General features: G+C 33.7%; 14 protein-coding genes, 1 long non-coding RNA gene and 1 pseudogene across 16 annotated transcripts; 9 read left to right on the top strand and 7 right to left on the bottom strand.

The window, feature by feature from the left end:
- The first annotated feature begins 3,400 nt into the window (after window positions 1-3,400).
- On the top strand, window positions 3,401-8,883 carry LOC145591519 (uncharacterized). The gene is made up of 4 exons (XM_081647997.1): window positions 3,401-5,359; window positions 6,432-6,685; window positions 7,661-7,870; window positions 8,334-8,883. Exons 1-4 carry the CDS (start codon window positions 3,973-3,975, stop codon window positions 8,457-8,459), a joined length of 1,977 nt encoding a protein of 658 aa, XP_081504123.1. The 5' UTR covers window positions 3,401-3,972; the 3' UTR covers window positions 8,460-8,883.
- A 982-nt stretch (window positions 8,884-9,865) lies between these two features.
- Window positions 9,866-11,056, bottom strand: LOC145591858 (F-box/FBD/LRR-repeat protein At2g26030-like). Its single transcript, XM_081648349.1, has one exon. The coding sequence runs from the start codon at window positions 11,054-11,056 to the stop codon at window positions 9,866-9,868; it is 1,191 nt and encodes a 396-aa protein (XP_081504475.1).
- Window positions 11,057-14,945: 3,889 nt separating this feature from the next.
- Window positions 14,946-18,568, top strand: LOC145591522 (uncharacterized). The gene is made up of 7 exons (XM_081648000.1): window positions 14,946-15,050; window positions 15,473-15,654; window positions 15,744-16,736; window positions 17,045-17,080; window positions 17,165-17,339; window positions 17,571-17,830; window positions 18,150-18,568. Exons 3-7 carry the CDS (start codon window positions 16,692-16,694, stop codon window positions 18,348-18,350), a joined length of 717 nt encoding a protein of 238 aa, XP_081504126.1. The 5' UTR covers window positions 14,946-15,050; window positions 15,473-15,654; window positions 15,744-16,691; the 3' UTR covers window positions 18,351-18,568.
- Window positions 18,569-28,838: 10,270 nt separating this feature from the next.
- On the top strand, window positions 28,839-30,326 carry LOC145591857 (F-box/FBD/LRR-repeat protein At1g16930-like). The gene has a single exon (XM_081648348.1). It carries the CDS (start codon window positions 28,839-28,841, stop codon window positions 30,324-30,326), a length of 1,488 nt encoding a protein of 495 aa, XP_081504474.1.
- Window positions 30,327-33,316: 2,990 nt separating this feature from the next.
- LOC145591524 (uncharacterized) lies at window positions 33,317-35,334 on the top strand. Its single transcript, XR_014102315.1, has 3 exons — window positions 33,317-33,443; window positions 34,579-34,628; window positions 34,847-35,334. It is a non-coding gene; the product is annotated as an uncharacterized LOC145591524 (long non-coding RNA).
- A 13,034-nt stretch (window positions 35,335-48,368) lies between these two features.
- Window positions 48,369-49,953, top strand: LOC145591523 (FBD-associated F-box protein At4g10400-like). The gene is made up of 3 exons (XM_081648001.1): window positions 48,369-48,580; window positions 48,903-49,199; window positions 49,361-49,953. The coding sequence occupies exons 2-3, from the start codon at window positions 48,909-48,911 to the stop codon at window positions 49,748-49,750; spliced, it is 681 nt and encodes a 226-aa protein (XP_081504127.1). The 5' UTR covers window positions 48,369-48,580; window positions 48,903-48,908; the 3' UTR covers window positions 49,751-49,953.
- Window positions 49,954-61,071: 11,118 nt separating this feature from the next.
- LOC145591856 (polygalacturonase-like) lies at window positions 61,072-69,320 on the bottom strand (annotated as a pseudogene).
- A 1,567-nt stretch (window positions 69,321-70,887) lies between these two features.
- Window positions 70,888-77,058, top strand: LOC145591855 (uncharacterized). Its single transcript, XM_081648347.1, has 7 exons — window positions 70,888-71,038; window positions 71,160-71,637; window positions 71,839-72,985; window positions 73,115-73,929; window positions 74,026-75,428; window positions 75,479-75,709; window positions 76,025-77,058. Exons 1-7 carry the CDS (start codon window positions 70,888-70,890, stop codon window positions 77,056-77,058), a joined length of 5,259 nt encoding a protein of 1,752 aa, XP_081504473.1.
- A 6,118-nt stretch (window positions 77,059-83,176) lies between these two features.
- LOC145591520 (F-box/FBD/LRR-repeat protein At1g16930-like) lies at window positions 83,177-88,275 on the bottom strand. Of its 2 annotated transcripts, none has more exons than XM_081647999.1 (2): window positions 86,727-88,275; window positions 83,177-83,760 (listed from the first exon to the last, which is right to left on the bottom strand). In XM_081647999.1, exon 1 carries the CDS (start codon window positions 88,224-88,226, stop codon window positions 87,081-87,083), a length of 1,146 nt encoding a protein of 381 aa, XP_081504125.1. In that variant the 5' UTR covers window positions 88,227-88,275; the 3' UTR covers window positions 83,177-83,760; window positions 86,727-87,080. The 2 variants fall into 2 exon arrangements, with proteins under 2 accessions (XP_081504125.1, XP_081504124.1); XM_081647998.1 differs by having other exon boundaries at window positions 83,177-83,757.
- Window positions 88,276-88,894: 619 nt separating this feature from the next.
- LOC145593128 (uncharacterized) lies at window positions 88,895-90,065 on the bottom strand. Its single transcript, XM_081649639.1, has 3 exons — window positions 89,875-90,065; window positions 89,492-89,620; window positions 88,895-89,220 (listed from the first exon to the last, which is right to left on the bottom strand). The coding sequence occupies exons 1-3, from the start codon at window positions 89,930-89,932 to the stop codon at window positions 89,048-89,050; spliced, it is 360 nt and encodes a 119-aa protein (XP_081505765.1). The 5' UTR covers window positions 89,933-90,065; the 3' UTR covers window positions 88,895-89,047.
- A 5,762-nt stretch (window positions 90,066-95,827) lies between these two features.
- On the bottom strand, window positions 95,828-96,583 carry LOC145591854 (F-box/FBD/LRR-repeat protein At1g13570-like). The gene has a single exon (XM_081648345.1). The coding sequence runs from the start codon at window positions 96,581-96,583 to the stop codon at window positions 95,828-95,830; it is 756 nt and encodes a 251-aa protein (XP_081504471.1).
- Window positions 96,584-102,233: 5,650 nt separating this feature from the next.
- On the top strand, window positions 102,234-103,783 carry LOC145591853 (F-box/FBD/LRR-repeat protein At1g16930-like). Its single transcript, XM_081648344.1, has 2 exons — window positions 102,234-102,569; window positions 102,740-103,783. Exons 1-2 carry the CDS (start codon window positions 102,234-102,236, stop codon window positions 103,781-103,783), a joined length of 1,380 nt encoding a protein of 459 aa, XP_081504470.1.
- A 1,514-nt stretch (window positions 103,784-105,297) lies between these two features.
- Window positions 105,298-106,838, top strand: LOC145591852 (F-box/FBD/LRR-repeat protein At5g22660-like). Its single transcript, XM_081648343.1, has 4 exons — window positions 105,298-105,649; window positions 105,909-106,235; window positions 106,400-106,714; window positions 106,822-106,838. The coding sequence occupies exons 1-4, from the start codon at window positions 105,298-105,300 to the stop codon at window positions 106,836-106,838; spliced, it is 1,011 nt and encodes a 336-aa protein (XP_081504469.1).
- Window positions 106,839-119,642: 12,804 nt separating this feature from the next.
- LOC145591850 (F-box/FBD/LRR-repeat protein At5g22660-like) lies at window positions 119,643-120,467 on the top strand. The gene has a single exon (XM_081648342.1). The coding sequence runs from the start codon at window positions 119,643-119,645 to the stop codon at window positions 120,465-120,467; it is 825 nt and encodes a 274-aa protein (XP_081504468.1).
- A 5,007-nt stretch (window positions 120,468-125,474) lies between these two features.
- Window positions 125,475-126,985, bottom strand: LOC145591849 (uncharacterized). Its single transcript, XM_081648341.1, has 4 exons — window positions 126,698-126,985; window positions 126,297-126,633; window positions 125,677-125,684; window positions 125,475-125,552 (listed from the first exon to the last, which is right to left on the bottom strand). The coding sequence occupies exons 1-4, from the start codon at window positions 126,983-126,985 to the stop codon at window positions 125,475-125,477; spliced, it is 711 nt and encodes a 236-aa protein (XP_081504467.1).
- Window positions 126,986-135,748: 8,763 nt separating this feature from the next.
- Window positions 135,749-137,254, bottom strand: LOC145591848 (F-box/FBD/LRR-repeat protein At5g22660-like). Its single transcript, XM_081648340.1, has one exon. It carries the CDS (start codon window positions 137,252-137,254, stop codon window positions 135,749-135,751), a length of 1,506 nt encoding a protein of 501 aa, XP_081504466.1.
- Window positions 137,255-138,153: the final 899 nt, after the last annotated feature.

Below are 138,153 nucleotides of genomic sequence, written 5' to 3'. Positions count from 1 at the left end.
TCTAGTTGAAACAAATCAAATTGCAAACCATAATAAACCATTTTATACATTAAATATTATATTCATTTAAAAAAAATTATTAATCTAATTGATGTATGTGATTTATTTTACTATGATGATTTTTTTTTTCTCGTCATTTTAAGTTGTCTAGTTAAACTATTAACATTATTTAATATTTTTTTAAAAAAAAAATTTATAAAAATAAATCAAAGGAATGTAAAACCGTAAATCAAAGCGCACCAAACCATTTTAATGCGGTTTGGTTGGTTTGGTTCGGTTTAACATGAAATATGGTTTGGTTTGGTTTGAAAAATTGGTAAACCGTATTTTAATGTTTTGGTTTCTAAACCGCACCAAACTAGTTCATGTTCACCCCTATCAAAGAAATGAAGCCAGTCCAGTCAATATCTTGATTAACTAAAACAGTCCAAATAAATGAAAACATAAAGAAAAAAAAAAAGGGTATGGAGGGAGTAGTATTACTCTTTTGATTGTGTTCTTAGACCCCTAGGTGTAGGGTGCGTTATGATCATCTTATTTTCACATATTTTAAGTTTAATAAGTTATGATAAGTTTAGTTAAGTTCAGATAAGAAAAAATAAGTTCTGATAAGGGTTTCTCAAGTTAAAATTACAACTAAAATAAGTTTTAATAAAGTCTAATAAGTTTACAAAAGTTCAGGTAAGTTAAGATACGTTCAGATAAGTAAAAATCAGGTTAATAGAACAAACCCGTAATTACGCTTTGCCATTCCTGAGAGTGGAGTGGTGTTAACGGTTCGTTTTTCTACAACACGGTGCATTATTTCGGTTGGTGGTAGTCACTACAACTTCCCTTTTGAATTTTCTTTGTTTTTTTTTGCAAGTTTCAGTTTTCTTCACTCGTCCATCTCGAGTTTTTCGATTAATTTGACAATTCCCGGTCCACAATAAAGTTTCAATTAGTTTCTCTTGGTTTTCTCGGCTCCGAAGTCAAAGGTGTTATGCAATTGGTGGTCTTCATCCCAACTCCATACCTTGGTTGTCTATGTTTTTGTTTACACATGGTGCCTCAACTAAGGTTCATAAGGTTTTCTTTTCCTGTTTGTGTGTTGGTAGTATCCCTGATAGATTGTAGTTTGTTCTTCATTCAAAGAACTTATTTAAAATAATAATAATAATAATAATAATAATAATAATAATAATAATAATAATAATAATATTCAATCTTTATTGTAAAAGCAGATCAAACCGATTAATTCTTGTTTGATTTTATTAAATTTGTTAATTAATAAGTGTAGATGCCGAATGACTTTAATGAATGAAATATACTAACCTTTGAGAGTGTAAACGTACAAATTTTTACCTACACCCCACGGTAGGGAACACTGCCTGCACCCCCCACCATCCGCGGGTGTTGAGCCCCTGCCCCTTTCATTTACGAATTTTCTGCAAATTTTTATAAAATGTTCATTTATGTATTGGTAAATGTTCATTTGTATATCATAAGATGTTCATTTTTATAACAAGGAGTTTTTTGTTCAAATTAATATATGTTTTGAATTGAATTTTAAGAATTTTTTATAAATAAAGATGAGAGCAAATTTATTTATAAGGAAAACTGCATTCATATCATTTTTATTATAAGAAGTATTGCATCATCCAATGTTCATTTTTGTTTATCCGTGTTTCAACAGATGTTCATTTTTGTATCATCAAATGTTCATTTCAAGAGTTATGTATAAGTTTCATAGTAAGATGTATGCAAATACATACGTCTTAAATTTCTATTTATTTAAATAAAACGCTGTTAACAAATAATTTCCAATATAATATAAATTAATTTAATTACAATGATAACGCGCTATACTATTACATGTAATTGTTCCATAAACATGAAATTGAACCAAATGTACATATGTGTCTTGCTAAATGAACATTATTTGTTACATTTGATATATTAAAGTGTTTGCATATATATATATATATCCTCCTTGTTGCAACTCTAATCATATACTTGTATGTTTTCCACGAAAAATATAATCTGAGCACAATATATATGTTGCCTTCAACTTTCTAACTTTATTATTCTATACAATGAGAGATCGATCAAGTTTTTTCAAAAAAAAAAAAAAAAAAAAATAATAATACTAATAATAACAACACATTCCAAACAAAAGTATGTGAAATCTAAGGATTCAAAATTGAATATTTACGCATAAATAACAATCAGAATTCATAAATGAACACACTATAAAGATATAAAAATCTTTCAATGTATGAGAATGAAAATGTATAAAATCTAAATGAACATGTATTGTATTCTAAATGAACATTTAAATCACTTCCATTAAACAAAATATGACAATAATCATTCACAAAACCAAATTTGAACACATTGCTAGAAAATGAACAAATATATTATCTAAATGAACATTAATCCTTCTACAAATGAACATAAAGTCCATCTAAAATGAACATTTACGATAGAATAAATGTACTAGCCAAAATTCGTCGAATAACAATTTTAATTAAATTATAATATAATTACGGAAAATTCTTGTAACATAATATAATTATTATAAAAAGAATCATTTCCATTAAAAACTACAATCTCTAATTGAAATTCTTATTAGATGTGTGAAGAATTCTAATGATTATTTATTACTAAGTAAATGATCATATACTAGTATATAAATGAACATTTACCAAAATGAAAATGAACATTCATTAAAAAAAAAGTCCATTATGAACTAAATTTACACTTCTATAATTCTGCGAAATAAATCAAATTATTCATTATATATATTAGGGCAATTGAACTCTATTTTTAATTTTTTGTCCAGTAATTATATAGGCTAATAACACGTTAAATCAACTTAAAATAGAGTATATAAAACATGATTATACTATAATATTAAGAAATCATTATTACCAAGTAAAATTATAAGAAATCATGAACTACTACTATTGAAATTTCATACTTCGTATTATTGAAGAATAAGGCAAACAAAAAGTTAGGATTTGATCTTTTTTCGAAAAATAAACAAAATTATCAACTTACAATTTGAATGATGGTCATTCTTTTGTAGAAATTTTCTTCGATTTTTTTATTTTTTCTTTTACAAGTAGAGATCTAAGATTATTTTGATTTATTTTTCAAGAAATATTTAGAAGATTGTGCTAGTTTAGGAGAGAGAAAGTGATAAAATTATGAGGAGAGAGAAAGTGGTAAAATTATGATGAGGAAGAAATTTCAAATGTTAGTAAAATTATGAAGAAAATTAATTTATTAGAGAATAGAGAAAATGTAGGAAACTAAGGGGGAGGGGTTGTACCACTTGTACATATTATATTATGATGGTAATTTAGTGGCGTGGGGGGTGTGTGTAGGCAATTATGCCTAAAGGGGTGTAGCTAACAACAACTACAGGGGCTAACTCAAAATTTCTGAATTGAAAACCCGAATTGGGGATAAGCCCATTCAAATAATTCAATTTCCTATGCATCTTTCTCTCCTCTCTCTCCTTCCCTCTCTTTCTTTCTCTACCTGTGCTGTGGTCTTCTGAAGTAGACGACGGAGCCGAATACATCTTCTCCGCCTCTAAATTCACTCACTTGGTATCGAATTCGAATTCAAATTCAAGCTTTTATTGCCGAGAAATTTCAACGGATTTCCATCTCTTTCAGTTCTGTATGTTGTTATTTTGGCCTAATTTAATTGCTAATTTTTATGAGAAAAAAGAGGAATTTACTGGCTGTAACATTTGGGAATGTTTAGGTTGATGATTTGCTGAACTGGGTATTGCTTTTTACTGATGGGGGATTAGGGTTCTTCAATTTTGTTTATAATTGGCATTTTAATGAAAGTAACAATATAATAGTATTCAATTGTTTGCTGGTTGTTTAATTTGATTGAATATTGAGAATTATATTGGACTTTACATTGAAATTGAAGGATAAGATTGATTAAGTTGAATTTTGAGTGGGAAAAATGGTGTCATTGGCGAGTTTGCCTTATCCCTTTGCCACCTTTGTCTCATACAAGGCTCACAAGTCACCTAGAATAATGATGATTCGATGCTCGCTTCGTGTACCTTCGTCGTCTTTGAGGCGTGCTAAGAGGAAAAACTACTTGCGCCCTAAGATCCTTAAAACCCTTAGTAAACCCTACAATATTCCTTTGGATGATCATATAGAAGCTCCCATTCAGCCAATTGAACCAAATGCTGAGGTTCCTTTGGCTTCCACTAAGGAACAATCGAGTTCTAGGTTTATCAAAGAATCAGAGAATGAATCTGGTTTGAGTAAACTAGAAGTTGTTAGGGATTCAGAGGCTCGAAGTTTGATGGGTTATGGTGGAATTTCAGGCAGTACCATTGATAAGATTGTTGGTTCATTTGTGGGTTTATTTGTTTTACAGACTGTTGTTGCTGTTTGGGTAATGGGTTCTAATAAGTCTGATGAGAATAATAGGAGTTTGGTAGTTGGGGATCGGAAAAAGGAGCTTAGGCTGGGGATACGAGAAGGGAAAGTGGGAATTAATGGGAATGCTTTTGTGAAGGATTGGGCTGGTTTGGATGTGGACGAGTCTGAAATGGAAGCTAAGATTTCTGAAATTAGAAAGTTGGCTTGGGAGGTAAGAGAGGCTGAAAAGAGGAAGAAGGTAGAGAAGGGTGAAGCAGATTTAGATGATGAGAGTGATGATGACGATGATGGTGAGGATTTTGAGAGTAATGATTCTAAGATCAATAGTGGTATTGTGAAGGAAGTTGATGTAAGGTTAAGTAAGTTGAAGAAAAAATATCCAGCACCTTCGCTGAATGTTAATTTTTTAAATAAATCAGAGGGGTCTGGGAAGGAGGAGAAAAATGAGGCTTTGAATGGTACAGAAGAAGATAGTATGTTATTGTTTAAGATGAAGCATAAATTTAGAAGTCATTTGACTAAACCTGAAGAAAAACCAAAAGGATTTCCAAATATTGCTGGTGTAAGAGAGAAACATAGTAGTGGAAATGATGAAAAACCAGTCAAGGGATCAGAAAGTGGTGATGATAATAGTCAGATACTAGATGTTCTCGAGGAAACGATTCCTGAAAGCCGCAATAATTTTATGGATAAAGAAGGGAAGATACCAGTACCTCAAAGTTCTGCACAATTGAAAGGTCCTGGGAAAGGGTTTGGAAGCTTTGATGCAAGAAAGAAGTTGGACAAGGGAATCAATGGCTCAATTTCCTCAGGAAGCAATGGCACAACAAAAAAAGCGAGCAAGGGAAGCAATGAGGGTGCCAACCCAGGAAATGGTTCATCTGCCTTGGGAAGCAGCAGGACAGCAAAAAAGCTGAGCAAGGAAATAAATGAGGGTGCCAAACCAGTAAAAGGTAATCCTGGTGTTTCATGTGCTGTCATCTAATATATATCCTAGCCTTCTTATGTTTTTCAAATATGATTGCCGAGTTTTTTTTCCTCCTTCAGATTAGTATTTTTTTTTCTTCTGAAAATGGCTCTTAAGTTGTTACATTTGTATGGGAAGCTTTATATCATGGCTTGACAAATGTTTTTAGATAGTGTAACATATATGATATATGAAAGCTTCGATTCTAGTGGCAGAGAGCTAGGACCTAGGTCCATCAATAGGTGTGTAGGTTCATCAATAGGTGTGTAGAATAGAAGAAAAGGATTTCATTTCGATAGTGTTTTCGTTGCCCTAGAGGTATAGTGTAGATTTTGTTACCTGAGTTTTTGGGAGTTAAAATGGTACTCTTATTTCATCACAAGTTGTTATCATGGAGGTATAGTGTGGATTTGTTAATTACTCTTTTGAGTAAATGATGGATCATTACCTAAGTTCATTGCTTATTTTACAAAAACCCCAACAAGGCTCATCATTTTGGATACGGTTTTCCTTGATAATTGCGTACCTTTTCTTTTCTTACAAACTGGGCTGAATAATTTCGTGGGAATAAATAAAATCTTAGGACGAAGATAGTTATACACTAAAGATTAGACTTTATGGAGGTGGCTGAGAAAGATTTGAAACTAAGAAATGTAAGGCTGTGTTGCTTATCTTACATGAATAATAGAAGAATTTAGATCTTCCTATGCTTCATACAATGGTGAAAAAAAAAAAAAAAAAAAAAAAAAGTCTCGTATAATGTATACTGTATTTGTAGCAATCTATTTAAAGGAAATTTGAAAGCTCAACCTGCAAGAATTTCTGAGAAAGCTATGGTATGATAATAAACTTCAAGAAGGAAAGATTGAGGATGGCTATTCTTTCATGCCTCCTATTGCTTTCAAGACATTCAAGTCATCTAATTGCAGTTGCTAGAACGCCTAGAAGTGCTGGTCTATAGTTTACACTAATTGGATTCACTCAGAGAATACTAGGTCTTATCTTTGCAATTGGGAAAAATTATTTGTGCATCTTTCAGTTATTTGTTAAATCTTTAGGTCTTGTCCAGGACTCTAGTGATGGAAACAGTTTGGATGAGGAATCCGGAGCCAAAATGTCCAGCACTATTGCAACTGAAGGCAAAAAGAAGATGACTGATCTTGCTGCCTCAACAACACCCGAGTCACCTATGATGCCACGAAGAAAAGGTCATCCCAATCCTAACAAACTAGAAAGCAAACTACCCCGGATCATTGACAAGGATGACCTAGAGAATGTTAATCCTTGGTGGTCAAAACTTCCATATGTTCTTGTGAGTAAATAACTCCGGCCAACCTTTTTTGCTCATTTTTTCTTACTGTTTATTTCAAACTTAATTTTTAACTTGTGGATCTTGCAAGCTGAATTTGTGACTACAATTTAGTATTTTGCGTTTACTGGTGGGAAGCAGACAATTTAGTGTTGTGATGTCTTGCCTATTATTTTTACTAATTTACTGGAAAGGGAAATAACTGAGGCAGATGGGACTATGGGAGGCTTTTTTTAATGTTTCTACTAGTATTTTGGAGTACTGATGGTTGATGTAGGACATGAATCTGTATTTTTATTCTTGCTTTGATTAAGCCTTTCCATTTTCACTAAATCTCTTAACGAATGTTTGTAAATAATTGTCATCATGATAACTAGTTCGAATAGCATTTTAATTTGGACAGAGATTGTAGATCCTTTTTTTGTTGAGCTTGGTGAAATCTGTTGTTGTATACTTGTATGTTATTTTTCCATTTTTATGGATTTTCTCCCCTAAAGTCCTCTATTACAAGCTACTATGTTCTTGAACTTATTCTAACATCTACATTCTATGTCCCTTGTTGAACTCTAAACTGAATGCCTTTTTTACACAGTCTTTATCCTAGTCTAGACTATTGTAATAGCAGCTTGGATTGTTGTAGATGATGATTTACGGGAAAATGATACGAAGTATTATCTAAATACGCAATAGCAGTTTTAAATGTGCAACTGTAACAGGACATTCTTGTAAATTATCTTAATATTTAGCTATCAGAAATCTCAGAATAGCTTCTGAAATTTTGTTGATTAAAAGTGCATTTTGTGCTTCTCTGAAATAGAAATCTTTGCTTCAACTCACTTGCTGTTATGGATTTGTGATAGCATTTGCCAACTGTTCATCTTTCAAACTGGGAGACCTGTATCAAAATCTTTACAACTCTTATCTGCCATTGCACTCTCAATTTACTGTATTTGTCCTGATGAGCAACACTCTTTCTAGGTCATTTTGATGCAAAATGGTATAGGTGATGAAGCACAGAGGGGATTCTATAACATAAGGATCTACACTGATGCAGAGAATCAGTCTTACTCGTCTTACACTGTTGCTTTTGAAGATCGCAATGATGCTAAGAACTTCAGTTATCTTCTGGAATCTGCTTTTGAGGATCTACCTGATGCTGCTGTAGATATTGCTCCTATTTCAACAAAGGTAAAGCTCAAAATATGCTGTATTTCCATTCTTTTTTTGTGACGGAAATAGTAGTTATTTATAAGTTATTCATTATGGCAGCTAGCCTGTGGTATCTTGAAGTTGCTATCCATAGCCTGAAATATTAATCTAATATACTTCCTCTATCCCTAAATAATAGGCCAAATTTCTATTATACCCTTTCCTAATCAAACTATAGCTAAATTAAAATGTGTGATTTTCCAGCAATAATGATACCTTTAACAAAAAAATTTGTAAGACTACATTAGAATGATGGAGATGTAAACTATTAAGGATAGTAGTGATCTATAAATTATAGGAATGAAAAAATACCTTATCACAACTCTCTCTCTCTTTTTTTTTTTCTCCCCGCATAGCTGTGCATAGACCTTTATATCACTAGTAGGCTAGGCATATTGAACTGTCCATATTTTTGTAACATGATGGGCTGTGATTTTTGCAGGAATTCAAAGAAATGGCAGAAACTCTTGAAAACAAAGTATTTGTTCTAAGGAAGGGAGAATTAAAGCTTTATGCTGGTCAGCCACTTGCTGATGTTGAGGCTGATCTGAGGTCATTGGTGAAATGAGCATCAACAGTTCGTGCAACTGTCACCTACTTAGTTCACAGGGATGACACATTTATTGCGTCAGAATCAGCATCTAGTATGGTTTTGCATTGACCAATTTGCTATGGATGCCTTTGCATACGTCTTACAAATACTGGGTACTTTGAAGGTCGCATGATTTGGTGGTTTTGCTATACTCCATCGGGCAGCAAAAGAATTTCTTTCAGGCTCCCATCCCTTTTTCTGGCCAAAATGGACTTAGATGTCCTTACTGTAATACTGCTGCTAGAAATAATGGTTGAAAATAGCAAAAGTTTTGTAGGTGAAGGTATTTAATGTTAATTTCATGAAATTTATTTAATTGATGGTATATTAAAGCTGTATTGGTGCACTTGATTTGAGCTCATTTTAGTTTTGGGAATTAGTAAAGATAGTCTTGAAATTTAGGGAGTAAGAGTTTCTTAATACTCTTTCAACATTACCTAATTTCCACATGTTTCTTAGAGATGTAATATCTCTCTCTGAATCTAACGAATCCATGCAATACAATGTTTTACTCTTTATCATTCAGAACATCTATTTCGTAGGTTTAAAAGATGTGGAAAAAGGAAATTTTTGTTGTTTATATTTCAGAATGAATTGTACACAACAGATAGGTTCAGCTAATGGGGAATATAATGATATATATTAATTGTGTTCTAAAGTGCAGCAATCGGTCTTTGAATGTGCTTTATCTTCGGAATTTTGAGGTAATAATTTGAGGCTGCTTGCAGTATAAAGAAGTGGCCAAGATTTTGAATCTGAACTTAAGAGCAGCTAAAGAGAGCAGAAAGACTAGTGACAGAGATAAGCTGAATGTTATTTACTTATGTGCTTCACTGAAACTATCTATGACCTCTGAATCTCTGATTGCGTAGGAATGATACTATTTTTAGAATTTAAGGTTACACCATAAACATATGGAAAGGAGAGAACTAGATTCTGCAATGTCAAGGCTTCAGTCTCATACCCTATTAGCACAGTTAATTATTTGCCATCTTCTTCCTTGTTTCTCTTGGGTTCAAGGCTAGTCTATAATTTCGTCAAATAACCTCAAACAAAATCAAAGGTAAAAAGAGAATTCAAGCATCTTAATCCCCTGATTTGTTAATTTATGTCTAACAAAGCTAAATTCATGTGTATGATGTATGTTATCCCATTACAGAAAACAATTTGAGGCATACATGGATCAAAGAGCCACCATTGTATGAGTAAAAAATAAGATAACATTTAGTAATTACAATAGCCATTGTATGAATAATATAAGCCAACAATAACTCGTATTATTTACAGCCGCCATTAAGTAAAAGAAGTTAACATACAGAAAATAAAACAGCCATTGTATGAGTAAAAGAATTATAAATTGAGTAGTAAATATCTACAACAGCTTAAATATTGGTATTTGGACAGCAAGAAGTTGCATATCCATTTTTGAAGACATCACTTGATGCTGTCACACTCTTTGGAACCACAACCTCACAAGTTGAGGAGCTCCTCGGAAGATTGTACAAGAATTTATAGAATTGGCATTCCTTCAACATTTTAGAACCCATTCTATGTACGGCCTTAAAACGAATTGTTGTGCAAAGAGTTTCCAAAACCATTGCATTGCGTAGAATGTACGCTAGCAACTTAAGGTCATCGTCAATCCCCTTAAGTCCCTCTATTCGTACAGTCTTAAGCTTACTAACCAAACAATCTGGTACAATATCTGGTGCACACCGATCCCTATGTTCTGTTGGAACATCATAATCTTCCGAACATAAGCTCATCTCAAGATGCTCTAACTTTGGAAAATAATGTAAACAACGAATCACATCCTTGAAACGATTTGTTTTAAGACGCGCTAGATTATTAAAGATTGGCATATCCACCCCAAGACGGGTAAATATATTGGTACGTTTTCTTACCATTAGCTCAAGGTTGTCAACACTAGACATTCTTTCCAAAAACTCGAACATTCCGTTAACATACAAATCCTCTTCATCTTGTAACTCATCATCATTAGACTCGATTATTGAATTCCCTCTCAAATCAATACAAGCACTAGCTAATGAAGTTGGATTTTGGACAAAGTTATAAAACGAATAACAATCACTAATCCTAATGTTTGCCAATTTCGGCGCATCAATAAAAATCCGACTCCGTATCAGATGCCACCACGAATTCATACATATATCCAACGATTTCAAATTCGGCGAAAACACATTCACCAAAGAATGTGGATTCTGGGGTTGTGGCAAAGAAATCAAGTCAAAACTCAATTGCACATCTTCCAACAATGGACAAAACTCAAACATATTACGCAACATGATCGGAACATCGAGAAGATAGCATAAACTAAGCTTCTTCAAATTAGGAAGCCGAATTTCAACATTCTCAGGCAATTCAATCTTAAGCATACCAATCAATTTCAAACTTACCAGAGACTGCGAATCAAACAAACAAGCAGCAGGAACCCTAAAGAAGCTCCTGAATCCTGCATTGAACACAATTTGCTCAACTTTTCGGCGAAAAATTGTTCGAAAGCATTGTTCAGTAGCATCAGGTTGAGATCTTAGGTGAGATCTTGGGATCATATACAAAAAATTCTCACCCTGCCGGTGGGTTAGAAAATTAAACCCACCGGCGGGATATACAAAGTTTTTTATGCTTCCGCAAACACACATATAGATTTTTTTTTCTTTTCTCAAAGTTTTTTTTTTTTAGAATCTTTATGTAACCTTGCGCCTCCTACCAACAGTAGCAATCGCGAAAGCCTCCTCCATCGTTGTTGGCAATCGCATACACTACCGCCTCCCACTACTGGCAGTAACCACATCTGCCAACCTACTCCATGTGCCGCACTCTATTTCCACCTCCCCATGACCAACAATGATTCTTACATTGCCTCATTGGTTTTTTTTTTACACATAATCATATAGATTTTGTTTTGGTGGTGGTATATCACAATAAGGTCAACTTTTGCACATCTCTTTTGCTATCAAGTTTGCTCCTTTTATTGTTGCAGCACTTGGAATCTTTGTGGAGTATTAATTCTTGCTACGTGGTTTCTCTTTTGAGAATTGATTAATTTCAAGCGGTGGGATTTAATCTTTTCTTGCGCAATTTTATTTGTTTTTCTTCAACTGTGATTTCACGTAGTAGTGTAGTGTCTTCTCCCCGATGATGGTTTGATCCCTTAACTTCTTCTTCTCTGGATCTGCAACTTAGCCCAAGCCTGTGTGCGACTCTTCTCCTTCTCCTCCGGCCTAGCAGTGCTTATCTCTACTCTACGTAGGTCGTGGCTATTGCTTCTCATCGTCATCATCGACACATGTCTACTACTTCCCTTTTGATCATGGGTTACCATACTATCCTTACCGCTCGATGCGTGATTCAGATCCAGTCTGAGCATCCGATTTTCTCCCGCTCCGACTGCGGGGGTGTGATAGAGAATATCCATATAATATTCTCATCTTAGGTTTAGGATATATTTTGTATAAGATTATCTTTGATATCTATACATATCTTATGTTACCTAATATGATTAGGTTTCTCATTGTAACCCTATAAATATTGATCAATGGAAATCACTCTGATCGAGGAGTTTCATATTATCTGACACTAAGTTAGATTCCGAAGGAAATACAAGGTGAAATCCATGGAGTTTTGGGGCGATCATCTGTTGTAAGATGTTGTTGACGATTAAGAGGATGTATGATGAGGTTTGTTCGGAGAGATCGAAGTCGAATTGGAAGCAGGTGATGGTGGTCCAGAGGTGGCGCCAACGGCGGGATAAGACGGAGGTGGTGGCGGCGGAATTGGTTGGGAGAAGAGAGAGTATGTCGGTGAGAATGGAGTCTGGAAGTGAGCTTAATCGATCTTGTTCTTCGTTGTTTAGTTTCCGGCGAAGGCGTCTGCCATTGTTGCTGGTTGTGGGATCAATCTCTTGGAGTTTCATTTGTTAAGAAAAGAATTTTGTAAGTGTGACTTCAATTTTTGATCATATATAAATATTCTTTAGAAGGAATTAAAGAGTAATTAATAGGCCTTTTTGATTGGGAGGGCGAGTGAGTCGGAAAGTCCATCATGTTGGGTTGGGTTGGATCGAAAATGCTTGTCTAAAACCCCTAAACTTGGATCGGGTTAATAGAGAGTACTCCAAAAGAAATTTTACAACCGTACCTCAATCTTTACGGTTTTTTTTTTTTTTTTTTTTTTTTTTTTTTTTTTTTGTCTGGTACTTGCGGGTCAGACACTTAAAGAGTAAGGGGGTAGAGTAAGGGATCCCCACCATCAAAGTGCCTATAGTGGAGATTGAATTCCCAACCTCAAGGTTGGAAGGTGACAATCTTGCCACTAAACCAAGTTTAGCTTGGTACTCTCTATATGTACTTGTAATCTGCTATGTATTGTTTCGTACTTGTAACTTTAAAATACTACTGTACAAAAAATGAACTGTTGGTATAATTATGGTGTACTTGTGATTTGCAATGTAATGTTTTAGGCCTTATTTGGTTGGATGTAAGCAAAAATTCCATGAAATCTCAATTCCTATGAAATTGTAATTCCTACGAAATCCCAAAAGTTGTTTGGTTGGATGCAGGAATTTTTACTTTCCGTGGGAAATTCCACTTACCTAGGGAGGGCCAGGTAAGTGAATTCCTCCATTTTGTGGAAAGTTGAACTTCCTAGAAAGTTCCAATTCCTACATTATTGGCAACCAAACAAGTATGCATATATTCATTTTCTAGGAAATTAAAATTCCATAAATTTGTTTGTCAACCAAGCAAGTCCTTATACTAGCAGAAACAAGTGTTTATCTTGTGTTTTATCACCTGAGTACTAAACATGTCATGTGATCATGGTTGAGGATCCCACATTAATTATAGAATTCGATAGTTGTGTGCATGTATTTTGGTATAGGTCACAATGTCACATAAAGGCCAAATATGATTCAATTATCAAATTAAGATGATAATTAAAATTCCCATTAATTATATGATTCGATAGTTGTGTCACTTGTGTGCATTTCATATATATATATATATATAAAGATGGGCATGGGCCGTGCCGGCACTCGGGCGGCACGGCCACTGGCACGGCACGGCACGGCGGCCCACTTGTGGGCCGTGGGCCGTGCCGTGAACGAAAAATTGAAATTCGGCACGGGCATGGTCGTCGGCACGGCCCATGCCCAAATAAAACTTAATTAATTAAGTTTATTTATATAAACTTATTTAATTAATAAATAAATAAGTTTATTTATATAAACTTATTTAATTAAGTTTATATAAATAAACTTAATTAATTATTATAACACAATAAATCAATTTTTTTATATATATATATTAAAATAAAAAAAATAAATTAAGTGGCACGGTTTGACCCGCGGCCCGGCGCGACACGGCCCGCCAGGCACGTGGGCCGTGCCGTGCCGTGGGCTGGGGTGTGCCAAAATTAGGCACGGCACGGCCCGCCTCGGAGCCGGCAAGGCACAACATGGCACGCCCCCACCGCGGCACGGCCCGCGGCGGCACGGCACGGCCCGTTGCCCATGTTTATATATATATATATATATATATATATATATATATATATATGTATGTATATATATATGTATGTATATATATATGTATGTATATATATATATATATATATATATATATGTATATATATATATATATATTTCCAAAAATTATACACAAATATTAGCAACATAATTAAAATCAAAAATCAAAAATTGTAATAACAAACAAATTTAAGATGTAGCAATTCGATAATTCATCACAAATTCATCGATCATAATTTCTGCAATATCGATTACAAATTAAACCTAATATCCACATAATCAAAGGACATTCATCACAGATTCAACAATTGAATTAATATTCAAATAATCAAGTTCATCTCAAATTAATCCCAAATTCATCAATCTAATTGATATCCATCACAGCAAATTCAATCTCTTCGAAAATGACAATCAAATTCATCTTTCAATTTCACGAAATTAATGGAAGATAAAAATAGAAAAAACAGAGGAGAGAGAAAATGTTTATGAAAATGAAACCATAAAAGTATGGAAATTGGAGAAAATTTTGATAAAATTATTATAGGAATAAAAAGTGAAGAGAGAGAATTTTTTTTTAAAAATAAGGAAAAAAGTTAAAAAGGAAAGAAAAATCACAGGAAGAACATTAATTAAAAAAGAAAGAAGAAAGAGATGGATTGTGTTTCATACTTTCATATACTAAAAGTTGCATTTAAGGGGTGTTGCATGACTTGCATCTATTCTACCCGTACAAACATGCAGCCAAGAATATGCTCCCCTAGTTGGGAGGTAAAAAGTAACGGTTTGAGGTTTGGGCCGTTTGGCATGGGCTTTTGGTTCACATTAATAGTTAATGCAGACCAGTCCACACAAGAATTTTTGGAAAATAAAAATCCAATAAAATCGGCTGACCATATAAATCCTGTATGTGTTGGAATTAAGAAAACCCTTATCTTTCTCTGTCCTCCCTATATTATAAATTAAATTCAGCAAAACTTTCAGAAGCAGTGAACACATAATACCAGAACAAACTTTCAGAGGTAAAGATGAGCAAAATTTATTTTATTTTTGGATTCAAAAGTATGTATGCCTGTTTTAGTTTTGTTATTGCTGAGATGAATGGTTTAGAATGGCTCGCTTAAGATGAAATTTGCTAAATCTCAACTATATATTCGTGTTTACAATTGATTATTATTGCTCGCTTAAGTTGAAATTTGCTAAATCTTAACTATATATTCGTGTTTAGAATTGATTATTATTGCTTAAGATGAAATTTGCTAAATCTCAACTACGAAGTATATATTTGTGTTTGGAATTGATTATGATTGCTTGCTTAGGATGAAATTTGCTAAATCTCAACTATTTGCATCTTACATTAATTGATCAATTAATTAAATCATCCGTTGGATTGATTTGAAATCGTGAATGGCAAATAATGTTATTCTATTTTGATTGGTAGCAGATATTTGTTTGAATAAACCAACAACAAAAAAAACTGCGCTAATTATGTCTGCTAAGCGTAAGAGATCTGAATTAAGTCAATAAGCCGCGGAATTACCTAAGCGTAACCGTAGCAGTGAGCGCAAGACTAATAATAAGACAGCTCCAAGAACATGGCAACCAGTACCATTACCATTGCGAAAGGTGAACTTGTCATTGTTTTATTACAATAACTTATTTGGTTGTCATATACAAGTACTCTACATTGATTGCGTCACTGATTTCATGTGCAGTGCCCGAGTGTAGTCGACAATTTCAGCCGGTTGAGCGATGATATTATTGTGTGTCATATATTGTCTCGATTGTCCTTGAGGGAAGCCGTGGCAACAAGTGCCCTTTCCCGTAGATGGCGCAACTTGTGGACTGAAAGCATTGGCTCCAAATTGATCTTTTCATATCCCGCTACACATGATTATGATTTTAGACTAAGGTTAAGACAACCCATCCTAGCAAAGGGAATAAGTCGTATTTTGGAAGTTGTTAAGCCAACATTCGATCAGCTAGCTATTCGTTTCAATTTCAATTCCTTTACTGGTAGTAGTTATCAAGCCGTCAATAGGTGGGTTCAAATTGCGCTTACAAACAAGGTTACTCGCCTTCATCTGGACTTTTCATCATTGGGTGCTAGTCTCAAAAATTACACTTTTCCAGCTATACATAAGTATTCTGAAATACATAACCTTAGAGATGTTTGCTTTAAGTCTATAAATGTTTCGGGGGAGGTTATCGACTGTATTCTGTCAAACTGTCCATCTCTTGAGCGCTTAGCTGTGTGGGAATCAAGTTTGGTGCATAATATTAGAGTCTGCACACAATCCTCTAAGTTGAAGAGCCTAGAGTTTGTCGATTGTTTTTATAGAAGGATTCAGATCTCATCACCAAATCTCATATATTTGTGATACAGTAGTGATTTTGAGGAATGCCTTGAACTAGATTATGTTCCCCTTTTATCTCAACTTTCTATAGGCTCTTCATACTGCCCAAGTTTCCTAAGCAATGGAGCTCGGCTTTTTATCAATTGCATCTCTCAACTCAAGAGGCTTAAGCTGGATATCGATTCTTGCGTAGAAGAATGCTCCGTAGATTACCTGCTGGAACTTCCTAAACTCATAAAGCTTGAGCAGTTGGAAGTTGAAGTGGAACCAGATTGTTGGAGTTCTCACCCTTACCTTTGGCTAATCATGCTGATAAAGGCTGCTCCATCCCTGCAGAAATTTTCAATTAAGGTAAAATTAAAGCATTCCTTGTGATTCTTAGTTAAGATTATCTATCTCATGTTCAGAAAAGTGAGGGTTAGAGAATTTACTGGACCTATCACCCACCTATGCATTGGCATCTCTGTTCAGTGTCCACACCTACACTTCCTTGATCACTCTTTCGAATTTCATGTACTACTTCCATTTCATATTAGTTGCAACTTTGGAATATTTTATATCTCACAAATAGTATCCAAAGTTGTAACTAATTCTAACTCCTTTGATCTGATTTTATAGTTGTATATATTCATACTAATTCTGTTACGTATTTTTGGTAGCTGAACAGGGTGGAGGTGGATCCTGATCCTGATGAGGTGATCTATCTATATTCTTGGTAATAAATATACATTTGTGTTTCAATTACTATTATGTGCTAAACTGAATTTGTATTTGTGTAGGATTATTATCACAAAAACTTACTTAACATTATTGGGAAAGTACGTCATCCAAGCCTCAAGTTCATTGAGATGCTGAAATTTAGTGGAGGTTCCTTTGAAATGGAACTTGGTCAGCACTTGCTCAGTATTTCTCCATTGCTTGAGCAGCTTGTCGTTAGCGGGTTTTACAGAACAAGTAAGAAGAAACCTTGTGCTCTTTATGATAGTGTTGAAGAATATAGAATGAAAGCTCAAAAGTTCAATAAGTGGCTACCTCCGACTGCTAAATTAGTTATACTCTAACTATTATATTTAATATCTGTAATTCAGATCTCATCACCAAATCTCATGTATTTGCGATACAGTAGTGGTTTTGAGGAATGCCTTGAACTAGATTATATTCCCCTTTTATCTCAACTTTCTATAGGCTCTTTATACTCCCGAAGCTTCCTAAGAAATGGTGGGGGGCTTTTATCAATTACATCTCTCAACTCAAGAGGCTTAAGCTGGATATCAATTCTTGCACAGCAAAAAAACTCCGTAGATTACCTGCTGGAATTTCCTAAACTCGTAAGGCTTGAGCAGTTAATAGTTGAAGTGGTACCAGATCGGTGGAGTTCTCACCCTTACCTTTGGCTAATCATGCTGATAAATGCTGCTCCATCCCTGCAGAAATTTTCAATAAAGGTAAAATTAAAGCATTCCTTGTGATTCTTAGTTAAGATTATCTATCTCATGTTCAGAAAAGTGAGGGTTAGAGAATTTACTGGACCTATCACCCACCTATGCATTGGCATCTCTCTTCAGTGTCCACACCTACACTTCCTTGATCACTCTTTCGAATTTCATGTACTACTTCCATTTCATATTAGTTGCAACTTTGGAATATTTTATATCTCACAAATAGTATCCAAAGTTGTAACTAATATGAAACGGAGGTAGTATAAGTCGCCTTGTCAGTGTCGTGTTGAATAATTGTAGGTTGGGGCTTGAAATGTCGATGCAGTTTGCTGAACTTGAAAGTGGAGGTTCCTTTGAAATGGAACTTGGTCAGCACTTGCTCAGTATTTCTCCATTGCTTGAGCAGCTTGTCGTTGGCTTTATAGAATGCAAGCTAACAAGTAAGAAGAATCCTCGTGCTTATAGAAAGAAAGCTCAAAAGTTCAATAAGTGGATACCTCCAACTGCTAAATTAGTTATACTCTAACTTTTATATTTTCCTTAATATAATTGTTTTGATTTTTAGTTGAGTTTGGATCTTTCATGATATGTACTTGTATTAATGTATGTAATTCATGTTATTTTTTATTATGGGGCCTTTCGTAGGTTGTTCTAGTAAACAAACTATTGGACTTTGTAACTTTATTTATACAGTTCTCTTTGTATATATGTTAGATGTATGAGAAATGATTGTTTGTATGAAAACTGAAAACAAAAAACGATGCCAAACAAGCTTTAAGTTAATAATGGCACGTGTTAAATTTAAGATCAATTTACAAAAAATATTGCCTGTATGATAATAATTAGCTGTTGATTGCTTATTTTTAGGAAAAAAATACTGTAGTATATATTATGTATAGTCACACTTTTTTTGTAAACAAAATACTTCATATATATCTGTAAAAAAAAAAAAAAAGCATTAAATGTTATGAAATATCGTGTGGATGACCATTATCCGTATCATTCCGGAACAATCTAGATAGGGTTTATATTCTTATCCAATCAAGCCCTAACTATATTGTATGTATATATATACCTTATCATATGGAATGAAATACACAGATTAATTCTCTGTCAATCTCTCTTATATTTCTTTATATTTTATGGACCTGTTGTCATCACCACTGTTGGCGGCACCATTCTTGTTTTGCTCGTTACCGGCATGTCAAGCATTCTCACTTTTCAACAACGTAAATTGAGCCTGGTACTATTAATCCCACTGATCAGGTTTTGTTTACTCGCAGTCTTCTCGATACTTCTCTCATGGGTATGATCTCTTCAATTTTTTTTTTCGTATTTTATTTGTTCGCGAAATGATGAATATGGTTATCTCTTCTATGGTTTGGTATCCAATTGAGTTGTTCGGATTTTTTTTTTTTTTGAATGATGAGAGATCTAATTGAAGGAACTATATGATGTCGTTAATGTTTAGGATTATTCGATTGATTCATTCACCTAAATAAATATATTGAACTTGTTCTGTTAGTTTAATAGTTCAATTAATTTGTATTCATTAGTAACTAGATTATTTAGATGGGGATATTTGGGCTTTCTACTTGATGAGTTATATGTTCTCGCTTTGGTATGTAGATTCCTTTTATAAGTTTCGTGCCCATATTCGATGATTGAACTCGCATTATCTCTTTGTTTTGTGTTGTAGTTAAATGATAAGTTATCATTATTTTCTCTATAATTAACATTACATATCCTAATTTCACGTGTATGTGGTTACATAATTGTTAGTTTACATAATCTCTCACGATATTCCACTACCTTAAATTTTAAGAATTTTGGTGGTTTTTGATGTGTGAATAGTATATCAATCTTATAACTGTTATAAGTATTAATTAATAGATCAATTCCCCTCTCAATCTCTTATGTTTCTCCACATTGAGATCCCAATAGTAATAAAGGTACGCATACATTATGTACTATTTATATTAATTATCAAATTGATGTAAAGAGTATGAGTATTTGGATTAGCTACCAATGATTCAAATTAAGATGTACCACTATGAGGTCTATGACTACACTATATTATGACGCAAATTAATAATGTTCAAGTACTTAAGTGGATTAGTGGGTCTTATATTTTGTTGGAGATTGATACTGTTCAAGCAAGTGGGGTATTGATCAAACTGGTTAATTCAATGTTTTATGAATTTCATTTGTTGAATATGTTTCATTTTTGATACGGTTGTCAAGAAGTTATTACTCTCTATATGCTTACTCCGATAATATTAATTCCATATAAGCCTTCACTTTTGTTTGGTAATTTGCTATGGAATTTGTAGATACGTAACCAGTTACAACAAAAAGCTAGGAATTAGAATTCTTATCCGGAGCTATACAAGATTGATTTACATGCTTAACAATATTAATAACAGAACCGTGAAGCAACAGTCTTGAATAGTAATATCCTTATCAATATTATCATTTATTTGAAATATATATATATATATATATATATATATATATATATATATATATATATATATGTATATGCTTGTGTTTATTAATTTGAAACATTGATTTTGGTTCACTAAATATATAACAATTGTATTTGTAATTGATTATATGATAAATCAAGTAACAGTATCTTGAGGAATGTAGACATTAATTAATTATATCAAGTTATTATATCATATTAATCTTTTTGGTGGTATATACTCAAGAAATAAAAGGTATTATCAAATCATATCTTTATAAGAGTCATAATTACATATGGAGCTGGTTTTGAAGTGATCAATTTGCAAATTATATCTTCTGCACTAGTAAAGGTACGTCCAATATAATTACGGATTCAATAGTAATGCCAAATAATTATTTCCTATAATTATAATACATTTGAGTTTGATAAATGATAAAATATTATTATTTTATCTTATTAATTTATCATGTGAATTTCTTTCAAACAAAGCATTAAGTTGATTGTTTATTGTATCTGACAATTGTTTGGTCTTGAATCCCACTTTGTCACTTGGCTTTAGTGAGTATAGTATGTAGTAGGCACTCTGTTACAATCGTGAAAGCAATTTTGTATTTTGCTGATCAATTACCCTTCGTATACATCATATTTGGTTTTATGATTAAGGTTGTTTATGTTTTATTGATTAGCCAAGGGTAATTTTGTTTCAAGTACATAACATATATTGCTTTAAAGTGCTAAACGGTACGACTCTCAATTCATTATACCTTATTGTATTAATGCATTATTTTGTATTGTATATGGTGTGCATACATACATTTTTTGTGTCAAATCTCGATTAACTTGACAGTTGACAATGAAAGGGAATTTAGAATTATTAATCAATTTTAATTTTGTTTCCAAAGCTTAATTTTGGCTAGTATAGTTGAGTGGATCGAATAAGGTATGTTTTGACTAAAGCTCGAAATGATTATGTTATGTCTTATTTTTACCTTCTCTTTCTGAAAAATGTAGATGGATTGGTATATGTTCTCGTACATACAGACTTGAAGTTCCTTAATTAATTAAATATATAGCAAAAAGTGTGTTATGAGTTCAAGTAATTAAACATGACATCGTGAGAAACTTGCTTGAATTTTATATTTATTTTGCCCATAGTTTTAAGAATTTTCGATACAAAGATTAATATAATTGGGCAACAGTTACGAGTAAGAACAATTAAGTTTATACGGATAACTTTATTATGCTTGATACATGTATTGCTAAAAGAATTTATACCCTATGGATGAGATTTAAATGTTGTTGGATTCATTTCATGTCCTACGTGCAAGGATCAGGGGGAGACTGTTTTAATTATTCCATTATTTTATCCTTGCACATAAATAATAAAATATATTGATGGTCAGTTTGGTACATTTTAACTTAAATATTAACGATTTATTTAATAGAAGTGGCCACATGTTATTTAAATATTTTGAAATGATATCATCTTGAAGATGGATATAAATGTCATTGATCATATACTAATTATAAATGCTCCAATTAAAATTATTGTCCCAGAAGGACAACATCGATTACTAATGAACCTAAAGTTTGTCTAAAGCGTTGTAGTCCAATAGAGTTAAAATATAACAACCTTCGAAAAAGGAATGGAGCAACTATTGACAATGACAAATTTGAGAAAATGATAAATCTCATTACATTTTTAGAAGAAATCACTTTTAGTAAGATTTATATGTTTCATGATTATATAATTAATAAAATCCAGAAGAGTATGAAATATCCAACAAGATTAACATGTATCAAGATTATAGTCAAAACTCCAGCAGAGTATAAGTAATTATTGGATAAAATATTAGTTGATTGTCTTGCCAATGGTATAAAAAAAAAATGTTGGTGTTCAAATATCACATCATATTCATGGCCATGCATATAGTAAGTTTAATAAAGTGATCACTAGTGTTGGAAAACTGACTAGAGTTCAAATTTAGAGAAGTGATTAGATGTGATAATTAAATTAGGCCATCCGGGTTTAATAAATTCCCGTTATGGAAACCTGAAGTTTCATTTGATATGAAAGAAATAGTGTGCTGACACTCTCTCATGTTAAATATATGAAATAAATTGAATGGCAAGACATAACATTGAGATTGAGTTATATTTGGATTGTGATTTTAAATAGTTTGTATTAAAAGAAAAGTCCAAGAGATAATATATTGGTTTTTCTGAATAATTGCTGACCAAAAATTCACTAGAATAATTTATATATTGACAAATATTAGGTGACCAGAAGCTCACTACGTACAAGTAATATGCGGAGATTTTAAGTAACTAGTATCATACTATCAATGTTTCTAGTGATCCCGAAGATCACCACCTAGTGAAATTGCAAGAAAGTTTATATTTGTATAACAATTTTATTGATTGGGGCTATTGTATGTCAGCACATAAGAAATAGAAAAGAAGGAAATTCAACTGCACAACATATGTCTCCCCATTGATGTTGAATTATTGATCTCCTGAAGAGAACAAATTATGATAGATTTAATAATAAATACATATGTGTTATGCAATGTATAGTTAATGAAGAAATGATTTAAAAATTGCTCTCTAAAAGAGATTAAAGCTTGTTTAATACAAAACTTCTGAGAAATAAATTTTGATTGTGATTTTCCTAATGAAGTAAATTTTATTAATGCAAATTTATCTACTAAGTTGGTATATAATAAGACGCCCCTATAAATGAGATATTTTACCAACTTAGGGGGAGAAGAACGAATTAGCAAAAGTTGGAAAAAATAAATAAAGAAAGAATATTTATGATCCCTATAATGGTAGTTTGAAAAGTTATATATATGCCAGCTTTTGTATATATATTATCAAGATATGTTGCACATTTATAATTTGATTTGTATTCAGTTATGACTCATGTTGCATAGCGTTGAAGATACATTTTGGTCATATTATGTGTATATATTGAGATAAAATCTTGCCAATTGTACTTGAATCACTACACCTGAAATGTAGGTTGTATATGATCGGTTCCAAAATAAAGATATGTTTAATAGATATGATATTTGGCAAGATAGTGCAGTTAACACTAATAGTGTAATAGTATATAAATACCATAGTGAATGAAATATCCTGAAAGTGGTATAAATATCTGAATTATTATAATAGATGGCCTATGATGTAAGAAAAATTATGATGGTACCAATGAGAAATGTATTCAGATATCATTGTCAAAATAGCATGCAAATTAAAATTGTACCTTGAGTAATAATATGATGATACCGGTATATGATGGAACCGATAAATAATGCATGTGCATGATATAATGGACTAGTGAATAAGGGATCTGAAATATATGTCCATTTTAATGTCGACATAATGATAATAATAAAAGTTTATCATGGACCAGAAGTCCAAAGAAATATGGATTTTTAAAATCCACAATGTACAGTGTCTTGCATTATTTCGAGTCTTATTTATATTCATATGCATGTGTGAGTCTTAGGTTATTGGATTATTCATTACATATGTTCGATGTTGTAAATGCATTACTCATTGTATAATTTGTTAATTATGTTATCATATTTTTATATCTCATATTGCATGCTTTAATTAATTTCTATATAATAATTGTGATGTATGTCAATGTTCATTCAAAGTATAGTAAGACATATTTTACAACTCTGATGGAAACTGAGAAAGAAATATTTATATTCTAGTGGGCTTATAATTGTGATGAAATTATTGATGACGCCGATTCAATTGCATGTTATGAATCATGTAAGAAGAAGAGTTCATGAAGAATTTATGTACGACGCACTTATATATCCAGCCCTACAAAAAAAAAATATATATATTTTGAATATTGTAAGTATTATTAAACTTTTAGTCTATGTGACTAAATCATTGACATCTCAACCTGAAGTTTGAGCATATGAGAGTTGATTTACTATTCATGTTTGCAAGAGAGCTATCGTGTCAATTATGAAACGTCTAAAGAATATCAATGGAATACTTATGCGTGAGAATGTTTTCTTATGGTCCAGAAGAACCATGATTAGCGTATATAATTATATGTCTCATATTATAATTCATATGAGATTGAAGAACGACATTGATAATATCAAGTTTTGTCATCATATTATTATTAAAGAATGTTTGATCAAATAATGATCATCAATAACGACTTCCAGCAGAAGTCATAACCGCATAAGTTTTAAATCAACTATTAAACAGAGATTTGAAATAATGATATTAGAGATAAACACATGTGTGGTGAAATGAAGACACTTCACATGTTCACGAGAAGACTTGAAGAATTGAAGATGCAACTTCAGCGTAAGAGAATTGAAGATCAACTAATGATATTTTACTTACTACATATGAGAAGATATGCAAACATATTGGATACATTGTTGCGGCGCTAGAAGATCTCAAGTTATGTATTCATTAGGGGGAGAATACGCGCTGCACTCTTTTTCCCTTGACCATGATTTTGTCCCACATTGGGTTTTCCTGGTAAGATTTTTAATGAGGCAGCATATCAAGCGTATATACGAAGAATGTTGTACTCTTTTTCCTTCATTAGGTTTTTATCCCACAGGGTTTTTCCTAATAAGGTTTTAACGAGGCACAGTCTTCGATAATGGACATCCAAGGGGGAGTGTTATGAAATATCGTGTGGATGACCATTATCCTCCTTTGTATCATTCCGGAACAATCTAGATAGGGTTTATATTCTTATCCAATCAAGCCCTAACTATATTGTATGTATATATATACCTTATCATATGGAATGAAATACACAGATTAATTCTCTGTCAATCTCTCTTATATTTCTTTATATTTTATAACATTAAAAAAATAGTTGCGCCTAAAAAAGGTAATAATTAAAAATCAATAAACGATTTGATAAGATTTGTAAAGATCATTAAGTAATCTCATATAATTAGGTTACTTACAAAAAATCTATTACAATATTCCATTATTAATTCTAACGTTTTTTTTTGGATATAAATCTTCTTAATTGGTTGCATTGGTTTAGGCATATAAAAGTATATTTGTATTTGGATAAATTCCTTATACAGGTAATATCCTATTTGTAGTTGGGTATTCCTTATACACAAACAAGATTTAAAATTACATATTCGTTTTTTTGGATCAAACAGGTTTTCAAAGAAAATTTGTAACGGCTTTTTTGGGTCAATTCGGGTTAATGCTGTAACCTATGCGGGTCGGGTTCGAGTTGGGTCATGCTTGAGTCGGGTCATGTCGGGTCATACATCTTATCGTGTTTGGGTTGGGTTAATAACAAGTCGGGTTACATTCGGGTCGGGTGAACAATATGTCGGGTTTAATTCGGGTTTTCACGGATTAAAACGGGTTAGGGTAATTTTGGGGTTCGAGTCGGGTTCGATTCAAGTCAATAATTTGCGGGTTAGAATCAAGTCGGGTCATTCTTGGGTTTGAGTCGGCTTCGGTTCTAGTCAATAATTTGCGGGTTATAATCAGGTCGGGTCATTTCCAAGTCGAGTCATTCTCGGGTTCAAGTCGGGTTCGGTTCAAGTCAATAATTTGCGGGTTATAATTAGGTTGGGTCATTTCCAAGTCGGATCATTATCGGGTTCAACTCGGGTTATGTTCAAGTCAATAATTTGCGGGTTACAATTAGGTCGGGTCATTTCCAAGTCGGGTCATATTCGGATTCATTTAACTATAAATAGATAATTATCATTTTTATCAAGCTAATTATTTCCTTTGACTATAATATGTATGGCAACATACTAGGGAAATATAACTTATAATTTAGAAAGATAATTATCTTCTTTGACCATACAACAAATATATACAGAGTACCGACTTGGTCTCCCTAGACAAAATGCTTTGATCAACAATAATAAGGTGGTCTAAATTGAATTTAAGGTGATTTGAATTGAAATTGGATCAAGAACAATTTGAGTTGAATTTAGTTCGGGTCAATAACAAGTCGTGTTGATTTCGAGTCGAGTTAGTAACAGATCGAGTTGAATTTTTGAGTCGGGTTAGTAATAGGTCGGGTAAAATTCGGGTCGGGTCAACAACAATTCGAGTTGAATTTGGGTCTGGTCAATAACAAGTCGGGTTGATTTCGGGTCGGGTTTGTAACAGGTCGGGTTGAATTTCGAGTTAGGTTAGTAACAAGACGGGTTGAATTCAGGTCGGATTAATCACAAGTCGGGTTAAATTCGGATTTTGACGGGTTAAAACGGGTTTGGGTCAATTTCAGTTCAAGTCGGGTTCGGTTCAGGTCAATAATTTACGGGTTACATTCGGGTTGGGTCATCTCAAGGTCAGTTCATGTTCGGGTTTGGGTCTCACATACTCGGGTCAACTCGGGTCTAGGGTTGGTTTCCGTTCGGGTTTGGGTCACCATTTTTTCGGGTTCAGATGGGTCGGTTAATAATCGGGTTCGGGTCGGTATTTTGGGTCGGGTCAGCTTTTGATAGCTCTAGATAAAATATGATTGTTTTATTAATAAAAAAGGTCACTATATTAAAATAAAGGTTATTATGTGGAAATAAAAGTAAGTGTGACTTTAAAAGCTATAAGAGGTTAATTTTTTAATGAAATTTTAAATATAATGGTCAATATGAATAATAAAGACGACTAAGTTAAAATTAGGTCACTATTCAACACAATATCGTATTTTAAGTTCATAATAACATTAAAGGTCACACAAGTATTAAAAAAGATTAATATGTTAAAAATAAGGTTACTATATTAAAATTAGGGGTCACTATATTGAATATAATGCCAGTTACGTGTGCATAAATCTTAGATCTATAATAATGATCAAGATTTTCTATGGGACTTGGGACTTAGTGACGATTGATGAGTAAGTGAGTGACTCATTGAGTCATTTCCAACAAAGATATTTGAAAATTGAATTGAACTCCTACTCCGTAATCGACTAACCGTAAGTCCGTAGTAAGTTGAAAGTTCAAAAAAAAAAAAAAAAAAAAAAGAAATGAAAATTTGAAAGTCCAAAGTCATACATCTTCCAAATCCTCTCATATTCTAGGGTCTCTAACCCAAAAATCACCTTTGCAAACCACAAGAAAAAAAAAATGATGCGGATCAAGGATCAAAATTCTAGTCTAGATGATAGTAGTTTGTTCTTGTTTTCTTTGAAAAAAATCAAAATTTACATTGCTTTTCTTCTTATTTTAGTCGAAAAGATCAAACTTTATTGAATTAGGTTCACCCTAATTGCTAGTATCCCTTTCCGTGGTTTGATCCACATCAAATTAGTATCAAGAGCCAAGGTTTTTTTGAAGAAATTTTCAATTCTCACGATCTTTGAAGTGTTCTAATTTCGTCAGTTTTGGTCAGTTTCGAAGGTCAACTTCTAGTGGCTATATCTCCTTCATTACAAAAGCTTTTTCAACGATTCTTTTTTTGAATCTGGTTTTTTTTTTTTTTTTTCTTTTCTTTTCTTTTCTAGTTTTCACATACAAAATTTCAGAATTTTTCGAAAACGTTTGCTATTAAACTGGGTCAGTTTCTGCCAACAGGTCAGTTTTGAGTCGGGTTCGTGATTGCTTGCTGTTAGCTAGTCTTTGTTAATGCAATTTTGTTGTTCAATATGGGTGACCAAATTATAATTATGGATAGAATGTTGGAATTGAATCAACAATTGCAACAAGCAACACAAAAATGCCTACAAATTTGGATTGAGATGCAAGAGTATGAAAGGACAAAAAGAGCACAAAAGAAGGTGGTTGACTTTAATTCTATGAACAAGGTTGATAATATTTTAAATCTAGTTGTGCAAGATGAAGAAGAAATCGAGGTGCTAGATGATGAATTAGATTTAGCTCTGTCTTGTCCATTAATTGATGCAACCCAAACAATTAATCAAGATGAACAGAAGATTCGAGCAATACAACATATTTCTATGAGAAAATTAGACTTGGTTATTCATGATATATATATTTTCCTAATTGTTTGCATATGGAAGCAACCACACTCAAAATTGGGATAGCTTTTGGTGAAAAGAATAATCTTCAAGAAAATATGTTTTCATGTTTTGTTCGTTTAATTTGGATGATTCCTTGGTCTTTTACTATACGGAGAAAACTTGGGACAAGTTTTTTTCAAGAGAGGGAGAATGATGCGGATCAAGCATCAAAATTCTAGTCTAAATGATAGTAGTTTGTTATTTTATCTTTTTCGTAGTCATATGATTTACTTAGGATAATATTTATCTTTTTAGAAGATACTGTTAGAATGTTAGGATTTAATTTTATATTTTAGATTTGTTTATCTTTATGGGATTGTATGCCTTAGGGAGGTTGATTGAGTTTATGAAAATATGAAAATTGTGAGTTAGTTCGACTTAATCGAATTGATTTCAAAACGTTGCTTTTCTTTATAAAGATCAAAATTTACATTACATTACTTCTTATTTTATTTAGTCAAAAAGATCAAACTTTATTGAATTAGGTTTACTTTAATTGCTAATATCCCTTTCCGTGGTTTGATCCACATCAAAAAATGTCTGAAAACCTCAACCCTGTAACCGATGACGGAGAAGATCGATTGAGTTCACTTCCAGACGAAATCCTCACCGAAATCCTCTCTTGCCTTCCAATTAATTCCGCCGCTTCCACCTCCGTCTTATCCCGCCGTTGGCGCCACCTCTGGACCGGAGTCACTCGCTTTGATCTCTGCATTAACGAATCACCAAACCTCACCGAATTTCTCAGCAACATTCTACTGCATCTGACTTCCCCGAAACTCGACGTTTTCAAAATAGATGTCAGGTCCATAACCTCTTCACTTGAACCTGATGAAGTAGAATCATGCTTTCATGAAATTTGTTGCCGAAATGTACAACAATTCATTTTTAAAGGGGAAATTGATGATGAATTTGTTCCAATACCTTCTTGCTTGCTTAATTGCAAATCTCTGGTTATTTTAGAATTGTTTGGTTATTTTGAGTTTGAGTATGATTCGCATAAAAAAAGAGTTGTTCAACTTCCACTTCCTAATCTCAAGAAACTTACTTTAAGCCGCATTATAGAAGTGCCTTCTTGGTTAGGATCTTTATATGAATCTTCCCCTTTGTTAGAAGAATTAACTTTGAAGTTTGATCTCTTATGTAACGCACAGCCTCTAAATGCAATGCCTCTTCTAAATCTTTATTTTCCGAATTTAAAGTCTTTGAAGTTGGTAGTTGAGACTTACAGTTCGAAGCCGGGCGTTGATGAGATATCTATTGATGCACCCAAATTAACACACCTTGAAATTAATCATTTATTTGGCTCCACTTTACCTTATAGCTTTCGCCATTATTCAACAGCATTAGTCGAGGCGTGCATTAATTTAAAGAGGAAGGGTGAAGATGAAATGGAAGAGGATGGATTCGAGGTTAATGAGGATGAGGAGATTCACCGGTTCTCTGAATTTTTCAGAGGAATGTCTAGTATATACAACCTTGAACTAGAGGTGAAGAAGTGTTGTAATGTATACATTTACCTTTCTTTGAGTGTGAATCCGCCCATGTTTTCAAATCTAGTCAATATTAGAACAATCTTGTATATGTTTGATCTTAATGATTGCAAGGATTTGTTGGTTTCACTGAAATGCTTCCCAAAGTTAAAGCATATTTGGGTAGATGTCATTATGGATTGTGATAATCAAATGGAGCAGAGGAATTGGTGTGCGCCAGATTTTGTACCAAGTTGTTTGAAAAGTAAGCTCAAGACGATAGAGATAAACGGACTTTTTGGGAATGCTGGTGCACTCAAGTTGCTAAAGTACATTCTAGGTAATGCAAAAGTTTTGAAAAAGCTTGATTTAAATGTTAGGTTTGAAGAAAATTCTGACCAAGAAAAGCTCTGGAAGGAACAAGAGTTCTGTAAGTCCTTGTTTAAGCTTCCAAGGAGCTCATCGATTTGTGAGGTTATGTTTTTGGGTAGGTTTATTACATCTTCAAGTGATACTTTCAAAAATGGAAGGCTTACATGTCAAATGTACTAGCCATAAGATTCATTGACAATATTCTTCCAATATTAAAGGATGCATATATATGGCCAGCAGGTACTGATTACTAAATTTCCTTTTGATTTTGCTTTGTTAAATTTAGTTTGGTTTAAGCTTACAACCGCTTCTCAATCAATGTGTTAGATCTGTGTCAATATACAAAGCCTTAGCTTGCTATGGAACTGTAAACTTGCCTTCTACTAGGACAATGGCTATTGTAAAGTCGGGTTCTTTTGCTTCTCGATCTATATAATATGGTTATGGTGTATTTTCTTACTTGAATTGTTTAGTTTTATGCATGTCAATTTTAAAATGCTAAGGAACATGAATTACTAATGTTCTTGTAATGTCGGTTTTAAAGAAAGCAATTCGTGTTTGTTTTCACTCAAGTTTATGTTAAACTACTAAGCAATAAAACAGAAATTACTTATCTCTTGATGCGTGAACCAAAGTGACAATAGCCGCGTCGTGGAGAACCACTGACCTAAAAGACGATTCCGAGCTACCTCCCGGTGCAGTAGACTAGAAGCGGTCGCCCTCCAGGATAAGCACGGCGCCGAAGTTTATGTGCACTCACAAACCCGACTGGAACTCAGAACACTTGCCCAGAATACAGAACAGTTTAAACTCATGTTTAGAGAATTTTAGAGAAGAGAGAAGACTGATTGTGTTGTTGTATTTGACTGGGAAAAACAACAAGTATATATAGGCAGTAGAAGGGAGACAAGAAGCATAAAACGAGGAAAGAATCTGGCTAAGGAAACGACCAGATTCATTAAGCCAGTCAACAACAGAAGCAATAGACAAGGAATTAAATCATCAGCTCCAATCAAGGGATTAATGACTGATTTAATTCCGTAACCCCAACAGTCAGAAAAGAATAATCCCAACAGACAAAAAGGAATATTCTGTTTAACAAAGAAAAGGAAATAAAATTTCTCCAAACAGATAACAAGGACCCACGCCCGCGCATCGCATTCCCCAAGACCCGACCCGGCTCGGCGCGCGCGCGTGTGTGTGTGGAGTAACACTTACCTCCCACTCACTCAACTAAGTAGTGCTAAGACACTACAATATAAAAACAAGGAAAAACCTTTTCCCCCAACCAATGTGGGGTTTTCCCCTTTCATTTGTTTTTTCCCTCTTTCTTGTTTTTCCCCAACTCTCTTATTTTATATCAAGAACTTCCAACAGTTTAAACTTTTTGTGACAATTGAGGGTCTGAAAGCCACAGGAGTACAGGACTCAGAAAGCAGTACTAGTCAGTAGACAAAGTTTGTGTTACAGGAAGTAAGTGATCTTATACATATTTAGTTCGAAAAAGAGTATAAACCCTAGTTTTAATAATTTTTTTTGCAATTGTGTTACAGGAACATCATGAAGCATAAAACATGGAAAAAGAGTATGAACTATTGCATTTTAGTAATTTTTAATAATTTTCGTTTAAAAACTAGTAATCTGAACTAGTACATCTTGATTTTTGAGTATATGAAGTATTTCATTTTTTTTTTCTTTTTTCTTTCTTCTTTTTCTTTTTTATTTATTTATTTATTTTATTTTTTTTGGCAATGCGAAGGAAATAGTTTCAGAGAAGAACATCAAAGAATCTGGAGAAAAGTAAGCATTAAATAAATTACGTAATGGGTTATTTATTTATTTATTTATTTATTTTTTAAATGAATGTTCATTTCCATTTTGATAAATGTTCATTTATATATTAGTATATAGTCATTCACAAAATAAATGATTAATATAAATGTTCAATTATATATTACTACATAGTCATAATATTATGTTCATTCTTTTTCATAGTTTAGAGTGGAAAATTAGTTTGATGAATGTTCATTTGTATTTTGGCAGATATTCAATCATATAAATGTATATGGCTTTCACATATTAATATACGATTATTAGAATTTTGATAAATATTTATATTTTGGTGATCTTCTTAAAATATTTCATGCTCGGATCAGTTTTGAGTTTCAATATATGTCTTTTCATATGGATGTATGGTAAATCACGTATTGATAGCTTCAAGAGTTATTTACGTATATATTTCATGTTCATTGATTGATATCTTTCATAGATATTTTTAAACTAATGCATGTTCATTTATATATTAATAGATGTTCATTTTCATATTCAATTATGTAAATATGTTCATTTATGTATTAATAGTTGTTCATTTCCATATTAATAGATGATCATTTCTACACTAATATATGTTCATTCTATATTAATATATGTTCATTTCAATTGTTATACTGTTATTCATATGAAAATTGCTTCAATTCATTCAACACTTCTTCTTGCTCAAATCTAACTAATAATAATTTGTTTTTGTCTATTAGTTAAACAAAGAATCGTGGATATAGTGAGTTACACCACACAATAGGAAGGAAAAAAAGGGAAGACAAAATAAGAAAATCAAGAAGGCATGGATTCGCAAAACATGAACCAATAACACGAGCTTGAATTTTTCAATTTTGATCGAGAATTCATTGTGTATAATAATATGTGTGGAATTGTGATGTATATTTTAATATAATGGCATTTTTGTAATATTTTAACCTTATAAAGTAGTTTCCAGTTTCATTTCTCAAAAGTAAATGAAAATTTAGTAAAAGTAAATGAAATTGCCTTAAAAGTTAAAAAAAACTGGAAAAAAGTTTTAAAATAGCAAAATTACGAGAATGTCATTAATGAGAGCGGGTGCAATGTGAGTCATTAGATGGAGTGCAATCAATGGCTGAGATTAATTCCTAGTTACTATTATTCACCTTGGTTCTCACATGATCTCAATTCTTTCTTTCTATATATATATATATATATAATCAAGGTCTATAATAGGAACTAGGAACTCATCGTGACCGCTGATCGCTTTCAATCAGACGGCTCACGTTTCACCCGCCTTTTTAAATTTCATTAAGGGTATTTTCGTAATTTGTTCGATTGAATGACCTCCCTTTTGATTCATGCGCCGCTTCATTTTCTTTCTCTCTCTTCTTTAGATTTTCTCTCTCTTCCTCCCGGTTCTCTAAAGAGGCGATTTTTTTTCTTCGCTCTTCAAATTGTTCGCTTTTGCTCTTCAATTTCTCGTGATAATTAGCTAAGGTATGTAAATTTCGGTTTAATAATGAATTTTCTTGATTTTGAAACATGTTTTTTCGATTTTGATTGCGAAAATTAGGGTTTTTGCGAAAATCTGGTTATGCGGTTTTCGATTGGGAAAATTAGGGTTTCTCGCGATTGAATTGTTTGTTCGAATTTTGTGATTTCCATTGATATATTAGGGATTTAATATGTTTATGTATTTCAATTGATTTATACGAAGTATTAGATTATGTAATTTACTTTTTTGAGCTTAGATGTTAGCACAGGGTTGTTTCTGTTGTGATTGGTAGTTGCCTAAAACTCTTTATGATACTTATATTTTGATCAATTTGTGGCCAACCACGATGTATTTGTTAAACTCTAATACTACTGGAACTGCCAGACTTGATTGGCAAAATCTGTTGTTGAATTTTTCAAAGCATCCACATGTTTATGCTTTAATTAAAGCAATTGATATCATTACTTTTGAGTTGATATAACTTACTTTTGAGAGACTTTGATATACTAGCTCCTGGTATAATTTGATGTAGTTTAATTTTGAGTATTTATTTATTTTACTTTTTAAGTCTTTTTTATGCAACACATGAAGTTTAAAAAATCACAATTGATATTTTGTTGTATTTGACTTAATTGATTATGTGTTCTTTTTATTATGTTTCAGCTACCTAGCTTATGCCTCATGGTATCTAAGTGGTGTTGGATTCTATGATATATGTCATTCTTTTCAAATTGGATTTTTCGCTAACTTGTGATAGCTTGGAGAATTGCCTAGATGTTAGTGAAATTCTATTTACTTTCGAGTTATCTTATTTACTTTTGAGTTAGTCTTATTTACTTTTAAGTTAATTGTAATTACTTTTGAGTTGATGGCAGTGACTGAGTTTGGTATATACTTGTGTGCATGGAGTTGATGGTAGTAGCTATGTGGGGAGTTTAATGTGGGGTAAATGGAGCTAGTTTTTGTTGCCATTATAACTAGAAATATTTCAAATGCAAGCAATGGGCTGATAATCACATAAATTTTCCTAAAAGGTGTGCTATTTTGCCAAAGTTTTGTCCTTTGTCAGCTTTCTAGTATTTCATTATAATGTATTTTGGTTATTTGATGTTCTCTTTGCTGTTTGACTTCCAACAGGAGCTCATATTGGACCAGAGCCTACTACAGATCATTTTGTTGTCGTCATGGTATTCTCCAACTTGCATTATATTTTTTGTTGTGTGATCCTGCTGATCAAAAGCAAAGTCTATTTCATTCTTCTCCCTTTTGGTTTTTTTAAGTCTTGTCATATGTTCAGTCTGGACCTTAATGCATTTTGTGCATTCCATTACAGTATTGCTGCATTATGTAATGATATTTTAGTCAGCTTTATCTCTAATAATTTTGATACTTTGTGTATATTCAGGTTGAGTGTCCTAAGTATCCAGGCTTTTTTATAGCACGACAAAGGAAGGAGTGTAAGGGCTGCCGCAGCTGCTGGCCCTGCCAAGGCTGCTTCCGTAGCTGCCGGCCCTGCTTAGGCTGCTGCTGCTCCTGCCATGGCTTGCTGCTGCCTTGTCATGGCTTGCTGTTTCTATGCCATTTCTGTTTTGCTGCCTGTTGTTGCTATGCTACTTCTGCTCTGCTGCTGTACATGTTACTCGAGAGTTCTTAGAGTAGAGCAAAACGGGAAGCTGTTGTGTGCAAGAGTGCAGCCTGTGCACCTAAGACGCCTGTGATAAGGAGCAGCAGAAGCAATATTATTTATTTACTTTAATGATGTTTTAATTTACTTTTTAGTCTTTTTTATTTACTTTTGAGGTATATTGATTTACTTTTACTTCCAATGTATAATATATACTAGCCTACTAGCTCAATAGGTAGAGCATTGTGCAAGTGCACAAAAGATGTGGGTTCGAATCCCACGTAGGTTTATGTAAGAAATCTGAAGATTAGAATTCGTAATGTTTTATTAGATTTCTTCTTTTTTTCGTTTACTTTTTATATAGTTTTATTACTTTTAATTTGAAAACCTCTACATCATATTGAACCAATATATTTGTTTCTTATAATTTGACTCATCTTGTAAGAATATGAAAGTCAATGACTCGGAGTTTTTGTGCTATAACAAAGTTTCCATAATCATTTTGCATTTCAAGATAATTTATTATTCATATACTTTAGAGTTAATTTGATTTACTTCAATGATACCTTGATTTACTTTTTAGCATTATTTATTTACTTTACAGTATATATGATTTACTTTTGAAATATATTAATTTACTTTTCTTTAGTTTTTCTACTTACTTTTGAGAGATTTTGATTTACTTTTGAGGTATTTTGAGAGCATTGAAAGTAGCCATTTGCACTTCGAACATGACTTTAATCCAGTAAGGGATCGTAGAGTGGTCCATATGACCAACGACCATTGTGATTCCAAGCTTAGCAAGACGATGTGCCATGAGGTTATCCATTCTCCTTATGTATTCAATCTCCACAACCTCGAACTCCGTAGTTAGTTCAACCACTTCATTGATAAGAGCAACAGCTTATGATGTACCTGGCCGCCAATGGTATCAAACATCACCTTGAGAGAAAGAGCATCCGTTTCCACAACCACCTTCTTGAATTCCAAAAACCTTGGCAATGTGCAGGCCTTCCTTGACAGCTAGAAGTTCAAGTTCAAGAGGGGAGATTTCATTATATTTGCTCAAAATCCAATACACCAATCACCATTCTCAGCCCTCACATAACCACCACCAGTAGCGTTGTTGATTGAAACCCAAGCACCATCAGTGGTGACTTTAGCATAACCCATAGGGGGAGGAGGATTTTTTGATTTACTTTGTAGCACTATTTGTTTACTTTAGAATAATTATGATTTACTTTTGACATAAATTAATGTACTATTTTTAGTTTTTCTACTTTTGAGATATTTTGATTTACTTTTGAGATATTTTAAATAACTTTAGAGTGTTTGTAATTATTTTTTAAAATAACCTATGTAGGAATTGAACTTACACATCTATGCATCCGCATAGTGCTCTATTACTTGAGCTAATAGGTTTACTTTGAAGTCTTTTTTATTCACTTCAAAGTCTTTTTTTTATTTACTTTTTCATACCAAAAACCACTTGAACTAATAAGATGTGTTTAGATACAATAAAGTGTATAAACCGGTCCCTGTTGATTTTTAAGTATCTTGTCATTGTTCCGTTTTGTGATATTCTTTTCAATATCTAATAGCTTCATCTGAAATCTTTGGAATTCTACAACAATTTGGCTTTTTTCATGCATAAACACATACATATTAAAAATAGAAGTGTATACCTGTAGTTTGGCAGCTTGTGCTTTAAGTATTGCCTTCTGTTTTTCTAATTCTTTTTCTTTTACCTACAACAAGAAAAGGTATCATTGCAATTAGTGTCATGCCACAATTAAGGATCATAGCTATAACTAATTGTTTATCAAAGGAAGAAGGGAAAAACAGAGATATTGAAAAAATCAACACTCAGCAGCAGCTGATATAACAAACTCAAATGTAAGAGAAATGAGTAGGTACGAGAAGGTAAAATAATGACAGGAAATGTTAAATCTCAACCTGAAATGCCACCCTAACTCATTTTTCTTAGCTATTTTCTGAAAAAGGATAGAAACATTGAATGGCATACACTCAATGTTGCATACCCAATTACTTTTTATATCCAATTGTGATTGTGTAAATATAAGGGTCTATGCCTCCCAAAAGCAAAGTTTAAGGTTTTGTTTAAACTACAATAGAATTGTTTCGACATTTCCACCCATCCGTTCTGAAACAATATTCTGCAGCTAGTAATTATTACTAACTCTTGGCTTTCTAAGCAAACTTAATGTGAACTTGCAATAGAAATAAGATCTTTCACAACATTGGTCTCAAGTATACAGAATACAAAGTTAAGAATACCTACATTTGCACGTCAATATAGCCTTGGTTCTCATTAATCTAGTTGTACATGCACATCACATCTACCTCAAGCCAAGAAAGCACATGCACACTAGCACAACACATAACAAATTACTCAACCTTCGTAGAGTGGTCTATTTGATTATCTACTTTAAGAGGAGTTTGGTTTACTTTAAAAGATATCTAGTTTACTTTAAGTAGAATTACATTAAGGGCCTCCTTTAAAGTTTAAACCTCAAAACCTCCTGCCATCTACAACAACAAACATAGCAACATTTCTTTTAAGCTAAATTCCCCACAATAAACCCCAAAACAAATCCCACCAGTTCTTATTCTTAAAAATAGTAACAATGGAATTTAACCTTTCAAAAGAAGAGCATGAAGAATTGTTAGGAACAACTAAACGAAGGGGGGAAACATACCATATCATCCGAGCTTCAGTACACTGAAAAAAAGAGCATACATTATCATTTCTAGGGCCTCCCCGCGACACGGACATTTAATGTAAAGGGGGTTGTTAAATGTCGCTCCCCTTTTACTAGGCATCGCTCGCATTTTTTTAGGATTTTCCATTTTTACCCCTATCAAATAAATACCCATGACTCACTCCACGGCACTCACAATTCTCATACTTCACTCTCATACTCTCATTCACTCTCATTTTATCTCTCTAAAATCCAAAAAAAAAATATGTAAAATCAGGAAAAAAAAAGCCACAACATTGATCACAACAACAATAAAAGTACTAATACTAATTACTCAATTAATCACAAAATGAATAATAATCATAATAAAATAATAATAATAATACAAAGATTACAATAATAAACTTGATTAATTAATCAATTAAAAAAAAAAAAAAACAACAACAACAACACCATACATCCGCCCAAAAATTTAGGATCCACCTAATTTTTTAAGTGGATCCGCTTAAAATTTCTGAATCCACCAAGGAAGATCCGGAAATTTTAGGTGGATCTCCCACATCCGCCTAAAATTTCCGAATCTTCCTTGGTGGTCCGGAAATTTTAAGTGGATCCTAATTTTTTAGGCGGATGTTTTATTTCAAATTTTTTTAAAAAAAAGTACGACGACTTACAGAAGCCTCTGACAAAGCTTCCGGTGTCGGATGTGGTAGTGTCGGGATTTTTTTTACCACGTGGTAGTAGATGGAGGGGTCGGGAATGATATTATATCATTATACACTACAACTTACACAAAGGGCAATATTTTCCTTCCATGTCAAAAAGGGAGCGTTAGTATGTAAAATGGGAGCGACGTTTAGTAGTTCACAATGTAAATAATAGTTTTACCTAGAAAAATAACATTGACAATCATTTTAACCCAACCAGCTTCCAAAACTAGTCAAAATTAGCTAAAATAACTAATTATATATCAGATGTCAAATTTTCAATTTACATTATAATATAATTGATTTACTTTTACTTTGTTTCTATCTACATTTTCAATTGATTGTCATAATAAGATTCATTGATGCATTTTCTCAAATAGTTAGTGTGCACTCAAAATTTTTTAGGAAAAATACACTTTAATAATCCCAACTATTGGCGATTTACCTAGAATAATCCCAACTAAGGATTATTTTCTAACAGTCCCAACTTTGCCTCTTATTTTCTTCCAACGGTCCCAACAACCTATTACAACAGGTCATATGCTACATGCCAACACACGATTGGTCCAAAATAAAAAAAAAATCAAAAAATAAAAAAAAATAGAAAATGTCATTAAAATAATTGGAAAATACAAAAAAAAAATCAGAAAATTAAAAAAATAAAATAAAATAATTAAAAAAGATAGAAAATTCAAAAAAACAGAAAATTTAAAAAAAAAAATCCGAAAATTACAAAAAAAATTCTGACAATTAGAAAATTTTCAAAAAATTAATAAAAAATATAAAAAAAATTATAAAAAGAAATCAAAAAGTTTAAAGAAAAAAAAAACCCCCAAAACCCACCCAGCCACCCCTCCCACCACCCCGTAACCCTAGCCAGCCACCCCCCTCCCCATCCACGCCGGCGGCCAACCCCCTTAACCCCTTAAAATGGCCGACCTACACCCACCCAGCTCGGAAATAATTTCAGCGGTAGGGGAAAGGAGGACGGGCTGTTTTGGGGGTCGGGGAAGAGGGAGGAGGTGGTTTTGGGGCTCGGGGAATAGCGAGGGGGTAGTCACGGGGGGTGGTTTTTGGCCAGCCAAGTGGTTTCCGGGATGAGTGGGTGTCGGCCGGCCATTGTAGGGGGTTATGGGGGTTGGCCACCGGCAAGGAAAAAGAAGGAGGGTGGCTGACTAGGGTTACGAGGTGGTGGGAGGGTGGCTGGGTGGATTTTGGGATTTTTCTTTTTTTCTTTACTTTTTTTAATTTTTTTGATTTTTTTTCTTCTAATTTTCTGATTTTTTTTAATGAATTTTCTGATTTTTTTTTTCAATTTTTGATTTTGTATTAATTTTTTTTAATTTTTTTTTTTTTTTGAATTTTCTTATTTTTTTGAATCTTCTGTTTTTTTTTAAAAAAAATTCTAATTCTTAATGAAATTTTCTGATTTTTTTTCTAATTTTTTGAATTCTAAACTAATCACGTGTTGACATGTGGTATTTATAAAAAAATTAAAAAAATTACCTTTTCAACAGGTTAGCGGTCATTGGGACCGCTGAAAGAAAATAAGAGGCAAAATTGGGACTGTTAGAAAATAAACCCTAGTTGGGATTATTATAGGTAAATCGCCAATAGTTGGGATTATTAATGTGTATTTTTCCAAAATTTTATACGCACCAACTTATCCTCTTTCTCCCAAACCTTGGCAAATTCACCTAAAATCATTCCAAAAATCACACATACTCAATAATAATAAATTTGTACAAGAATGAACTTAATTCGTTCAAAACTAACCAAATTTCACAAAAAAAATAAAAAAATAATGAGAACAAAGTTCCTAGCAAGAGCAATATTGTGTTCTGAACTATCAAATCAAGTGATATTTACAGCACAATCCAGTCAAATTTACAAAGAATTATCACAAGCTAGCTAGCTTATAAACCTAGAAATAATACTGCAAATTGAACTAAAATTGCAATAAGAATAAAGAAATTAAACTTTTAATGAAACGATTAAAAGTAATTTAAAATCAATCATAACCTCAAATTGTAAATTAAAATTCGATTTACACTATGAAATTGATGAAGCTCGTTGATTTAAGAAATAGAAGAAAAAAAAAAACTTACCTCAAATGCAGCTCAAAATTCAGAGTCGTAGAAGAAATTTAACCTGTATTCACCAAATTGAACAAGAAAAATTGAATTTCCAACAAGATCTTGACGAATTTGAAGCAATTTTAGCAAGATCTAGACGATTTTGCAGCAAATTATACCCAATTTGATAGAGAAAGCTCATCGCAATGGAGGAGAGAGAAAATGGTTGAGGAGCGAGAAAGTGCGTGGAAATGAATTGAATGTGCGTGATTTAATTTGGACCGTTGATCGCGCGCCTTTTTTGTGTTAGATCTGACGGTCCAGATTAGTTCCTAGTTCCTATTATAGGATTGGTTCTCATTATAACCTGGTCTTTTATATATATATATATATATATATATATATATATATATATATATATATATATATATATATATATATATATATATATATATATATATAATGTTCATATTAGGAAAAAAAAATATGTTCATAAACAAAAAACTAAACGTTCATAACAACTTGGATTTGTAGTTGAACATTTACAATTGTCGACTTTGAACATTCATTCACTAACTATATATATATTAGAATATTTGACACTATATGTTCATAAACACACCTGAATGATCAATTGAAAAATGTACAAAATCAAAGCTAAACATTCAATTCTTGTATCAAGTCTCTCTTAGGACCTAATATTTCTAAGCTACACTTATTATCTTCATAACCCTCATTAGAACAAATAAATCCTTTTTATTGAAAATGAGTCATCCCTTCGCCTCTTACTTCTCCCAACTTTGATTTCAAAACCTTTCATAAAAGCACACTCATTATACATTTTATAAGCATCATCTTCAGAAGGAAATTGTTTCCCCCAAAAATCAAACTGACTTGCTTCTTAAAAAATAAAGGCATCCTCTTTTTCCACTGCAATAATTAAACATGTAACAATGAACACATATAGTAGAAATAATGATCAATTACAATAATACATTTAATCAATTACACTTAAATTACCATATGTAAATATAAAAAGGATCATCTATAGTTACATAACTGAACATTATTTATGAAACTATAAAGCAGTGGTAATCATTAAAAGTCACATGTACAACTTATAATTCCATAAACACAACTATATATATATAAATGAACATTTATAATTGCATAATTGAAAATTATTACAATAAAATAAATAACAAATATTAAAATGTGTTCACTACTAGTTAAAATATATATGAGTATCTTTAAAAGAATGAAAATAATTGAAATTCACATGTACAACATATAGATTCAAATACAACTACAATGAACCTATAGTTTACTACAGAATATATACATTAAACATAAATGAACATTTACTATTACACAAGTGATCATTTTTTTTTAACTAAGCTTATTTTTATACGACACACCAAACTGATAAAAATAATTGGTTAGAAAAATTATAACAACTATAGATGTTCATATAAGACGCACAAAACTAGAAAGACAACCATCAAATAATAAGATTACAATCAAAATTACAAAATAAAACAATAACACAAATAAGAATCAAATTAGAAGAATAATACAACTGGAACTATAATTTAACTAATAACAACAATTGTAATACTAAAACCAGAGCATTATCACAATTAAAATCAATACAAAAAAACTATAAAATTAAAACATTATAATCGCACAATTAAAATCGAATAACATAGCATTATCAAAATCAATTGATACATTATCATTTAAAACATCAAAATCAATTGATAGATTATCATTTAAACATTTATATTCCAATCAATAAACAAAGACTATGAAATCAAAATTTGTAATCGTACAATTACAAAGACTATGACAAATTACTCACATTAATTCTTAAACGAGTCGAGTAAACTAACTCCAGGAGGAAAAATAGAGTCATAGTCATGATCAAATGTAATTGAGCCAGAAATTTCCATGGAAGAAGAGAAAAAATTGGAAAAAAAAATCAAAAAATGTAGGAGAAAGAAAGTGAAATCTGTGAAAAGAGGAGGGAGAAATTAAAATTGGTGAAAAGAGGAGAGAGAGAGAGAGAGAGAGAGAGAGAGAGAGAGAGAGAAATTAGGTGTAGGGAAAAACTTATATACTTGCTTGAATGAAAAATAAAGAAGAAGAAAAAAAAAACTGGCAGGGAAAGAGGGATAAAACGACTTAGTTAGATGGGGACATGGGGGTGTAGGGGAAGTTGCCTAGACTAGAGTCTAGGGAAACATTTGTATAGGCGTATATATGCACGTAATGCATGCACTTGTTCAAAATTTTACTGTTTTCTCCGGGTTTTTTTTTTAACACTTTTTAAAAATAGAAGTTTTAATTTAGGTACACCACTTTTCATTTTAAGTAAATAAATTATCTCTATCTTTCTTTACTCGAAAAAATGTCTAGAATTCTGCAATTACAATAATAATGCAACTTTAAACAACAAAGGAGGTACTTTAACAAGATTGACAATACAATAATAAACTTAAATTTTAAAATTTGACATAATAAATCCAAAACTTTAAGTTAAATTTAAAATACATAGTCATGCAAATCATTTGAACATATAATTGAAAAGGTATTAGTCATTTTCATATCGTATATTAAGGGGACAAAGAGAATAGTCATTTTCATGCTTGAATATCTTTATAACATAACTTTGATTTTAGGATTCACTTTCCTTGTCTCAAAAAAAAAGTGCATCACTTTATTTTGTAGACTATCTTGTTTTATTTTTACTCCCTTAAATTCGTTTTCGAAAGAAGGCCATATTTGGTAATTTTACACCAGTAAATAAAAAAATAAGATATCAACAAAGTGTTGGTTCACTGGGTAAGTTTATTACCTTACATCATAGAGGCTTGAGGGTTCGATTCCAACTAAGTGAGGGTGCTCGGGAAGTTGGGGTAGCGGTTCCCTTACCTCCTCTCTACCCCTAAGAACCTAGCCGAAAATATTGTAAAAAAACTGAGTGTTGAAGTCTAGTCATAGTCCTCTTTACCCCCCCCCCCCCCCACCCAAAAAAAGGAAAAAAAAAATAGTAGTAAGCAATAATTATATGTTACATATATTGTAAATTAGATTTGTTGCATCGAGAGTAAGGATGGCAATGGGTCCAGGACCCTGCCCAAACCCTGTCGAACCCTACCCTAAAATACGGATATTCGTCTAATTTTTTTAGGCCCTATGGGTAAGGGTAGGGTATGGGTCTAAGTGGTTTCATGTAGGGTAAAGGTCCGAGTACAATGTATTCATACCCAGACCTTACCCGCAGACCCATCAAACCTAGACCCTACCCAGACCCGTACTTAGACCTGCCCAATTAATTAAATAAAAAAATAATATAAAATAATACTTGTAAAAGTAAAATCATAAGTAAGTAATGAGCGCATGTATAGCTGACTTTGTCGTAAATCCCTATTTTCGACGGACTTTTCCGGTGCCGGAAAACCTCTTTCGATGGAAAATTCCGTCGGAAGAAGACATTTTTCCTACAAAAGCTTTTTCGACAACCAGTTACGATGGAAATTCCGTCGAAAACGGGTTTTTCGACAGATTTTTGGGTGTTTCCGATGGAATTTTTCCGTTGAAAATGAGCTTTTTTCTAGTAGTGATCGCTGGTTTTAAAATATATTTTGAACTTCGTATTAGGGTTATTTTTTTCATACTCGTTGTACGATTTGTCTAATTAATTATAACATTCTCATGTATTATTATAATTATTATTATTTTACGTGCTATATACAAAAAAGACGATTAAAAATTAGGGGAAAAAAAGGTAACGGATCCTGTTTGGACCCTGGATCCTGTCCAAACCCTGCTAGACCCATAGGGTTTGGGTAAGGGTCTAAAATTTTTTAGACCTCTAGGGAATGTTTGGTATGTTGGAATTAAGGGTGGAATTGGGAGATTTAATCCCAATTGAAGAAAAGAGCCTTGTTTGTTTGATGGGAATGAGAATAAAATGAAGTTTGGGAATGAGAATAGTTAGAGGTAAATTCCCACCCTTTTTTTATTTAGGGACTAGGGAGGGTAAGTAATAAATGGATGGAATGAGAATAGAATGACATTTTTCCATTAATGAAAAGAATGAAATAAAAATGTTAATAAGGGTATTTTAGTAAAATTATTATTTACTCCCTACATATTCCCACCACTATTAGAGATGGAAATGGATCGGGTTCGGGGCGGGTGGATCATCACCCGCCTCCATCCACCCCACCCGATCCATCCACCACCCACTAAAACATCCACATAATCCATCCATCCATCACCCACGGGTAAAACGGATGGTTCGGGTGATAATCAGGTGTACAATATGAGTATTTAAATTAAAAATTATATAACATTTAGTGTGTCCTAAGTGTCAACGTCTCATCGAAATATCAACTTATTGAATTATCGGATGATTTTTGAACTCATAAACTCATAAACATCCAAATTCTAATAAAACTCAAAGCCTTCAAATCCAAGCTTAAATTAACAATAACACATGGAATGTTGTATTTTTTGAAATATTCGGGTGATGGGTCGGGTTAACGGATCGGGTGATGGGTGAAAATTGTCCACCCGAATCCGATCCGTTAATCCGTTACCCTCCTATCATCCGTTTAAACCGGGTTTTTCACCCGTCCAATAAGGCGGGTGGAGCGGGTGGGCGGGTGGTCCACTGGATATTTCCATCTCTAACCACTATCCAAAAAAGGTATGAACATATTTTTATGTATTCCCAATAATTGATTTCTAATCTCATTCCCACCTTTTAATTCCCAAATTCCCATTTCCACCTTCCAAATGCCCTATAAGGGTCGGGTCTGGGTATGGTATGTATATGTATTCCAAATAATTGATTCCTAATTTCATTCCCACCTTTTAATCCCCAAATTTCCATTCCCACAATCCAAACACCCCATAAGGTCCATCTAGGGTATGGGTATGGGAAAAAATTTATGGGTACAGGTTCGGGTATTACTAGACTCTGCCAGTCCCTACCCATTGCGATCCCTAATCGAGAGTATGTCAATGGCAGTGGCATACTAAGTTAAAACTATGTTACATATATTGTAAATTGGAATTGTTGCATCGAGAGTATGTCAATGTTAATTTACTACTAAGGGGATTTGATAGGTTGTCGTACACTTGTCAAAAATAAATTCCTAACAAATCCAACTAACAATGTCGTAGGGTAAGTTGGGTTGAATCCACAAGGAGATGATATTCAATCTAACCTCTAAGAAATTGGAGAAACTAAACAAGTCACGAAATTCAGATAGAAAAGTAGTCCAAATTAAAATAGGAATAAAAACTAATAAAAAGGCCTATGGTTATGGTTCACCATGCTTATAATTTTAAATCTATCAAAATACTTATAACAATTCAATAATCAATCAACTAGTGCTAAGCCTACGGTCGGGTCTTCACGCTCTCAATTCAACATATGTAGTTCGGTCGCTAATATAATCAGAATTGCTAAATGTAGGTAAGCCTTTAAAAGTAAGATCTTTCAATTCAAACTCTTATTAACAACAATTAATCAAACAATTGATCAGGTTGTAAGATTAACAATAAAGTACTATCAATTAGAGAAATCAAATAATAATCAAACCATGAATAAATATCAATCAAGATTCATAATAAAAACATGGATTCCCAAACCCTAGAAATAAAACTACTCAAACATGGAAGAAATAATTAAAACTAGATCTAAGGAATGAAACATAATTAAAAGCAATAAATAGTAATAAAATACCTCAATGAATTAAAATAATAAACCGAAGATCCATGGAGATGCCATGAGAAACTAGGGTTCAGGAGAAAACTACAACAAGCGCAAAATAATAAAAAGCATAAAAGGCATAAGGGAAAAATAATATCCCTTGAGTATTTATAAAATCCTAAATTCTAATCTAAAAATAAATAAAGAAAAGAAATAAGAAAATAATAAATACATAAGTCGCAATACTATTGGACCATAGACGATGACGTGGCACGAAGATGATCGATGCAATCGAGGGACATGACAGCGACAAAGCCTCGTGGGCTGCTGTTCACTCGCAAAACCTGCGGGCGCAGGTCAGCCCCAGGGCCTGGCAGTAGTGCTGGGAGGTTCGCGTGGGCGTGGGGTTTGGTCACAGGGTACATAACACGAATTAAGATGGCCATAACTTCTGTTCTAGAAGGCTTCTTTGAGCGTGTGACCTATCGTTGGAAAGATCTTCAAGTCTAGTTTCAAACGTAACTTGAATAACTCCAATCCGATATGTAGAACTCAAGTTATGATCAAAAGAGTGGACAAAGGTCAGTTTTGTCACTTTGTAAATCATCGTTTTTCTCTATTTCTAACTCAAATTCAATTCCGAAAGGTGCATAGCGACCTTTACGGATGCTATTATTATTCCTCACGCATAAAAATCTCAACCTAAGGTTTCCACAAACACATATCTGTAATTGAGTGATATCGATTCATCGACTTTTCATCCAAATAGTTATTGAAACTACAAAACTACCTGAAACATTAAGAAAACACAAACGAAGTGTAATAGAGCACAAAACGGACAACTTATGCATTTGCAACCTAAAAAGAGACCAAAAGACCTAAAAAGCAACTATAAAACTAGCATAAACGTGCCTATAAAACTTATATAAATGTAATTCATCAGGGTTTTTTTTTTTTTTTTTTTTTTTTTTTTTTTTTTTTTTGTTTATATATATAAGAAGAACTACAAAAACAAAAGCAACAATAGAAAGAAAACTAAAAAGACCAAAATAGAAATCTACGACGACGAGCATTAAAACTATCTTAACCCTGCTTCCAAAAATGAAATGTTTGGAGGCTTCTGAAAGACAATTTTGGAGGTTTATAGTATGTCAATGGCAATGAGCCAGTGACGGTTTTAGTTGAACCCATACTGAATCCGAAAAAATGAATAGGATTCTTTTAAAAAAAAAAACAAATAGGATTTTTTTTAACAAAACAAAATAAAAATAAAAATAAAGTTGGTATAAGTATTATACTCTGCGCTTATTTTCACTTTACAACGCGCGTTCTACTGGTGAAAGCCAACCATTTTAGGACAAAGGTAACCCGGCACCTTTTTCTTTCTTTACCAAATTGGGGTGAAACCGTGAAAGTAGCTCTTTTATTACTTTTGGCTTATGAAGTATGAACAACGTGTTGACGGTTTTGTATTTACCAAATTCTCCTAGCCTTAGGCCCTGCTCTTTTGAGCTTCTGGGCAGAGCAGAGAAGATTTTAGCAGAGCAGAGCATATTGAAGCAAAGCAGAGCAGAGCCGAACGGAGCAGAACAGATTATTATTATTATTATTATTATTATTATTATTATTATTATTATTATTATTATTATTACTACTACTACTACTACTATAACTATTATTAATATTGTCGCATTATTATTATAATTATTAAATATTATTGTTAAATATTAATTATTATTATAATAATTATTAAATATTATTTAATTATTATTTTTGTTAAAAATTAATAATTAGTATATTAAATATTAATTTTTAATAATAATATTATTAAATATTATTATTTATTATTATTATGAAATATTTATTATTATTATTATTATAATAATGATTCAATATTAATTATTATTATTATTAAATATTAATTATTATTATAATAATTAAATATTAAATATTATTTTTATACAAATTTCAGCAGAGCAGAGCAACTCTAAAGAACGGGGCCTTAATTTATTTATCGGGCTAGATTCTCTTTCACTCATTTTTAACTTTCTCTCTCCTCATCTCCACATCTCCTCCTCTCACTTACACTCAACGGATATCCTTCAATCTGAAGCATTCTCTCTCATCCATCAATGAATTACAGAAAAAATCAATTACTAAAAGTTTGAAACCCTAACTTCTCCCTCTCTCCTCACTCCCATTGAAGATCCGCCGTTGGCCGTCGACCGGCGCTCGGCTGCTCGCCTTCTATCTTCAATTCTGTTCGACAGACGACAATTCAGGTTTAGTTTTTAATTTTTTTTAATTGTAAATTGTTAATTAAAATTGAGGTCGATTCCATAACCTACTTACTTAAACCTGATGAAGTAGAAAATATGCTTTCATGAAATTTTACGCCGATATGTACAACAATTCTTTTTTAATGCGGAAAATGAACATGATGAATTATTTCCAATACCTACTTATTTTTGGAACTGTTTGGTATGCTTCAGTTTTCAACTTAAGCTTCCTTCTAGAAGTGTAATTATGAGACTGAAATTCATACATCATTCCAGTCCCCTCATACTCAATTCTCTAACACAAAAGTCACCTTTCCAAATTCAGGAAAATATGGCCGAAGACAGGCACCGGCAAAGACGGAACCTTGTCAGACGCTGCCGCAGGAGTTTAACCGATGACGGAGAAGATCGATTGAGTTCACTTCCTGACGAAATCCTCACTGAAATCCTCTCTCGTCTTCCAATCAATTCCGCCGCTTCCACCTCCATCTTATCCAGCCGTTGGCACCGCCTCTGGACCGGCGTCACTCGCTTTGTGCTCTACCTTGATAATGATGAATCACAAAACCTAACCGACTACCTCAACAACATCCTACGACAGCTTACTTCCCCCAAAATCGAGGTATTCAAAATTGAGGTAGTATTAGCAACCTTAAGATATTGGTGGAGAGGCATTTTAATGTATTCGCTTACCTTTCTGTGAATGTGAATCTGCTCATGTTTTCAAATCTTGTCCATCTTAAAACGACATTGTCGGGTGGGTTTGATCTTAATGATTGCAAGGATTTGTTGGTTTCGCTGCAATGCTTCCCCAACTTAAAGCATCTTTGGGTAAAGCTCGATGACATGGATTATAGTAGCAAAATGGGGCAGAGGAATTGGTGTGCACCAGATATTGTACCGAGTTGTTTGATAAGTAAGCTCAAGACGATAAAGATAAAGGGACTACGACTTAGCGGGAATACTGGTGGGCTCAAGTTGCTAGGGTACATTCTAGGTAATGCAAAAGTTTTGGAAAAGCTTTACTTAGATGCTTGGTTTCATGAACGTACTGAACAAGAACAACTCTGGAGGGAACGTGAGTTCTGTAGGTCCGTGTTTAAGCTTCCAAGGAGCTCGTCAACTTGTGGTGTTGAGTTTTCTGGTAGCTTTATTACGTCTAGTGATTTTTGATTTCAAAAAAGAAAGCTTATCTGTATAACTATAATAGCCTAGCCAGGTTCATTGACATTATTCTTCCAACGTTAAAGGATGCATATGGCTGGCAGGTACTGACTACTAGATTTCCATTCGATTTTTCAATGTGTTTAGATTTGTGTCAATGTACAAAGCCTTGCTAAATTTGCCCTTCTAGTAGGACAATGGTTATTGTAAAATCAACTTCTTTTGCTTATCTATATATTGTATGGTTATGGTGTATTTTTTTGCTTGAATTGTTATTTTATTTATACACGTCAATTTTATAATGTTACTGGACTTAAACTGCTATGATAATGTTCTTATAACGTACAAGAAAATAATTTATGTTTGTTGGCAGTTTGGCACTCAAGCCTTTGACTTCTTGTGACAATTGAGGGTCTTAAAGCCACATGACTCTGTTAAAAGTTTGCTTCAAATTTAGTTAGCAAGGATGGAAACAGTAGTAGTTAGTAGACAAAGTTAAAAATCAATCTTATAGAATTAATTGGACTCAGGGGAGATAGTTGAAAATCAATCTCATAGAATTAATAACCATAGGATTCTGGGAAGCCAGAGTTACTTAAGCTATGCAATTAGCTGCCTAAATTGTTTGGGCAAAAAATTACAACTGCTGTATTATAGTTCTCCTTTTTCAATACGGTGCATGCAGGGGATATATAAGAGTATTAGGTAGTACTCCGTAACACTGCACGGGGCTGCTAACGCTGCTTCTTATAGAAAGGGTGGCATAGCTTGTCTCTTCTCTAGTTCTCTTCCAATCTCCCTCTTATTTGTGTGGAGTTAGGTGATAACAAACTTGTGCTTTTATCCCCACATGATTTATCTACCAACTCAAGGAGAAAATTGTATTATTCTTATCAATCAATTGCAACCTAGATTCGTGTAAGATCATCCATGAGCTCTTTTGCTACAAGTCGCATATACTATACTAAGCCCTTTTCTTCTTCTTTGGTTACTTGAAGTTTGATTAGTTTCTTTCTATAAAAGTATACTTGTAATTGCTAGTACTTTCTGTATAATAAGAATGCAGACTAGCCAAGAAATTGAGGAGCAAAACATTAGAATTTATTGTGCTAGAAAGAATGGGGAAAAAAAAAATTGGTTGGGGGCGTGGAGGAACACCACTGTTGAGCTCCTCATAGATGTTCGGAGCAACAATGTAAGTAAAGAAGCTCAAGCTAGGTATGGCAGGAAAATAAATTCAGTGAAGCTTTTTTCAAGCTTCCAACGAGCTTCTTAACTTCAGAAGTTGTGTTTTTCACTTTTTCTAGCTAGTGTGTATGAACGTTAGAATTTAAGCCATGCTATGCAATTATCCCTCTTTACTATTACTTGTTCATTGGTAGAACTGTTATTGTTACACCATGTTTATTAATTCGTACATAGGGAGTATTTTACAGAGTACTTCTTTTATGTCGTTCATACCATTTAAAAATGAGTACTCCTTTCGTTTTGTAATAATCGCAACATTAGAGAGGGTACAAAGTTTTCGGAAAATTACATGGTAGGGTCCAAAAGGAAAGTTTTTTTTTATTTTTTATTTTTTATTAAGGTAATTAAAATTTAATTTTTTTTTAATCTTTTTTTTTTATTCAAAGGAGGCACATAGCCAAAGAACTAGAGAAAACAAACGCAACAAAAAACAAAAAACCTATAAAATCAAACTTCTAAATTGTTTGACATTGCTGTGGCTTTCTGTTTTATGGTTTTTGTTTTTTAAAATCATATGATATATGTCACATAATGAATCAAAAATTATTAAAATCATGATAATTTTGAAAACTAACCTAGGATATACAAAGTTGCTTGGGTACATTTTAGGTAATGCAAAAGTTTTGGAAAAACTCTACTTGGATGCTTGGTTTGATGGACATTCTGAACAAGAAAAACTCTGGAAGGAATGTGAGTTTTGTATATCCTTGTTTAAGCTTCCAAGGAGCTCGACTTGTGATGTTGAGTTTTCTGGTAGGTTTATTAGGTCATCAAGTGATCTTGATTTCAAAACGGAAAGCTTACCTGTAATATGGCCTAGCCAGGTTCATTGACAGTATTCTTCCAAGTTCCAACATTTAAGGATGCATATGGCTGGCAGGTACTGACTACTAGATTTCCTTTTGAATTTGCTTTCATAAATCAAGTTTAGTTTTTGCTTTCAACCAATGTGTTACATGTGTGTCAACATACCTTGCTAAATTTGCTCTTCCAGTAGGACAATTGTTATTTATGCTTGTCAACTTTAAATTGCTACTGGACATGAACTACTATGATAATGTTCTTGTGATGTACAAGAAAATAATTTGTGTTTGTTGCCACTTAAGCCTTTGACTTGTCATGACAATTGAGGGTGTCAAAGCTACAAGACTCTATTAAAAACTTGCTTCAAATTTAATCAGCTATGATGAAAACAGTTGTAGTTAGTAGACTAAGTTTGTTTTACAACATATGCTCAAGATTTACTCTCTATTTGACAGGTTTTAGCTACAAGTTAAATGAATGTTGATGATTAAGCTTAATTTGGACTCAGGGGACTAGTTGAAATATCAATCTCCTGGAATTGATGACCATATTAGGATTATGTGAAGCTAGAGTTACCTATGCAATTAGCTACTTAAATTGTTAAATTGGACCAGACATTACCATTGATGTGTTATTGTTCGCCTTTCACAATACAGTACTGTACGCAGGGGATAGATAAGAGTATTAGGTAACACTGCGTATGGCTCTGTTTCTTGTAGAAAGGGTGGCAGTAGCTGGTCTCTTCGCTTGCAATCTCCCTGTTATTTTTGTGGAGGTAGCTGATACAAACTTTTGCTTTTATCTCCACATGATTCATTTACCAATACTAAGAGAAAATTCTATTATTCTGATCAATTGCAATAGCTCTTTTGCGACAACTCACATAAACCGAACTTAAAGCCTTTTTCCTCTTCTTTTGTTGCTTGAAGTTTGGTTTCTTTCTATAAAAGAATGCTTGTAGAGTTGTAGTTACTAGTACTTCGTGTATAATAAAAATACAGACTAGCCAAGAAATTGAGGAGCCAAAAAAGTAGAAATTGTTGTGCTAGAAAGGTTGGGGAAAAAGACTTTGTTATTTATTCATCTTTTTGGTTATTTATTTCTATGTAATAATTAACCTTTACTGGAACAATTGTTTTAGTAATTACGATCATCAGTTACTGCATGCTGGTTTATAAGCAGGAAGAAAAGTATCTTTGAAGTAATTGGTTAAACAAAACTAAGGCGAAAGATCAAGTTAGAAATATACTGTTTGCTTATATATATATATATATATATATATATATATATATATATATATATATATATATATATATATATATATATATATATATATATATATATATATATATATATAGCACGTTGTCACGTGTTGACTTATTTGCCTAAGTCCCCTTATACGCGATCCACTAGTCGACAGCACCCGTTAGTCTCCTAGTCAGGACTCCCCTTGTTTTGCTAGGCTAAGTGTGCTACGAATTTGGCTAAGTAAGATAAGAAAGATGCTCACAAGATATTTCAAAGGAATTCTTTGATTGCTTGAGAGAAATTACAAGTGTGTTGGCTTGTGTTGGCTGAATGTACAAATAAATGAGGATGGGCTATTTATAGGCATCCAAGCTACCTCCTAAATATCTAGAGAGTTCCTAACCCCCTTAATTGGAGGGTTCTAGACTACCACTCTCTACACTACTCTAGAACGTTCCCACCTCCAAAGGAACATACATACAAGGAGGTTTCTACATCCTTCCTAGTCTAGAATGCTCAAGACCACCCTAGAACATTCTAGAACGTACAACACTTATGTACATACAAAGAAGACCCTAGACCCTTCTACTATGTACATGAAGACCCTTGAATATTCTAGCATTCCCTCTAGAATACTCCTCCAAAAGAACACTCTACATAAGCCCGGAACCTTCTAGAGACTTCTCACGTATTCCGGACTGCCCGCTGCCCAAACTCATACTTCAGGACCTCTGTTTGGAAAACCGACACCTCCATGGTCTTCCTTGGCCCAAAATATGGTGGACCCCAAAATTTGAGCCCATTTGGAGCTCATTAGCCCGTCCAAATGACCCATTATTGTGTTACTGTCAAGTGGGTGTTCACTAGAAATACAAGGCAGGTTCAATATAAAGCTCTTTAGGGGGAAGTGCTTACCTGAGCACCAAGGCAGGCCCCCTAGCCCCGAATGTTGCCTTGCTGCCTAGTGACCCTCTTGACGCCCATCCTTGGTGTGGGAGATGACCCGTGACAACGTGCGTGTAAAAACATGAGATGGGGAAGCAAGAAATCTAATACTCCATTCTAAAAATTAGATGTTTTGTTTTTCCAGTGAGTTTGAACATTAGCATTTAAGCCATATCAGGGCCGTCTCATTAAATTTAGGGGCAAAGTCACCTAATTAGTGATGCAATAAGTTACCCACATTGTTAAATTGGGCCGAAAATTACAATTGTTGTGTTATATTTCGCCTTTGTCAATGCACTGTATGTAGGGGATAGATAAAGAGTATTAGGACTCTTGCTTCTTGTAGAAAGGGTGGCAGTGTAGCTGGTCTCTTCTCTTGCAATCTCTCTATTATTGTTGTAGATAAAGGAGAATTTTGTACAGTCTATTCTTATCAATACCAACCATCTTAAAAATCTCAAAAATATAAGAGATTCTTATTAATTTTGTACTTGTTCATCGGTAGAACTGTTATTGTTACTCCAATTTATTAACTCCCTAGAAATTTTTTGATTATGTGTATATTCTTGCGAGTCACAGTTGGTGTTTTCATGCAGAACTATACTTCTAGAATTTAGTATGGGCATTTGTACAAGCTGTACTGTTTTAGTAAAAGATAAACACCACCTCATGTTTTAGTAAAAGATAAACACCACCTCGATCTTTTTCATATTATAATTTTTTTTTGACAAGAAGAAAAAGGATTTCATTAATACGGAGTAAAAGATAGTCAAACGATACTTACAAACAATTCCTAAGAAAATTCGAATTCCAGCACAGGTAACAGTGATAAATTTTTTTTTTTTTTTTTTTTTCATATATCTAATTTCTAATTTATGGAGATTTAGTTCTAAGTATCAAAATAAAAAAAAATATGTCTTTATTTCTTTCCATATTAAATAATTATAACCATTATTAGTGCCTTTACGGCTTTACCTATGTTTATTGTATAGTAAGTCAATAATTTAAAGTCAACTTCACCAAAAAAAAGAAACCAATTTAAAGTCGATAATTTTATCTATTAACTTATATTCCATACTAAAAGCGAATAACCAATGACATTTGTCATTACATTGTGAAAAATTTTCCCAACTTTTTGGCTTTTTTTTTTTTTTCAAAATCTTTAATAAACAATTTATACCTTATGATATTTTCTTTTCAGTTTGACAATTATATTCCATATATACTCAAATGAAATATTTCTACATATCTTTACTTTTTATTTTGTAATATTATTATAAAAATATTTAACAACCATGCATTACATTGGATTTTAAATTAGTAATATAATGTTGAATAATTTTTAATTTTTCTTACCTATTAACGCTAGGTCGTAAGGCATCAGAGTAAAGGACACAATTACCTAACAACCCCCGCTTATATAATACGTAGTACGAAATAGAGTTTTAGGAGAATTTACAAGAAACAAAGGAGAGAAATAGGAGGGTTTCAATAAACCAATAGGAGATGGAGAGCAAGAAAGACAAATTCAGTTCTCTTGCAGATGATATCTTGGCCAATATACTCTCTCGTCTCCAAATCAATTCCGCGGTTGCCACCTCCGTCTTATCTCGTCGATGGTGCTACCTTTGGACTGGTGTCACCACTTTCAAATTCGACAATGATGGACTTTACGTTTCTAAACTAGCCTCAAACAAATTCTCCACCGTGTGGTCGATATAGTTCGACAACTGACCTCTCGATCAGACCCTCCATGTTTTCAAACTTCAGTTACGTTCGTTGTCCAACTTATCTAAGCCTAGCGTAGCAGACGCATGTTTCCAAGAAGTTTGTGGCTGAAACGTGGAGCAGATCATTGTTGAATCGGATCTCACTTATTCTAAGAATTGCTTTCCCGTTCCGGTGTTTCTGTTTTCTTCCAAGAATCTGGTAGTTTTGATATTAAAAGGTATGATCAAGTTTAATTTACCAGAAATTACAGATATTCAACTTCCGAATTTGAGGAAGACTAGGCTGAACTATATTGTTGGCGTCCCTCATGAGTTTTTGGGGAATCTATTTAGGTCTTGTCAACGTTTGATGGATGCAGATTTGATATTCAAAGACTATATAACCCAACCCGAACCCAAACCCAAACCCGAACCCCAGATTGTTCTGAATATATCAGCGCCGAATCTGAGGTTGTTGCGAATAGATTTGTTGGCACAACCAACAGCCCAAAATCCTCATCGATGCACCTAAATTGGAGACCCTTAATCTAGCTAGCCTCACTTCAAATTATTACTCTATTCAGAATCCGTCGAAATTAGTCAAAGCATCGATTCACCTGCTTTGGAATCCGAGGCATTATTTATATGTACCGCTTGGATCGGAAATGTTCAAGTTTATTTGGCAATTGTCTAGTGTTAGGGAGCTTTCTCTCCTGCTAGCGGGTAAAGAGAATACCAACCTATATCATTGCCTTAACTCTGTAAATCTCGGGACCTTTCCTAATCTAGAACGTCTTGAAACGAGGTTAAATTATGGTGGCTGGAAGGATTTTCTACTTTCGATGAGATGTTTTCCTAACTTAAGGCATGTTTCGGTATGCCTAACTAATATGGGTTATACAAATCCCGTAACGGTTCCCATGAATTGGTGTGTACCAGAGTGTTTAAGTAAGTTGAAGACAATAGAAATAATAACCGGACAACGAGCTGTTAATGATGACTCAGGTTGCTAAGTACATTCTAAGTAATGCACTTGTTTTGGAAAAGCTTCAGATACGGCGTATAAAATTTGATGTAATCTTGTGTGATAAAAAAGATCATCTATGGAACGTGTTTACATTCTATAAATCTTTGATCCAGCTACCCAGGGCATCTTCAACTTGTGAGATTGTGTTTAGTTTATTTGGGCTGGTTAGAGTATCAAGTAAAGACTGGAAAAATGGAAAGCTAATATGTGAAATCTCCAGTCAATTTGACATTCCGTGAAGTTCTTGGCTTCTCAAACCCGACATTAATCAAGCTTATGGGTGACAGACTGACAGGGTATTGATTTTTAAATTCTCTTTTGATGTTTGTTTTATGCTTAGAATCTCTTCTTGAAGTGTTTGATGTGTATCAGCGACTTAAAACCTTGTTATTACTTATTATTTATTCATCATCTTTTGAACGATTTGCTAAATTGGTGCTAAAAAAATAAAGAAATTACTAAAATAGTGTTCACTTTAAAATATTTCTCAAAGTAGTGTTCACGTAGGATTGGAAAGCTCTAAACCTAATTTTTATCGCTTCGTATTTAAAATCTAAATAAAAAAATCATTGGAGTCTCAATACTATTCTCTAATGGTTTTAATTCACCATTGTTCCAAACATTGATGTTTCATGTTATATATTTTTGACAATTTATATCCATAACAAATATGCTACAAACGGACTGCAACAATCAATTAACTTATTTGGAACAGGAGAAGCATGAAATGTCTAGCTTTGGTCATATCACCGTTAGGGACATTCTTAAACTAGCTGCTTTAATTACTCGGAAGTTAACAGATGTGGGAATGTGGCTGTCCACAAACTTGCTCAAAATAGTATGTAGAAACTATGAGGATTTGAGAGTTTGGGTGGAAGACTATCCTTCTTGTATTAGCTCTGCTATTTTGCTAAATATTTCTAGTTTAGCTTAATAAAATTCTTGGTTACTAGCTCTGCTATTTTTCTAGATATTTCTAGTTTAGCTTAATAATATTCTTGGCAAAAACTTTGTATACACCCGGTTTACACTAATATTAGTGTACATCGAGCAATATAAGGGTAACTTTTAGCTAATTTTAGGGTAACTTTAAACATAATAAAAATTTTATATAAATAGACAACAAGAAAGTTTTATAAAGGTAATTTAATTACATTCAATCACTAATAATTGATTTTTTGTCATTTAAAATGTGATTCTTTACTAATAAAGCGTAGATAATTTTTATTTGTATTTGGTTACTTTTATGCATATTGGGGTAACTTTTATTCATTTCAAGGGTAACTTTTGATCACTTTAAGCTATCTTGGTTACTTGCTGTCAAAGAAAAAAAAATGCTAGAAAATTTTTAAACATTTATATTACTACATCATATTCATACTCCATAGTGCTTAATTCCATTTTTACTATTAATAAAATACAAAAGCATTAATGATGAGGCTCAATGCTAAATAAAATTAAGATATCATAAGCATTATTTAAGATAAAAAAAATTGATGTTTGACTTAATAAAGATATATCTTATATGCATAAATGAAAGTTTGGCTTGAAGAAATCCTACCTACTGTAATATCTGATATTCTCTTTGATTAAGGTTTGAGTAACCAATAGAAAAAGAAACCCTCTTCGTGTTTAAAAAAAAAAAAAAATGATGGTATACATATTTATTAGGATTTTATTATAAAAAAAAGTTCTCTTTAATGATTTTTTAACCATAACCTATGTTTGTAAATTTTCGAACCTACATGGACACTAAATTGAGAAATATTTTTAAGTGGACACTATTCTATTAATTTCTTTATTTTTCAACACCACATGGGCAAGTCGATCTCATCTTTTTGGTTATTTCTATTTAATGATTTTGCTTTACTATTACAATTGTTTTAGTAATAATGTGCATTGCTAGTTACTGCTGGTTTGTTAGCAGGAAAAAAATCATCTTTGAAGTAATTGGAAGTGATTAATCCTCTGTTTTAGGGGATTGGTAATTTAGTCTTCTTTTTATTGATAGAGAACCAAAGTTAATGATGATTGATAATTTCATAGAAATCCTAGCTAGCAAAGTTCATGGGGCTGATTTGATGGCTTAGGTTACATCGAGGATTGAACATTAGTGTATGTATCTGTCCAAGTCTCATCGTCGAGACTAGAAAACTGGTGAAGTAAACAAGTCATCTTTTGGCATGTCGTAATGAAAAATTAAAGTAGATTTACATGAGGCTAAATAAGCTTGTGTTCATTTACGACCTTGCTCTTTCTTGATTTAATTGGATTGAATTATGAAGGATCTCTATTAATATATAACAAGCTTCACTAATTATAATAGTGTGTATTTAATCATCTCATATAAGTGAGAAGCATTCTATCATTTAGCACCTATTCTTCTCAATTGAAAGATTCCTTGCTTTTGCTTCATGCCCATAATCTGCAATTGCATGTATCCTTGATCAATTGACTTTTAACTTAATCTTTGTTGCTCTATATGAAGGATCAGTTTAATTGTAGAATAAGGAGAAAAGAGGTTTAACATTACTCAAATCAGTGAAGTAACTCGGCGGATTCGATGTTTGATTTTTTTTTTTTTTTTTTTTCTTTTCAATTTTTATTAATTTTTTTTCCCTACACAAAGATGAAATTTTATAAAGTAGGCGCTAGGTAATTGTTTTCAAAAGTTGTCATTTAATTAAAGGGTGGTTAGTTGTTGACAAAATTTCCTTGAAATTATTCTTTTATATTACAAAACTTACCATTTTCCTAACATATAATTTACCCTTAAAAAGCATTTATAATGTACTACGTAGTATATTGAATTAATCATATTAGCCTTAACAATATGTATCAAATTGAAATTACAGATTTAAATACAATTAAACTCATTACAAATTAAAAACTTATGGAATTAAAGTTACCATAAAAATGGAGTTAAGCCTTATCTTTTTCAATTATTCACCATTTGGGTATTCACTTATTACGGAGTATCTTTCATTGTTGAGTAGGGTTTGATCATAATGATGTGTTTTGAATGAAAATCAAGGAAGACATTTACATTTAAATAGATTAGTTCCCGTGCGATGCACAAACATAATAGAAAAAAATTATAATTGTATACATTTTCAAGCCATATTATCACTCAAAATATGTAAAATCTTTGTATTAACATAAGCCAAACCACACAAATTAAAATAATATAAACAAAAATATACCTATCTACAATAAAATTTGGCAAACTTTGTAATTAGACAGAGTAATGACATATATACAGGGTTAATATTTGTTTTCCTTAAAATTAGATATATATACCTTTAGATAATGTACTGTATAAAAATAATTTGTAATCAATATTTAGCTTTTTTTTTTTAAAAAAAAAATGGCGGGAAAATTTTGAAGGAAAAACTGACACGTGTACAATTTGGGGAAAGAGCTGATGTCAGCGATTGTTATTTTAGTATTAGTTATAGATAGTTTTTGTGTTAGATAGTCAAATTGTAACTATGATTATTATTTGGTAGCAGTATTATTCATCAGGAACATTTTTTTTGGAGGCGTTGCCAAAAAGAAAAAAAAAATGCCATAGTAAAATTTTTATTCGTGAGTAATTAAAAAAAAAAAGTTCATAGGAGTAATTTTTCTCGGCTAAAACGGATAGTTACAATCATTTGTAACTGTTGGTTTTTAAAAAAATTGTGCCAAATGTAATGATTTTACTTGTTTTAATTTGCCTAAGGTTAAAGGTAGGTTAGACAAGAGTTAACTTGCCGAAATTCTTGATTCAGTATCCAAAGAGTGAAAAAAAAAAATGAGTACCTAAAAGATGAAAAAATGAAGAAAATAGGGCTCTTTTGTCGACTTAACTCTAAAAATTGTTATAGTTAACTCAAATTGTCTCCATCTCATCATATAATTAACATAACCCCGTCTTATATAAGACTTATTATTTTTCCTTCAGTTTAGCTCTAATCAGTTCAGTTCAGCTCAGTAAATGTGAACAGACGTGTACATAAAATTGAAAAAGGAGAGAGTACAAAGTTTCGTTTTTTGAGACTAGCTATATATTATATAGAGTCAACACTAATAAATAGTTAGTCTAACCCTTAAAATATCTTAATCTAGAAAAATAAGTATAGATAATTGTCTATCAAAATAGAATAAGTTATGATGGAGCTCTTACAAATTATGTAATATGAAAAAGTATTCTTTTGATAAGGTAAGAGTTCATACAAATTAGAAGAGTAAATCATTGCATTTAACTTTGAGGGTTTAAACTTTATAATCTAAACGTGTTTTTCAGTATAAACAAACTATTGTATATACATATTTTTTAATTTTGTATTATAAAGTGTATATAAAAATCAATCGAAACAACTTTTAGGTTGAACATTTCCAAAAGTTGATCCCTCACAATTGTTACAGAAAGAAGAAGCTTGTTTGTAGTCAAATTTATATTCTTCAATTTTATGCCCGAGCAACGATGTTTTGGGCTACAATCAAATTTTACAGATCCATGGATGTCGTCATATGTCACGTCACTTATTCTTACTCCAGACACCTATTCACAAAAAATAAGAAAAATTATTTTATGTTGTGAAATGAGGGGAAAGATGAGAGATTGAGAGAGAATTAATCTGTGTATCTTATTCCGTATGATAAGGTGTATATATACATACAATATATTAGGGTTTGATTGGATAAGAATATAAACCCTAGATATAGATTGTTTCGGAATGATACAAAGGAGGATAATGGATATCCACAAATATTTCATAACACTCCCCCTTGGATATCCATTATCGAAGACTGTGCCTCATTAAAACCTTATTAGGAAAAACCCTGTGGGATAAAAACCTAATTAAGGAAAAAGAGTACAACATTCTTCGTAATACGCTCGAGAGGTTGCCTCGTTAAAAACCTTACCAGGAAAACCCAATGTGGGACAAAACCATGGTTAAGGGAAAAAGAGTGCAGCGCGTATTTTCTCCCCCTGATAAATACATAACTTGAGATCTTCTAGTGCAACAACAATGAATCCAATATGGCTAGGTGTCTTCTCATATGTAGTAGAATATCATTCCTTGCTCTTCAACCTCCTAATTTGAATTTGCATCTTCAAGTCTTCACGTGGACACAAGTGTCTTCATTTCACCATGTATGGATTTATCTCTGTATCATTCCAAGCCTCTGTTTGAATAAAGTTACTTTAAAAGTTAAACTTATGCGGTTACGCCTTCTTCTGGAGGTCGTGAATAATAGATGATGACCATTATTTAATCAAACATTTCTTAATGGCAACACATGATATTATAATGTTGCTATTTAATCTCGTATGAATTAATATAACACATGTAATTATATACATTGATCATGGTTCTTCTAGACCATAATATATAAAATAGTCTCACGCATAAGTATCTCGTTGATATTCTTTAGAATATTCATAATTGACATGATAGTCCTCTTGCAAATACATATAGTAATTCTCAATCTTCAAGTTGAGATGTCAATGATGTAGTCACATAGACTAAAAATTTGATAATAATTACAATATTCAAAATATAAAATTTGTAGGGTTGTAAATACGTTGCATATAAGTTCTTCGGGAACTTTCTTCCATGATTCATAAATAATATTAGATCAACGTCATATATAATTTCATCATAATTATAAGCCCATAGGAATATAAATATGTCTTTCTAATTTTCCGTAAATATGCCTCACTATATATATAATGAATACACCACAATTATCGTATAGAAATCAATGCACGCAATATATGAGATATAAAAAACATGATAACATATTTAACATATTAAACAAAATATACAATGAGTAATGCATTTAACAACTTGCTACACATGTAATAAATAATCCATTAACCCATGACTCACACATACACATAAACATAAGACTCAAAATAATACATGACATTGTACAGTGTGGATTTAAAATCCATATTTCATTAGACTTCTGGTCCATGATAAACTTATGATCATTATCATTATGTTGACATTAAAATGGACATATATTTCTGATCCCTTATTCACAAGTCCATTCATTCTGCATATGCATATTATATATCGGTTCCATCATATACCGGTATCATATAATTCCTCAAGATACAATTTTAATGTGCATGCTATTTTGCAATGATATCTGAATATATTTCTTATTGGTACCATCATAACTTTCTTATATCATAGGCCATCTATTGTAATAATTCAGATATCTATACCACTTTTAGGGTATTTCATACACTATGGTATTTATATACTATTACACTATTAGTGTTAATAGCACTATCTTGCCATATATCATATATATTAGACATATCTTTATTTTGGAACCGATCATACAACCTACACTACAGGTGTAGTGATTCAAGTATAATTGGCAAGATTTTATCTCAATGTATACACATAATTAATATGACCAAAATGTATCTTCAACGTTATGCAACATGAGTCATAACTAAATACAAATCAAATCATAAATGTGCAACATATCTTGATAATATGTAGGCAATATTTGGCATATAACTTTTCAAACTTACGTTACAGGGATCATCAAGTTTTTTGATTTTGCCAACTTATGCTAGCCCTTCTCCCCCTAAGTTGGTAAAATAGCTCATATATAGGGGCACTAAAATTCTTGACCAACTTAGTATATAAATTTGCAAAATAATTTATTTCATTGGGAAGATCATATTCAATAAAATTTATCTCTTCTGGAGAATATTATCCATGGGGGGAGAGTATATTGTGCAGTTGTTCACCATTTCTTATCTTTATTCTTGTGCTGACTGATAATAGCCCCAATAATCAAGAGATTGTTATATAAGTATAAGTCACTTGTATGTAATTCACTAGATAATGATCTCCTGGATCATCAAAAAAAACTTTAATAATAAGATATTGGTTACTCAAAATTTAACATACAAGTAGCCTTAGTGAGCTTTCAGTCACCTAATACGGTGAGCTTCTACTCACCTAAAACTGTACAAAATATAAACTATCCTGGTGAACTTCTGGCCACCCATTACATATGCCCATACAAAGTTGTTAGAAACTTATATATATACATATACAATCTCTTGAATTTTTTTTTTCGTCAAAATAAACTATTAAATCCACAATTCAAATGTATTTCAATCTCAATGTTATGTCTTGCCATTCAATTCATTTCATATATCTAACATTGAGAGCGTCAGCACATTATTTCTTTAATTTCAAATGAAATTTCTGGTTCTCATCATAACGGGTATTTATTAAACCCGGATGGCCTATTTAATTTTCACATTCAATCACTTTTTATTTAAACTATATATGGTCAGTTTTCCAATTATGTGATCACCTTATCAAATGTATTTTATACATGGCCATGAATATAATGTGATATAATAACAATAATATGCATATCTTTCTTCACTTGGCAAGACAACCAACTAATACTTGATCGATAATAATAACTTAATTAAGCTCCGCTGGAGTATTAAGTATAATCTTGATACATGATAATCTTGTTGGACATTTCATACTAATCTGGAGTCTTTTATATAAATATGGTAAATTTTAATTTTACTAAACATGATGCTTCTAGTGATCTAATAAAGTTTATCACTTCATTAAATCTGTCATTGTCAACAATTGCTTCTTTCTCTTTTTTTTTTTCGAAAATTCATATCATCTATAGGTATCCATTAATCTACCACGCTTCAGGCGTCTCCTTGGTTGATTAACAATTGATATTGTCCTTCTGGGACATAAATTTTAATGGGAGCATTTACAACTAGTATATAGTCAATGACAGTACAATTGTTCATATATCTCCAGGATGGTATCATACTAAAGATTTAATTATCGTGTGGCCACCTCTATCAAATAAATGTTGATATTTAAGTTAATATATGTATCAAACTGACCATCAAAGTATTTTATTGTTTTTGTGCAAGGATTACCTAAATTTACGGAATGAATATCTCCCCCTAATCCTTGCATATGGGGGCATAATATTAATCGTTCAACAACCTTTAATTAATTATATTGCGTCTTTTAAGCCAGAAATTATTTTGGTAATGTCATGTATCAAGTCAAGTGTTCCTCTTTCATTCATTTAAATTGGAATATCTCATAAGTATGGGCATAAACATATTTATCAAGTGAGTTGCTCACAATGTCATGCACGTTAAATCTCTTGCTCATAAAGATAATATGTATTCATGTTAATTTGCAATTCTATCTTATGAACTTTTACATGAATTATATACAATCAAAAGAACATCATGCATGCATGCTAATCTCTATTAAGTATGCACGCAATTTCTCATTCACTTCTGGGAATGAATATATCTAGTTATTTATCAATATTCAGCTAGAATTTGGTATCTTGGATATCCAAACAAAAGACAATAATATATAAAGTATAAACTATACAAAATCTTTATATTTTCACATGACATTGTGTGTATAGGAACACATTAATTATGTAAACGGTGGATTATCCAAGCAACATACATTAGAAACTATTAGAAATTTCTTGTCATTTATAAGTCTTTCATATCATTCTTGGGGCTTTCAGACCCTTCATAATATTTAAGGAACTTCAGGTCCATATGGTATAATTATTTAATATTTAAATGACACATCAATCATTCAAAATAAGTTCGCATATTTTTTCATATGCAATTGAAATAAATCACATATCTATCAATCATCCATCTTCATCAATAAAAGTTAAATTGAATCAAAACATGATCATTATGTAGATTAAATATGAAAATCCATCACTCCATCGTCAAAGTTACATAATTTGCTCCAAAGCATTATTAGTTTAATGTATTATAAACTTATATAGTCCAAAGACTATGCATAATAAGAAAATTGTCATACAAATATACCACCCAACTGAAAATATATATCTAATTAAACAAAATTAATTAACACATAACACAGATGTATTGCACGAGAGTAAAGGGTGAAATTTATAATAAAGTTGAGTTAAAACAAACACGGCTTAGTAATGCTAGATTGTGGCAAAACATGAAATTTCACTTCAAAAAGTTATTAGTAGGCGTCTTGCGCTTTCGGGGTAAAAATAAACAAGACATCAACACCTTAACAATGTATCAACCACTATCCAATAATACTTTTATAAATGATCTATTATAGAAGACTCAAGAGACTATACGAAATAAGGTTATTTAATCAAATTCAATAAAATTAATGAAGCATTCAATAAAGTATGCATCAGTCATTTTATCGGCAGCGGCAATAGCATATCAAAGGGCAAACCCCTATATTTACTTTGCATCAATGAAATAACACGTATATATTAGTAGATCTACTCAAATATACTTGCCAAAATAAAGATTGGGAAACAAAAGCAATCACATGAGCACATAAGATTAACATGTCATATGTTTGCGGAAAAATCTGTCATACTTGAGATTTCAAGGTCACACATAAATTAAAATTTGTAGCACATAATTTAGCATCACTCATAATAAGATATGACAACTAACTTTTAACAACAAGAATGATTTATTTGCTACCCCACAGTTCACGCACAAAATATTCATAAACATTTAAGGATTAATACCAATAATAATTCTAAATTTCTGTAAGAGTCAAACTAGTAGGGATAATCAGATACTACGCTTCATGCTCAATAACCATTGTCCAAGAAGACTATCGAAAAGCAAATAATCTACCAAGTATACAAATCAACTATATACTTGCCACATACGTATATCATAGAAGAATTCCTCTTAACACACTCACCAAGATGAGTTCAATTCAAAATCTATCAATAGTCTGCATGTTCACTAGCATAGCACTATATAATATTTTAGAGCTTTCAAAAGATAATAATAATAATAATAATAATAATAATAATAATAATAATAATAATAATAATAATAGATAAGATAAAGAGAAGACAAACATACTAATGTTTACCTCTGGATTTGAAGGCCACGAGGAACAAGCCTTTTAAGACCTAACCCAAAATGCTTTCCCTAAATCCAACGCAACCACCGGGTAATTAAGCTGCATCTACGAGATTCCGAGTATCACCTTCATCTTCAACGAATACGCCGAGAAATCGAAGTTTGTTCTGTTGAATGCCTGCAACCATATCGTTGTTAATAGGATCGCCCATTTTGGAGTGCCCTGCCATTGATAGACACACTATTAATTTTACAAAATATAAAAGGGCGTTGTTTTCGGGTTAGAAATCAGGATTGCTTCAACTTCGATGATGGTGTTGCCGCGGTGTTGTATGACGGAACAGGTTGAAATTTGGGGATTTTAATCGGGTTTTCCAGTATGCTAATTGTGATTGAAATATAATCTTAATTAATTGATGATTTAGAGCTTTGGTGCTGATAACGTGTTGTGAAATGAGGGGAAAGATGAGAGATTGAGAGAGAATTAATCTGTGTATCTTATTCCGTATGATAAGGTGTATATATACATACAATATATTAGGGTTTGATTGGATAAGAATATAAACCCTAGATATAGATTGTTTCGGAATTATACAAAGGAGGATAATGGATATCCACAAATATTTCATAACATTTTATAAGATTTACAAAAAAAAATTTAAAATAAGATCTTGAATATAAAAATATAGTTTAATATACCTGTATATAGTTTAATATACCTGTACAGGACAATCCTTATTATTGGGGCAATATTTTTGGTCGATGATGATTGGATTTCGAGCATTCTCCATTGTGAGATGCTGAAAGACAACATCGCTAACAAATTCATCACTTGGTCTTCCCCATGACTTAATTACATTGTGCACTTTTGCCTCATCTAAAATTTTTCCTAAACTTCCAATACTTACGCCATGACCGGGACCACATGTGATATCTTGAATCCACAAATTTTTAGTTCCCGGTCCAATTGAGATACAATCATCTCCCGTAGCAATGTTCGAAATCGATATTGTAACATCAATTGATGATTGTACATGAATACCATCGGTGTTAGGACTATGACCCGAGGCAGATATAGTAACCCCTTGCACTTTCACGTTTCGACAATCATCAATAACAATATGGTACAATTGACTATCTAATGAGGTTATACCATTTATTTCAATGTTTTGGGAATTTAGAAAGCCTAAACTCTGTAATTTAAATAAAAAATCGTTATGTTAATATAAAAAATCAATAAACCAATTTAATATTTTGAAGATTATTTTTCATTAAATAGATAGGGTTATTTGTTCAAAATTGCGTGTTAAACAGATTAAATATTAATTTGTGGAAAAAAATAAATTCATAATCACAAGCTCTTTAGAATAAGTTAATAACATAACATTAACACAATAAAATACCACGGAGGACAGTATAGTAGTATACTTATATATCGGAATAACAACCCCAAATCCTAATAATGCTAGAAGGTAAAAGAATAAATAAAACTAATTAAATTTTTTTAATATAATTCTTTTAAAATTAAATATTAATTGTGTGGCCCTAACTTATTTAAATTTAAGTACGTCTTGAGTACTATGTTGCGTCACATAATAATTTTAGGACTGAGATCAAATAACATATAAAGATCCTTTAATGTAAAAATAATAATAGGTACGTACTAGTTAAATTAGAGCATTACTTTATGTAGAAAATAAATAACTTACTTCCACACCACGAGGACATGCTTCTTTTCCAGATCGTTTACAATTCCATAACTTAGCTCCCGCAGCGTTAAACACTCCACCAGAAAGTGTAAGACCATTGACATGCTCAAATAATACCCATGTTTTTTGAGTTTTGAAGCACTCGAAAATCACTAGGAGCTATAAGGGTTCCGTTAATAACAAAATTAATCTTACTACTTTGACATCCCTTTCCAGAAAACTTAAGGGATTTTGGAACAAAGTATTCTCCTTCGGGAATATGAATTGTCGACTCGCCCGTTGAATCACAAGCTATATTCCAAGCCGCCTCCAACGCCTTAGAAGAGTCCGAATTCGAATTGGGTTTTGCCCCAAGGGTTACCACATCATAATAATCGTAAGCTGCGGTAACAGAGTTTAGGTTGAGGATCACCAAAATTATTGACAATGTTACAATTATGATCTTCATAATTTTTATTATGTAACAAACAGTGATTGAATGCGTAATATTTTGGTGCGACTGTATAATTATTAAGAGAAAGAATATGTGAAATTTTGGAGGTAGAATAATTAATTTATAGATGTTGGATACTAGTTCCATAAGCATACAAACACATACAATTTATGATTATGGATAATATTGTTTTTAGTCTAGATGATTTGATAAATTTTCATAAGATTCTTATCATATGTCACCTTTTTTTTATCAGTAATATATTTTTCCTATAAATTGATAAGATAAAAGTTTAAAAAAAAAAAAAAAAAATAAATATCGTTAAACTTATTTATCTCTAGAGCTACAATTACAAGTGATCAATCTGATGATTCTATTTTTAATTTTAAGGAAAATTTTTGAGGAAGGACCTTTTAAGAGGTCGATTTTGTAAATAAGGACCTTTTAAGATAAAAGTTGTGAGAAAGGACCTTATAAGTTGTGTGAGGTTGTGAAGAAGAGTTTTGGTTGGTTTTCCATCTAGTCAATGCGTGACTCCGGCATATGACACATAAAAAAACACCCTTTTGTACTTTTATTTATTTTTTTTTATTTTTTTTTTTTTTTTTGGCAAATGTTCACCTGTTGTATTAGATCACTTATAGGTTGAGTACTCTAAGTGAAACTTTGAAACTTTAGTACCTTAAGTGAAAATTTTTGTAAACTTTATTACTCTCCACAAAGATAAAAGATTACTCTCTAGTAGTATTAACTCGTTTTCCTATAAATTGATAAGATAAAAGATAAAAAAAATATTAAACTTATCTATCTCTAGAGCTACAATTACAACATTTACAAGTGATCAATCTGATGACTCTATTTTTAACTTTAATCATTATGTGTTCAAATATCTAAAGTATGAAAACTAGGTCATAACTCAAATAGAGATTTAGAAGAATTGACAAGAAACAAGGCAGAGAAGTAAGAAGGATTAAATAAATCTATTCAATTCCGCATTGCTACATTGAGGAGAATGGGTGGTACCAGGAGGTTGAGCAGGGAAGACCGGTTGAGTTCACTTCCAGATGATATCCTTAACAACATACTTTCTCGTCTCCAAATCAATTCCGCCGTTGCCACCTCCATCTTATCCCATCGATGGCGCTACCTTTGGACTGGTGTCACCACTTTCAAATTCGACAATGATGGACTTTACGTTTCTGAACTAGCCTCAAACAAATTCTCCACGGTTGTTGTTGACATTGTTCGACAACTGACCTCTCAGACACTACATGTCTTCAAACTCAAGTTAAGTTCGCTGTCCAACTTATGTAAACCTAGTGTTGCGGACACATGTTTCCGAGAAGTCTGTGGCCGAAACGTGGAGCAGATCATTATTAAAGAGGATCGCCGTAATTATGAGGATTGCTTTCCTATTCCCGTGTTTCTGTTTTCTTCCAAGAATCTGGTAGTTTTGATATTAAAAGGTATGATCAAGTTTATGATGCAATTACAGGCATAGAAGCTGAGCTGGAAAGATCAAGCAAGGAATTAGCTGAGGTGGAGCAAGATGAGCCTGGATACAGCAGTGAAAAAGTAGCTGGAGAGGAGGAAGGAATGGAACTGACAGCTGTCCAAGAGAAGGGAATGAGCACTGAAATTGAGGAGAATAATTCTGAGAATATTACAGAAAGTTGTATTTTTGTTTTCTAGCTGAACTGTCCTATTACTAGCCGTTATGTATTTGTCTTTTGTAAGCTGAGCTTATCAGCAATCTTCAAGGCTATTTAAGCCAAATCTCTTGTAAGAATGGTCAGGCTTAATGAATGAAATCACTCCTCTTTTCTGATCCTTCTCTTTCTCTCTAAACTCTATACTGCGCACATCAATTATTTCCACCAAAACCGCCCTGCTTTCCTTTGGCTGGTTTTCTGGTATAATTGCCAAGTCTCCATTTTGCTTGCAAAATCAGACTTGTTTCCTTAGAGCTATCATTGGTATCAGAGCAGTACGTTCCTCAGCCTATCAGTCACCATGCCTATCACTAGATCTTCCTCAGACTCTGCTCAGCTAGGAAACACTGAGATAAAAAAAGCTTGAGCAAACTATGAAAACCTTACTGCAGGATCAGGGTAGGAAGCTGGATAATGCCTGCAGAACTAACAGCCTCAATATTGATAAGAACTGTAAGTCGATTTCTGAGCTTAATGATCTTATGCTAGGCCTGTCTGTTCAAATTACTAAACTGATATCTGATGGCAATAATATACCTAGATCTAGCTCAGAACCTCATGAACCTGAACCCCCCCCCCCCCCCTAAACATTCTCAATACACAGCTAGACTAACTAAGGTTGAGTTCCCAAAGTTTAATGGCTCAGATCTGAAATCATGGATTTTTAAGTGTAATCAATTTTTTGACCTGGATGGTGTGAAGGATCCTGATAGAGTGAAACTTGCGGCCATTCACCTGGAAGATAAGGCACTACTCTGGCACCAGACCTATATTCAGAGAAAAAATCACATCTTGCCTAAGTGGGAGGATTATGTGAAGGATATAACAGCTAGGTTTGGGGATCTCTATGATGATCCAATGGCTAATCTCAAAACCCTCAGACAGACAGGTAGTGTACAGGAATATCATGATTCCTTTGATGCACTAGCTAGCAGAATCGAGCTATCTGAACCTTATTTGTTGAGCTGCTATCTAGCTGGCCTTGAGGAGGAGGTTCAACTTGCAGTGAGAATGTTCAACCCCACCACCCTTCAACAAGCTTTGTGCTTAGCCAAACTGCAGGAGGCTGCTAGCAAAGCTAAGAAACCCAAACAACCAACCCCAGTCCAAAAACAACCACCCTTGTTACCCACCCCACCTTAAACTCTCAGAACAGCCACCCAAAACTTCAGAACCAACAACCAGATCCAACCCTACACACCAAACAGACCATTTACAAACCTAGTCACCCCCCCAAGAACCCCAAACACCAATAGAAGAACCCTAACCCCAGCTGAATTTAATGACAAAAGAGCCAAAAATCAATGTTTCTGGTGTGATGAAAGGTATGAACCAGGACACAAATGCAAGGGTAAGAAGCCACAACTTTACCACATTGAGGTGGAAGAAATAGAAGATATAGAAGAGGAGGTGGTAGAAGAAGAAATACAGGAAGGCTCTCAGTGTGCACATATTTCTGTCCAAGCTATGGATGGAGTTGCTTCTTTTCAGACAATGAGAGTGGAAGGGCATCATGGGAAGAAGAAATTACAGCTTCTCTTGGATAGTGGCAGCACTCATAATTTTATAGATGCCAGCAAGGCATTGAAACTTGATTGCAAGGTGGAGAGTATCACACCACTCTGGGTCAAGGTGGCAGATGGTAATCAGCTCAAATGTGAGCAGATTATTCATGGTTTCAAATGGAAGATGCAAGGGCTTGAATTCTCTGCAGATGTCTTTTTACTACCTTTAAGTGGTAGTGACCTAGTGTTGGGCATTCAATGGTTTTCTCAAATAGGTCCTGTACTTTGGGATTTTGGCAAACTCACCATGGAGTTTAAACATGGTGGTAAGAGGGTTAAGCTCAGAGGTTCATCACCTAAGAGCTGGAAAATTGTTCAACCTCAAAAATTGCAGAAACTCTTAACTCAAGAAGGAACCCTTTCAATGATGCAAATTCTACCAGGGAATGTGGAGTACTCACCTGTCAGTCTACAAAAGTCAGCACAAGATCCTACCCTTTTGTCCTTGCTGGATCGATTTGAGGTGGTTTTCCAACCCATTCAAGGGTTACCACCACCAAGGGAAGGGTTTGATCATGTTATTCCCTTAAAGGAAGGGACAGATGCCATCAACTTAAGAGCTTACAGGTACCCAGCTATGCAGAAGGATGTGATTGAGGAGATGGTGCAGGAGCTGCTTGAGCAAGGGGTTATAAGACCTAGCAATAGTCCTTTTGCATCCCCAATTGTGCTAGTGAAGAAAAAAGATGGTGGGTGGAGAATGTGTGTCGATTACAGACACTTAAATAAGGCCACAATCAAGGATAGGTTCCCTATTCCTTTAATTGAAGAACTGCTAGATGAGTTACAGGGCACAAAATTTTTTTCTAAGATTGATCTCAAATCAGGGTATCATCAAATCAGAATGAACCCAGGTGACATACAGAAGACTGCTTTCAAGACTCACTCTGGTCACTTTGAGTATTTGGTAATGCCCTTTGGCTTAACCAATGCTCCCTCCACATTTCAAGCTCTGATGAATCAGTTATTCAAACCCTTGCTTAGAAAGAGTGTTCATGTCTTTTTTGATGACATTTTGGTGTACAGTCCATCTTAGATTGCTCATCTCAAGGATCTAGAAGCTGTCTTATGCATAATGAAGAACAATCACTTACATGCCAATCTCAAAAAGTGTTCTTTTGGAATGACTGAGATCCATTACTTAGGGCATGTAATCTCTCAATCTGGGGTAGCAACTGACCCAGAAAAGGTTCAGGCAATGTTAGAGTGGCCGAGACCTAAAACACTCAAGCAGCTAAGGGGTTTTCTGGGTTTAACTGGTTATTATAGAAGATTTATAAAAGATTATGGCATAATCTGTAAACCCCTCACTTCACTTTTGAAAAAAGACAACTTCACATGGACTGAGGATGCTGAGAAATCATTTAATCAGCTCAAGACTGTCATCACCACACCCCCAGTCCTTGCCATGCCAGATTTCTCTAAACCTTTCACTATAGAAACTGATGCCTCGGGCAAGGGCATTGGTGCAGTTTTGCTCCAAGAAGGACATCCTATCAGCTTCTTAAGTAAATCTCTGAGTGACAAAAATATGTTGTTATCAGCATATGAGAGAGAACTTTTGGCTGTAGTGTTTGCAGTGAGAAAATGGCAACATTATCTGCTATCTCAACCCTTCATCATTAAAACAGATCAACAGAGCCTTAAATACTTGCTAGAGCATAAGTTGGCAACCCCATTCCAGCAAAAATGGTTGTCTAAACTCACAGGTTTTGATTACACTGTTGAGTATAAATCTGGTGCTGAGAACAGGGTAGCTGATGCCCTATCTAGGATCCCTGGTTATCAGTTGAATGTCATGGCCATTTCTAGTGTGCAATCTGAGCTTCTGGATCAGCTAAAACAATGTTGGTAGGAGGAAGAAATTCTGCAGAAAATAATTTCAGAGCTGCAGCAGAGTGCTCACTCTCACAAGCACTATTCTTGGGACAATTTATGTCTTAAAAGGAAGGGGAAGCTGGTGGTAGGTTCCTCACCAGTCCTAAGGGAGAGAATACTTAAGTGGCTACATGATTCACCCCAAGGTGGGCATTCTGGAACAGAAGCCACTTACCAGAGAGTCAAGAGCATGTTCTACTGGAAGGGCATGAAAGGGGATATCAGATCTTATGTGAGGAAGTGTGGGGTCTGTCAAAGATGCAAGTATGACCCACAAGCTTATCCGGGACTTCTACACCCTTTACCCATTCCTGAAGCAATTTGGGAAGATGTTACAATGGATTTCATAGAAGGCCTTCCTAACTCATTTGGTAAGGAAGTGATTATGGTTGTCATTGACAGGTTAAGCAAATATGCCCACTTTGTGGCACTTTCACACCCTTTTTCTGCCATGGCAGTAGCCCAGGCCTACCTTGATCATATTTTTAAGCTGCATGGATTCCCTAAATCTATTATCTCTGATAGAGATAAGGTTTTTATCAGCTTATTCTGGTCTGAGTTCATGAAATTGCAAGGTGTACAGCATAGAATGTCTACAGCTTACCACCCTCAGACAGATGGCCAATCTGAGGTCCTCAACAGATGCCTAGAAACTTATCTCAGATGTATGTGCTTTGAAAGACCAAGAGAGTGGTCTAAATGGTTATCCCTAGCTGAATTCTGGTACAACACTAACTACCATACTGCCAGCAAGAAGACACCATTTGAGATTCTATACAACATTGCCCCACCCTTGCACAGACCTTACATTGCAGGATCATGTGTGGTGGATACTGTAGATCGAAGCCTACAGCAGAGAGATACAACACTGAGAATGCTGAAGGAAAATCTACACAAGGCACAGAACAGAATGAAACAGTTAGCTGACAAGCACAGGACAGAAAGAAATTTTGCAGTCGGAGACTGGGTTTATCTGAAACTACAGCCATATAGGCAGTCTACAGTGCAGCAAAGGAGCAATGAAAAACTCTCTCCAAGGTTCTATGGACCCTATTTGATCATCAGGAAGGTAGGACAGGTTGCCTACACTCTGCAGCTCCCACCTACTTCTAAAGTCCACCCAACATTCCATGTCTCTCTGCTTAAAAAGCACCATGGTCCCACACCAGATAACAATACCTGCCCTCCCATCCCAAGCTTCCCTCAAGAACAAACACTCAACAAATCCCCAATTGATATGCTAGACAAACGCACTGTGAAGAAAAAGAACCATGCTGTAGTCCAATGGCTAATTCAATGGGATCACTTGCCAATTGAAGAAGCTACCTGGGAGGATGCTGTTTGGATTGAGGAGCAGTATCCAGATTTTGATCCTTGGGGTCAAGGATCTCTGTGGCCTAGTGTTGCAGACGCATGTTTCCGAGAAGTCTGTGGCCGAAACGTGGAGCAGATCATTATTAAAGAGGATCGCCGTAATTATGAGGATTGCTTTCCTATTCCCGTGTTTCTGTTTTCTTCCAAGAATCTGGTAGTTTTGATATTAAAAGGTATGATCAAGTTTATGATGCAATTACAGGCATAGAAGTTGAGCTGGAAAGATCAAGCAAGGAATTAGCTGAGGTGGAGCAAGATGAGCCTGGATACAGCAGTGAAAAAGTAGCTGGAGAGGAGGAAGGAATGGAACTGACAGCTGTCCAAGAGAAGGGAATGAGCACTGAAATTGAGGAGAATAATTCTGAGAATATTACAGAAAGTTGTATTTTTGTTTTCTAGCTGAACTGTCCTATTACTAGCCGTTATGTATTTGTCTTTTGTAAGCTGAGCTTATCAGCAATCTTCAAGGCTATTTAAGCCAAATCTCTTGTAAGAATGGTCAGGCTTAATGAATGAAATCACTCCTCTTTTCTGATCCTTCTCTCTCTCTCTAAACTCTATACTGCGCACATCAATTATTTCCACCAAAACCGCCCTGCTTTCCTTTGGCTGGTTTTCTGGTATAATTGCCAAGTCTCCATTTTGCTTGCAAAATCAGACTTGTTTCCTTAGAGCTATCAGTTTAATTCACCAGAAAATATAGATATTCAACTTCCGAATTTGAGGAAGATCTATCTAAATTATCTTGTTAACACCCCGCCTCATCAGTTTATGGGGAGTCCATTTAGGTCTTCTAAACAATTGATAGAGGCGGAATTGAAATTCTCTGATTATATAACCGAACCCGAACCCCAGATTGTTCTGAATATATCATCACCGAATCTGAGGTCGTTGCGAATACAGATGATGGCAGATAAGCACAACCAACGACCTGAAACCATCATCGATGCACCCAACTTGGAGGCCTTTGGAATAAGTAGCTTCACTTCAGATTATTACTCTATCAAAAATCCGACGAAATTAGTCAAAGCATCGATTGTCATGCTTTGGAATGAGGCTATTGGGCAAGAAGATTGTCTATGGGACACATTCAAGTTAGTCGGGCAAATGTCTAGTGTTAGAGAGCTTTGTCTATGGCTAGATGATGACGAGCTGACCAATGTATATCGTTACCTTAATTCTGTAAATCTCGGGCGTATGATAACCTTTCCTAATCTAGAAATTCTAATAACGAATTTGGATTATGTTGGATGGAAGGATTTGCTACTTTGTATGAAACGCTTTCCTAACTTAAGGCACCTTAAAGTGTACCTACATTCGGATTCAAATCTTGTAATGGATCCCATGAATTGGTGTGTACCAGAGTTTTTAAATAAGTTGAAGACATTAGAAATAGCTGGACTAAAAGCTATAGATGATGAGCTCGGGTTGCTAGAGTACATTCTAAGCAATGCACTTGTTTTGGAAAAGCTTTATGTATTACATGAAAGAGATAGTGAGGAAGATGCTCGATTATGGGAAGTGTGTAATTTCTGCAAGTCTTTGTTCCGTCTAGCCAGGGTATCTTCAACTTGTAAGATGATTTTGTTCGATTATTGGAAGTGTGTAGTTTCTGCAAATCTTTGTAAGATTGCGTTCGACTGTGGACTTGAAGTATCAAGAGATGAATGGCAAAATGGAATTACCCTTACACCTCGATCGGATCAGACTTCCCCAAAGCCCATATGATATGGAATGACAGGTATTGTCTTCTAATAATTTCGTTATCTTTTATTTGTTTCATGCTTAGAATCACTTCTCAAAAGTGCTCGATGTGTCTCAACGGCCTAAAACCTTGTTATTTATTTTACGTTATTGCTATGTCAACATACACTGTTAATTTAATAGTAGCTTAATTGTTCATGTGTTCAGTATGACTTGGTTATTATGGTGTGTATATGACTCAAAATGTTATCATGCTCTATATTTGGAATTGGCTAATTTATGTATGTTGTTGAACTATCTGAGTACTAAGAAATTTGCTAGTGCGGCCACATTTGCTACATATATGTGTATATATAACAAGTGACTGCACAAGCTCAGTAGTCTATTGAATTTAATTAAGAAGATATCTAAGTTATACATCTTTTGTTTCAGGGGATTTGTTCGTTTAGTCTGATATTAGTGATTGATCGAGAACAAATTTGGTGGCAATTGATCAATCTGTATGCAATTCACAAACCCATATGATCGAAGCTTTATTTGATGCTTGGAAACCGCTAAGTTTTTGTGCCTTTTTGCTTCCTGGCATATCATATTGATTAAAAACATAGTAATCTACTTTTGGTATTTCATGCAGAATTATATTTTTATAGTTTAGATATGAGCAACTGTATTAGAAAAGGTAAACACATCATTAGTTATTTGATTTGCGTAGTACTCCATCTATTTCAAAATACCCCGATTTAATTGACATATTTGCTAATGCAAAACTTTGACCAATGGTATCTTAATTTAATATTAACTCGAGAATGCCTCGGGAGATGCACTGGATATAATGGACGTTGGACTTCGGTTGGAGACATAACTACTTGTCTATTTTTATTAGATACTTTATTACTCCCTCTATTTTTTTATAAGCTAGAGTCAAATTTATACATTTGTCAAATTCCACTTATTTCAGGGTTAATAAGTTCAGATAAGATAAGTTCAGGAAAAATAAGTTCAGATAAGTTGTGATAAGGGTTAATCAGGGCTGCCAAGTTTAATTTATAACTAAAATAAGTTCTAATAAGGGTTAATAAGTTCAGATAAGATCAAATAAGTTCAGATAAGTTAAGATAAGTTCAGATAAGATCAGATAAGTTCAGATAAGTAAAAATCAGGTGAATAGAACACACCCTATGTGTCATTTAAATTATTTAATTCTAAAAGAAATTAATAATCTCATATTTAATTGGCTACCACTAAAATTTATTATCCTACATGGCGCGTTGAAAAAAAATTAAATCTTACGTGGCTCTCTAAAAACTCGGGAAAAAACTCCCCTTATGTCAATAATGACATATAAATAGTGAAAAATTTCAACTCTAGCTTATGGAAAAAACGGAGAGAGTATTTTTTTTTTTAAACTAAATATTTTTTTTATGGGGATAAATAAACATTAATTAATTATGTCATTGTTGTTATTAATGTATAATGTTCGTATCCTACCCTAAGAGTCAGTGCCTGTTCACATTTACTGAGCTGAACTGAAGTGAAATTAAGCTGAAGTGAATAAACCTTAAGACTTGAAAACAGAGATGACAGCCTTTTATAGCATGTCACTTGAATAAACCTCTCTCTTTGTGGCTTAATATTGTTGGGAAAGACCTTTGTCGAACCTCAATCCTCACGATTTTTTTATATGTTATTTGTGGGTTAAACACTTTGAGAGTGAGGGGGAAGGGTAAGGGATCCCCATTCTCAAAATACCTCTAGTGGAGATTGAACCCCCAACCTCAAAGTTAGAAGGTGCAATTTTTTCCACTGCACCAACCTTAGCTTGGTGTGAAATAAATTTATACATAGTATATACTATATACAATACACTACGCCCTAACATGACTTTTTAAAACATTTGTTTGGACCTGTTCTAATTTTAAAAATTGGACCCTAATAAAAAAAAGTTGCCATTTTAACTTGTCTACTAGAAGTTTTTTAAGACTGTAATTGATACTACAATTGAACAAATAAAAAGAAAACCGTGAAACAAAAATAATTAGACAAATAGTGCATTACACCTAGAACACACAAATGAAATAATGAACAAATTACAAACATTAGCAATTGTTCAAATTCCAAATATTAAAATCCACATTGCCGCTAATCGCAGTTACAATTTAGTACACCATCTATCCTTTTTTTTTTTTTTTTTTTTTTTTTGTCCTATTAGATTTTGCACGGACTCCAAGATACATCTTGTAACATAAATAACTTCATTTCTATTCATATAAAAATTATAAAAACTTGATATTAATTAATGAAATACATAATGAGACGAATCCAACAAGACCCCATATGACTATATTAGCTCTTATTAATTAATGGATACTTATAGTCAAAGTTTTTGAAGTTTGACCCCATTATTTGCAAGAAAAACTTTTGTATACGCTCGGTTTACACTAATATTAGTGTACATCGAACAGTATAAAGGTAACTTTTAGCTAATTTGAAGGTAACTTTTTGTCTTTTTTGGGGTAACTTTAAACATAATACAATTTTTACATAAATAGACAACAAGATAAGCTTTATAAAGGTAATTTAATTACATTCTATCACTAATAAATGATTTTTAGTCATTTAAATGTGATTCTTTACCAATAAAGCGTAGATAATTTTTATTTATATTGGGTTATTTTTATGCATATTGGGATAACTTTTATTCATTTTATAGGTAACTTTTGATCACTTTAGGCTATCTTTATAAAGATGTATAATAATTATTGTACACCCGATTTTTGTAAAAGTTTGTGTATTTGCAATGAGACAAAAAAAATTGGGACAGAGGGAGTAGTGTGTTATCGATTTCTTTTACTTTTCTCTTAAAAAATGTAAGGCCCCGTTCACTTCACCTTATTTTTGCTGAACTGAAATTATTTTTACTGAACTGAAATTATTTTTGCTAAACTTAAATTTTTTGACTGAACTGAACTTACTTTCTGATTATCTATTATATTTCTTCTTTATAGTTACTGATTTTTACTAAATTGAAATTAATTTTATTGAACTAAAATTAATTATACTGAACTGAGATTATTTTTATAAATTGAACTTATTTTTACTGAACTAAAATTATTTTACTGAATATTATTTTTATAAGGTGAATTGAATAGGGCCTAATAATAAACTCAAAGCAAATCAGAAAATGATGAAATTACATTATTCAATATTGGGGAAAAAGTAGTAAATAACATACCTCATATATGAGTAATATGACTGATTTTCCTCGTTGAATGAATTTTGATCGTTAACTGAATAATCCAATTGGAGAAATTTGGATTTATTTGATACATATAAATTAAATGATTAAATTTCTTTTTCTATTAGAAGCAATTCAAGGATTAAAAAAAATAAATAAATAAATAAAAATAAAAATAAAAAGTACTACATACTCACAACTAACCATTGAATTAGAGAGGAAGGTGGACCAGTAGAGTATTAAATTGGAAATATCATCACTATTGTTTTGGGAATAACGTGAGAATTAATTACTTATTAGTTTTGGACTCCGTCCCTTAATTACATTCCTACGTTTCTTTTTGGATATTTCAAAATTACATTTTTACTTTGCCTTTTTAGTAAGTGAATTTTTACCAAATATCCCCAAATTATCCCTAAATAGTTTTGATGTGACGTTATTTTAATTATTTTTCTGTTTTGCAATTAATGGTTCCACAGAAACCATAATTTTCATTCACCCTTTTGAACATTCTGAATCCATGTGCAGCACTATGTATAATTGAATATGATTGGTCCTTTTATTTTTATAAACAAATGTGATTGGTCATTTTTCTTTTCAAAGGATTGATGATATGTGCTTCATTTAATATCATTCTATCTTTGTTTTATTCAAAGACAGCAATAAATGTCTTGTAATACCCATTGTACTTTCTAATAATGGGTTTTAAGGTTACTCCAAGTTCCTTAATTCCCGTGTAAATTTAGAAATAGGAACGTAATTAAAGGATGGAGGGAGTAATATTAATATGGAAAGTTTTACTATGCTCCGTACAATATTTATGGGGATTGCAAATTTGCTAGAGTTAGGCGCGGTTCATTTCATCTTAAAAAAAAATATTATTCAGTAAAACTAATTTCAGTTCAATAAAAATAATTTTAGTTTAGCAAAAATAGTTTTAGTTCAGTAAAAATCACTAACTATAATGAAGAAACATAACAGAGAATCAGTAAAATAATTTGACTTCAGCAAAAATAATTTCAGTCAAGTAAAATTACTTAAACAAGTAGCAGCCTACACATAGTTGAACAAGGCCATAATCTTCATTTCTCAGCACCCAAAAAAAAAAAAAAAAAAAAAACTTTCATTCTCAAATGTATGAAGTTTTTCGAACCATGTAGTAAGCCAACATCTCTTGTAATTGGAAGGGAAGCTCTAACTAGTTGAGTTATCCCTCGTTCTCAATGTATCTTTCTGATATTAGCACACACTCAAATTTAGTATTTTTTTTTTTTTTTGAAAGAAACCCAAATTAATTATAGATTGCATGATAGGGATATGAGATAAAATATATATATGTGACATATTTTCAATATTGATATTTTTAAGAGAATAATGTATTTAGTATTATGTATGTTAAGATATTATTTAGTGAATATATCTTTTGAATATATGATTATGTAGTACTTTCTTGTTACATATTAGCTGCAACTTTTCTGTCAAAAAAATTATTAGTTGTAATTTTGAGAATATTCTAAAGTTACAATTAATATGTAACAGATCAAATGAATAGAAATACTTTTTTAGGAAGATTGTTTCCTATCTTTTGTGCATAAGTTTTGTATACCTATTCATCAATAATAATTAGTCTATCTATTGCAACTCATTTTTCTTTAATATACATATACTTATTACTTTTATTTTTTGAAGGATTTTTTTTAATTATTACATGGTGTATACTTTTGATTATGGGTTCGAAATAGATTAAACTAGATGAACCCGTGCGATGCACGGTTTGTTTGAATTTTTTAAAATATTATATATATATATATATATATATATATATATATATATATATATATATATATATATATATATATATATATATATATATATATATATATATATATATATATATATATATATATATATATATATATATATATATATATATATATATATATATATATATATATATATATATATATATATATATATATATATATATATATATATATATATATATATATATGCGCTAAAATTTATTATATATTTAGATAAAATTCCTGATAACAAAAGATAATATTCTATATTTAATTAATTTAAACTGGGAAATCTCATTCACCAATTTTGCTTATGTGTCATTTAAATTATTTAATTATAAAAGAAATTAATAATCTCGGATTTACTTGGCTACCACTAAAATTTATTATCCTACATGGCGCACTGATAAAATTAAATCCTACGTGACTCTCTAAAAACTAGGGAAAAAACTCCCCTTTATATATATATATATATATATATATATATATATATATATATATATATATATATATATATATATATATATTAGATGTGACTAGGTTTATGCACGATATTTTTTAATAAGCATTTTTTATATTTCTTGTACGTGATATCTTGAGTTCAATCTTTTCTTTTTGCAATTCTATATATCTCGCTCTTATTTTTCAAGAACCTTGTTAGGAAAATATATATTTTTTTTCTTCTGAGGCTAAGTTTTTTCAATTATTTGATTAATTCAACTACTTTATTTGTTAATTTTGAATTGGATAAAAAATCTAGAATATTATGATGATTTTGTACGTTTTTGTCAAAAAAAAAAAAAAAAAATATGTTAATTATTTAAATTGTGGCAAGGTGAGATGCTAGGGGATTTAAAAAAAAATTTGTATCTATTAGTCCTTTTCCTCAAAGTTTATCAATTTTGGCGGAAATTGATCTTCTTTAATTATTTAAATCCCCTATTTACTATTAAAAAAAGAAAAATTGTCATTTATTAGTTTTTGAAAGAGAATATCCCTAGAATATTTTCCTTCTAGGTTTAGGATATATTTGTATGAGAATATCTTTATGATATCTACGTATATTCTCTATTTACAAAATAATTATAATTCTGTTAACCATGGTATGGAACATTTATAATTTTATAAATTTAATCTCGAATAATTCTTGATTATTTTTTCAAGTATTAACATCCATACCATCATTATTAAAAAAAAAAACAAAAGGACCAATACCATCACCTTAGTCCTTAGCCCTCAACTTATATAATAGAACTCTTAGATCAAGCAAGGGAGAGAAATAGGAGGGTTTCAATAAACCTACTCAATTTTGCAGTATGTGCACTGCTAAAGCCTACAGGAGAATAAAGAGCAAGGAAGATCGTTCGAGTTCTCTTCCATATGATATTCTGGCCAATATACTCTCTCGTCTCCAAATCGATTCTGTCGTTGCCACCTCCGTCTTATCCCATTGATGGCGATACCTTTGGACTGGTGTCACCACTTTCAATGTACATTACGTTTCCAAACTAGCCTCAAATAAATTCTCTACCGTTGTTGTCGACGTTGTTCGGCAACTGACCTCTCAGACACTACATGTCTTCTAAACCAGGTAAATCTAGTCAGTAAGCAGCATTACAAAAAGGCAACTCAATTAAATCCGCCTTGGATCCTTGCTACCCTTTTCATTCTCAATATTCTTTAGCCCTGCTGGGAAATATCAAAATGCTATCAGTCAGCTCAGATAAGTGACCAAACATCGAAATTAAGGACAGGAATGAAGGGAGGAAGAAGAAAAATACAGGAAGAACAATCAGAGATATATATATGCATTAATGCTAATCAATGTAATCACCAATTACAGCCTTGCCAATCTTTCGAGGGGAAGGGCACTCTCCCAAAACTACAAACTAATTACTCATCAAAATACTCAACATGATTATCTCTCTCTAATTAACTCTATTTATTAAAGAGCTTTTCAGCTTTTCTCTAAAAAATAAACTAAGTTCTCCTTTAACAACTTTTCTATAACTTAACTCACTATTACCCCTCTCCCCTAATATCGCAAACCTCAAAAAACATCTTTGATCACCCAACTCCAGATCATGACCCCTCTCCTTGCCCTGATAACAACTGATTTCTTTCTAATTTATTTCTTCTCTGTTTTCTTGGTTTGTCTAAGGTTAGTAATTTTCTGCATACCTGTATTATTTTTTCCTTTATTTTTGTTTCTGAGTTGTTAAACTCTGTTTTCTGCCTTGACTTTTCCTCTTTTAATTGGTATTTCTCTAGCATACTTGTTTATGAAAATAAAATATCTATTGAACAAGCAGCAGCAAATGTCAAACCAAACATTCAAATTTATATTTTTCAACTGGGATCAGAGTAAGATTGAAATATCGACTCAGGGAATATACATTTCAGTGGATTCTGAAAAAAAAAAAAAATCATTGACTGTGCCATAAATAGCAAATATTTCTGGTAATTTAAGGTATAGCTATAGCAGGCATAATTGCATAAAGAGAAGTAGCAAACAGATTATTATCACTTTGATCCTTTGCCTTTCTCTTAGTATTATTATTATTATTATTTATTTATAAAAAAAAACCTTTTTCTTTGACTTCAAATGAGTTAGGAACTGATACGAGCTTTAGCTTATAACATAATCTTCAGATAAACAAGTACCAGAAGCTATTCTCTAGTCACTACTCTCCCCTTCCAATACCATTTGTTAGGATGATATTCTTTCTTCTGCCTCACACCTCCTCCCCTAATCCTGTTAGCAGATCAGACAAGTGGAATCCTAACTATCTGTTCCAAATTAACCATCAATGAGCAAGTTTAATTAAAATTAAACACAGGCTCAATTAGCTTCATCCAGATTTTTAATACATCAAAATGTTTACTTATTTTTAATCTGATGAGAGATGCAAATGTACAAGGTGTTCAAGAAAAGACTACCCATGAGGAGCGAGCCTAAGATGTTATATCCTACCACCATTTCTATCACTGACCAATTCCATCCTCATGAGTCAAAGTTGTATTAATTACAAGAAATTGAAATTTCAATAAACCCTCTTGAGACCAACCTACAAGCATTAACACTCGTTTTACCTGCAGCTCAAACTTTGTAATACATGTGCATCAAACCTTCAGTGAGGAGCATGAAGCTCACAATTCAGGCAAATGCAGCTGGGATAGCGCCTGTAGACAGATTCTTTTCCCTCATATCTATCAAACACTTTCTTCTTTACTACTTAAGACTAATATTCCATACCAGTATACTTTTTAACACTTCCCACCAACAGAGGTATTCTTTAGCTTACTAAAAAGAAATAGGAACTTTCCTCTTTCATTTAAAAGCTGTTTTAGTTAACAATTCCCCCAAAACAAGGACAGCTTCCACTTACCAATCGTCATTAAATCATCAAACCATCCTTTTAGAAATAGGAACTTTCCTCTTTCAGTTAAAAGCTGTTTTAGTTAATAATTCCCCCAAAACAGACAGCTTCCACTTACCAATCGCCATTAAATCAATGAAATCAGTTACACATTGCTTTTATACTCTGAAAAGAGGGAAATTCACAAGCTTCCCTCCCATCTGTTAAAAATTACCGATGAAATAAATAAAAAAAATTCTTAAGACATATTCTGAGTTCTGCAAGTTACATGAAGAGCCCATCCCCGCTTTCTTCAATTAATAGCCCTTATCGATCTTAATTGAACGCCTAAAATAAATGAAAAATAGGCGAGGAGACCGGAGCCTGAATTCACATAATAATAAAAATTATCTTCTATGAGCCACCTATTCTCCCGACTATTTTCTTTCACCCGACTATTTCCTATATCCTCATCCAACACCATCAGCAGAGCTATCACCCTTGATCTCTCTCCAATTAATCTCTCCCACCTTGCCTATTATGTGTTTTCATCAAATAACTTGAAGCAAACAGCCAAAAAATAAATAAACCAACTTCATATCCATCAAAAGTATGCATCCTCCCATGGTCCCATAGTCCCATACTCCCATGTCCAATTTTCTTTTGCCTCTCATTTACATAGGCCCTTTATTCCAATTTGCCCAACAAAGACCTTAGCTTCATTTAAAAATTTAATAAAAAAAAAATGGTGAAAATTTTTCTTGTCTCACTGATAAGACACATAAAATGCTGCTTACACTAGTGTTTAAGCCAACATGTGCCATTAAATCAGTCATATAGAAGCTCTTCTCTTCAAGAATTATACTCCATATATAGGCTTTCTACAAAGTCATTAATCAACACCAATTTCTTGTTTCAAATAGTAGTAAAAGAGTCGAAGACTAGAAAACAAAAATCCTCCCTGAAAACAGATCATTTATTACTACTAAGTCTAAAAATGTTATTTCTACAATCATGATTCTTGAATTCCAGAATGTCATTTGTAAAATTAGTCAATTATAATTCATGAATTCCCAAAGTGTCTTTTCTACAATCACATTTCAGGTCACCAGATTCAATCAGATGATGGATACACCAAAACCAAAAGCAAAAACCATATTTACAAATGGAACAATTTAACATGTAATAGTGACTAATACATAACAAGGTGTTTATGTGATGAAATACAACACACACACACACACACACAGAGGACTTCAGAAATCAGATACATCCAAAGAAATTGATTATCAATACCTGCTGCCCAGATGCTTCACTATCAGTCTTTGGCACCAGAAGAAGTCAGTGCACAACTTGATTCAACATAGCGAACTTGACAATCAAGTACCCCATTCTTGAAGTCATTTCTTGATGCATTGATATAGTTACCTTCAAACAGAACTTTGCAAGTTGAGGAGCTCTTTGAAAGCTTGAACAAGGCTTCACAAAATTTGTATTCATTCCATAGTCGAGATTCTTTAAGTGAATGGTAGTGATTACAGTGTACGTGAAGCTCTTCCAAAACAATTGCATTATTTAGAATAAACTCTAGCAACTTAACCTCCTTGTCATTTCCTTCAAGCCCTTCAAGCTTTATTATCTTAAGCTTACTTAGTAAACATTCCGGAACAAAATCAGGTGCACACCAATCCATTTGCTCCACTGATTCAACCCTATTTTACTCACATCAAGATGCTTTAAGTTGGGAAAATATTGTAAAGAAAGTAGCAAATCCTTCCAGCCACTAAGATTACCAAGGTTAGCATCCAAGTAGACTAAGTTATGAAATGTTGGCATAACCCCATTACCTACAGAATTAAGGTAAGTAAATAGATTGATAAAACTATTTAGCTTAAGGTGGCTAACACTATACATCCCTTTGATAGACTTCGATATCTGGTTACAACATGCTTCTCCCTGCATACCCATATTGTTACTATCTGTTCCAAAACACAAATCAATGGATGCTTTGACTAACATGGTAGGGTTCTCAACGAAACAATAAAACCCATACGATCCAATTATAGTAAGGTTCTCTAATTTGGGGGCATTTATCATGACTTTATCAAGCGATGTTTCCCTTTCAGACATTATTTCTATAAACAAGGTTATCAAATTGGGAGCAGCAATATCAACATAATGGTCATCCCCATAAAAATCAAACAACAAATATAAATCTTCCAACATTGGGCATGACCTAAACAGGGTTTTCATCAAATCTTGGGCCTCATCCTGAAGACGCAATCCAAGCTTCTTCAAATTAGGAAGATTAACAACATCATTCGCGGTAAATGCACAATCAAGTTCAATGCAAAACAACTCCAATTTCACCAAAGATTGGCAATAAAAAAGAGAAGCAGGTACAAACAAAGGTGCAGGAATGTCTACAACACCACCAACACAAACCTTAATTTCTTCCACATTTCGACGACAAAGATGAGCAAAGATTGATTCCCAGTTGTATGCAACTAATTTGGTTTTAACCCTGAAAGTTCTGAGTTTCGAAGAAGTGAGCTGCCCCAAGAAGCAGTCGACAACGGCGGAGGATTCCGAATAGAATTGAAGGTCAGTGATTTGGGTCCAGAGGTGGCGCCATCGGCGGGATAAGACGGAGGTGGCGGCGGCGGAATCGATTGGGAGGAGAGAGAGAATAGTAGTGATGATGGCGTCGGGGAGTGAGCTGAGTCGATCGTCTCCATTGTTGTTGTTCTTCAACCTGGTGCTTCTGCTACTGCCGCAGTCTTCAAGGTTTTTCATTTTTGGGTTTGAAATTACAAAGCGCCGAAGGAGATGAAGATGAACTAGTGGAGTGGTGTTTTCACGGAAGAATGAATGCTAAACAAAAATATGGGCCTTATTTTTCTTTTTGGGCCAGACCCTATAACGTTATACTTCCTTGTACCCAACTCAAAACTGACCCAAAAAATATCCAATTTGTATTCGACTGGAGTAGATAATAATCTGACTAGACTTTACCGAACCCGATTCGGACAACTGAATTGACACCTCTATCCCTCAATCTCACTATTTCTCGAGTATCTCATTTTTATTTTATTTTTTTTTATTTTTGCACTATTCATGAAATGTATTGCTTTGATTAATATTTGTATTTTATACCTAAGATAAACATAGTCATATGGATACTTGTTAGAAATTTAGTATGAAACTAGCCATATTTGGTGGAGAACTCTTATACGTAGTGTATGTGACTTTGTGTTCTCAAATACAAGCCACGTCATCTATAATTATGGAAATGGGGGGTTTCTTACCTTTCACTCTAGTGTTAACCTTGTGTAAGTGGATTAACAACTCTTGTAAGAAGTGTCGATTTATTAAGGTCCAACGTACTTAAAATAAAAAAGACAAAAAAATGTTAACCTGTGTAAATGAATTGACTAGTCTTGTGAGAAATGGTATCAAGATAATAGCATGAAGTAACCTTTTTTTTTATTATTATAATAGCAACAAAACTTGGACCAAGGACCAATTATACACCATTTTAACATAATGAAGAAAACATGTAATTAATTTCCAAACCATGCTTGAAAATTAAAGCAACAAATTAAAACATAATATGCTCAAATGTTGTTGAACAAACGGCCCATAAAAATGTGGGGAATTTCCTGCATCTTGTCTTCTGGCAGATCACATTTGCCTTGAGAAAAAGTGGATGAACACACTAATGTATCACAGCAGGAGTCATCGAACAGCCCACAACTTTCTCCTACACCCTTGCAAGTACTGCTAGGATCTGTCAACAATTTTAATGAAACATAATTAATTAGCTTAAATATTGTGTAATTCAACAATTTTAAGTGTGTTCTTCACTAATTTTACAACTTTCGGTTTATTCCTTATACAATGCAAAATACTACTTGGAAACAATTAAACAAATGAAACATTATATTAACAATGCATATGATATGATCATATTAGTATGACTAATTTTTGGAATAGAATTTACTGTATACTTTTAAATGCAAAAATATGTAGGATGATACAAGTAACTACGTATAACTTACCATATATGCATGTTCCTTTATCAGAACATTTGCCGCCATTACAACAATGATGGACCAGTCCACACTCTTCCCCGATAACTCTACATTGTAGTTTTCCCTCAAAAGTCCTTTCAGCGGATATTACTTGCACTACAAAAATCAAAATATTATTCAAATGACCAAAAGAAATAATATTGAATTACATTAAAATAGATAATGATGATTCCTGATTTTCCTTTAGAAGTAAACAAGTTTAACATTTGTATACTACTATTATTAAATCACAACTTTGACGGTCTTTGATTTGCTTTAATAAACCTGTCTCTAGATTCACATAATTATTGATCTCTGGGTGACATAATGATGATTACAGAAAAAAAAAAAAAAAAAAGGATTATAATTACCTAGTAATGCAAGGATGGCAAAGATGGCGAAAAGATTTTTCTGGTTACCAATTGCCATTTTTTTAATTTTTGATATAAAGACAAAGAAAACACAATATTTAGAAAATAGTAAATACTTCAATATAAATATGAATGTAGGTGCATTATTTATGATGCTTTTTTGTGGAGCTACTGCCCGTAATTTGGTACCCATCTGAAAACTATAATATTTAAATGACTGCCGACATGGATATAGTAAATGACCATTTAAACCTTATCAAGGGACCTACCAACCTGATATCTGCGTACTGATTAACCACTCAAAGCTTATCCACTGTTATAACACCACGAGTCCACGACCCAAATATCCAGCTAGTTTGTATTAATGTATTATTAATGATTTAATTTGATCTTGGATGCTTCTGTCTCGTCCTCGATTCCTTACCGACTTCGAATATGTTTGATAAGTGTAATTTTTTTTTGTTTGAAATGGATTCAAAAATCAAAATATTATCGTTCTTTGTAGTGTTTAGTTAGAAGATTTGGGTAATAGCTGCGGAGTACTATTACTTAGGGTGTAATACCTTCCACTTATCTTTTATTTCTCAAAATTCTAAAGTAACAATTACTTTTACTCTCCTCAAACAAAATAAAAGAATGTTAAATTTAAATAATTCATTCCCATGTTTAAAGTTAAACTAAAACAAATGAAAAGGTAAAAATTGAATGATTACTTTCTCCATTCTTATATATTTACTAGATTAAAATCCCGTGCAATGCACGGTTGTTAAATATTTTTAAAAATAATATTACAAAATATAAAGGATATTTAGAAATATATTATTTGAGTATATATAGAATATGGTTGTCAAAGTGGAAAGAAAATATCATAAGGTATAAATAGTTTATTTAAAAATTTTGTAAAAAATAATAAAAAATAAAAAAGAAGAGAAAAGGCGGGAAAATTTTTAACAAAGTAATGACAAGTGTTATGAAAAGATTTGTTTTTAGTATAGGTTAATAGATAGATAGATTTTCTATTTCATTTCCAACATATGTACTAAACACCCCCGGCCCTTGGTCATTATCTCCATTCTAGAATAATTGTTATTCCGTATTATTAAATTTTTTTAATTAAGGGTCTGCTAAAATTTACTGAACTAAGATGAGCTAAACTGAGCTAAACTGAACTGAATAGAGCTGAAATGAATATTTTATGAGAGAAGGAAATTAGGAACTAAACTGAATTGAACTAAACTGATTGGAACTGAACTGAAATTAAGCTGAAGTGAGCAAGCCCTAAATCCCGCTTTTTTTTTTTTTTTTTAACCATCTAGAATATTATTAAAACTCAAAGAGACAATATGGTATTGACACGTGTCACCTTCTCTCATCATGTCTTGGCGCCTCATAAGTAATGATATGGCAAGCCTCATAAAACCTTTCATATAAGCTGTATTATTATATATTGGGTCTATTCAATTACTCAAATAATAAATACATAATTATTTAGCAATAATTAACAATAAGCATTAATAAAATTTATTCTACAAGAAAAACTTTTCATATATTTAATCTTTCGATTTAAACAACTATCTACTATATGTAAACAACTTGGTCATTTAATGATAAAACTGTACTTATAGAGCATGAGATATAATATCAATAGTATGGATATCAAAATAACAAAGATGTGATTCATTCTATTAATGCAAAATTAAGAAAAAAAATGTTAATTTTTTTCGATCATTCACTTAATAATATCATTGAAAATCAACCCCGCCTTTAAATTTAAGTTTGATCAAACTCAAATGATCATAAAATTATAATGATTCCGGGCAACGCCCGATCCAATAACTAATTTTAATTAAATCCCTTTGTTTCAATACAACTGTCATAATTTAACTTTTTACATTATTCATAGTTTCACATACTCTACTTTGACTAATGTTGGTGATCTTATTAGAAGTAAAAAAAAAAAAAAATTACATTCTTGCAAGGATCTTATTAGAAGTGTTTAATGTTAGCTTCGTATTAATGCAAATCAGAGACCGTACATAATTCATATGAGAATATGAGATGGACAAAAAGAACACATAAAATTGAATAATGTACTCTATGGTGCCTAAACAAGTAAACACACCTTATACGGAGTAAACGATTTTGTGCAATTCGCTGCCACGATTATCATGATACTCTTCACCATCTTTTGTTAACTTTAGCTAACTATACTTTGTAGTTTGTATATAATTTATGCTCCTACAAATTGTGTAACTGCATTCCAGCAATAGTCAAACACACAGTACAGAAATTTTGGTGCAACATGAATAACACAGTAGTCGAGTGTCTGACTCTGCCACAAATATTGTTGCAGAAACAATGAGTAAAAATAAGACACCAAGTTAAACAAAGCAACAAAGAGTGAGGTTATAATCTAATTAGAGGTAATCGAAACAATAGATGGCGGTCTAGAGAGAGCATCAGCAGGAAATAATGCAAACACTGCATCGCCACAATCAAAGACGTGGTTGTGCTAACAGGTTAGACATTTCAGGTAGCATTACTGGTGGTTCAAGTAACATGACAATCTTGAATTCAGCTTATTCTGAAAAACTTTTAGCACTGGTCAAGACAAAAATTTCAAGAGCTGAAACTATTTGGTAACAACTTTCATCTCTGATTGGATATTAGACAGACAGTGATGCTGCACTGCACATCAGGTTTGTGGTAATTCGACAAAAGATTATGTGAGTATGTGAGTATCGGTACCTTTATTTTAGTTTAAAGCCATATTAGTTTGCAAATTCGTGCACAAAACAAAAAGCTTTCACTTGCCAGTACTCAGATGAGCGCAAAAATCTGTTTAAAATCAGAGCAGCAGTCTGAACAAAAAGGGAATCAGAGGTTTCCCTAACCACCATCGTCAATACATATAACTTCTGCACCCTCTTAGGAGTACTTCATGTTACAAGAAAAAACCTCATCCCCACCTTTTCTCGAAAATCTTTATAAAAAATCCTAACTCCATACAGACAAGAAAAGTAGCAAGTTCTGTCACTTCGATCCTTTACCTTTGTTTTTCTGCTATCTTTTATCTCGATTTTTAAACGAGCCACTGTATGAGAACCCTGCTCTCATTAGTTACTTGTATACGTTTATAACAGGAAGATTAATAGATGATAACAACTTAACCTACGTTAAATCTTCTGATGATCAACTACCAGAAGCTATTTTTCTAATCTCCACCTTCCCCTTCCTAGTTCATACCCTGATACCCCTTTCCTCAGAAGATATTATTCTTTCTTCTGCCTCAACCCTCGCTTACCTAACCCTGTCGGTGGTTTGAGCTAAATCCTTGATATCTATTCCAATTTAACTAACTAGGAGAAAAATTAAATTTAATCAAACATATTAACAGGCACAATCAGCTTAATCAGGATATTTTTAATTTACAAGATTCTTAATGTGTAATTGAATTGCATTCTAACCTCATTAATAAGATAACATGCAAAGGAGAAACTGGACTTTGAGCAATGTAAAAGGCAGCTTAAGTATCACAATTAAATGAATTGGAGTAATTTTAGGCAATGTCAATTCACCCTACAACCTGGAAAGCCATGCCAAAGCTCCGTTGTCACCATCTCATATTCTCATCAATCAATTTTCCAACAGTAAGAAAATAAAAAAATAAAAAAAATAAAAAAAAAAATAAAAAAAAAAAAAGACTAACTTTCAGAAAGCCTTCAGCTAATTCAAAAGTACTACTTTTGTTTAAGAGAAGACCTTGTGCTGGATTGGCTTTAATATACATGAAAACAGGAATTGCAACCTGCTTATGAGAGGTTTAGGAAGTGCAAAGAAAGGCTGTGTTGTGCCGTAAAGTATAAGTTTACCAAGTTAGTAAGCCTACAAAGAGATCCCCAGGCCAGTAAACTGTTGCATCAGAAAATTAATATCTGCAGTAATATTGCTACAACTTCTATGAGTTTAAGCTACAAAATCAACAAACTTCTTTTCTTATGCATCATTTTAACACCAAGAGGTTCATGTAAAAACAGGTTGAGTTAGTTTCATTCCATTTTTTGCAAAACGATCTCTAACCTTATCAATATGACATAAGTTACACTACAGTGTTAAAAGACAATCTATGGCGTAAAATAGGCTTATTTTTGTTTCTACAAGTCACCCATCAACTCTAACTTCTATTCTAGACTAGTTGTAAGAGTAAACGAAATGACAACTTGACAAGACCCTCTGAAATCAGATGATTGCTACTGTTTTCATCCTTGACTCAATAATACAATTTATGAATAGCAAATTTTAGATGTGGCTATATGGTACTGAACTTGTCATTGGTAAACCCATTAAGTTCTAGACATGAACTTATAGATTCTGTAGAACAATATATAATATATAATCAAGGTTAACCATAATAAAACAGAGAAGAGAAAAGAAAAAAGAAAGACTTAGAAGTGTGATTTTTACTAATGGAAAGAGTCAGAATTGCAAGAAAAGAGGAGATGTTCTAAGCTAGTCTACAATTTTATCAAACAACTAAAGCATAAGATATGAAGAAAATTCAAGGATCTAAAGGTTCTAAACCACCAAACTATTATAAGAGGAAGCTTTGCACTCAACCTGCTCTTTTTCTTTCCTCGCCTTTATAAAGGTCCTTCAAACTTCACATCAAAATAAAACGACAAGGAAAGTCATAATTGAATGTGAACACAAGCTCAGTTAGCTTTATTGATCCCCCCCCCCCCCCCCCCTCCCCTCTCTTTAATTACATGACAGAAGGCAAAATGTTCACTTGGAATGTTTTATAGATCTTTCATGAGAATTCAAGCATCTCTATCCAATAATTAATTGCTATAGTGCTTTTGCATTCTCACTATTCCTTTTTCATTCCATATATATGTTCATAGACGTCCATATATAGAGAAGTGATAGGACTAGGAATTTGTAATCACCATTATACGGAGTAATAGTAGAAGTTAACATTTAGAATAAACCAGAAAACAAATACATTGCAGCACAATATACCTTTGCAACAAAAATCTAGCATTTAAAGAGGCATTGTTTAGGTAAATCAAAGTTACCAAACTACAAAATCAAGACAAACTGAGTAGCCAATACCTTTAGCAGTTCTCCCATATGCTTATATGTTGTCATTCTGGAACTGAGTTGCATATATCAAGTTGATGGACCATGTACATTTGACAGGTTAGGTATCCATTTTGTAAGGCATTACCTGATGCTGATACAGATCTACCTGACACCACAACTTCGCAAGTTGAAGAGCTCCTTGGAAGCTCAAACACTGCCTTATAAAACTGACATTCTTTCCACACTGCATATGCCTTTTGCAGTACATCCTTGAGATCAAATTTTTCCTCGATATGAACATGTAATCGAAGCTTTTCCAAAATGTTCGCATTACTCAAAATGTATGCCAGCAACTCGAGCTCATTGCTAGTCCCCTCAAGTCTCTCTATTTCTATAGTCTTGAGCTTACTCACCAAACAATCTGGAACATAATTTGCAGCGAACCATACACTCTGTGCCATAGGGGGATCACCCGTCATATCCACCTTAAGATGTTGCAAGTTGGGAAGGCATTGCAAGGGAAATAGCACATCCTTCCATGGCTTCCAGTCACTACTGAAACCAACATCGTTAAATCCTGCTTCAAAATGAATTAGATTTCGAAAGATTGGCAGAAACCCATCAGCCCCATAATTCAGGTAAGGGAATATATTGGTGTCGTTGTCCACCATTAGCTTAAGATGCCTAACACTAGACAGTTCACCAACAAATTTGGACATATGCTGAAGATAATCTTCATTTCTAACCTCGTCATTAATCACTTGCATCAACTAATGTTGTTGGAATTTGTATAAAGTAGTAAAATGAAGTGCAATCATCTATGTAAATGTTGTCCAATTTGGGTGCATCAAAATATATTTTGGCACGTTCAATCATACTCGGAAACACCAATAACATATGTACTCCGTATATAGAATGACTTCAAATTGGGAGCAGATATTTTCACAGAAGGCGCATTCTGGGGTTTCGATAATTCGACATGCAAACATAAATCTTCTAACAATGGACAAGACCTAAATAGAGTTTCAAACCAAGAAGGAAAATGAACAATGTAACGCAATACAAGCTTCTTCAAATTAGGAAGTTGAAACCCTGGATTATTAGGGGGTTTTTCCAGCTTAAACATACCCTCCAATTCTAAAACAGCCAGAAATTGGGAATTGAACAAATAAGAAGGTACAAGAGAATACCCACCTTTGCCATCTATATCAGAGAATAAAGCTTCGATACTGATTTCCTCCACATTTTGGCGGGAAAATTGACGAAAGTATGAATTCAATAAATCGAAGTTAGGGTAGTAGGATAACTTTGAAAAGTCGAGATTAATGATGCGGAGATGATTCCGATGAGTTAGTTGCCAGAAAATTTGGGCGACGGTGGTGATGGCGGTGGAATCGGAAGCTTGAAGAGCGGTGAATTGGAGGCGGGTGACGGTGGTCCAGAGGTGGCGCCAACGGTGGGATAAGACGGAGGTGGATGCGGCGGAATTGATTGGGAGGAGAGAGAGAATGTCGGTGAGAATGGCGTCTGGAAGTGAACTCAATCTGTCTTTTGATTCTTCTTCTTCGATTGATCTTCTGGTTCGTTTTCTGATGTAGTGTTTCAGGATTTTGCTATCACCCATTGTCAATTTTTGTATCACTACTCTCTCTATATTTTTTTGAGCATTTGAAATGGGGTTTAGGGAAGAAGGCAAGAGAAAAGAGGGTATCCACTATCTAGTCAATTTCCTTTGACCAACAAATAGTCAAAATCAAGTGGCATCCATACACTACGCCTATGGTCATACCTTTTCATACGGAGAATAGTCTCTAACTGCTGGGACTAGGGTTAGGAGTGTGCATAAATTGGTCCAACCGTATTTTAGACCTGGATTGGATCGGACTAGACCAATTGATTTCAGTCTGGTCCAATGTCCAAGAAAATGAAGATTTCGGGTTTTTGGTCCAGTTTAAAACGGAATGATTTAATTTAAACTAAAAACTCGAATTATTTTTATTTTTTTAATATTGTTGAACTTTTGTAGTCTGTTAAGCACTTAAATACTACCTTTGTTATATATTATTTGCAACGATTTGACATAAAGTCCTTATAATAAAATGTATTAATTGTATTGTAGTACTTGTAGTCCTTATAGACGTAGTTGACTTATAGTTTTAAACTTATTTGGCCTTCTAACTAGGCTTATATCAAGTGCTACTCAATACTCATAATATGTTATGCAATTATGGTAATCAATAGTTATTATGTATACCATAGGTGCACCATCGTCTACAATATGAACATTTTACAAAAAAAAAATGAACATTTAGTTAAAAAAATATGAACACATAACAAAAAATGAACATAAACATCCAATTTTAAATGTTCATATTTTAGGATTATTTGTGAACCACTACCATTTGAGGTGGGTTAACACCGAGTTTGAGGCATGAGATGGTGGCCCAAAAGTGGCGCCAACGGTGGGATAAGATGGAGGTGGTGGCAGCGAAATGGATTGAGAGGCGAGAGAGAATGTCAGTGAGAATGGCATTGGGGAGTGAACTCAATCTGTCTTCTTCTTCCTCGATCGACCACCTTCTGCACCGTCGTGAGCTTTGTCCCAAGATTTCACCCTTTTTTTTTTCTTTGTACTTTCGTATATTGTGAGAGGAGATATATTTACACATTAATCTCAGAGATGAATTTGGATTTTCCCATTTGAAAAGGAAGAATAAAATTATTGATTTTTATTGTACTAAAATTAAATTTATTTTTACAAAATTATTAAATTTTATTATTTTTTTTCTTTTTGATTAATTTTTAAATGCAATTCGAATGTATGTACATTTCATTATGGACACCCTTAAAATCATTTTCCTGGGTTTTGATTAGACTTTCATACACTTTTCACAATTGTAGGCAGATTATGCCCGCAAAACATCGTACCATGACCATCACCAATGTTTATTTGCCTTCTTCCTAAACGATGAACAAGAGGTTGAGTTTGAGCTCGAGCTCGAGCTCCTGGTAATTTTAGTTGCTCAGTTTCAGAAATCTATTTAGGGTTTGATTTGGGGATTTGGATTGAAGTGAAATTCAAAAAAAAAAAAAAAAAAGGTGATTAATGGAGTGATACTAATTTAAATGCATTTTAAAATTAATTAAAAAAAGAAAAAAATAATTAAATAATAAGTATGGGCTATTTCCGAGAGAATCTCAGATGGCAACACTCATTAATGATGTTTCGTGCACCTTATGATATAGGTCATGCTTAATTGTAAGACTGTGTTAAAAATGTCCATTAGCCACTAGATTAATTGTCTTCGAACACGGCAGAATTCCATAAATATACCCTTTATTCGACCATTAATTGACATAGTCAGATTTAACATATACTCTTTCCGTTTTAAATACTTGCTCCACTTTTCTTTTTTAGCCGTTTTTAAATACTTGCTTCATTTCCTTATTTGGAAAGCTTTTACAATATTTAATTCATTTCTCTCACCTAGTGGACCCAACATAAATTATACTTCCTCTGTTTTTATTTAGTTGCAACACACCTCTTTGACACACATGTTAAGGAAGATATTAAACTAGGTAAACGGATAAATTAAATTATAAAATTTTAACACATATAAGAAGAAAGGAATAAGTTGCTACGGTTTAAATTTCATAGCCTAATTCATTCGTTTACCTAGTTTAATCACATCATCGATAAACGTGATAAAAAGTGTGTTGCAAGTATAAAAATACAGAGGAAGTATTTGATTACTTTCATATTCTCTCTCCTCCAATTCTCTCCACTACTTTTTTTTTTGAAGACAACTACGGGAAATTAGTTTATTATATCAAGATCCGCCAAAGTCTGAAAATTGGGGGAAATAATTCATACAAACACGCTCATTATCAGTACCCGTATCTCATCTTGCAGCATAATGAGCAACAGTATTTCCTGCCCGTCTAACATTAAGACAATTAAAAGAACTAAAACTATTTTGCATTCTACTAATATCCTCAAAAAACATGGTAGATAGGAGCTGCACCTTCCAGCTTGCCTTTGATAGCCCTGACAGTGTTCAGTGGGTCACATTCGAGCACAATTCTAGTATGCCCCATTCTCCTCGCGATTTCCACCCCGGAACGAGCTGCAGCAGCTTCTGCGATATCCGGAGACCATCTACAATTTGTTTTTCTTGCTGCCACAAGCTTCAACGCACCCCATTCATCTCTAATTACAGCCCCTAAACACTACTTTTACTTTTAACTACTTTTACTTTTAACAATTTTTTAATTCTTCCACCTACTTCACTGTGGGCCTGTTCACATTTACTGAATTGAGCTAAATTGAACTAAACTGAAATTATTGATCTGAACTGAACTAAACTAATTGGAGCTGAACTGAACTCAACTGAGCTGAGCTGTAATGAATATTTTATGAGAAAAAGAAATTAGGAGCTGAACTGAACTGAACTGAAATTAAGATGAAGTGAACAGACCCTATCTTCATATTTTATTACTTTCTCCAATTTCTCCTAAAACTCCGTGTATGAAGAAATGGAGCAAGTATTTAAAAACGGAGGGAGTATGACATTACACTATCTTGACCTTATATATTGATTAAATTATTAGTTTGTTTTACTTCCTATGTCTGTTTTTTTTTTTTTTTGAAATAACTTTCCTTTGTTAAATGAACTTTTTTTTTTCTTTTTTTTTTCCAGGTCAAATCTACTTTGAGGATTTTTTAGATATTGTAATTAAGTCAATAATAGTTTCGTAAATTGAAAAAGTTTTGTATAAACCCGGTTTATACTAATATTAGTGTATATCGAGCAGTATAAGGGTAACTTTTAGCTAATTTTAGGATAACTTTTTACCTTTTTAGGATAACTTTAAACATAATACAATTTTTATATAAATAGACAACAAGAAAAGTTTTGTAAAGGTAATTTAATTACATTCAATCACTAATAATTGATTTTTAGTCATTTAAAATGTGATTCTTTACTAATAAAGCGTAGATAATTTTTATTTGTATTGGGTTACTTTTATGCATATTGGGGTAACTTTTATTTATTTCAGGGGTAACTTTGATCACTTTAGGCTATTTTTATAATAGATTGTACACCCGATTTTTTAAAAGTGTGTGTTGTAAATTTGGCTTAATTGGCTTAATAAATCACTGTATAATTTTATTCTACTTCCTATAATCCTATGTTACATGTGAATTAAGGTGTTTTCTTTTAAATTTGACAATTTTGGAACTCTTTTTTTTTTTTTTTTTTTTTCAGGAAAAGCAAGGGAGGATTCATTCATTCGATGTTGGACAAATTATCCATGAGTACATAAGGAGAAATGTCACTATGACAATAATTAGCCCAATTTTGTTCCACACCAAAAGGAATAAGACGAGCTGTTGACCTCGATAAGTTTTGGTGATGACCAGCAAACTCGATTTGATAAAAGTGTATTAAGTGTGCAGGTTATTAAGGCAGGTTCTTATTAAGAACAAAGTTCCGGGATTGGAACAAAGAGATGTCCTTAATCTACATATGGCATACACAACAATTTGAAGTGAAGAAGGCAAAGAAGGATTTATGCTTGGATGTTCTATTTGGCAAGATAGAGTTATCAAAGGTCCAATTGGAATATCATAAAAGCAACGAGTATTACATGAAGACTAAAAAGTATGAGTTATTATTTTTAGGCTTTATGTAAGTGTTTGATATTTTATGATTGGTTGGAACACAAGGAATACGAGAGTTAATTGGAATTAAAATTGAAACGATCGATCAGTTTTATAAAATTGGTTTTTATCCTATTTTTGGTTTTTGTTAAAATTATAAAAAGATATTTCTTTGATATTTTCTTTTTAACAAAATAAATATCTTCTGTAAAAAGATTTTAACTGATTCCTTAAATTACTCTCCAAGGAAAAGATTTATTCAAACCTCATCCCACGTTCTATCTTGAACGACCTTCCTGACTTCTTCACGCAGCTTGAGTTAGTTCCTAAAGTTTAGGAACACCACCTCAAGTAATGGAGAGTGTGGGGAAGGTGGTTGGGTTGATGAAACAGTATAAAAAGGGAGTTAAGTTTCAGTTTTAAGGCATCCTGACAATCGTACAACATTTGAGTAAAAAATATATTTGTGTCAGTGAGAGTATTCCTATGTTCCAACTATTGTAAGATATCTAAACACGTAGAGTTCAAATTACTGAGTTGTAATTTGGGAAAGGGTTGAGTGATCCTTGTAAAGACTTAGAGTTAAGTCTTGAGTGTAGGCTTCGGAGTAGAAGCTAGAGTGAGCATTTGGGGTTGGCTTAGTAACTAATTGGAACTTAAGTTTTGTCGAGTTCCTTATAGGTTGTAACGGAGTAGTTGCCCTATTTAGTGAAGTCGTGTTTGAAAATCCCAAGTGGTCGTGGTTTTCTCCTTGTTGGGCACAAGGAGTTTCCACGTAAAAATCTCTTTGCATCTCTTTATTTCGTTCTACGTTTTTAATTTCTGCAAAATTTGGGAACACTAGTTCCTACACAATTCACCCCCCTCTTATGTGTTCCATCTAAGTTAACACGAGCTAAATGGTGTGCTACAAAATTCCCCTCCTACCTTACATGAGACAATTTTGGAACTTAAGTACATTATATATAATTAAGTATATTATAATTTTATTGCATTTAAAAAGTATATTATAATTTTGTTCTACTTTCTATGTTATACGTCAATTCTACTTTTCTATGTAATGTTTTTCAAAGATTATATTTTTGATTATAATTTTCGTGAATTTGAATATATGAGTAAATTGGTGATTTAAATGTTTGTATAATTCATGGTGATTTTTAAATGAAGTTTCCATTTACATTTTTCAATTTATTACTGTAGTATCCTTTAATATTCCATTTTTATTTCTTTTTTCATTACGTAAAAAGTTTATTTTTCATTTTAAAATTATCTTCAGTTATTATGGGTATTTTTATTTCACTAGTTTTATGAGTTTTTTTTTATCCAAAATGTTGTTAATAGTGCATGATAAGACTGATAACCAATTAACCATGAATGATTATTCTGTTATGAGAGAGATATTTTTTCCTAGAAGATGTATCTCCCAAAATTAGAAGATATACTTAACTATATTAGGAGATACCGAGATACTGATATACTCTATATTTTGCGTAAATTAGGAGAAGTTTGTTTACATATTTGTTCTGTTGTATATATGCACTTGCATTATATAAATAAATGAACTTGTCTCTCTTTTATAAGCTACTACTCTGCAAATTCTCATAAAAAAATGGGTAACAGCAAAATCATGACATACCATGTAAAGCAAAGCAGTAGGACAAGCAGTGAGGAAGACAGATTGAGTTCACTTCCAGACGCAATTCTCACTGACATTCTTTCTCGCCTCCCTACCAATTCCGCTGTTGCTACCTCCGTCTTATCCCACCGTTGGCGCCACCTCTGGACCGGCATCACCCGCATTAAACTTGATAAACTTAAATCCACCGCCTTAATCGACACCATCCTACAAAAGCTTACATCTCAGAAACTCCACAAGTTTGTTCTCTATGCTTTTGTTGGCGATCTGTCCGATTATTTGGAATCCAGGACAGAATCATGGTTTCGAGTAATTTGCAGCCGAAACTTGGAGATTATTAAAATCTTTACAGAGGATTTCTTTTTATTTTGGTTACCCGCTTAGCTATTCAATTCTCAATATTTGATTACTTTGAAATTAATTGGTAGGTTTGTATGGCCGAAAATCAAGGATTTGAAAATTCATCTCCCTAATTGAAGAAACTTACGCTAGATCTTCGTGTTGATGATGTCTCTCTTTGGTTGGAGACTCTAATAAGGCCTTCCCCGTTGTTAGAATATTTGGATATATTCGTCACTTTCGAATCAGATTCTGTTTATGATTCTGAATATGAATCTGATGATCCAGAAGACTTGTCTAGTTCTGTTCTTAATATCATTGCTCCCAATTTGAAGACATTATCTATATATATACCATCTATCTGCCGGCAAATTACAGTATCTATCGATGCACCCAAATTGGTAGACCTTAGCATTAGTGATTTCTTTTCAGTTTATTACTTTGTCCAGAGTCCAACTACATTAGTCAAAGCGCATATTGACTTGAGTTATGAAAAAAGTGACCCTGAGTTATCAGAAGATTATCTTTATCAGATGAACAAGTTTGTTGGAGGAATGTCGAGTGTTTGCGACCTTGAATTGAAGCTAGGTAGTGCCACCAATATTTTGGCAAATCGTAATTCTGTAAATCTGCCAATCTTTTCTAATTTAACCCGTCTTCTTCTTGAAACAAATTGCTTTAAGGATTTGCTGTTTTCTTTGCATTATTTTCCCAATTTAGAACATCTTGAGGCGAGTCTATGCTTACTACCCTCATACACTCGTGTTACGGAGCAAAGGAGTTGGTGTGAACCGGATTCTGTTCCAGATAGTTTAGTAAGTAAGCTCGAGACTATACAAATAAGCGGACTCAAGGGAGTTGAGGATGACCTCTGGCTTCTAGGATACGTTCTGAGTAATGCAATTGTTTTGAAAAAGCTTGTTGTAGGTTCTGGGGCGGCACATGTCAAAGTTGCAAAAGAAAACGGGGCAGAGCAGAAGCTTCCAAGGAGCTCCTCGACGTGTGAAGTGGTTTCTGGTTGGTATACCAGAGAATCAGTTAGTTTTCGATACCGTACGTGTTCAACTAGCTGTGGGCATACAAACCTGACACATTGCCTTGCTTGTATACCAAATGCGACATTCAAGCTTATAAATTGGAGATACTACATGCTGGATATGTATCAGGATATTGACGTAATGTAGCCTTACAACGTACTGGTCTTTTACTCTTTTTCTATTAATTAAGTTTATATTCGAGCTGAGTTCTTTTACTTCTTTATATGGCTATGGTATATCTTTTGTTTGATAATGCCTTTAGTTTCTGTAGTTTGAACTCTGAAGGACATCTATAGTTCTATAAATGTAAGGAAGTATTACAAAAGCTCACTGATAATATATCGGTAGATCAAGAAGTTTAACTTTGATCAATGAGGCTATAAAAATTGCCAAGCATTTTGCCTCCTGTCTTTGTGTTCTGCTTTGGGCTACTTGTTGAAATCATAGACTTGGTATGAGAGACTTAAGGGGAAGAAGGAGAAAAGGGGAGCAGGGAAAGAGTGAGTTGACTGAAGATAAATCAAAGTAAATTGTAAACTTTGTATGAAGCTAGTAGGCAGTAGCTCAAGTAAGCTCATTCGTAATCGCCGTGTGTGTAACGTATGTTTAGATTTCTTGTGTTTTCCCTGTAACAAAAAATAATCAAGCTAAGGTAGGGTGTGGGAGAGGGAACTCTTTGTATGTAGCATCAGAAACTCTGATGACTATACAGAAGCATATCCAATTGATGATGCAATGGATCGAAGTGTAAATTCTCAGTCTATTTCTCATTGCTACAACTAATATCCCAAGTCCCAACTAATTGTTCTTTGTGCTCAACTCGCATTCAGCAGTTATCCTTTCACTAATAAATATTAAGAGTTTGATTTTCTTTTTAAATTTTTTTTTGGTCATAATAATAGAGGAGTAACGTGAAGGGAAAAAATTGGCAAACAAAAAATCCAAAGATGAATTTTGGGTTGAATTAGTGTTTACGAGTTGAAGAAGAGAGGAGAGTTGAGGTGAGTTGAATATGAAAAGTAGAAGATGAAAATAAAGCCATTGTTTAGAAACGGAAACTAGGAGTTAATCTCTTTCCTTTGTTTTGGGAATTACATAGTCATTAATTAGATGGTTGGAAAATTAAAATACAATTGAAACTTGAATGTGAAATTTCCAGTAAACATATTTAAATTTTAAATGAATAGTTAAATGTCCCATAAAATAAAGATATTAATAAAATACTCTTTTGACAAATAAAAAATGAGTGTACAAGATGTTAGTTAGTGTACATTTATCACTTTTTTGACAAATGCTAACAAACGCCTCGGGGACGTTGGATAAGCTAGCTAAAAGTAGAAAGATTAAATTAAAATGAAAATTAATTATACCGATCGATGCGTGATTTTGTCATGCATTCCCAAATTAATACCACTTTAGGTAATATTTTAAATACTTATCCAATGTCCCTGGGACGTTCGTTAACCAGATCCAAATTACAATTGATAGGAAATTTAAATGATATAGGGGTAGGTGGATAAATGAATTCCCACATTATGTATTTATGTGGGAAGTTCAAATCCCCGTTGAATTACTAAAAAAATTGGTTCAACTTAACAAGACCTCATAGTGATGGAAGATTGAGTATGAGCAAAATTATGAAATACAATCTCAGAAAACGAATGAGAAAGTCGAGGGAAGAAGAAGATAGGTTGAGTTCACTTCCAGACGTCATTCTCACCGACATTCTTTCTCACCTCCCAATCAAATCCGCTGCTGCCACCTCCGTCTTATCACACCGATGGCGCCGGGGCGGTATCACATTTGTCGAACTCTTTGTTGATGATACAAAATTCACCCCTGCCATAATCAACCACATCCTGCGACAGCTTACTTGTCGGAAACTCCACGAGTTTGTTCTCGATGTCACTAATAAGTTATCTGATTATCCGACACCCACTGCGACAACATCATGGTTTCGAGATGTTTGCAGCCGAAATTTGGAGAATATCAAAGTTGAAGCAGAGTATTATGGTTACTTTTTCTTACCCACTTTTTTTGTTTAATTCTCAATCTTTAGTAACTTTGACATTATGGGGTTTGTTTGAATTTCCTAAATTTGAGGATTTGTGTTTTAATCTCCCTAATTTGAAGATACTTAACCTAAACCTGCTAAAAGATGTCCCTCTTTGGTTGGAAACTCTAATTAGTTCTTGCCCACTTTTGGAAGATTTGGATTTAGGCTTTAATCTAGATTTAGATTCATATTTGTCTAGTTATGTTGTGATTATAGTTGGTCCTAATTTGGAGTCACTAACTATACGTCTGCTAGCTGAACCCCCGAGTAAGAAGCGGCACCTTAGAGTATCAATTGATGCACCCAAATTGTCTAACCTTGACATTGATGATTGCAATTCAATCTATACCTTTCTTCCGAATCCAACTACATTAGTCGACGCACGTATTATCTTGAAGAGTGATGATGGGTTTGAACCGTATTCGGAAGATGAAGAGGAGGATAATGGCTTGTTATATGTACCACAAGAAGAATATCTTCGCCAAATGGTCAAGTTTGTTGGAGGAATGTCTAGTGTTACCAACCTCGAGCTGAAGCTAGGGAGTTAGACAAATATTTTGAGACATTTTAATCCTGTGAATCTGTCCATCTTTCCAAATCTCACCTATCTTGAAACAAATTGCTTGGGATTTGCTATTTTCTTTACACTGTTTTCCCAACTTAGAGCATCTTTAGGTGTTTTTATATTTAATTGATTGATAAAATAGAGCAAAGAAGTTGGTGTGCACCAGATTTTATTCCAGATTGTTTTGCAAGTAAGCTCAAGACTATACAAATAGCGGGTCTAAAGGCAGTTGATGATGAACTCGGGCCTTTGGCAAACATTCTGAGTAATGCTATTGTTTTGGAAAAACTTCTCATATGTTATCGAGGGGCGGATAGGGGATATTTCAGAAATGAACATGATGATGAAGCATATGATGTGGGGAAAGTATTCAAGTTCTGTAAGTCATTGTTGAAGCTTCCACGGAGCTCCTCAACATGTGAGGTTGTGGTTTCTGGTGAGCATGTCAAAGCATCAAGTAATGACATAAAAGACAATTACCTTACATGTCAAATGTATTTGGGCGCATATATATAGTTTGGTTTAGGCTTAACAATGTTTCTAGAAATGCTGAATATGTATCAGGGTATGCCGTAATGTAGCCTTGCAATATTTAGGTAATGGTCTTTAACTCTTTTCCATTAAGTGTATATGTAATATCTATTAAAGTCCTTTTACTTCTCTATATGGGTATGTTAATCTTCATTTACTAATACCTTAGTCTGAATGATGTCTTAAGATCAGAAGATCGGATAATCCAAAAGCTAACTCGTAATAAACTGGCAGATTAAGAAGCTCTAATCTTTCATCAACGAGGTTATTATAAATAGGCCAAGCACTTTGTAAGCTGTCTTTTGGTTATGAAATTCATTACAAACTAACAAATCAAAGTTTGTGTATACGTTCAATCTCAACATTGTTCTTTGTTATTTGGTTTGTCTGATCTGAAGTCTGAGGTTGGTTCTTGATAAAATTTGGTTAGAAAGAAAAAGTAATTTGTCAAGCGCAAATTAAAATCTTCTCGAGAAATTACTTAGGCCTCGTTCTTTAGAGCTGCTCTGCTCTGCTCTGCTGAAATCTGCTCTGCTTTGCTTTGCTCTGCTCTGCCCAGAAGCTCAAAAGAACAGGGCTTAGCTTGATGGTTTTGGGTCTGATCTGTTGAGAAATTTAATATTTTACATTAATAAAATCTAATATCTAAGATGAGAAAACTAATTTTAAACATTGATAATCGAACATCTCGGCTTGATTAACATAATAATATTATAGTATTTGTAGTATTATATTCCATCAACTATTGAGTATTATAGTCCATCAACTATTGAGTGAGACAATTTGGTCCCTTAACCACCAAGGAGTACTATTTCCGACCAAATAGTTTAGGAACCTTGCCTATTCATCAATATATATGGGACTTGCAATACATACTTAGCAATAATTTAGGGATTTTATCTGCTTAGTTATCAATAATATAGGGACTTTCTTAAAAAAATGTTTATGATTGCTTGAAAAAAATGTTGACAAACTAAATCAGTTAATAGTTTTTGGACTTTGCATTTAATGTATCAACATATTTGTACATCAAATTATTAAAAATCCTTTTAGTAAAAAAAAAAAAAATAAATAAAAATAAAAAAAATATAGATGTTACAAATTGAAATTTGGCTATACATTGCAGTATGTTCTTCCAATTGTTGTAGATCATACATTGCAGTATGTTCTTCCGGTTGTTGTTGATCATCCAAAAAATTCATATGCTCAAAAACATTGTTGTATGTGCATTAGAAACTGAAAATTTTTCACATCAATACTCTATAAGAAAAGATTGGATGATCAGCAGTTTCAGAAAAAATAAATAAATAAATAAAATAAAATAAAATCAAAACTCTAAAAAATTCAAACCCTAACTCATTTTTCGTAAATAAATAAGCGCATAAACTGAAAAAGATAAAAATAGAATCAGATGATTCTCCAAATTCTCACTCAAACATAACAATGGAGCTCATGTGTTTTTTTCTTTGATTTTGAAGATGAAAAGTCACTTTCAATAATAGTCTTTTTTTTCTTAGATAAACCCACTTTTCAAAGTCTTCTAGAGTATGAGTAAATTGAAAGGTCCCTAAACTATTCTCTTTAATCAATTAATTTAATTTGACAAGTCCCTAAACTACTGTAATCAAATAATAATTAAACTTTGTCATATAATTTTAAATGGTCCCTAAGCTATTAATGACAAGGCAAGATCCTAAACTATTTGGCTGGAAATAGTACTCCTTAGTGACAGAGGAACCAATTTGCCTTCACTCAATAGTTGAGGGACTAAAATGCTACAAATATGTTAGTTTAGGGACCGTATTCGACCATAACTCCGTATAAGTGTTACTTAGTCAGTGTTATAAGGGTCACTTTGTTATTTTACAAGAAGGTATATGGTAAGCCGCACACAAAACGGGCTATAAAAAATAGCCTGGTCAAAAAAAAAAAAAAAAAAAAAAAAAAAGCTTGCATTAACAGGTCTGCACGTTTTTTTTAATGAAGAAAATGTTTTAACGACAGTTAGAGGTGTTCGTATCTCAAGCTATAGATTTTTTTTACTTATTTTTTCGGTGGTTATACTTCGACATTGTGAGGCTTTAAGTATGTTTTCTTTACAAATCATAATTAAAAAAAATTAAAGCTAGTCGTACTTAAATAACATGTTTTTTTACACAAAATACCCCTTATTTATCGATCACTTAATTCATCGTATATACATCAAAATTTTCAAATTCACCATGTAATCATAAGTTTCAGGAAAATGTCACCAAATGCCATTTTGTTAAGCTATTAAAGTTAATGGTGCCACGTGGTGTCCTCTAAATAGCTTTTATTTAATTAATTCGAAAAAAAGTTAGAAAATCATTAAAAAAAAAGAAAAAGAATTTTTAAAAAAAACCTGACCACCACAACCACCCCTTATTCTCCCCACATTGCAGCTTGCCCCTCCACCGCGCCGGCTTGCTTTGGTGATGCCCCCCTTCTTTGAACCACTCATAACCTACACGAGTTCCCTCTCCAACAACCCAAAACCCACGAATTTCCCAAACCTGAAAACCCCTCCCTATTCAAATGTCCCTTCTTTTTCTCTACAAGGGACCGCGCGACCACCCTAACCTGGTAATCGAAAACCTAAAACCCCAAAATTGAAACCCTAGATTTTGATTTTAGGGTTTCCGGATAGTGGTTCAGGTGGGAAAAAGGGTGCAGTTTAATGGGGAGGGGCGAATTGGGTTCACCGGCGCAAGGGAAGGGTTTGGGTGCCGGAGATTTGAGTGTTGGTGGTAGGAGATCGAGTGAGAGTATTTTAAGGGAGGGAGAGAGTTTTAAGGTGGTGGGAAAGTGGTTCAGGGGAAGGGGCTAATCGTTAGGGGGTCGGGGTAGCGCCGGATTGCCGGTATAGGGGTTTAGAGGGAATGCGTGCCGGCAGGGAAGTGGCGGACTGGCGTTGGTAGGGGTAAGTTGGTGGGGAGGTTGTTAATTTTTTTTAATAATTAATTATATTGTTAATTTATAATTTAAATAATTTGAAAGGGAACCAATTATATGATGCCATGTGGATAATTAGTCTTAATGACTAACGGATTTAACATCCGTTAGTCATTAGTGGCATGTTGTGACATTTTCATAAAACAGAATGGTATATAATTAATTTGAAAATTGTCGTGGGTATATAGTGAATTAATTTAAAACTCAGGAATATTTGGTGAAAAAACTATAAATAACAACTAACTAAAACATGAAATAAATTAAGTATCACTAATACTCTCTCCGTTTTGCAATAATCGCAACACATTTCTTTTACATCAGTTTCATAATAGTTAATTGCAGCACTTCCTATTTTAGTAAAGACCCACTATAATATTTTATTATTTCTCTCTCCTGCTTACCCCACTTGCATAAATATTTAATTATTTCAATCTCTTACAAATCTCACTTAGGCTACTTTTCTATTATTACTCTCTCCTACTAACAATAAAATATATTCTCATAACTATACTTTATACTACCTCCCACTACAAAAATAAAAGCATTGTAGCAACTAAGTTTGTCAATAACTTTTTAAAACGTTGCTAAATAGCAACGGAAATAATTTTTTTCATTGCCTAATTAAAAGCAACATTTTATGCTTCACTTTTTAATAAATAATGGCTACGCACTTTTGATTTGTTATTGTTTAAAACAAATTGTCTTACTAGTTGTGTAGACACCCATTTGTGTCTCCCCAAAACCAAACCCAGTGATGAATACCTTTCGCGTCGAATCATAATCGAATGAAGTGAAAGTGTGGAAAGTCTAATGTTGTGGTTAGTTTTTATAAAAACCTTTCTTTCTGTTTTTGAAAACCTTCTTTATTTTATGAAAATAGTCAATCCAGTTTAGTTTGGTCCATGACAAGGGTCCAATAATGATGTAGTTGGATGGGGATCGAAAAGAGCTTTCCAACGATATATTATAAGCCCAATTCCGATGAATAATGAGGAAGTTATGGCCAAAATACTAAACTGGGCCCGATTTGGTTCTTATATGCGGCTCAATGATCTAGAGGAGGGCCTATTATTAATTATCATTCTTAAAGCAATTACGATTGATTATAGTCTTCTAGAATCTTCTAGAAGGTTCTTTTAAATCCTAATAGGATTAGGGTTGATAATTGTGTTTTATGAGTTTTATTTGGAATAAAAGAAGTGTTTTATATGAAAATACGATTTTACATCTAACACGGATTTTACGACTCGAATTTATCAAGAAGTGGATTCCGCGTTGAAAACCTCCTGCATCGCCAAACGACAGGTTCGTCACCTGGCGCTGCAGTGCAGCAGCTGGCGACGAGCCCTGTCGTTGGCGACAGGGAGGTGTTTTATTCATTTTCGAACTCTGATTCGTTTCTATCGATTTCGGACTATTTTCTTATAAATAGGGTCTCTGGACCTCCATTTTTAAAGAACCAGAATTCTCTAATTCTTCTCTCTCTCTCTCTAAGCTAAAGCTTATTCTCTCTCTCCTTCTTTCTAGCATAGCCTTTTACAAACACAATTCCTCATACATTAGCTCTAGACACACCTAGTCAAGTTCGAGGTTGCCTTCGCCCTAGACGTGAAAGGTTGATAATTTCTGAGGGTTTGGTCCCAAACCTTATTACAATTCTTTGATTAGATTTACTGTTTTATTATTTTCCTTGAATTTACTAACGTGTGTATTTTGTTATTAGAAAGAGATACGAGGCATCCAAGTAAGTAATTTAATTGTTATTCTTTTGATATAGAAATCATGCTTAGATTATTTTTGTTGATTCCTAGTATCATGTTAGGATGTTTTATTGCTTCCTAGTATCATGTTTAGTGTAATAATTAAAATTTCTAATATTTCTGATATTATGATGTTTCCTATTTCTTTCCTAATATCATGTTAGTGTCATGTTAGGGCTAATTGATCTTTAATGCTTAGTGACATGCTAGGGTTTGTTATTAATCTTGTTAGTATCATGCCTAGGATCTTGCTAATATTATTATGCTTTGAGATTGAGAATATTATTATTATGATGATGATTGTGATTATTATGTTGCTTGATATATATTGTCATTGTTATTACTTGATCACACCTTTTATCATGTTTAAAGGGAATTTGTACTTGTAATCACGCTTAATAAGATAATTAATAACCTTGTTTAGGCTTATATGATTATAATTCAAGTGATCGCCAATAATAGTTTTGTTTGTGCATTAAATTCAACCAACATAGATTAAACAGGTTTAGGGTTAACCTATTGATTGTATGTTAGTCAGAAAGCGTCATGAATACGAGAAGAATAAAGTAGAGGCCTATTATTAGGGCAGGTTCTTTCTCTTTTAATTGGATTTGTACATTCATCCCCGAACTTCCAGTCTTGGTTCCAGACGTATTGGAGTTAACGATCTCCTGGATCGTTAAGGGGTGTAACCTTCACCCTGTAAACGGTTTACAAATTCCTAATCCTTGTTGGCGACTCTTTTGCTCTAGCTTCTTTCCCTTTGGATGCCACCATGCTTAAGTGTATGATCACAGTGGGGTTCAAGTTTGGGATAATGCTTGAAATATTCCCCACAAGTTGTTACTAAATGGAATCATATTTTTGTTTTGTTGCCATATAGCAACAAACTATGACAACTGTTATTTTATTTGTACTGATTTTAGAAACAAACAAAGGCAATAAATTTTTAAATTGTTGCCATTTGAAATAAATCGTCTAAACTATTTGTTTGTTGCCATTTACCAATGTTAGTGAATGACAAGGAAATTTTTATTTGTTGCTATTGGAGATACTCTTCTTATTATTTGTTGCTATTATGGGATGACATCAAATTCTAGTTTATTGCCATTGGAAATAAGTTGTGTTACAGTTTGTTGTCAACACTTTTATATTTGTTGCCATTGGAGATACTCTTCTTATTACTTGTTGCTATAATAACATCAAATAGAGATGGATTTCAATTTCGTCTCTAATTTAGAGACGGATTTTTGATTTCTCCCTAATTTAGAGACAAATTTTTCTATTTTGTCTCTAATCTTTTGTTCACTTATTATCAATTATGTGCATAAAAGTAAATAAATAGTACTTGGTATAGTTGGTAAGAGTTTCATGATGTGACTTTGAGGTCACAAGTTCAATTCCTACTAACTGCGATTGAGCCGAGTTGACCCGAGTGAGGTTTCGGATTGGTAAAGGGATCGCGTTGAACCAAATAGATATCAGATTTATGTCTTGTAATGTTAATAGCAACCAATATTAATGATTTGTTGCTATTTTTAGGAACCAACATTAATAATTTGTTGCTATTTTTAGGAACCAACATTAATAATTTGTTGCTATTTTTATGAACCAGTATTAATAATTTGTTGCTATTTTTAAGAACCAACATTAATAATTTGTTGCTACTTTTAGCAACAACCAATGGTAATATGTTGCCAAAGTTGGCAACACATGCACCAAGAACAACAACCATCATGAAAACTATATTTAAATGCATGCAATATTGCAACAAAATTGTTTGCAACCGGTAGCTAAAATCCCATGGCAACAAGCCTTTTAACAACAACAAATTTTCGTTTTCAACCCGTTGCTAACTAGAGTTGGCAACGGATTTTTGGTGAATAACAACAAATTTTAGTTGTTGCTATATTGGCTTAATTTTATAGTATCCGTTAATGGTTATCTGTAACTATGGAGAGGGGAATGGACTCCAATGCAAAATTTCTTAATGATGTTTTACAAAAGTTAAGGGTATGTCATTAATAGTTAATCAATCCAAATCTTAAAATAAATAAATAAATAAAATAAAATTTAAAATAACCATCTAGCATCTATCAAAGCCACCGAAACCCACCGACGGAACCACCACCTCCACGAACACACACCAAACCCCATATCGACAACCACCCACAAAAACCCACCCACCAGAACCTAGATCCACGACCACGACCCACCAAAACCCACACACCAAAAATGATCACCCACCGAAAACGACCACCCACGAAACCACCCACCAAAAACGACCACCTATGAAAACAAACCCACCAAAAACTAAACCCCTACTCAAACCTAGAACCACGACCCACGACCTACCCCAATTCGAACCCAATACCACCTAAGAAATTACCACACCCACCATATATCAATCTAACATTGTGCTCTTCTTCGTCGTCTTCTTCTTCGTTGTACCATATTTGGAATGAGTTTGAAGGAGGAGAGAGAAAGGTAATGGGGAAGATGAAGAACATGAAAAATTAGGGTATGAATGTGGAGAAATTGGATCATTTTGAACTAGTTTGGTTGATTTCAATGAGTTATTTAGGGAGATGAATTGAATTTGATAGGAGTAGTTAGATTATTAGGTTAGATTAGTAATTAATTAATTATGTTTTTAAAATGTAATCGTTGCTACAAAATTTTAAGTAAGGGTATATTTGTAATTTTGTTAATTTTTTTAACTAAAAATGGAAAGATTTGAAAATGTTGCACATAATTTTTAGCGTCTATTTTTTATAAAAGTTGTTGATAACTATCAATAGAGGTAGTATTATAAAAATCACCCTATGGTCCCTACCCTATAAAATTTCTAAAACTTTGTACAAGGCTCACTGTTGCGGTTAATTTGAAACAAAGGGTGTATAAAAAAATACAAGCAACGCAAACTACACCGTACGCATAAATTGGGAAAACGCATGCATTGCGTAAACTAAGTCAATGTCAATGTAATAAACTAGTGGTTTTGGTCTGTTAAAAAGTAATGTTATAGTCAAAAGCAAAGATCTAAACTCATGTCAAGACTCAAGAGGGCTAATTCAACAATACTAAGGTCAAAACTAATATTTACACTCAAAAACATTGATTATAGATTACAACAATAAAACACAGTAAAAGTAAACAAATCTAAATTAATGACTGTAGATATAAGTTACAACAAAAAGAAAAAGTTAAGATTCAAATTGCTGGACGAAACCACACATGACAACAATAGGAAGAGCGTAAGTGGGTGTTATTTTCCAACTCCAATGGTCGAATGATATTGTCACCCATTTGAAAAACACCAATGTCATGTCCTGCAAGTTTATATTTGGTGGCATGAGAACCGAGCCAGTAAGTATCTGCAAAGTATATGCAATTGCGTTGGCATCCCATCTCAGTTGGACAAACAGACATAGTTGCATTGTTACCCACAAAAAGAGCAACATCTTGCAAATCTTTCAACTCTTCCCAACTTCTGTCATATATCAAAGTGAAACTTGTAAACCTTAAAATTAACTGTCTTGTAATAATCAATATCATGTTCATCTTCTCCGACCATTTCTTCAGCATTTATTTCCGTGTCAAATATCCTCAATACCAAGAGAAGATCCCGACCAGAATTAACTATGTAGGTAAGATGATCGGTAAAATTATTTTCTCAATCTGCATTTTTAAATTCAGATAGTACATACTGTATGTAACATCCGTACCAGCTTAACACCAGAGGCTTCTTTTTCTGAACATCATCAAGGTTTAATAGTGCAATATTGCCAATCTCATTCAGGAATACAAGTCCATCGATACCAAGATTATTCCTACGGTATAATACATCCATAACCCTCAGGAAATCTATCCGTTCCTGAATTATAATTTGTGTCCAATGTGAGTCCCCGGGTTTGGCGATTGCAGCTTTAAGACCACAATCATATATTAGTACCACCACTAAGGTATCACCTGAAACCTTAAGTACAATAGCCCTGTTTGATGAAATATGCACGGAGGAATTCACCAGAATTATCCCAAAGGAAGGGGATTGTACGACGACAAGGGAGATTGAGGCGATCCTTGGCAAGAGGGTTGAATAAGTACATGTTATCATCAATCCCTTGAGTTACTATCCAACCATGAGATGATCCCCAACAATCCCTTCCATATCCAAGATGACACTCGACATTGTAACGCCTCACTTTCTCCTGCGTTAAATCTAACAAGCCTCGAGTAATATTAATATCGTCAAACTTGTCTTCACCAGTACTCCCTGCTACAATCACATTCTCTACACGATCGGGTTTTAGATAAGGCCCTATATCTTCATCCTCGGTGATATCCTGGTTGCCATCAGTTAGCATAAGCCACGACATTTGAAAATCCCACTTGTGTTTCAAATTGACTGTTTCACAAGCTTTGCGCCACGAACGACACACACCCGAAAAGGCTAGACCGTCTACGAATGATACTATGTGTTTATCAACTATACGAACCACCAAATCAGTCGGCAATTCTGCCCGGTTAACTTCTGTTGGGAAAATGCCTCCCAAGTCCCACATGGAAGAAATAAGGAGGAAAGCTCCTTATTAATGAGATGTTCACAGTTCACTACACTAGTATGAGGCTTTTTGGGTTGTGCCAAAAACAAATCCGTGCGGGCCTAGCTAACCCAAAGCGGACAATATCATACTAGTGGGTGTGTGAACGTGTGCGGCGGCCCTAACAAGTGGTATCAGAGCCGACGGTTCGGCTGGGACAATACGGGCGTATGTGTGGGACGGGTTCCCTCATGTGTCCTCGAAGTTTGGTGATCTAGTGAGCCTATGTATCGAAAGCCCTCTTGTGTCTGTTCAGCTGTGTAGTCCGAGGTGGTTCGTGGCCGGGTGGACTCTGTAACTCGTGGGGATCGAGTGGGTATGTGGCCGAGAACGAACCATGGTAATTGATTGTGTGTGTAATCCAGCGACGGGTCCCGTGGTAGTAACGGCGGTACTGAGATGGGCTAATAGTAGATTGGGGCTATCGTTCGAGGGTAGGCGAGTTTGTGGTCCTTGTTTTCCTTTTGGGTTGTGTCCAAAAATAAATCTGTGCGGGCTTGGCTGGCCAAAGCGGACATTATCATACTAGTGGGTGTGTGAATGTGTGCGACGGCCTTAACAACTTCCATCTTAACTTTTTTCCTGAAACAAACAAACCACATCAATAACCATCTGATACAAGCCAACCACATCATAAACTTCAATAACAGTTAGAGGGATGGACTAATAATGTCAACAATAACAATCATCTAATTTTAATTACGAGATAGAAACGATTTTGCCAAAAAAAAAAAAAAAAAAAAAAAAAAAAAAAAAAAAAAAAAAACCAAGAATTAACCATATACATAACAATATAAATACTCAAACTGATCAATAAATTCAGCAAATAATTTATCAAAAAACAAACCTGGGATTGAAGATTGCCTCCTCACGTATACGATTACAGATGAGATTAGATGGCATGTCACTGAAGAAATTTAATTTGGATTTTGTTTTTGGTTAAAAGGAGCAACTAGATTAGATTAGAAAATACGGAGTAACAGATTTTATTACAGGGCAGGATCATAACAAAATTAGAAAGATTTTATAACTTGTAAACTCGACTACTTATTACTCGTAAAAAAAAGTACGTGACCTTCAAGCCTATCAAAAATACAATACCCGTTTTATTGTAAAGTAGGATATACAGAGTATAATTTTTGAGGTATATACTAGTTTACAAAGTCTATAAGATACCGTATAATCTAATCTAATATATATAAATAAAGTAGACATTTTTTTGGAGCATTCGGAGCGCCACATAAGAAAAGGTATTATTTTATCCAATGAAAAATTAGATTAATAATTTATTTTAGAATTAAAAAATTTACTCGCCACCTAAACAAAAGTGACGAATAAGATTTAAGAATTTTGACACATAGGTAAAAACAACGAATAGAGAATAATTAAAATTTAAATTATTTTAAAAAACCAATAATTATCTTTTTTACATATATGGATGTAAATTTTTGAACGCAAATATCTTTAATCTCTCCCTAGCAAATATTATAAAAGTTTTATTCTAATAATGTACTCATTGAGACGAATAAAACTAAATCTCATATGACTAATTTTCCAGGATTTTTAATAGTTAAACAATTATAAATGAGACTAACATTTTAAACAGAACACGTATATTAAATAAACGCATAGGCAAAAGACTTTGATCAATAAAAAAACGAGATTTGTCCTTTTTTTTTTGAATTAAATATTTAAATTGTCACATAAGCAAAATTAGTGAATAAGCTCTGGGATTTTAAATTCAAGCGTCATGTAAAATAAATAAAACAACCAAAGATATAACTTCAGTTTTAAATAAAAAAAAATTATCTTATGATATTAGGAATTTTATCTATATATATAATGAATGATTTTCATATATATATACAAAATCTTAAATCAAATACAATGATTTACTAGAACCGTGCATCACACGGGCTTACATCTAATATTTATTGTAAATTAGGAAATAAATTTTTTTAACAGAAGTTAGGAAATACTCCCTCCGTTTCATAATGTTAGTCCCATTTATGTATATCAATGAAAATCTTTGATCGCAAATATTTTAAATCTCACACTAGCAAAAATTATAAAAATTAGATATTAATAAAGTACTCATCGAGACAAATAAAATTAGATCTCACATGACTATATTTGTTATTATATATAGAGAGAAATTTAGAAGATTCCCTCTAATTTTTAAGAGTTAAAAGATTCCAAATGGGATTAACAATATGAAACGGAGGGAGTAATTTTTTTTTTTAAACAAAGTTAGGAAATGAATTCTTTTAACCGAAATTAAGAAATAAATTCTTTTTAACAATACAAGCTTGTTCCGTTCAAAAAAATAAAAAAAATAATACAAGCTCTTTAAAAATACAAATTCTTAAATGAACCTGGTTCACACTAATTTATTGTGGACCACTAACATTAGAGAAACTATGGTTGTTTTATTAATAAAAAAAAAAGTCACTATAATAAAATGAAGGTTGCTATGTTGAAAATAAAAGTCATTTTGGTAATATATAGGCTATAAGAGGTTAATTTTTTTAAGGTTTCAAAAAAAAAAAAAAAAAAAAGGTTAATTTTTTTAATGAAATATTTTATAAGGTCAATATTAATAATAAAGGTCACTATGTTAAAATTAAGGTCATAACGTCGTACTTCAAGTTCACAATAGTATTAAACGTTATACAACTTTTAATAAAGGTTACTATGTTAAAAATAAGGTTACTATGTTAAAAATAAAGGTCACTATGTTAAAAATAAAGGTCACTATGTTCAATATAATGTCAGTTGCGTGTGTATAAACCTCGGGTCTACAATAATATTATTGTGAACCAGGTCCACGCAAGTATTTCTGCTTTAAAAATAGATTGTTACCTAAAAGAGATTCCCAAAAAATTATCTTAAACTTTTCTTTAATAAAATTTAAAATTTCCTAAAATTTGTACAATGTAAACTCCTTTTACCTTATACTCCGTAACTGACAAGATATATTTTGTATCCTTATATTTCCTAAAAACAGTAGGTTTCATACTTTCATTATATTGTGTAACTCTATATATTCTAATTTAAAGAGTTTCACAAGATTTAACACCTTCTTCTTTAAAAACTCCATAACACAACTACTAAGAGCATCTCCAATGGTTCAATTATAAGGACTTGCTTGCAATTTAAATAAAGTTCCTAGCTACATGCTTACCATTGGAGAATAAAAAATTGAGCAACATGCTAGCAATTGTAGCCCAACCAAGCTACATGCTTCATTGAGAAAAAGAGACAAATAATCTCCATTCATATTGGAACATGTGTATAATTATCTATTTTTTTTAAAACTTTATTTTTTTGCAAACTACAATATGTTGTGGCTTACCATTGAAACAAGTTGCTTAAAAAGTGTTGTAGCTTAGAAATTTATGTGGAAAAGCAAGCTACAAAGCATTGTAGCTTGCCGTTGGAGATGCTCTTAAGTAATTCCTGTCATGGATCTCACTCCCACCCTTCTGGCTCTCTAAATACGAAAAAGAAAAAAAAAATGGAAGATGAAGACAGGTTTAGTTCACTACCAAATGCCCTTCTCAAGGACATACTTTCTCGCCTTCCTTTCAAATCCGCCGTCGCAACCTCCGTCTTATCCCACCAATGGACTGAACTCACCCGCGTTAAAGCCAGTGTTCTTAAAACACAACAATGCGCCATCATGTTCGACCGCATCCTACGACAACTTTCATCTTCTAAACTCCACGACTTTCACCTCCATCTGCTATACGCCCATTCCAAACTGCGTACAATCAATTTTCTGTACTCGCTTTGGTTCCGCCACGTTCTTAGCCGAAACGTAGAGAATCTCGCTGTCCTTACAGAGTATGATAATTATATTTCTATACCCACTTCTGTTTTCAATTCTCAATCTCTAGTAACTTTGAAATTATGGGGTTTGTTTGAATTTAATTGGCCAAAAATTAAGAATTTGAGTTTTCATCTCCCTAATTTGAAGGAACTTACTCTACATCATCTTAATGATTTCCCTCTTTGGCTTGAGACTCTGATTAAATCTTGCCCACTTTTGGAAGATTTGAGTTTGGTCTTTGATCTATATCCATATTCGAATTCGTTGTCTAGTACTGTTGCGAATATAATTGCTCCCAAATTGAAGTCATTGTTCATATGTATGGAATCCTTTCCGTTGAATAAGAAGCTGCATACTAGAGTATCTATTGATGCACCCAAATTGGCAAGCCTTGAAATTCATGATTGCTTTTCGATTTATGAATTTGTTCGCGATCCAACTACATTAGCCAAAGCGTATATTGACTTGAAGAATGAAAGAGGGTATTCGAAAGAAAGAAGATATGTGTGAGAAGATGAAGAGGAGGAGGAAAACTTGTTAAGAGAAAAATATCTTTGGAAGATGACCAAGTTTGTTGGCGGATTGTCAAGCGTTACCAACCTTAAGCTGAAACTAGAGACTCAGACCAATATACTCAGATTTTGTAATCCTGTTAATCTGCCAATCTTTTCTAATCTAGCCCGTCTTGAAACTAATTGCCTTAAAGATTTGATGCCTTCTTTACATTACTTTCCCAACTTAGAGCATCTTGATTCTTGAAGTCTGCTTACGGTTTGATAATCATACAATGGAGGAAAGGAGTTGGTCTGCACCGGAGTCTATTCCAGATTGTTTAGTAACTAGGCTCAAGACTATACAAATAAGGGGACTAAAGGGCATTGATGATGACCTCGGGCTTATGGCATACATTCTGAGTAATGCATATGTTTTGGAAAAACTTGTAGACTTTTGTATGGTAAATGGAGCGTCGATGGAAGGTCAGTTCTGTAGGTCTTTGTTGAAGCTTCCAAGGAGCTCCTCCACATGTGAGGTTGTGGTTCCTGGTAACTATGTCAAAGCATCAGGCAATGGCTTACAAGACGAATAACTTACAAGTCCAATGTATTTGGGCAAATAGACCAACCTGAAATATGCAACTTGTTTTACAGGTGCAATATTCAATCTTATGGGGTGCAGCTGGCAGGTATTGGCTACTAAGTTCTTTCTGATTTAAGGTTTATGCATAAATGCATATACTAGCAGTTTGGTTTAGGCTTAACAATGTTACTTGAAATGCTGGATATTTGCAATGTACTGCTCTTTTACTCTTTTCTGCTAAGTTTATATGCTACATTCATTTGGAAATTCTTTTACTTTTCTATATGGAAATTCTTTCATTTGTTAATACCTTTGTGTATTTATCCTGAACTTATTGGTGCTGAGAGTTTGAAAAGCCTCTATTTCTTTTTCTGTTCAGACTGCTTAAGTTATGCATCTGCTCTTTGTGCTTAAAACAGTCAACCTCAAATTTTTGCACAGTTAATCATCTGATCGGCACGTGAGAGCTTCCTTCTTGTAAATATTATAGGAAGGTGTTGTGAATCATATATGACCATAATCTATTGTCTAATGTCTACTTGTTGAAACATTTCTTTGGACAAAAGTACAAAAAGAGGGCTAGGCCGGCTAGCCTCTCTCTGTTCTAACGACAGCTCTTTTAACATTTCCCTGCAGTGTACTAAATACTAAGCTAACACAGTGTAGCATGTTTATCAGGTCCTTTTTCTTTTATAGTGCTCCTACAGTCTTTAGGGCCTTCATCTTCCTCTGTAAGCCGCCAACTCAAGAGTCTTAAGCGTGCATTGATGTTTGCTTATGCTTCTTATCTTCTCCCCTCCCTGGCAGATAATACCTTGATCTTGTTTTATTAGCCTGGCAGCTGCTCCCCTGCTTCCTCCATTCCAGACACCTGCAAAAACGATGCTTGCTTTGCTGCATTGACCATCCTTATAGATTTGCTAGTGCGTCGTCTCTTCATTTTTTCTTTCTTGTTGTAGTCCCCATCTTTGCTATGGTTCTCCGTTGAATCGCCCTGCCCTATGTTTTCTAGGCCTTTTCAGCTTTTCTGAATTACAAGTGATCTTAAGGCTTGCCCTGCTATTATGCCTATTTTCACTAACGTACTAGTAGAGCTTTGAATTGCCTATTTTCTTGAAGGGTGTTTTTTCCATGAAAACTTTATATTTCCTATTCATACCACTTACCAAATTAAATTAAAATCTGTTTTAAAAATATATTAATATAATTTTGTAGTATCCTATTTTAGTTAGGATAGATACACGTATTAGGCTCAAATAAATAAAAGATAAGGTTTGATTATTTTTAGTGATTAACTTGAGTTTATTAGGACTTTATTTTCTAGTTAGTCGACACAAAGTAGGAATCTTAGGCGCATAGTAGTCGGTGTAATTGGGTATATATATACCCCATCCTGCCTTCAATAAACGCATATTATAAAGTTTAGACCAAGAAAATTTATCCGTAACTTAGTAAAAATATGATATGAAGAAGAGAAGAACAGAACCAAAAGACTTAACAGATGAGACCTAATGGAGATTCTTGTTCGAGTACTGGTGAAAACAGCCCATCAATGTAAACTCGTCTCGAAGCATTGGCTCGGCTTGATTTCGAGTCGTTACTTTGTTCGAGCTATCAACGACAACACCAAGTGGGGATGGCAACGGGTCGGACTCGGAGCGGATTATGCTAAATCCGACTCCGACCCGACAGAAAGTCGGAGGCTAAATCCGACTCCGACATCCGATTCCGAGACTCCGACTCCGACTTCATTATCCGACCTCCGACTTCGATCCGACCCGACTCCGAGTTCTTTTTTGTTATTCAATATACTTTGAGAAATTGGGCTATTTGGGCCTTTACAACCACACCCAATGCCACCATGACCCACACAAAAATCCACTATCTATTGGAGTCTGAATCGGATAATCCGTCAGAGCCGGACATTTGTCGGAGTTGAATTTTTTTTCTCGGATTTTTTGTAGGATCCGACTCCGACCCACCTCCGACTCTCAGATTACTTTTTTGTCGGACTCGGAGCGGATTTTTTACCTCGGATCGGGGCAGAGTAGGGTCTGATCCGAACTGGATTGCCATCCCTAACACCAAGATAATCATCATCTACACCTTACCAATTATAATAGTACAAGTAATCCCTCTAGTATGATTATTAGTCCCTCTAATCCTTTTATAATGACTTTTGAGGTCCAAGTGTTACCTAAGAACCACCGCTTAATATCCATTTATAATGGCCTATGAATATGTTATGGTGTGTATCAAATGATTTACTCTTGACAGTGTCGAATAGTGGGTGTCTAAGTGTATTGAACCCCTTAACTAAGCAATCTTATAGGCTCCCCGAACCTCCGGCTAGTTTCTTGGATAATCCGGGGTCTCAATTCAACGGCATCATATGTAGCGTTGATGATCCCACCCTATACAAAGTGTTCATTATAAAGGACACGCCGAGGCTTATTAGGCGTGGAGGTAGCATTGTGCGAAGTAGTGAAATCTTGAACTTTTATGTCTTCTCTTCAGATACTAGCAGTTGGTGTAACTTTCATGTGCCTGCTCTACCAACCTTTCTTTCAGTGAGTATGGTAGATGAAGCATTTGGTCAATACATTACCATGTTAGATGGGGCGCTATATTTGGTGCACCAATATGATCAAGGTATATAATCCATTGGACAAGGAAAACCCCAAGCAATGCGACTTTATTGAGCTTCCCCAAGAAGCTAAACTCGACAAGATGTGCGGCAAGAGAGGTTCAGCAGATCAGCGTAGTTTATGCATAGCAAACGTTGAACAACGCCTGCGCCTTTATCATTGGAGCTATGTGACCGCTTTTACTAAAACACTCACCGTCTGGGATATGAAGGACTACACAAGGGGCTATGGCGGTACTTGGAATATAAAGCATTTTGTGGATCTTACAAGTATTAATTGGCTCTGTGCTGATGTGTCGATGTCTATCAAAGGCTTCGATCCCTGTGATGGAGACGTGCTATACGTTTTTTCTCGAGATCATCATCCACTGGCTGTGAATCTGAGAAGCAAGACTGTGCAATTAGTCTCCGACTTCAAGTCCACTGTATCATCTTTGCTCCCATGCTTCAGATTGTTTCCTTATTGTCCACCTCAATGGGCAACCCCTATCACCAACAGGATCGCTGCTACTCCTACTACGACACTGTGATTACACTTTCAACACTATCTAGTTTTTAAAGAAGATCGATTGAGACTCTAATCAGGGCTTGCCTACTTTTGGAACTTTTGAATTTAGTTTTCAATCTATATTCATATTCAAATGTTGTTTGTTATGTTGTGACTCTTGTGAGTATAATTGCTTCCAGTTAAAAAGTCGTTTATTAGCCTCACTAATAAGAGATGTGCAAAAGAAGAAACTGTATTCTTAGCAATGTAATTTTAAAAGGAAGCTTATATTTTACGCTTCAAATGAATTGGAGTAATTTTAGGCACACTCCACTCACCTTTTAACCTGGAAAGCCATGCAAGCTCCGCTGTCACCGCCTCATCAATCGATGAATCAATACACAGGCACACAACATCTACATGAGAAGAGGTCTCTGCGGTCTACTTAGATTTCTATAGTATGATATAGGACTATTCCCCAGAATAACGAAAAAACAACTATCAGAAAGCCTTAAGCTAAAACATATTTTTGTTAAAGAGAAGACCTTGAGCTGGACTGGCTTTAAGGTGCCTAAAAACAGGGATTGCAACCTGTTTATGAGGGGTTTAGTAAGTGCCAAAAAAGGCTCCGTAGTGCAGTAAAGTATCCGTTTGTCGGGTAGCTAAGCGTACATATAAGCCCTAGGCCAGTAAACTGTTGAATCAGAATATTACTATCTGCTCTGCATGCAGTAATATTACTACAGCTTCTAGGGGCTTAAACTACGCAATCAAACTCAATGAGTAGATCTAGGACAAACTTCCTTTGCATCATTTTACCACCAAGAGGTTCACCTAAAAACAAGATGACCAAGACTTTGATTTTAGATTGTCTATCAAGGAGCCACCAAGTCTTTTATTTCAACCAAATGATATCCAGTGACTAAGATGTCATCAACATAAATAGCTACAAATCTACAATGATGGCATGATTTCCTATTGCTTGTAGAATAAAGAATAGCCACTCTCGAGTACTGATAAAGACATATTAGACGACTAGCACACAGAAGAAGAAACTGATATCTTAAGATTTTGAGAAGGATACATCTTTGTGAACTACACACAAAAACTTCAGATCAGCAACAGTCAGAAGCTACTCACTACCTTTTTATCTCAATACATTATTTAGCTTAAAAAAACTTGAGAAGAATACATCTCAATCGCTTTACTTGATAAATTCTTTCTTGTGCCCCATCTATTCTCTCCTCTAATATTGTTGGCCAGCAAAGCCTAATCAATTTAATAATTAGACATGAACACAGGATAATTAGCCTATAAATATTTCAGAAAACATGCCAGGAGGCAAAATGTCCACAGATACACTATTATACAGCACCAAAGCAGCCTATGACATTAACACATTCAAATTAAGCTGTACATAGAAAAGTTTACTCCAAAATCCCAAAGGAATTCGGGGTTGGCATTCATCACAACTTACATTCTCAATCACTAGTAATAAACAAAATTACCATACGCCCTGAAACAGCAAATAATTTCAACATCTTTAAACTTCAATTTACTACTACTCATCTAATATCACTCTGAATCCATTTGCCTTTAGTCCATTTAAACTTCATAAAAACCGAAATCTATAGTGGATTCAACATCATCAATTGTCATGATATTTATATATCAAGGATCAGTACACACTGAGTTTTTTTTGCTTGCCCGTTCCAAGAATGTTATCAATTATCATGATAAGCTTATTTGAGTTATTTCTTGTAGTTATCTAAAACGAAAAAGTGTAAAGCATAGTATTATTTTAAGTTATGTATCATGAGAGCACCATAACATACCATATAGACTTATAGAGGCACACAAAATTGTCCTATAGAAAATACTTTTGGTAAATGAAGTTAGGATTTAGAAATAACCAAATGACATCATAGCAAGGTTTCATCAGCAATAACAGTTATATCACTTCAAGAAGTGATTTTAATCATAAACAAAACTACGCTTACATCAAAAGGAATTTATTAAAAAGTTAATACCTGCCACCCATATGCTTGAAGAAACAAATGTAGCAATTGGAATGGCAATCAAAAACCATAGATTTCACACGCAAGGGATCCTTCTTTATAGGCATTACTTGAAGCCTTCATACGCATACCACTAAACATAATCTCACAAGTTGAAGAGCCCCTTGGAAGCTTGAACAGGGAGCTACAGAATGTACATTCATACCACAGTTGAAATTCACTAAATTCTCTGTTGGTATCGGAACCAATGGATACGTGAAGCTCTTTCAAAACAACTGCATTACTCAGAATGTAAGCAAGCAACTTGAGCTCATCATCAATCCTCTTAAGTCCTAATATTTTAATTGTCTTGAGTTTCCTTACCAAACAATCTGGCACAAAATCTAGTTCACACCACTTCACGTTCTCTAAAGGAAGATCATCTCCCGTTTTGAGGTACACATCAAGCTGTGATTAAGTTGGGAAAGCATTGCATAGAAAGTAGCAAATCCTTCCACCCAATTAGACCAACATCAACCAAGCTCGTATCAAGATAGACTAAATTATGAAAAACAGGCCGAAGTTCATGCTTCACACAATGAAGGTAATCATATACATTGGGTTTACCCAGTACCCAAATGTCAAGCTTACTAACACTAGACATTCCTTGTACAAACTTGGACATCTGTTGTACATAATCTTCTTGTCCATCCATCCAAACCGGACCCTCTCGAAAGTCCTCATCCGGGATCAAAACAATCTGTGCTTCAACTAACCCAGTTGGAATTTGGACAAAGTGATAGCATGAAATTCGATCCATTATACACAGCTCAATCAATTTGGGTGCATCAATACATATTTTAGTTCTCTGGGTTGGAATATGTGAGTGCATCACTATTCTCAACACCTTCAAATTATGACCAAATATGTAAAATTGATTGGGGGTTTTCTGGGGTTGATTGAAATGCGACAGATTGAAACACAAATTTAATTCCTCCAATAAAGTGCAAGAGCTAATTAGAATCTCCAACCAAGGAGGAACATCAAATAGATAGCACAAACTTAATTTCTTAAAATTAGGAAGTTGAATTGCTGCATTTTCAAGCAAATTAAACTTAAGATTACCTAATAATTCCAAAATTACCAGAGATTGAAGTTTGAACACAAATGCGGGTATCACAAGGAAGCAATCTTCGTATACATGATGAGGGCCATTAACAATGATTTCCTCCACATTTCGGCAGCAAATTTCACGGAAGCATGATTCTGATACTCTCTTTTTACAGAAATTGGAGAGCGAATCCAACTGAAGATAAAAAAACACGGAGTTTCGGAGAGGTTATCTGTCGTAAGATTCCAACGATGATGGCGGAGAATTTCAGTGAGATTGTCTCGTCGAAAGAGGTGAATGCGAAGCGGGTGATGGTGGTCCAGAGGTGGTGCCAACGGTGGGATAAGACGGAGGTCGTGGCGGCGGATTTGATTGGAAGACGTAGAGAATATCGGAGAGGATTGCGTCTGGAAGTGAGCTTAGGCGATCATTGCCTTCCATTGCTGTCATTTTTGCCGGTTTTGCTCTAACAGTCTCGCTGCTCATACTTGCAAGGGTTACAGTCTTACGGAGTCACGGCTTCAGGATTACCGGCTGGGGCCCACTTTCCACCTTAAAAAAATTCGCTTTCAATTTGAAAAACAATTTTGATTAAGGTTTTGAAAGTCATTTTACGGCAAAGTTATCAGAATCGGGATTCTACTTTGAATCGGTGAGTGGGGTAGAATCGAATCGGTAAAATCGAATCGTAGAATCGTACGATTCTACCAAAATGTAAAATTGGGCTTCAAAACGTAACAAATTACTACATACATAATTTTATAGCAATGAGAATGATAATAATACATATTGTTAGTAACATAATATTGACATACAAACATAAAATAGTTTTTCAAGTAATTTCGCAAGCGCATAACTCAAACAATACAATATAAACTATAAAGTCGGATTATTGGTACACATTCTTAACCATGAGAGTACACGACAGTTGTTGTTAAATTATGAAAAAAAATAACGTTGTTGACTCGTAAAGTTGTTTTCCCTAGACCCATGCATAATTAAAAAAAAAATCCAATAATAATAGAAAACTAAGTGTCAAGTTAGTTCATTTAACGAGATAGCTAAAGAATGACAACTACAACAAACTCATGTTATAAAAGTGTTTTTTATATGCCCAAAGTTGAGTGCATGAGACTCATGAATACATTCTTATGCCCACAAAATTTAATGGTTGGATAGAATCTTAAAAGTTATTTAAATTGATGTTTCATAAGCTTTATTATGATTTAGATTGAATAACATGTAAGTCATTGACTAAAGTTAGGTTCAACTATGACACCCTTACGCTCTTTAGTCTATAACATAAAATATATAAATGATATAGGTACGAAACCAATTCTATTAGAAAGTAGACTTCAAGAGCTTTCCAATGACATATTATAAGCCTAATTCCGACTTCGGAATCAAAAGTTATGGGTTTCGAAAAATCAGATTTTTTGCAGGAATAGAATCGGTAGAACGGTATAGAATCGTAGAATCGGTACCGATTCCACCGATACTAACCGATTCTATGAGCGATTCTACAGCATAACGATTCTATCAGCGATTTACATTGTTTAAGTGGATTAGGATCGTAGAATCGTACGATTCTACGATCCGAATCGCGATTTTAATAACATTGTTTTACGGTAACTTTCAATAACCATTATTAAACTATCATTTTAATCAAGATAAAGGATTACGAAAGCTTTTTAAAGATGTAGAAAATTATCAAAATTATGTTAAGAATATTTAATAGCTATATATAAATATTTGTGTTAGAGATATGTCTAATCTTTTTTATTTTAAGTCATTATATTGTATAAAATTAGGGAATTATTATTGTACAAGATTTGTTTTTAAAAAGGAATTTTATTCAGCAAAAAAAAAAAACAAAAAAAAAAAACTAAAGACATACCATAATATAACACGTGTCATTGCTAGTATGTCTTTTAATATATAGTTATTGATGATTCATGGAATAAAGATCCAAACTATTTTGTGTCCTAGTCGTTGCACTGATTCCTACTCTAAAACATACCATAATTGTTAGTAAAAAAGAGGATAAAGAGAATAACTCTATTGTGTTGAAATTATTGAGGTTAATCCTTTTTATCTATTTAATCCAGGCTACATATTTATTTCTAATTCTTTTTTTTTTTTTTTTTTTTTTTGTTCTTTATATAATTATCTATATGCATAAAGAGAACATAAATTAGTATTAAGTGAGATGGTACGAAGTGTGATTTTATATCCATGATGTTCAGTGTGTTCGAAAATTGTTGGATTTTTTTTTTTTTTTCTGATTAATAATGACGTGAAGTTATTGTTGCAATGCTAGAGGTGACGTCGCAATGCTAGTGCATATTTACGTGGTTTTATGTTGTGTTTAGAAATGTTTTTTAATATACAAGTATAGAATGGCTCAAAATTACCTCGGTTTACGTGTCCTTTTTTAACGGAGAAAATTATTTAGTTAAACAAGAGCTTCACAAATCACAACCAGCTAACTCAAATCAGTTTGTTACCTCACCACTTATACAGTTATAGTGCAAGTTCAACTAAATCCACATTGGTTGCAAAGGCATATGAGCTGCCTGCAACAGATTGACATTACAGGTCCAGAGGTCAATAAACCAAGCAATTCAAGTCTCTACTTGCTGATCTAGAACTACTTTGTGAATGAAGAGAGATTAAAATAAACAGTAAGCTCGCTTATCCTGGTAGTTCTAGAGCAAAATTCCATGCGTTTCAGTTCTTCCTTCTTTATCTGTCCATAATCTCCTTAGAAAATAACCTAAAGCATAATTTTCTTGCAGTAACTCCCTAAACCTGTGTAGCAAAGAATAAGGAAAGGAAGCTGGGTATAACGCCTTTACATGTTTCCATTTCCCTGCTTTTAATTTACATCCTTTTGAGACTTAAGGGAAAAAACGTTAATGGCTTTAGTAACCCCCACGGCTCCACCCCTGGATTCGTCAACCCTGTTCTATGAATTTTCTTCCTTACCACCTTATTCTTGGTCAGTCCTTAATCGCATCAACTCTATTCTGTGAACTGAAAGATACATATTTTAGGAAGGGGAACAGAGAAAACTGAAGCTAGAAGTGCTTCTACCTACCTTATATACAAACCTTAGGTTAATAGACAGCTGACTAAATAACATAACCAACTGGCTTCTATGTATTACACCTAGAAAGCCATGCAAGCTTCAATGTCACACTCCTCGATTCCTCATGATGGCATGACCTCATTGATTGATACTCATCATCTAATTAGAAATGGGCAGACGTGGTATGCAACCTAGACTTTCTACAATATGAACTCAGAAAGACCTACTGCTGTCTATAAGAAGACCTTGTGTGGAATTGGCTTTAGGATGCCTGAAAATGTATTGCAGCAGAGTGCAAAAAATGGGTGGCGTGCTGTACAGGACAGAAAATATCATGCCTGGTGTTTGTCCATAAGCCTATGGGGCTATGGCAAAATAGCTGAATAAAAAAATAATAATAAAAAAAAAAAAAAAAAAAAAAAAACTAATTATCTGCACTAAATATAACTCCAATTTCTAAGGTATCAACTCCATTTTCTAAGGGATCAACCACGCTAGTTAAAACTTTACAATTAAACTCAAAATGCAATAAAAATAGAAAACAATAATAATGACATGATTTTACATTCTAATTTCTTGTATAATTCTAAAATCATCATATCTTCAAGGACTTATTTGACTTCCACACAGAAGGGAGTAAGGGACTGATATATATTAATTATAGTGACTTATAAAATATCTCACTACACCTCTTATAGTAGTCAATTTGACTAACAGAGAGATTCTATAACAGAGAATTCACCATCTTAAAGCTTACTACAAGACGGTTATAGTTGCAACATTCTATCCCGAGTTAATATGCTTTTGCAATTTTACAAGGCAATTTAAGCCTAAATTTTCTTTTAATCTCTCTATAAGTCGTTATACAATGCTCCTCGGCATGTATACTCTAAGCTCCAAACTACTCCAGTCAGTGGTTTCCAAATAAGCACATAAATCCTACGAAATTTATAAACAGACCAAACTGCAATTCAAAATTAGCTATCAGAATATGTAAGACCCTTTGCAATTCATTATTAACCACCAACTGCTAGAGTGCTAACATACAGAAGAAAGTGCCTTATTTTTACACCATGGGAGATGTTTATCATCACATACCTTAATCAAGCTGATACTAACCATCTTACAGCTTACTATCATACAATCCAGTGGCAACATTTCAATGAAGCCTTTATATGAATGCTCCAGTGCTCCTGCATTATTTGTTTTAAAACACAACTACTTTTTGCAACGAACTAGCGTGGTGCTGATAAATAAAATGGTCGGAAGGTTGATTTGGATAGATAAAGCTCGAAGCTTTCGTACAATCGTCAATGGCTTTAGGCCATCACTCTCCAAGACTCTCTAAACTTAATACTTTCTGCCTGCCTTCTCTATCCTAAACTACTACTATTTATACTACTACTACAAAGCATAAGATGGCAACAATGCCTTAATTACTTCTAGTACTACTCTTGTCTTCTTCCTATTTTTGCACACTACAAACAAATGGCCTAAGGAGGCCTGTCTGCCCTGCTGCTCCTCTGCCCTCTGTCTCTCTCTGCTTGCTGTTGTTGTTTGTCTCTGTTGTTGTTGTTGGTCTGCCCCTGCTGCTTGCTGTAGGTGGGTGTCACGGGTGGTGGTGGGAGTGGGTTCATTGCAATACTCCCCCCCAAAACGGCCACCTTGTCCTCAAGGTGGAAAGCTGAATTTTGCGCTTGGAATGTGTTTGAACGAGCAAGTGTATGATCACCCTTAATCTCAATCAACTTTCCATCCACAGTAAAACGCATTTCTTGTAGCTTCCAGTTGGTCGTCACCGGGCCTAATTTTTCCAGCCACTGTACCCCTAGAATGATGTCGGAACTCCCCACGGGAAGAGGCAAAAAATCCTCTTCTATGACCAACTCGTCATTAAGCTTCACTCGTACTCCACAACATTGTCCCCTCCCCTCTATGATTTCACCGTTCCCGAGTAAAACTCCAAAATTATCGTCACCAGTAATTGCTATCCCAAGCCTTTCGACCAATTGAAGCGAAATCAAGTTGTTAGTGGCGCCGGAATCGATCATTACCACCACCGGCCTTCCCTTGATTTCTCCAGTCACTTTCATCTCCTTTGGATTAGTTAGCCCGGCCATCGAATTGAAGGAGGCGGTGGCCGGAATTTGCTCAGCCACACTCGCCGAAATCTCCATGGCCGTAAACTCGCCTTTGCCATCCTCGTAATCCTCCTCTACCAATAAGACGCTCAACCCTTTCGCGGTGCAAACATGGGTGGGTCCGGTCCACCTACCATCGCATTTGAAGCATAGCCCCTTGTCTTTCTTGTCTTGCAATTCTCTCTCCGTTAGCCGCCGTACCTCGCCACTAAAGCGAGAGTGACCGGAGTTAGTTCGTGTTTGGGGAGAGTTGGGTGGGTTTACTGATGCTGCCGAGGTTTGGGGTGTTTGGTAAGTATTTGGGTATGTTCGGTGTGGGTTGTGAGATTGGGTTTGATAATTAATTGAGGAAGTTGAGCTGTAGGGGTTATAAGGTTGGCTATTTATGGGGTTATAAGGTTGGCTATTTATGGGGTTATAAGGTTGGGTACTTGGGGTATTGGATTGGGCCGGCCCAATTTCTAGGATAGTAGTAGAGGGATTTCTATTCAAATAGGAGTAGGGCTCAGGTCTAGAAGTTACCCCACCCGTTTTTCTTCCCCCTACGACCCGGTTGCGTTCTTCGACCCGAACCGCTAAGTTCATGGCATCTTCCAAGGTAAATGGATTTAGTACTCGGATCTCCGTCATAATCTCCTCCTTCAACCCCTTGATGAACTGACCTTTCATCACACTCTCTGGAACGTCGGTAAGCGGCGATGCTTTCTCTATGAACGCCTTCCGGTACTCCACCACGGTGGTGGTTTGCTTCACCGAAAGCCACTGCTCGTGGAGGGTGCCTGCGTTAACCAGCCGGAACTGGGTTAAGATGCGCGCCTTAAGATCTTCCCAACCACCCAACGGACGGCGGCGGTTTTCCCACTGGTACCATCGCAGGGCTTCACCATCCATCGCCACAATGGAGGCTTGTAATTTCTCGTTTTCCGTCAACCTGTAGAACTGAAAGTATTGTTCTGCCCGGAGAATCCAGCCGTCGGGGTCGGATCCATCGAAAAGGGGCATTTCTAGCTTGCGGTATCTCCAACTTCCCCGATTGTCGTGGTGGTCTTGATGGTGGTTGTTCTGGAACCCCAATCCAGCTACGGGATCCCAACTGCCAAAACGGAGGCCGTTAAAGCCGCCCGTTCCTAAGGGTGGTTCGTTGTACCCTCCTCCTCCGCGCGGAGAAACGTTAGATCCCCCATATGGTTGCGGTTGTTCCACCTCATCGTCCAACGGAATGGGCTGCTGAATCGGCTGTTTACCCAGAGCTTTAATGGCGCCTCGAATCTCGTCCATGAACTTCTCTTGTTTGCTCGCCGCTAGTGCATTCTGCTGGTTTTGCTCGTCGCGAAACCGATCAATTCGCCCTTCTAGTGTTTGCCTGACTTTGTCGACAGCCTCGTCCTGTTTCTTCAGCAGGGACTGCTGGAGGGAACCCTCCCCGTCACCTAGCTTCTCAAGGATTCCTTCTACTCTTTCTTCAAGCGCCGCCACTCGCTCCGGCGTCACTGTCAGTGGTGTCGGCGGCATGGTGGCTCTGATACCAACTGCAACGAACTAGCGTGGTGCTGATAAATAAAATGGTCGGAAGGTTGATTTGGATAGATAAAGCTCGAAGCTTTCGTACAATCGTCAATGGCTTTAGGCCATCACTCTCCAAGACTCTCTAAACTTAATACTTTCTGCCTGCCTTCTCTATCCTAAACTACTACTATTTATACTACTACTACAAAGCATAAGATGGCAACAATGCCTTAATTACTTCTAGTACTACTCTTGTCTTCTTCCTATTTTTGCACACTACAAACAAATGGCCTAAGGAGGCCTGTCTGCCCTGCTGCTCCTCTGCCCTCTGTCTCTCTCTGCTTGCTGTTGTTGTTTGTCTCTGTTGTTGTTGTTGGTCTGCCCCTGCTGCTTGCTGTAGGTGGGTGTCACGGGTGGTGGTGGGAGTGGGTTCATTGCAAAACCAGAGACACAATATCAGCTTGTATAAGCCAGTCAATTTCACAATCAAATCTCCTAGTAAATCGTTTGTTGTCCTTGTTGACATGTCAATGCTAATTGTTTCAAGTCTCAGGTCATTTAAGATCTCTAGCCTGTTTTCTAAAGAAGTTTGATCATCCATGAGTTGTTTAATGATACAGGCACCCAAGGATCAGAAAAAAAATATAGTATGGTAGTTTTTACCAAGGTCCGTACATCAACTTCCAGATGAAAAGAGGCACAATACTGATTCAAGTTTTAGATCCAATGTCTAAAGCTTGCAAAGATCCAACTGATGGTAGGAGCACTTCTGCATAAATTCTTCTCAACCTAAAACATTCACCTTCATAATTCAAAGGAAGGAACTATTGTAATCAAGTTTGAATAATGCTCGGTTTGCAGAAGTTCTTAATCAACCAAAATCAGAACTTCTTCAGTAAATTCAACTATTCAAGTGAACCAAGAGCTTTTAATCAAGTTAACTCTAGCCAGTTAGAAGCTTTTAAACCAAGCTATTATGGTCGGTACCATCTAACTCTAATCACTCAAATTCAACCTGTTCCTTTACCACCAACAGGCGACTTCAAATTAATCTGCCTTGGATCCTAAGGGTTCTGAGCTACAATCAATAAACAGTAATTTGTCCAAGAAATACATACACAAATACTAAAGTCGTAAAATAAACCAAAGGAATAAAAGAAGTCATATAAAGTATCTTTCTCCATAATAACTCAATAAATCAGGCTTTCTAGGTAATTATCAATAATCAATGACTTTTACTCCAATTACTAGTAAGAGACAAAAATATAAATCCCCTGAAACACAAGATTTATTATATCAACATCTGGTTCAGATTCACATGAATATACTCATGTTTGCATCCATCACTTAAAATCCATGTGCACTTATATGGTATCAAATTTCAGAATGACTCTGAGATCTTCAACTGTCATGGCATGTAAAGTACTTTGAAAATTTTACTTTCCAGTTTAAAAACTTATCATATCAAAGAGCATCACATTAAAGCATTAATAAATCAAAGATTCACCATAGACATATAGAGAAGTGAAAAAGCTGGAATTTCACTAATAAATTCAGCAAAAAAGACAAATACATTGCAAGGCAATAATGCATTGATACATATCCAGCATTTCAAAAAACATTGTTAAGCCTAAACAAAACTATAACCAATAGTTAATAGGAACTTAGTAATAAGTACCTGCAACTCATAAGCTTGAATGCTTGCATTTGGAAAACAAGTTGCACATATTAGGTCTATTTGCCCACATACATTCGACAGGTAAGGTATCCGTCTTGTAAAGCATTCCCAAATGCATTGACAGACCTACCAGAAACCACAATCTCACATGTTGAGGACCTCCTTAAAAGCTTAAACAATGACCTACAGAACTGACCTTCCTTCCACACTATATGTGCTGCTTCACGATCATTTTTAGCTTTAATCACATCCATCATACGAACATCTATGCAAAGCTTTTCCAAAACATTAGCATTACTCAAAATGTACGCTAGCAGCCTCAGGTCATCGCCAACTGCCTGTAGTCCCTTTATTTTTATAGTCTTGAGCTTACTTAATAAACAATCCGGAATAGTATTCGGTGGCAACCAATACCTTTGCTCCATTGGAAGACCAGCAGCTTGACACCGTATACTCACCACAAGATGCTCTAATTTGGGAAAAAATTCTAAAGAAAACACCAAATCTTTGAAGAAATTTGTTTCTAGATTCACCACATTAGAAAATATTGGCAAATTCCTGGGATTAAGGCAACCAAATATATTGCTACAGCTTTGGAGTATCAACACAAGATTGCTAACACTAGAAAATTCACCAACAAACTTGGACATCTCCTCAAGATAATAAGTACTTCCTTCATTAACCACCTCTCCACACCATCTCGCCAAGGACAAACGCGCTTTAACTAATGCAGTTGGATTCCGAACAAATCTATAAATCGAAATGCTATCATGAATATTAAGGTCTGTCAATTTAGGTGCATCAATCAATATTCGAGTGCGCCACATCTCACTCCAAGTATGCATATGTATACACATCGATTCCAAATTAGGAGCAACTATATCAAAATAATAGGGTGGGGGATTATCATCCAAATCGAACGACAAAGTTAAATCTTCCAAAATCGGGCAAGACCTAATTAGCTTCGATAACCAATCTGGGACACTATTAAACGTACACAAAGAAAGTAGCTTCAAATTAGGGAGATGAAAAGACGAACACAAAGACGAATCCCCATTTTTGGGCTCTTTCGATTTAAGCACCCCACGTAATTGCAAGCTTACCAGAGACTGAGAATTGACAAGGCAAGCAGGAATACGAATTGGGTAATCATCAACTGTATTGAGAGTGAAATCCTCCACATTTCGGCGGCAAACTTCACTGAACCATGGTTCTGAGTCACTGAATCTTGGAATATCGGATAGCATTGTTGAGTAATCGAGATCGAAAACTTGGAGTTTCGGAGACGTAATCTGGTTTAGGATATGGTCGATTGTGGTGGAATCGTTGGGTTTTATAGTTTCGTGAACACCGAGTTTGAGGCGGGTGACTCCGGTCCAGAGGTGGCGCCAACGGTGGGATAAGACGGAGGTGGTGGCGGCGGAATGGATTGAAAGGCGAGAGAGAATGTCGGAGAGAATGGCGTCTGGAAGTGAACTCAATCTGTCTTTTGTTTCTCCTTCTTCGATTGATCTTCTGCTTCGTTTTCTGATGTAGTGTTTCAGGATTTTGCTTTCACCCATTCTCAATTTTTGTATCAGTGTTCAATATTACTCTCTCTGTATTTTTTTGAGAATTTGAAATGGAGTTTGGGAAGAAAGGAGGGTTTCTGGTCAATTTCCTTTGACCTACAAAGAGTCAAAATCAACTGGCATCCATACACTACGCCTACGGTCAAACTCAAACACTCATGCCTCATAGGGTCTAGGGCCTCTAGGCCAGGGGTCTGCATAAATCGGTCCAACCCTATTTCTGACCTGAACCAGACTGGGCCATACCAATTAATTTCAGTCCGGTTTCCGGTCCAAGAAAATTGAAGATTTCGAGTTTCTAGTCCGGTCTAAACTAGAATGATCTGGTGGACCTAAAAGTCAAATCTATATATATCTATATATCTATAACTATAACAAAAGTAGAAATCACTGACATCACCGCTGCCTATGTGTCAACTTTTTATTAAAAAAAATCCCGCCAAAACTATAAGTGACATCATCCTTTTTAAGTTTATTTTTCTTTTTTCCTTTCAAAATAAAGCTAATGTTTGAAAAAGCTAAATTAATTACACATTTTCATAAAAACTTAATATTTTTTCTACTAAATTCACTAATAACACAATTTTCTTATGGAGGAAAAAAATTAATACGTAATTGATGGTAGCTCTTTCATTTTTCCTTCTTTCCTCCTATATTAACCACCAAACACTAATGCTATCATTTTTTTTAATTTTATTTTAATTATGAATTTAATTAGAATATATGACATCATGTCTTCTACGGAGTAATATATATGATCAAATATTTTATTGCTAAAACCGTGCATCTCACGGGATTAATCTAGTCTATATATTATACTAAAATAGGGTACGATAGCTCCATGGCTGCCACGTGTCCCTGTTTTATTTATTTATTTATTTTTTGGTAAA

This window comes from Chenopodium album, chromosome 18 (assembly GCF_948465745.1).
Source record: "Chenopodium album chromosome 18, dcCheAlbu1.1, whole genome shotgun sequence".
In the NCBI taxonomy this organism is placed as follows: domain Eukaryota; kingdom Viridiplantae; phylum Streptophyta; class Magnoliopsida; order Caryophyllales; family Amaranthaceae; genus Chenopodium; species Chenopodium album.
Note: the sequence above shows the minus strand (reverse complement) of the source record. Positions and strands in the feature narration are given on the sequence as shown.

What these genes read in the sequence shown, in the direction of transcription:
- LOC145593128 (XM_081649639.1), bottom strand. Translation starts at nt 89,932, where the DNA reads ATGGCAATTGGTAACCAGAAAAATCTTTTCGCCATCTTTGCCATCCTT. An exon ending in TGCCATCCTTGCATTACTAG is followed by an intron (nt 89,621 to 89,874) that starts GTAATTATAATC and finishes TGATTTTTGTAG; the next exon opens with TGCAAGTAATATCCGCTGAA. An exon ending in TAAAGGAACATGCATATATG is followed by an intron (nt 89,221 to 89,491) that starts GTAAGTTATACG and finishes AATTGTTGACAG; the next exon opens with ATCCTAGCAGTACTTGCAAG.
- LOC145591854 (XM_081648345.1), bottom strand. Translation starts at nt 96,583, where the DNA reads ATGGGTGATAGCAAAATCCTGAAACACTACATCAGAAAACGAACCAGA.
- LOC145591855 (XM_081648347.1), top strand. Translation starts at nt 70,888, where the DNA reads ATGAAAACCTTACTGCAGGATCAGGGTAGGAAGCTGGATAATGCCTGC. An exon ending in GTCCAAAAACAACCACCCTT is followed by an intron (nt 71,638 to 71,838) that starts GTTACCCACCCC and finishes GTGTGATGAAAG; the next exon opens with GTATGAACCAGGACACAAAT. An exon ending in CATTATTAAAGAGGATCGCC is followed by an intron (nt 75,429 to 75,478) that starts GTAATTATGAGG and finishes TTTTCTTCCAAG; the next exon opens with AATCTGGTAGTTTTGATATT.
- LOC145591522 (XM_081648000.1), top strand. Translation starts at nt 16,692, where the DNA reads ATGCTGATAAAGGCTGCTCCATCCCTGCAGAAATTTTCAATTAAG. An exon ending in TGCAGAAATTTTCAATTAAG is followed by an intron (nt 16,737 to 17,044) that starts GTAAAATTAAAG and finishes TATTTTTGGTAG; the next exon opens with CTGAACAGGGTGGAGGTGGA. An exon ending in TGCAGAAATTTTCAATAAAG is followed by an intron (nt 17,831 to 18,149) that starts GTAAAATTAAAG and finishes ATGTCGATGCAG; the next exon opens with TTTGCTGAACTTGAAAGTGG.
- LOC145591520 (XM_081647999.1), bottom strand. Translation starts at nt 88,226, where the DNA reads ATGAAAAACCTTGAAGACTGCGGCAGTAGCAGAAGCACCAGGTTGAAG.
- LOC145591858 (XM_081648349.1), bottom strand. Translation starts at nt 11,056, where the DNA reads ATGATCCCAAGATCTCACCTAAGATCTCAACCTGATGCTACTGAACAA.
- LOC145591849 (XM_081648341.1), bottom strand. Translation starts at nt 126,985, where the DNA reads ATGGATCGAATTTCATGCTATCACTTTGTCCAAATTCCAACTGGGTTA. An exon ending in TTGATACGAGCTTGGTTGAT is followed by an intron (nt 126,634 to 126,697) that starts GTTGGTCTAATT and finishes ACTTAATCACAG; the next exon opens with CTTGATGTGTACCTCAAAAC.
- LOC145591857 (XM_081648348.1), top strand. Translation starts at nt 28,839, where the DNA reads ATGTCTGAAAACCTCAACCCTGTAACCGATGACGGAGAAGATCGATTG.
- LOC145591853 (XM_081648344.1), top strand. Translation starts at nt 102,234, where the DNA reads ATGGGTAACAGCAAAATCATGACATACCATGTAAAGCAAAGCAGTAGG. An exon ending in GGACAGAATCATGGTTTCGA is followed by an intron (nt 102,570 to 102,739) that starts GTAATTTGCAGC and finishes CCCTAATTGAAG; the next exon opens with AAACTTACGCTAGATCTTCG.
- LOC145591848 (XM_081648340.1), bottom strand. Translation starts at nt 137,254, where the DNA reads ATGGGTGAAAGCAAAATCCTGAAACACTACATCAGAAAACGAAGCAGA.
- LOC145591519 (XM_081647997.1), top strand. Translation starts at nt 3,973, where the DNA reads ATGGTGTCATTGGCGAGTTTGCCTTATCCCTTTGCCACCTTTGTCTCA. An exon ending in CAAAACTTCCATATGTTCTT is followed by an intron (nt 6,686 to 7,660) that starts GTGAGTAAATAA and finishes CACTCTTTCTAG; the next exon opens with GTCATTTTGATGCAAAATGG. An exon ending in TTGCTCCTATTTCAACAAAG is followed by an intron (nt 7,871 to 8,333) that starts GTAAAGCTCAAA and finishes TGATTTTTGCAG; the next exon opens with GAATTCAAAGAAATGGCAGA.
- LOC145591523 (XM_081648001.1), top strand. Translation starts at nt 48,909, where the DNA reads ATGGCCGAAGACAGGCACCGGCAAAGACGGAACCTTGTCAGACGCTGC. An exon ending in TTACTTCCCCCAAAATCGAG is followed by an intron (nt 49,200 to 49,360) that starts GTATTCAAAATT and finishes AATGATTGCAAG; the next exon opens with GATTTGTTGGTTTCGCTGCA.
- LOC145591850 (XM_081648342.1), top strand. Translation starts at nt 119,643, where the DNA reads ATGGAAGATGAAGACAGGTTTAGTTCACTACCAAATGCCCTTCTCAAG.
- LOC145591852 (XM_081648343.1), top strand. Translation starts at nt 105,298, where the DNA reads ATGAGAAAGTCGAGGGAAGAAGAAGATAGGTTGAGTTCACTTCCAGAC. An exon ending in AGTTGAAGCAGAGTATTATG is followed by an intron (nt 105,650 to 105,908) that starts GTTACTTTTTCT and finishes TTGTGATTATAG; the next exon opens with TTGGTCCTAATTTGGAGTCA. An exon ending in CCTCGAGCTGAAGCTAGGGA is followed by an intron (nt 106,236 to 106,399) that starts GTTAGACAAATA and finishes TTGATAAAATAG; the next exon opens with AGCAAAGAAGTTGGTGTGCA.